Source organism: Chrysemys picta, chromosome 2 (assembly GCF_011386835.1).
Source record: "Chrysemys picta bellii isolate R12L10 chromosome 2, ASM1138683v2, whole genome shotgun sequence".
Classification (NCBI taxonomy): Eukaryota; Metazoa; Chordata; order Testudines; family Emydidae; genus Chrysemys; species Chrysemys picta.
Window position 1 is genome coordinate 60,161,409 of NC_088792.1, and position 144,179 is coordinate 60,305,587.

At 45.4% G+C, this 144,179-nt stretch overlaps 3 protein-coding genes across 4 annotated transcripts; 2 read left to right on the forward strand and 1 right to left on the reverse strand.

The window, feature by feature from the left end:
- The first annotated feature begins 1,382 nt into the window (after positions 1 to 1,382).
- On the forward strand, positions 1,383 to 67,139 carry LOC112061440 (ATP-dependent translocase ABCB1-like). 2 transcript variants are annotated; one of them, XM_065583267.1, is made up of 29 exons: positions 1,383 to 1,571; positions 9,815 to 9,921; positions 11,512 to 11,599; positions 11,690 to 11,738; positions 12,623 to 12,776; positions 13,719 to 13,797; positions 13,995 to 14,186; positions 15,262 to 15,433; positions 16,167 to 16,291; positions 19,814 to 19,991; positions 21,923 to 22,036; positions 26,777 to 26,887; positions 29,317 to 29,442; positions 29,935 to 30,138; positions 31,001 to 31,171; positions 34,443 to 34,604; positions 35,502 to 35,738; positions 43,126 to 43,272; positions 44,217 to 44,321; positions 45,532 to 45,609; positions 47,775 to 47,858; positions 50,804 to 51,007; positions 57,540 to 57,640; positions 59,591 to 59,731; positions 60,234 to 60,390; positions 62,626 to 62,823; positions 63,704 to 63,910; positions 64,879 to 65,025; positions 66,558 to 67,139. In XM_065583267.1, the coding sequence occupies exons 2-29, from the start codon at positions 9,873 to 9,875 to the stop codon at positions 66,753 to 66,755; spliced, it is 3,978 nt and encodes a 1,325-aa protein (XP_065439339.1). In that variant the 5' UTR covers positions 1,383 to 1,571; positions 9,815 to 9,872; the 3' UTR covers positions 66,756 to 67,139. The 2 variants fall into 2 exon arrangements, with proteins under 2 accessions (XP_065439339.1, XP_065439340.1); XM_065583268.1 differs by lacking the exon at positions 50,804 to 51,007.
- A 34,013-nt stretch (positions 67,140 to 101,152) lies between these two features.
- Positions 101,153 to 103,199, forward strand: LOC135981319 (uncharacterized). Its single transcript, XM_065583282.1, has 2 exons — positions 101,153 to 101,729; positions 102,724 to 103,199. Exons 1-2 carry the CDS (start codon positions 101,153 to 101,155, stop codon positions 103,197 to 103,199), a joined length of 1,053 nt encoding a protein of 350 aa, XP_065439354.1.
- Positions 103,200 to 129,653: 26,454 nt separating this feature from the next.
- Positions 129,654 to 133,232, reverse strand: LOC135981320 (uncharacterized). Its single transcript, XM_065583283.1, has 2 exons — positions 132,261 to 133,232; positions 129,654 to 131,266 (listed from the first exon to the last, which is right to left on the reverse strand). Exons 1-2 carry the CDS (start codon positions 132,835 to 132,837, stop codon positions 130,791 to 130,793), a joined length of 1,053 nt encoding a protein of 350 aa, XP_065439355.1. The 5' UTR covers positions 132,838 to 133,232; the 3' UTR covers positions 129,654 to 130,790.
- Between the last annotated feature and the right edge of the window lie 10,947 nt (positions 133,233 to 144,179).

Consider the following 144,179-nt stretch of genomic DNA (forward strand, 5'->3'; position numbering starts at 1 on the left):
GCTTTCCTGCCTCCTGGCTTGCAGCATTTCTCATTTCTACTTAAAGGTACACACAGCATTCTTTAATTCATTCTATTTCTTTAATATAATTCATTTCACTTTCACACTATGGTATCTGAGTTCATCCATGAGCAAAACTAAACCTATGGCCAGGTCTACTCTTGAAAAGTCTTTGCCAGTAAAGCTATACCAGTATACTGCAGTATACTGCAAAATGCTCCTAGTGTGGATGCAGGAGTTGTTCCTGTTCCCACTGAAATGGCAAAAATCCCATTGACTCGATTGGGATTAACACAGTTTGGGACAATCATGTATTTGTGCTGCTCACCTTTTCCCCCCTGCTAATCTACAGACACAGACTTCTGAGCTATGGAAGCCAAGGTATTTATGAACTCTTAGGACGAATAAGTCCCTGTCCCAATGTGTTTTGTACAATGCCTAGCATAATGAGGACTGAAGTTGAGTCCTGTAATAAATTTTACAACAAAAAAATAATGTAATGGTAATGAGAGCGCGGGGCCCTAGAAATAAACAGACTTGCAATATAGGGCTTTGAGCAATATTGAAGTGCAGCTGTAAAGTAAAAGGTAGTGGTGGGGGGGAGTGAAGAAAGCGATGGGAAACGTTGCTTTTTCTTTCAAAGGGAATTATATCATTTTACCCTGAATCTTGGGGGGGGGGGGGGGGGGGGGGAATGAAAGGAGGAATCAGCACACATGGCCCAGTCCTGAACTCCTTAATCAGGCAAAACTACCACTAGTTTCCCCAACTTTCCAAAAACCTTGGGCACTCAGATTCCAGCATGATGAGGATGATATCAGCACCCAGATGGATAGGAAGATAATTATCGGATTTTATTTTTGCACAGTGGAAAGGGGTGGGGAGCCACAGGGTACTGTAAAGTCTGCATAACTTTTCAGATTGTGAAAGTTTTCCGGTTCAATCCTTGACGGGGCCATTTAGGGAACAGGGTAAAAAAAAAAACACTATCTGGGGATTGATGGGTCCTGGTTTAAGCAGGTGGTTGGACTAGATGACCTCCTGAGGTCCCTTCCAACCCTGATATTCTATGATTCTACTTACTTAACTGATGGACGTCCCTACAAGTGTGGTGAAGAATCTGACCTTTGAGCTGTTTTTCTGAATCAACTCTCTGAACTTTTTAGGAGACATTTAAAATCATTTAAGCGGGAAAGAACCACAATTGGAGGCTTTAGTCCTTTTACCCATTTCTGGTCCACACAGCGGCATGTCTTCACCAGAAATGGTTTTCTTCTTTTGGGCGGGGGGTAACTGTGGGGAAGGAATCACTGATAGGAGATGTGGCAAGGGGGCCCCAGAGCATGACCTTGAAACTTGATCCTTCGGTACGTGGAGGAAGGGAAACAAGGTAGCTGAAAACTGGGCGGCGGGAAGCAGCCTGTTGTTTATAAGGGGCAGGGTAAGGCGGGCACTGAGGTTTCGGAAGAGCAGCGTCTGGGACACACCACACCGGGGACTCTGCCTTGGTTAGGGAGCGAAGGCAGGTGTGGGCACTCCGCAGTCACAGCCGCTCTGGGAGCAGCGGGCAGGTGAGGCTCAGAACCGCTGGGACGGGGCCAGTCTCCTGCTGCGGAATCTCTCCCATCCCCCGAGACAGGCTTTACCGAGCTGCCTCCACAATCACACCCCCCGCTCCGGGCAGGAGCCGCCTGGGGTCGGCCCAGGGCTGAGCGATGGGGAAGCTCCAGCCGCTCTGGCGCCAGCGGCGTGTCCGAGCAAAGCCCTCGCCCAGCCCCTCCGCGCTCCGCGCTCCTCGCTCTCCTCCCACGGGGGCTCAGCGGCGCTCCCCGGCCGCCGCACGCGGGCAGCGGGGCACCTTCCCCGGCAGGAGCGGGGCCGCGTCTCTGGGGGCTGCGCGCTCCATGGCCAGTGGCAGCTCGGAGGGACACGCACCAAGGGAGCCCTGGCCGCTGGGACTGAAAGCAAAGGGATCGTGGCCACTGCGGGGGAATGGGGGTGGGTGAAAGTAAGAGGGTCCGATCCTGTCGGGACCAGACAGGTGTAGTGTATTAAGCTGCTCAGGGTAGGAATGTGCTACTGTCGTAAACTGCTGCCTGGTGTAGCAAATGCCAACAGGTAGCAGTTTCTTGCACTATAGTATATGTGAAACTGCTACCTGTAGAAATGTGCTATCTGTAGCAGTTATTTATAGTACAAATTGTAAGAAACAGCTTTTGTAAAAAGATGCTACTTCCCTCATAGGTCATGTTTTCTAGACCTTACATTTTTTTCCTCTTTTCTGGACTCAGTACACAATAAGTAGCACATTATTAGGGAGAGCACTTTAATACACTACATCTGCTGCCGCTACCGCAGCCGAGCCCCGGGCCCCAGGGCAGCAGCAGCAGCCAGGCGACGCCGGGGCTCTGTCGGTGATGTAAAGGGCCCAGGGCTCCGCTGTGGGACATCACCTGGGCCGCCGCCGTTACCCCCGGGGCTCCAACAGCGGGGCTCAGGCGGAGATTTAAAGGCTCTGGGGTGGTAGCGGGGGGCGACTGGGAACTCCTGGCCCTTTAAATCACCCCTGGAGTCCTGGGAGCCCTGGGAAAGGAGGAGGAAGGCTATGAATAGCTCGGCTTTCCCGCCATGTGGGAGAGACCAATTGGGAAGCAGAGGGGAGAGCAGGTCTGCCTGCAGTCTGCCAGCACAGCACTTCCAGGCCCAGCACCTGGCCTAACTTGTAACCCCAGCCTGCAGAAAAGGCCTAGGAGTGGACAATACTCCTGTCACCGCCTGCCAGCAACCAGAGGAGATAGCCTGTCTCTCCTGCCATTCACTGCTTCCAGCCTGCCTGCCCTGCAGCCAGCTCACACCAAATCTGGGATTTTAGAACCCATGGGTTCCAAGCTTTAAAGACTGTCAGCACTGTCAGAAGGGAGTGGGCAGTTAATCCATATCCAGTGATCCCTAGGCAGGACCTGCTTGTCTGAATCAGTCTCCTGATCATTCAGCCAGAAATGGAACCGGAGGAGGTATCCTGTATTAGGTCATGGCTACACGTGCAAATGTAGAGCACTTTGAGTTAAACCAGCCTTCGGAGAGCGCAGTAGGGAAAGCACTGCAGTCTGTCCACACTGACCACTTCAAGCGCACTGGCGTGCACTGGCGTGGCCACATTTGTGGCAGTTGCAGCAGCACTGGGAGTGATGCATTATGGACAGCTATCCCAGCATGCAAGTGACTGCAATATGCTTTTCAAATGGGGGTGGGGGTGGAGTTTGACAGGGAGTGTGTTGTATGTATGTGGGGGGAGAGAGAGAGTGGGTTTTGGGGGCATGCTGTCTTGTAAGTTCAGACAGCACCAGACCTCCTTTCCCTCTTGTTAGGAGGCTTATTCCTTCACCCTGTCACTTCCCTGGTCCTTCTCGCATGAACAGGGAGCAACAATACCTGAAGTCCAAAGGCGCAAACAATTCAATGTTTATTGGTGTGAACTTCCAGCAAGCATGATTCCAGTTTCCTTCCTCAGTGTCCCCCTTCCCAGGTCTGACACCACAGAGCCTTGCCTGTCTCCCTGTTCCCATTCCCACCCCCCCTTAGCAAAACATGATTCCAGTTCCCCCACCCCCAGTCCCTGTTCCCATTTCCCCCCCCGTCCCACTTCCTGATTGACTACACACTATATAGTAAAACTTGAGTTCTGCTTAGCTATACCTTAACCAATCAAACCGGGGCACACTGCCTGATTCCATACCAAGTGGTTAAGTTGGTTTGGACAGTAACCCATTTCTCTGTGGACGTTCAATGGACTTATGATGTAGACAAAAGCATGCAAAACCTGCAGGGGCAGCTTGTTACAGCTTGTTGCAACTGCCAGCAACTGGACACATTAAGATCTTAATCCTGTCAAAGGAGGAGAGGCAGTGTTTTGGTGGTGGCTCGGATATTGGAACATACTGCAGTGGTCAGGACTCTGTGTTGCTGTGGATTGTGTATGGTTAACTGTACTTTTGTTACATTGCATATGGAGATAATCTATAAGTAATGCAATGAGCCCTCCCCACCCCGCAGTGTGCAAGACAACCCAGACCCGACCTTCTCGGGCCCACTCTAATGGGAAGTCTGGAACACTAATTGGAATAGGTGTGGTATGCCCGTACGAGAGAAGGTGCAGGGCACTGTTCTACACAAGGGGCAATGGGACAAACGGAATATGGACCACCTTCCACCTTGATCCCTGGCCCTATCAGGAAATGTGTCGCCATATGTCCTAAGCTTTTCCAGGGATACCTGGGCAGGAGGATCCCAAAAGGGGGAAAAAAAAAAAAGGGGAGGGGGGTTAGGATATAGATATTCAAGCCTGTCTGTAAAAGCCTATACTTTAAGAATTTACGTGTATTCTTATCACTTAACTAGTTATAGAGGTATAAAAGAAAGAATCAAAATCACTGTCTGTCTGTGTAAGGGCCTTCTCATACTGTGACAGTCTGAGGCTCTGTTCTTAGGCTAAGTAGGCCTTTGGCTAAGCAGCAGAGGCAGCCGTAAGCTGAGAAGTGAACGGTCACATCTTCACATTCCAAAATAGTCACATGGAAAGAAGGTGCTATTGGGCTGTTAGGAATACAATCCTGTCCTGCTATTCCTATCACCTCCAGAGAAAGGGAAGAGCCTAGAAGATGTAAAAGGAAACTTAGTTTGATAGCATCCTGTCTGGCAAGAACTCACTTATCAATAGCTGAGATGTGAAATCCTCATTTCTGTATTGTTCTATCACTGTAGTCTCCACTTTCCCTATTGTTTGTCTGTATAATCTCTGTCTGGTTCTGTGATTGTTTCTGTCTGTTGTATAATTAATTTTGTTGGGTGTAAACCAATTAAGGTGGTGGGATATAATTGGTTAAATAACTATGTTACAATGTGTTAGGATTGGTTAGTTAAATTTCAGTAAAATTATTCACAACAATAAGATTTACAGATCCATTTGTGCTCCAAAGTCCAGATAGCAGCATGTAGATGTGTGTAGTTTGGTTAGGGCTGGTGTAATTGTGCCCCCTAGTAATATGTACATTTTCAGCAAAACACCTTATACACAATACACCCAATTGTCCACCCCTTGCCATAGGCCATTGATTCTGCTCCTCCATAGTCATAGGAGAGGGGCACATCCAAACATCTTCTTTGGATTTACACCATTTTACACACCCCTCCATTGATTCCCAGTGAGCTCCTCCCCTTGTCATTATTCCCATAGGGCTTGTGGGGGCCCACCTTAGTTGCTGTTCTATTTCCAGGCACCATGGTAGTTATTACACAGGTGCTGGCCTCCTAGTTGAGCATTTTGCATTCCCATACACATCTCCCCGTCAGGTCAGCCTTTTGAAGCCATCCCCCATCCACGTCATGCTAGCAACAAGATAAACACCACAGACAAACAACACAAAACATAGATCCATGGTATTTTGGGTTATTCTTCCGCTGGCGCCAGCATGCTTGTAGAATGTCTGAAAAACAAAAGAAATAATTTCCACCCCCTCTGGTGGGGACAGATTATAGCTTAAAAATAATACCAATTCCTTTTACAAATTTCCTTGCTAATTGCAGGAAAAACAGAAGAATTACCTCCAGGCTGTCCTTATTTTGTTCTATAGTCAGGCTAGTGAATTATCCCACTCACTGGTCATTTATGAAATTTATGCATATAAACTGTGCCTCAGTTTCCCCTCTTGTACAACAGAGCAGGTTTGCAATAGTTTCTATGCTGTACCAAACTTTACGTTTATTCTCAGGTAATAGCTGAGAGACAGCTTCAGATTTCTGCTCTGTGTACACACACACACACACACACACACCCTTAGGGTTAACCTGTCCCCTTTATTTTCAGGCTTGACTTGTTTTTTCACCTCCTTATTCTGGAGGGCCATAATCTGAGCCTTCTAGTAGCTTGTTTGCTGACCAGGTGTATTCATTATTTGCAGGTTCTTTGTGCTGCTACTTATGGGCAGTTTCCTCCTTCCCCCATCAGCTAGGTAATTTGCATCCACACAGAGGCTTTCTTGGCTTGCTTTTGGATTCAAAGCTATCAGCAGCTCAGAGAGTGTCTTAAAAGAAACACATTTCACTTCCACCAGAGTTCTGATTACTTTTCACTTTCATCTCCTGTTCCAAAACATACAGAGATCTGAAAAAGAAAGCACAATCGATTGTGGCTCCTTTTGGAGCCCTAATAGGATTTTAATCAAGTACCATGTTTTACCCCTTTTCCAATATACACTGCACATGTCCTGGGAAATAGTTTAACTTCCATAACATTATATTAGCCATATTAATTTTACACAAGGTGTAACTGCCTCCCCTGTGCCCACAGAGTTTTCATGCACCCCCCAAAGTGACAGTCTGATCCCCCAGAGCCACCCCAAGGCTCAGTGTTGCTCGCCTTTTCCTTTTCCTATGCACACGCACAAAATTATCTTTTGCCTAACATCCTTGCACTGTGATTACTTTTTTACACAACTGTACCCTGATTACACTTCCATCTTGTACAACCAGATACAGCCAGTGGCAGTCAAGTTAACTTCCAATAGAAACCCCTGACATTCCTTTAGTGATTTTGATTACATTGCCCAATAGTCAAATCATTTGATCAGATTATTCTTCCACCTGCTGCCTGCAGCAGTCCCTTATAGACCATTTCTGTGGGAAAAGGGCCCATTTTCCCTCAGAATAGCTGTAAAGGATTCTGGGGACAGAAGCATCGTGGCGGTAGTAGTAGGGTTACCATATTCAAACATTTAAAAAAGAGGACACTCCACGGGTCCCCGGCCACGCCCCAACTCCGCCCCTTCCCCACCCCCAGCCCTGCCCCAACCCCACCCTTCTCCGCCCCCATTCCAACCCCTTCCCCAAAGTCCCTGCCCCAGCTCTGCCCCCTCCTCTGAGCACCCTGCATTCCCCCTCCTCCCTCCCGCTCTGATCTTGGTTGGGGTTGCTAAGTGCTTCCCTGCTCCCACTCACCCCGCAGCCCCTATGCCCTTGCCTGCCCTGCTCCTCCTCACCCTGCAGCCTCTGCACCCCCCCACCTCTGCAGCCTCTGCGCCCCCTGCTCCCCACTCACCCTGCAGCCTCTGCAGCCCCCGCCCCTGCAGCCTCTGCGCCCCCCTGCTCCCCACTCGCCCTGCAGCCTCTGCACCCCCCCGCCCCTGCCAGCCTCTGCGCCCCCTGCTCCCCACTCACCCTGCAGCCTCTGCACCCCCCCGCCCCTGCAGCCTCTGCGCCCCCTGCTCCCCACTCGCCCTGCAGCCTCTGCACCCCCCACCCCTGCAGCCTCTGCGCTCCCTGCTCCCCACTCACCCTGCAGCCTCTGCACCCCCCGCCCCTGCAGCCTCTGTGCCCCCTGCCTGCCCTGCCCCTGCAGCCTCTGCATCCCCCCGCCCCTGCAGCCTCTGTGCCCCCTGCTCCCCACTCACCCTGCAGCCTCTGCACCCCCCCGCTCCTGCAGCCTCTGTGCCCCCTGCTCCCCACTCATCCTGCAGCCTCTGCACCCCCCACCCCTGCAGCCTCTGCGCCCCCTGCTCCCCACTTGCCCTGCAGCCTCTGCACCCCCCCACACCCCTGCAGCCTCTGCGCTCCCCTGCTCTCCCCACTCGCCCTGCAGCCTCTGCACCCCCCCGCCCCTGCAGCCTCTGCGCCCCCTGCTCCCCACTCGCCCTGCAGCCTCTGCACCCCCCTGCCCCTGCAGCCTCTGCGCCCCCTGCTCCCCACTCGCCCTGCAGCCTCTGCACCCCCGCACCCCTGCAGCCTCTGGGCTCCCTGCTCCCCACTCGCCCTGTAGCCTCTGCACCCCCGCACCCCTGCAGCCTCTGCGCCCCCTGCTCCCCACTCACCCTGCAGCCTCTGCACCCCCCGCCCCTGCAGCCTCTGCGCCCCCTGCCTGCCCTGCCCCTGCAGCCTCTGTGCCCCCTGCTCCCCACTCGCCCTGCAGCCTCTGCACCCCCCGGCCCCTGCAGCCTCTGCACCCCCCCGCCCCTGCAGCCTCTGTGCCCCCTGCCTGCCCTGCCCCTGCAGCCTCTGCATCCCCCCCGCCCCTGCAGCCTCTGCGCCCCCTGCTCCCCACTCGCCCTGCAGCCTCTGCACCCCCCCCGCCCCTGCAGCCTCTGCGCCCCCTGCTCCCCACTCGCCCTGCAGCCTCTGCACCCCCCGGCCCCTGCAGCCTTGTGCCCCCTGCTCCCCACTCGCCCTGCAGCCTCTGCACCCCCCCAGCCCCTGCAGCCTCTGTGCCCCCTGCTCCCCACTCGCCCTGTAGCCTCTGCACCCCCGCGCCCCTGCAGCCTCTGCGCCCCCTGCTCCCCACTCACCCTGCAGCCTCTGCACCCCCCGCCCCTGCAGCCTCTGCGCCCCCTGCCTGCCCTGCCCCTGCAGCCTCTGCATCCCCCCCGCCCCTGCAGCCTCTGTGCCCCCTGCTCCCCACTCGCCTGGCAGCCTCTGCACCCCCCCCGCCCCTGCAGCCTCTGCGCCCCCTGCTCCCCACTCGCCCTGCAGCCTCTGCACCCCCCCACCCCTGCAGCCTCTGCGCCCCCTGCTCCCCACTCGCCCTGCAGCCTCTGCACCCCCCCGCCCCCTGCAGCCTCTGTGCCCCCTGCTCCCCACTCGCCCTGCAGCCTCTGCACCCCCCCAGCCCCTGCAGCCTCTGTGCCCCCTGCTCCCCACTCGCCCTGCAGCCTCTGCACCCCCCCCAGCCCCTGCAGCCTCTGTGCCCTCTGCTCCCCACTCGCCCTGCAGCCTCTGCACCCCCTGCATGCCCTGCCCCTGCAGCCTCTGTGCCCCCTGCTCCCCACTCGCCCAGTAGCCTCTGCACCCCCCGGCCCCTGCAGCCTCTACACACACACATCCCGCCGCCTGCCCTGCTCCCCCTGCTCACCCGGCAGAGGGAGAGCTGCAGGCTCCACATGGAATCAAACACTGCCGGCTGCTCTGTGGGGGAGGAGGGAGCGGGGGAGGGGGAGGGACTCTGGCTGCTAGAGGCCCTAGTGGCTGTGAGCGGCTTTCAATCAGGCCAGGCGTCCGATCAGCCGCGCCGCACAAGGGGAAGGGGGAAATCCCAGACATTTCTACTTGATTAGAAATCCCCCCCGGACGGCCATTTAACACTGAAAAAGCCGGACATGTCCGGGGAAACCCGGACGGATGGTAACCCTAGGTAGTAGCCACTCTACCTGACCCCCTGGTATAATTTAATTACCATCACGAGAGTTCGCTATACCCTCTCCAAGCAGCTGCGCGGATTGTTGGGGAGGGGGACTTACAGGCTGCCACTCACCTATCCGATGCGATGCAGTTGAGTCAAGGGCACCAAGATGTTAGGAGGCTTATTCCTTCACCCTCTCACTTCCCTGGTCCTTCTCGCATGAACAGAAAGCAACAATACCTGAAGCTCAGGGTTTGGAATGTGCCTATCGCTAACCTGTAAAGAGACAGCAGGGCCTGCCTAGGCCTAGAGGGGAGTGCTTGTGTTGCCTGTGGTACCTGGAATCGGGGAGCTGATACCCATCAGGCACAGACAAGGCTTTCTCGTGCTAAGGGCAGGTGGCCACAGCCCTGGGTACCCCCAGGAAGCAGGCCACATTGTTGTCCTAATTTTTAAAAATGAACATAGTTCTTTAGAAAAGTAATTTACCCTGATGTAAAAGTAGTATGTAATGATAAATATTTTTTATTCCCTAGGAAAAGTTGTTGAAAGGAAACAAACAATTAATAAAGAAACATAAACATATCTTAATGTGAACTCTTTGAATGGCTATTGTCTCTGAAAGGTTGTGCTGTTTTCTTGTGTATGCAGATTTTACCTAAAGTGATTTACTTCTGCAAGTCTAATAACCATACAACAGAATAACACAATGAAGGATGATTTCATAAATTACACAGAAAAGGAACCACCTAATCCTAGTAAGTTTTTCAGTTAGTTGTTTCGTCTTTTGAATGTTAGGCTAGTTGTTGGAAGGATGTACTCCGTTGCCACAAAACTAAGCCACATTTTGAATCTTGTCTGGTAGCCATGAGGGATTTCAATGGAAAAACAGATCAGCCCTCCCATCGTCCTCCACAAATCATGCTACTCTGGCTATTAAGCTTTCTTCTGTGGTTTCTTTACCCAGCGAGTATGGATCCTTCTTGGGGATCTCTGTGGAGGAAACAGCATTCAGAAAATATTCTTAGCTAGCACTGAATACATGTATTCTCTTTTAACTTAGTCACAGCACTGGCTGGGCATAGCTCTGTGTGGCCTTTCTATTAACTTAAGTGACCCTGGTGTGTCTAGTGAGGCACTTGAGCTTAAAAATAACTAAGGCTCCCATCCTGTGAGCATTTATGCACATGAGTAGTCCCATGGAGTTTCAATGTGGCCGCTCACATGCCTAAAGTTATTTACATGCATCAGCAATGGGGCCTAAGCGTGCAAATGCTCCACTATGCATCTGAAGAAATGAGGTTTTGTACCCACGAAAGCTTATGCCCAAATAAATCTGCTCATCTTTAAGGTGCCACCAGGCTCCTTGTTGTTTTTGTGAATACAGATGAACATGCCTACTCCCTGATACATGCTCCAGTATGTGAGTCAGAAACTAGTTAACTGAATTTGAATTGTTATATAATCAAAGCAAACATAATAGTGTCCTGTAAGTCTCTACAAAGGTGTTCTAAAAACTAGTGATGGAAAACACAGTAGTTATAGTTCAGGTTGAGATAGGACAGACAGTTGGTGTGTTTTGACCATCTTTTATCCTATAGTTCACAGTCACCTCACTATTCCGTTGTGATTCCTCTGTCTGTTTCTTTCATCCACTTGTTGATTATAAACTCTTTTAAGTGGAGATCCTCATTTTTTGCTTGTGTTTGTACAGCCATAGCACAGGGTTGAGGGCTGTAGGTACTACTGAAATACCAACAAATAATAAGTATGCCTGTTCCACTCTAAGGCCCCAATCCTGAAAAGACAAAGGCCTGGTCTACACCTAAAAGTTAGGTCCTCCTAGCTACATTTCTCAGAGGTGTGAAAAATTCATGCCCTTGTGAGACATAGATAAGCCAACCTAAGCCCCAATGTAGACACCATTAGATTGTCAGAAGAACTCTTCCATCAACCTAGCAGGTGGATTCACTAATCCCTTCCATCATTGTAGTAAATGTATATGCTACAGAGAGCATAGCTGCAGCTGTGCCCCTCTAGCACTTCTAGTGTAGACATACACTTAGGCATACCCTCAGTTTTTGCAAGACTGAGACCCAAGTTAGTCTTTAATGACTTCCCTTAAAATTAGTTTGTTTGTTCTCAGCTTGGATGTGATTTTGGGGGAGGAAAAAACTGAAAGTGATTGAGCTGTTTCAAGAGCATGTGAAAAATGTAGTTTTCCTGCTTTAAAAAATCAACTGTTTTGGTGCTCAGATCATTCAGAAAGGGATTTAATGTGCTTCATAAGAAGCTGACTTAAAAGACCTTACTATTTGTGAAAGCAAAACCTACTTTCTCCTCCACAGAATCTACAAGTAATGGCTATGACAATCCTGCTTTCCAACATGATGAAAAACCTGAGCAAAATGACCAATTACAGAAGAACAAGAAAAAGTAGGGGTTCCTTGATCTTAATACGCTGTTAAATTTCTTGCCCTGCCTTTCAAGAAAGGGCCTGCATTAATTTTGCATTAATCTCTTTAGAAAGAAAAATGAGAAGTCAAAGGAAAAGATGGTTGGCATTTTGAAACTGGTTAGTGCATAGTTTATTGGTTTAATTTTATTTCTCGTTGTTCCTTTTCTTTGTCTGTTGTACGTTATGGTAACAGATTAATGTGCAACCACAATACTGCATTTCGAAAGAGAAGAAAGAGGTCTGTGCAAAACTTAGTATTGCCGCACAGCCATTTTTGTGCGTTGATCTCAGGCTTCCCTCTTTAAAAATATGGCCTGTTGTGCAAAGTCCACCCAGAGCTAAGTGCCAGTGCTTGATGATGTTTCAGCACTAGCACCATGACGGAGTGAAATTCACCCATTTTAAGGACTAAAGTGAAGCATGTGCGATAAATAGGGCCTTGCCCTGGCTCTCTCAACTGGAGATAATTTTACCATTAGTGCATAATGTCTCATGAATTATCCAGGGAAACAAGTGCTGTGTTTTTCTTAAATGTGATAACTGCTACATATGCGTTTCTATTGGTAGGCAGCAGCCAAATATTTGTCAACTACCTGTTCTTGTTTACATTTTAAATGCACTGAGTAAATATGGGATGTAGTAGAATGCACACAGGGAGGCAGTGAGTTGCACAGGTGATGTTATCACTTTGTGAAAAATGTAAGATATATTCTTTTTTCTGCAGATTAGGGGATTCATCCTGCCATCCTGCCAACATGTCCTAAGTCCCTCAATAAAAACTGGCCTAAAACTGTGTGTAAGCTTTTTCAAAGTTTATCCCAAATGCTATGTTTGCCTTCACAGTATCTAATTCATTGCTTCATAAAGTGTTTTGGGATACCCAAATGGCGAATGGTGCTATGTAAAAACAAATCCTATTCTATGTGTCTCAGTAGGATATTGTGACAATTATGTGAATTTGTCAACCTTCAATTAATACCTTTTTCTTGATATTCATGTAGTTTGGGTATGCCGATTGGCTGGATATCATTTTGATGATAATAGGCTTGATTGCAGCTGTTGCAAATGGAACAGGGCTGCCACTTATTATCGTTGTCATTGGAGAGATGACAAACAGATTTGTGACGATTGGCCAAGCAGTACATATGTCTTCAGGTAAATAAAGTTTATTCAACTTCTGAAAATATTTGTTAGGGTCTCTTATTTACTGGATTGGCAGAGGTTCAGGATGGAGTGCTGCTGTGGTGTTAAAAGCCATGAAGAGCATAGTGAATTCTGAGGAGTCCTTCCTTTTTACCCTGCTGTATAGTGTAGCAAACTAGAGACTTGATAAATTACAGAGCAGTACATTTGGTAACTATAAAATGATTTACTACTTTCTATAGCTTATAGTTAATCCATGGAATTCACTGTCCCAGGAGGTCACCAAATCAAGTTCTGTGACTGGATTTTTAAAACAACAAAATATGACCATTAATACTATTTTGCCTCTATATGAGCTAAGCTTATGAAAAGGGCAATCGTGACTTACTGTAAAATATATGTGCTGACACCTGGAAGGGGTCTCCTATTTCTCCCAGGTCTGAACAGTTTTGCACTATTGGTTTGGTGCATTATTGGCAAAATTTTCCTTTTTGCGGACAGTCAGCAAAAGGCTGAGCCACCACTTGGACCACATTTGGGCCCAGTTTTGAGGCTTGGGTGGAACCTCAGTGGTGCATAAAAGTCAGAGTTATGGTGTCGGCCTGGATAAATTTTGCCTTATGTGAGGTAGAAGGGGGAGTTATCAACTTCTGAAAAATCAGATATTGCCCTTTGTTGGAATCCGAAGGTCAGATCAGATGAAGCTATGATCTGACCAGTGCCCATTGACGTAGTGAGCTAAATCCATGACATCACTCTACAGTAACCCTCTGAGCTGACTCAGAAGTTGGCCCTGTTTGATCCTCCACTGGAAGGATGATGGCCACCATGAAAATCTACAGAGCTGTTGCAGGGAGTGTAGTGTCCTACAAAACACCCATAAGATTATGGCCTAACCACCGTGCTTTCTTTTATGCCTGTTCTAATAAAACTGAATATTTTTCTATGTTACAGTTAATCTTTCAGCTGTGATGAATAGTAACTCTACTTGTCCAGCAATTCCAGGTTTGGATATAGAAGCTGAAATGAGCAGGTAAGAACCTCTGCAATTATTTTCATAAGAATAGCACAGTGTAGTTTCTATATATTTTTTTTGTCCATTAGACTGTAAGCCAAATTTGGCCCTCAATTACATCTCATTTTCTTCAGCAGGGTTGAATGTGACCTGATGTGTCTAACGTATCTTGCAAGATGCAATTGACCTTATGGACTTTTACTGTTTTACTACAGGTTTGCCTACTACTATGCGGGTATTGGCTTTGCTGTAGTGATACTGAGCACCGTCCAAGTCTGGACATTTTTGACCTCAGCTGCAAGACAGACCGCAAGAATCCGACAAAAGTTTTTTTTCGCAATACTTCACCAGGAGATGGCTTGGTTTGATACCAGCCAGAATGGAACGTTGAACACCCGACTGACGGCGTGAGAAGGCTCTATTTATCTATGCATCAGGAACATGAGCCAAAAAGAAGACTGATGTTTACCTTTATAGAATTAGCTACAGGGAATTTCCAGGAAACCTTTTTAACTAAGACCCAAAATATTACTGCTGTCTGAGGGAGGAATTCGTTATCATTTTTCACTTCATTTTCAGAATTTCAGTGACATTTCCATTGTGAGGGCCTGTGCTTTGAAATGCAATATCTTACTCCTCTGACATTAGCTTTGTAGTGTCTATGAGCTGTTTTGCAAACTACTGTAGATAAACAGCTCTGCTGTCTCCAGCTAGTTTACAAACACTGAAACCCCTGACATTGTATGAAATGAAACTGCACTCATAGTTATGGGCACTATGTTATCATTTTGAACCTGATCCCAAACCAATTAAAATCATTAGGAAACTTTGGATCAGGTCCCTTGTGCAGGGATTCAGAGGAAGATATGATCAGGGTATGAAGAGTTTCTCCAGATTTAATTTTTGCAGGGAGGGATATGCCCAGTTTTTGGAAGATGTGAATCCTGAAGGGAATGAGAGAGGCTTGAATTTCACCAATCCTAGCTCCCACGTATGTAAATAGCAAGAGAAAATTAGTGTGACACACAGTGGTTTTCCAAATAATAATTTACTAACACAGTGCTTGTCACTGTATCGGAGGCAAAATGGAGATATTCCTTGCCTAAAAGAACTTAAAATCTAATAGAATACATAGGGGAAGTTGGAGGAAAACGTAATGTAAAGGTTTTGGGGGTGAATTTTTGTTTTTGTATGGATTATTCCTTTTGGATATTGCATAAATGAATTGGGTCACGTGTGAATGAGCAGGGGTAGCAATGGCAGAAGTCTATCTAGAGGTTACATCACAGAAAATGAGTTGTGATCTGCTAGTTCCTAGCCCCACAAAGAGCCATTACTGCTGTTCAGTACCCATGTCCAAAATTCTTTCTACCCAATGATTTGAACAGTTAAATTTCTGACAAGCTTCTCTCCAGCAAAACAGAAAAATGTGTGAAGAGGAGGCATTCATCAAAGTTAACAAATCTCTTTTTTAATTAACAGGGACATTAACACCATCCAGGAAGGCATCGGAGACAAGTTCTGTATATTTGTACAATTCTTTGCTACGTTTCTGACAGGGATTGTTATAGGATTTGTCTATGGGTGGAAACTGACTTTGGTGATTTTGTCAGTTAGCCCTCTCCTTGCTGCAGCAGCAGCAGTTGGATCAATCGTAAGTGCTGGGGAAAAACTAATAAGAATTCTATCTCTAAAATCAGATTGAGAGGGAGTGAACCCCAAAGCAACATGACCACAAAGTTTGGAGAGCATGGAGAGCAGCCCTTCTCCTACTCCACTGGCTCCTGCTCCAAAATTTGCAGCGCTCTGTCTACACTGAGCATCAGCAGGCAGGCATTGGCATGCCATGGAGGCCTGGTCTGCTTCCAGTCACCACCACTCACAACATGGGAAGAGGATGATCAGCATTCATCAACTGTGACCACATTAATAGCTATTGCTTGTAATGCACAGAAAAATTTACCAAGTGTTTCCATTTATAGGGTGTATTTTGTTTTCTCTCCTCCTGTCCCCCACCCAAGCACTGAAAATCGTGGAGGAAGAAACAGGATTGTGACCTATAATTAAGATAACTAAGTTATTTACATGGTCTCCATTACTATAGTTTCTGAGTGCCTCACAATCTTCAGTGTATTTAGCCTCACAACACCATGCAAGATCAGGGATTCCCATTTTACACATGGAGAAATGAAACATGGAGAGAAGTTACTTTACCCGAAGTTGCCCAGGAAAACTTTGTTGGAGTGGGGACTTGAACCCAGGTCTCCTAAATTCTAGGCTCTTTCCCTATCTGTTTGATCACCCTTTGTATCAGTATGTAATTTACACCACTTAAACAGATTTCCATAAAATACTTTTCCCTTCCCCCCACCCTCTGAATTTTCCAGTTCCTGGCATCCTTCACTACAAAAGAGCTGACTGCTTATGCTAGAGCAGGAGCTGTGGCGGAAGAAATTTTGACTGCTGTCAGAACAGTTGTTACTTTCAATGGACAGATGAAGGCTTTAGCAAAGTGAGGTTTTTTTAACTAATTATTGATTGTATATAATATTTGGGAAAGTGATGTGGTTATTTAAAAAAAATCAAAGATGATCTCTCAGTTTATCCCCCCAGACAGCTGAGCAGTTCAGATGAAGATAAATATGAGCATATGGAAGGAGATGTTTTCTGTCACCCATGAACATTTGCAATCACTCAATTGACCTACATTATGGAGGGGCATTGTAAGGCCCAATTTCCCTCTGACACTAACCTGAAGTTGAATTTGGAGCTGAAGCTATAGAAAATAGAGTCTTCTCTAAGGCTCCAGTCCAACAAAGCACTTTTGCAAATACTTTAAGCACATGCACACTCGCACTGAAATCATTGATTAAAGTGTTTACAGTTAACCTCGTGCTTTACTGGATCATGAGCTTAGGTAGGATTGCCTATCACTTTCCTATGTCATCGGCTTCAAGGGGGCTACCCATATACTTAAAGTTTGTGCGTGCTTAGTGCTTTGCAAATAATCCTCTTCTTGATCTAATCTGAACAATACCATGATATCTGAGCAGTTTATGTGGAAGAAGTTAATTGTACATCATTTTTGGATCCCTTCACTACTGCGTAAACTGTGCCATTCATTTTGGGCCTTCCCACTTTTGGTCAGGGCATTTTTGTACATAATGTATGTGTCGAGAGGGTTCTACAAAGCTTCTGAGCATGCCATTGAACAATAAAATGATATGCACGTCCTCCTGAAATGTTCTGAGAACATTGCTGGGCTGAGCGTGCTTTCTGTAATGCCCCTGAGAAGCTATAGGGGATTAGATAGCTAATGAGTGAACAGAAGCTGTTATTGATTGGTGGAAAACCATAAGCTTGTAAAGGAATCGCAAGCAAAAAAAGAATGATGTTTTTCATTAACTAACTGTTAACCTTTGTCCTTGTCTCACAGGGGTTAACTAGCATAATATGGTGCTTAATTTGTATTTGATTGCTTGCTATTGGCATATATCTTGGTAACTTAGCTTATGAAAATAGTTCTTGGCTTCGAAGAGCGTTCATCAAGAGCAAACTACTGCCAGGTTGCGGAGTCAAAGGGGACTTTGGCTTTTGTTTACTTGTTTGCTTTTATCTAAAGCACTTTTTCTTGAACAATTGAGTGAGCACTAATTCTTACCTTTGCGAGCTGATATTCATAGAATCCTAGAAATGTAGGGCTGGAAGGGACCTTGAGAGATCATCAATTCCAGCCCCCTGCACTGAGGTAGGGTCAAGTATACCTAGGCCATCTCTGATAGGTGTTTGTCTAACCAGTTCTGAAAAACCTCCAATAATGGGAATTCCACAACCTTCCTTGGTAACACATACCAGTACTTAACTATCCTAATATTTAGACAGTTTTTTCTAATATCTAACCTAAACCTCCCTTGCTGCAGATTACCCTGATTATTTCTTGTCCTGTCTTCTGTGGATATTGGGAACAACTGATCACCATCCTCTTTGTAATACTCCCTAGCATATCTGAAGACTGTTAGCCAGGTCTCTGCTTAGTCTTTAATTTTCAAGACCAACATGCCCAGTTCTTTTAACATTTCCTCAGGTTTTCTAAACTTTTTATCATTTTTGTTGCTCTCTTCTAGACTTTCTCTAGTTTGTCCACACCTTTCCTAAACCGATGCACTACTCTGGCAGAGGCCCCACCAGATACAAGTAGAGTGGAACAGTTGCCTCCCATGTCTTAAATGGCACTCCCCTGAGTGCACCCCAGAATATTATCTTTTTTTCACAACTACATCACGTTGTTGGTTCATATTCAATTTGTGATATACTTGAATTGCCAGATCTGCAGTACTACTACCTAGCCAGTTATTCTCCATTTTGTATTTGTGCATTTGATTTTTCCTTCCTAAGTGTAATACTTTGCACTTGTCTTTATTGAATTTCATGTTGTTGATTTCAGGCCAATTTTTCCAATATTACATAAGAATGGCCATATTGGGTCAGACCAATGGTCCATCTAGTCCAGAATCCTGTATTCTGACAGTATCCAGTGCCAGATACTTCAGAGTAAATGAACAGAACAGGGCAATTTTTGAGTGATCCATCCCCAGATTCTGCTACTGAGACGTTTAGGGACATCCACAGCATAGGTTCCACTCCTGACCATCTTGGCTAATAGCCATTGATGGACCTAGCTGCCATAAGCTTATCTAATTCTTTTTTGAACCCAGTGATACTTTTGGCCTGGCAATGAGTTGTTGACTGCATTATGTGAAGAAGTACTTCATTTTGTAAGTTTTAAACCTAAAACTTACCTATTAATTTCATTGGGTGACCCCCAGTTCTTATGTTACATGAAGGGGTAAATAACAGTTTCCTATTCATTTTCTCTTCATTCATTTTCTAGACCTATATCATATCCTCTCTTAGTCATTTCTTTTCTAAGATGAACAGTCCAGTCTTTTTAACTTCTCCTCAGCTGGAAGTTCTTCCAAACCCCTAATAATTTTTGTTGCCCTTCTCTGTACCTTTTCTAATTCTAATATATCTTATTTGAGATGGGGCAACCAGAACTGCACACATTATTTAAGGTGTGGGCATACCATGGATTTACACAGTGGCATTGTGATATTTTCTATCTTATTAGCTATCCCTTTCTTAATGGTTCCTAACATTCAGTTTGCTTTTTTGACAGCTGCTGCACATTGAGCAAATGTTTTTGGAGAATTGTCCATGATGTCTACAAGATCTTTCTTAAGTGGTAGCAGTTAAATTGGACCCCATCATCTTTTATGTATAGTTGGGATTGTTTTCCAATGTGCTTTACTTTGCATTTATCAACATTGAATTTCATCTGCCATTTTATTGCCCAGTCACCCAGTTTTGTGAGATGCCTTTGTAGCTCTTTGCAGTCAGCTCTGGACTTAACTATGTTCAATAAATTGAGTCATCTGCAATTTTTTCCACCTCATTGTTCACCCTCTTTTTCATATAATTTATGAATATGTGAACAGCACAAGTCTCTGTACAGATCCTTGGGGGACCCTGCTATTTATCTCTCCCCGCTGTGAAAACTGACCATTTATTCCTACCCTTTGTTTCCTATCACTCTTATCCCATGTCTTTGCTTAAGAGCCTTTGGTGTGGGACCTTGTCAAAGGCTTTCTGAAAGTCCAGGTACGCTATATCAACTGGATCACCCTTGTCCACGCGCTTGCTGAAACTCTCAAAGAATTGTAATAGATCGGTGAGACACAATTTCCATTTACAAAAGCCATGTTGAGTGTTCACTAACATATCATGTTTATCTGTGTGCCTGAAAATTCACTCAGAGCAGCTACGTTCAATGAAATAACACCAGAAGGCAGACCTACTATTGGGCCAGATCCTCTGTTGATGTAAAATCAATGAAACTGTGTTGATTCACACCATCTAAGAATCTAGGTAATTGTTTTTTATGGCAGAAAACCCTGGAAGCATGAAAGGAAGCTAGGGAACTGAATGTCATCTGGGTACATACCAGATTTAACATTTTATCATCTGTTTTCAGATATGATGTTAACCTAGAGAATGCTAGGAAAGTTGGAGTAAAAAAATCCATTACCACCTACACATCTTTGGGTTTCACAGAGTTTATGTTATTTGGAGCCTTTGCTCTTGCATTTTGGTACGGAACCAAACTCACAGTGGAGGAGAAAGAGAATTATGACATCGGACGTGTGTTAATTGTAAGTACAGCATAGTATAGTCTGATTTAGCTGAGGCAAACTTTTAAAAAATGGTCTATAAATTAGAGAAAATGCTTTGCTGTTTAAGCACCGCATAAAAAGATGCATAATTTCTACTCGGGCAGAAAGTACCCATCAGACTAAATGTTAAAATATGTTTAATATAAATCAACAGAGATGTTGAATCTACGTATTTAAGACCTCAAAGTTCCATAATAAATATCTCATTTGGTCACTGTCATGCTGTCTGGAGTGGTTCACGACCATGAGTGCCTACCTCAGGGCAGGCTGTCAGAAAACAGGGCAGAAACCCAAAAATGGTGGTGTGTTCTATAATTAGATTTCACCAATCCAGTAACAAATGTGAATTCTGGGATCACTATACCAGTCTTACCATGGAGTCACAGACAGACTCTCCAGTCTGTCTTGCCACCCAGACCAACTTGACTTCGTGATAAAAGGTCATTTACACCAAAAATCACAACACATTTAGGTTGCTTCCAGTCCCAGAAAGTAATCACTTACCCCAGATCAATTGGTATCCTAGATTTTATACCAAAGACAACGCTGGTAGACAATTCTATAGTAAACTAACTAAAGGTTTATTAGCTAAGAAAAGGTAATAAAAGTTATTGAGAGATTAAAGCAGATAAAATATATGTACAGATGAGTCAGCCTATAATTCCAAATGGTAGCAGAGATGTAGTGATCTGCTAGTTTCCCAAAAGTATCTCATGGGTACCCAGAATAACTAAGGGAATCTCCATCTCCATGTTCATTTATTTTGCTCTCTTAGCATCCAAACAGCGCAGAGATGAAGGATTTTTCCCTGGATCCATACTCATAGTTTTCTTCCCACAGAAAACAAGCTGACAGGGTCAATACCCCTGTGGGCTTTTCCTTTGATGGCAGAGAGTGAGGAATACATTTGGTGTCTTTGATCTTCAATCATCACACACAATGACCACTTGCTTTGAAATTAACACTTTTCTGTTAAAGTTCTTCATTTGCATTCCACAAGACTTCTTTCTCATTTGATGGGTTATTTACCGACAGGGGCATACACTATGTGAACGTTTGCTACAGTATTATAACGGGATCCAGATAAGTGAAAACAATGCAGTAGTTAAAACAATGCATTAACATCCCATTAGTTTTCATGAAATTTAAACACCAGATATATTCCTATACATTTAACCATCACTTTGCTCTATACTAATACACAAGTGAATTGACCTGGCTTCCAGCTATGCGATCTGTAAGCATTCAGTGAGGTCTGGGGCTTTGGCATGAGCTGGCATCTGGTCTGCCAGTGTCACATCCATGTGACCATCTTTCATTTTTTTTAAATCCCTGCAAGGAATTATTGTACTTTACCAATACGTTTAGATTATTTTTCCTTTGGAAAGGAATAAGGCCCTGATCCTGCAAAGACTTAGGTACGTGCTTTATGCACTGTGAGTAGCCCCATTGACTTCTGATGAGAACTTGACTTCAATGGAACTAGTTACAGTGTATAATGCTAAGTGTGCACTTTGAAGGATTGGGGCCTCAGGAAACTGGATTAACTCTCTTTGAGGACACTGAGGTTTTTAATATTGCAAAGAGATGGAGATGTCTAATTTCACAATTTATTCTCTTAATGGGAGTTAATGAAAGCAGCAGCAACAAAAAAAGCTAATCCAACTGTTAAAGGTCATGTGGCTTCACACAATAGCTACATTCACCACTTCCTGTGTCAAATCCAGCGAAAGAATAAAAACTGGGGGAGCTGGAAAAATACAGCCTGAAATCTTAGTTTTGATTTTCGTTTTTTATATTTTTTCTGGAAAAGCTCTTACAGAACTACCAGGATTACCGTGACATTTAGCACTAAGGAAACTGCAGGTCTGGAACCACTGTACTATAGCTCCTGTTTTTGTTCCCTGTAGGTATTATTCTCTCTGCTCCGTGGCACATTCTATCTTGGCCAGGGCTACCCATACTTGGAAAGTGTTGCCAATGCTCGAGGTGCTGCCTATGAAGTGTACAAAGTTATCAATAAGGTACTTAAAGTCACTTTTCTAGCAGTCTGAAATTTCTGATTTATTTCTCCAAAAATTCACAAAGTGGATGAACTCCATAGACTCATACCACTGAAAACAAAAATAAGAAGACATTTCTATTCATATTAATGAGCCTTAACCAAAGCCCTAAATGTGTTTATTGCAAACTTGGGGGAAATTCAGATCTATAATTCAATTTTACAGATTGGGGCCCTCTTTCCTGTTTTATTTATTTTTTAGAGGTAGGGTTACCATACATCCGTTTTTTCCCGGACATGTCCGGCTTTTTGACAATCAAACCCCCGTCCGGGGGGAATTGCCGAAAAGCCGAACATGTCCGGGAAAATGCCAGCCGGGCACTTCCCCTCCCGCAGCTGCTCTGCTCCGCTCCTCCCCTCTCAGACTTCGGCTCTGTTTAAGAGCCAAGCTGCCTGAGCCAGCGCTACCGGCTTCGGGCAGCCCCCCTTGCCGCCGGACCCTGTGCCGCCGGAGCAGAGCAGCTGGAGCCGGGGAGGAGAAGTGCCCGGCCAGCGGCTGGGGTCCGGAGGCAAGGGGGGCTGCCTGAAGCCGGTAGCGCTCGGGCAGCTCGGCTCTTAAACAGAGCCGAAGAGTCAGGGAGCAGCAGCAGTCGCCGGAGCCCACTCTAAGGTAAGCCAGGGATGCCAGCAAAGCTGGGAGTACCATGCGCTGCTGATTGCACAGGTGGGGGGCAGCGCTGGGGGAGCTGCTCCGGGGAGTCGCCAAAAAGCACTGACTGTGGTGGGGGAGAAGGGGAGGGCAGTGTGAAAAAGGCAGGAGTGTGCAGAGGGATCGGAGCTCTGGCTGCGATGGGCATCGGGCTGCCTTGCCTGCAAGTGGATCAGAGCTCCTGGGGCTGGGGCGTGCTGTATGGCGCTCAGCTCCCCATTTGTGATGAGACACAGCAGTGTGGTGGACCACTGCGAAATACCTGCCCAATCAGAGCTGTGGGGGCAGGACTTGCAGGGGCTGGCTCCGACACCTCCCATTGGAACTTTTCCAAGCCAGTGGGAGCCACTGAGCTTGGCTTGTGGCGGGCCCAGCACGTGGAGACCCTGGCTGCCCCTGATCCTAGGAGCAAACACAATGCCAAAACGAAAGTGTAAATTCACTGCAGAACTAAAGACAAAGTTCCCATGTTTTTGAAGTGGTAGAGATGAATGGGAAGCTGAGTGCATGGTATGTAGACCTGGTACTTACATCTCTGTGAAAAATAAAGGTGCTAATGATTTACAAACTCATGTGGACTCAGACAAGCACAAAAAAGCAGTTCAAGGAGAGAGCGCATCAACAAAATTGACAGATTATTTTGTAAAACCAGGCAGCGAATCAGAGGATGCTGTTACTGCAGCAGAGGGTGCGTTTGCATTTCACACTGTTAAGCATCATAATAGCTTTAAGTCAATGGATTGCACATCTGTCTTGTTGAAGAAGACATTCCCTGATTCTGAAGTGGCACGGAAATTTTCAAGTGCTAGAACCAAAACAGAAGCAATTGTTATCTCTGTGCTTGCACCGCATTCTGTTGATGTTGTTCTGAAAACGTTTGAAGAAAATGATATAGCTTACTGTGGAGTTGCTACAGATGGAAGCAATCACGGTTCAGTGAAAATATTTCCAGTAATTATTCAGTATTTCAACTGGAAGAATGGCGGTTTGCAGTCAAGTTTGATTGCGGTCCAGAACACACCTAATGAGACTGCTGACACAATTGCTCATTATGTAAAAGAAACGCTTGAAAAAAATGGTTTGTTCGAGAAGAGTATTGCATTTACAGGTGACAACTGCAATACAATGTTTGGAGGACTCCGGCCTGATGAAGATGGAAAGAACGTGTTTGCAAACTTAAAGAAGTTGTTGCAGAAGAGAACATTAATTGGTGTGGGTTGCCCAGCACACATTTTGAACAACTGTGTTCACCATGCAGCAGAAAGAATGAACATTGACATTGAGAACATTATTTTTAAAATTTACCAGTACTTTCATATCTACACTGTCCGAACTGAGCGACTGAAGGAGTACTGTGAGTTTGTTGATGTTGAATACAGAAAGCTGCTTTCTCATAGCAAGACACAATGGCTGTCATTATTTCCAGGCATTACAAGGCTGATACAGATGTTTCCAGCCTTGAAGTCATTCTTTCTGTCACAGGACAAGCCACCCATAGTGCTTAAGACATTTTTTGAGTATGAATTAAGTGAGATTTACCTCTGGCACATGCATTCACTCATGAGTGTATTCCAAACTTACACCCAAGAAATCGAAAGGGAAAGCAATTCTGTTGTGGAAGTGCTGAACAGTTTGAACTCGGTTCAGACTATCCTTCTTGAACGCAAGACTCACAACTTTATGTCCCTGAAAGTTAAGGGACTACTGGCACAAAAGCGCATGGAAGGAATTGATGAAGAGTGTGACAAATTCTGTGCTGAAGTGAATAATATGTACAGCAGATGCTTAGAATATTTGGAGATGTGGCTTACACCCCTGGAAGACTTCTCTTTTTTCAGGTGGATTACCCTGAGTGAGACACCGAATTGGAGTGATGTGGAACCTTGTATCAAGTACCTGACCGATAAGGGGATGCAAATTGATGACGTGAAGTGTTTTGATCAGTTCAGCAACCTGAAGAAGTTTACAGAAAGTTGCAACAGTGATGAAGAGTTCAGTAATTTGCTAGCACACCAGAAGTGGACCAAACATTTTGAGAAATCCAAAAACATTGAGTGTCATTCAGAACTGTTAAATATTGCACAGTTCTTCTTTGCTATTCCTTCTCACAATGCAAATGTAGAGCGAATTTTTTCACTGATGCAAAGCCAGTGGACAAAGGAAAGCACCAACTTGAATGTTGAGTCGTTGAAAGGAATTCTACTTGTACAGTACAACTTCAGACAAACTTCTTGTAAAGACTTTCATGCCTTCTTAAAGAGCAATCAACCACTGCTGAGAAAAATGCAATCTGCAGAGAAGTATGCGTGGGCACATGAGGAGAAAGAAAACTGAAGAACTGGTGAAAGGAAAGGACTCACTACATATAAAGAATTACGTCCGGGAGGAATTTTTAAATAGCTCAAAATGTCCGGGATTTTACCGGGCAGGGAGGAGAACTGGGTGCTCCACGGCATCTGGGGAGCTGGGAAACAGAACAGTGTGAGCTGCGTGTCCTGACCACTCCCAAAAACTGAGCGCCGGGGCAGATCCTCCACTGGTGTAAACTGAGCAGCTTCATTACAGTCATGGGAGTCTACACTAGTGGAGTGCCTGACTCTAGAATTGGTGCAGCTGTTTCGTGTGGCTGGGAGGGAGGAGGGGGAATGCGGGGTGCTCTGGGGAGGGGGCGGAGACTTTGGGGAAGGGGTTGGAATGGGGGCAGGGAAGGGGCAGAGTTGGATGGGGAAAGGGGCGGGGTCAGGGGTGGGGGCGGGGGCGGGGCACCGTGGAGTGTCCTCTTTTTTCAGTGGTCAAATATGGTAACCCTATTAGAGGAAGTGGTGAAGAGCGAAGTGAAATGACATTGCTCTTTAAAACACAAGTATATGGAGTAGACATGATTTCAGTTCAACTGCTTTTGATTTGGAGATTAACAGTGCTGTTGAAAGCTATGGTAATACTGTTGCTGGGGAAGAGGGATGCCACACTTTCAGTAACTAACTCTTAGAATTTTGTACAGCAGTTTGTTATATAGCTGCAGTCTCAGGTTCATATTAGGTTAGAACAAAGGGCTGAGTTTTGTCCTCTGTTATGGCCATAAATGCCTATTGGTTTCAGTGAGGTTGTGTGGATATAACAAAGTGTGGAATTTTGCCTAGAGAATTAAGGGTGATCAAACTCTGTGTAACCACCTCTGGAGTTGGTTGTTCCTGACCTATTACACTAAGCAAGTCTTTAGGGGACTCGCCCCGGACTACAGCAACAATGGCTACAGAGGCTCAGGACTCCGTTTCCCATATTGCCTAGAGTCTTGGATGGAGATGGAACAAGCTGGAAGCTACTACCAGAACCAATCGGAAACCAAAACTCAGAGACAAAGGGTTTGGTTTTATTTTTGGTTTTGCTGGTCTTGGAGTGGAGCATAGAGAGCCTAGGAGGTCCCCATTAAATTTCCCATTCCTACTCAAAGAGAAGATTTGAACTCTGCCGGTGGTTACTGGGTCATTGAAAAGTGTCAGTCCAACAGATATCAGCAAGTGGAGGAGCAATTCCAGGCCAGGCTATTTAGCGCCGGGCTAATTTTCCATTGGACTTCAGAGCAGGAAACCTCAGGATGATGGTATCTTTTTAGGGGTGAAGACTTTGTAATAAATCCCCAGTTTGTTTATTTTGCTCATGCATTTTAAGCCTACCAACAATTACAGGCTGCATCATTCCTCCAAGAACTGATTCTCAACCCACATTCTGCCTAGGCAGATGCTGGGAGGGAGCTAAGGGATTTGGGCCCATTGTAAATGTTGGGAGATGGATGATTTAAGGTATAGTTAATGTTTTATTATTCTAGTTACTCCTGTTCTTTCCTTGTCCCCTATCCCAAAATGCTTTGCAAGGTATACACAAGGATTGCAGAATATGCAGAATCCTCTGGGGCAAAATACAGCAACCAGTGATCAGTTAAACTGCTATGTAGTATTGCAGTGTTTCTTTTACCATTCTAAAGAATTTATCCATCTAAAGCCACAACTGTAAAATTACAGAAATGTGTAATACCTTTTCAAAATCTCTCTTCAGCACCGTCTTCTAGATAGCAGTGCCAAGGAAGGATACAGACCAGACAAGCTCAAAGGAGAGATTGAATTCAAAAACATCCATTTCAGTTACCCATCTAGACCTGATGTTAAAGTAAGTATCTTATTAAATTCATCTTTGCAGGGAAAAGCTGCTGCCATTATCTGTGTGACTAAAAAGAAAACTGATATTTTATCAATGTAATGTGTTTATTTTAATTCAGTTTTTTTAAAGTGTCCATCCTGTACTCTGGGTATTTATGCACCACAGTGTGGTCTAGTTGAAAGAATATTGGGTGAGGATTCAGGAGACCAGGATTCTATTCCCAGCTCTGCCACTGGCTTGCAAAGTAACACTTGGCAAGTCACTTCACCTCTTCTTCCTCAGTTTACCCATCTGTAAAATGGGGATAGTAATACTGACCTCCTCTTTAAAGTCCTTTGCGATATATGGATGAAATGTACTATGTAAGAGCTAAATGTAAAAGCTAAAAGTTGTTATTATAACAGTTATAAAAATACAACAACAATGCAGGATGAATGTCCTTCCAAAACTAAATTTTTGTCTTCACCACCATCATCCACCTTTTCTTCATTTTCACCTGCTGGAAAAAGCAAGGGAGAACAAATGGGGCTTACAGCATAACCTGAAGGTGAGTAAATTTGGCCTCTGGTGAATTGAATCAGAAGCAAATTCTTCTTTCAAGCTCCTCACCAAGAATGCCTCACCTCCAGCCCTCATGTGGTTAAACCCAGAAAGCTGTTTGTGTCAGTGCTTCAGAAGACCTCAGCTGCTGTGACATCCCATGTGGGGAGAGGTAATCTTAGAGATAGCCAGGACTCAACCTATTTTAAGGTTAAAGCCATTATTCTAAATCACTCCTGACAACGAAATGGAAGCCAGTGCAGATCACAGAGCATGGAGGTAAGATTCTCCCTACAGAAAATGCCCTCTAAGAAACAGACTGCCATACTCTCCACCTGCTGAAGTTTGTGAGGCGAGTCATCTTGTTGTACAGTCCCATGTATGATACTTTGCAGTAATTCAATACTTCTCTCTGGATTGACATCTGTACCAGAATTGAAAGTTCAGAACCTTCTGGCCAAGTGTAAAAGACAAACAAAATGCTATTAGCCACTACTGCTTCCTGCGTGCAAAAGCAGCTGTGGATCCAACAGGTTACAAACTCAGTTGAGTGTGCTGCTGTTAGCGCTGCCATTTCTTCTGATGGGTTCCTCCAACCTACAAGCATAAACTCAGTCATCTCTGAGGTGAGTCACAGCTGACTTGCCTGCATCTAACCCACCCTGTAACTTGCTGGCTAAGCCAGTCGACTTCTCCCAGCTGGGTCTCATGAAACAGAGACCTAGAGCTATGTTATCTGAATACTGAAGACAATGTAGTCTGTACTGTCTCACTGTCTTCCTCTAATGATCTTGCATACAGATTGAGCAGGAGGGTGACAAGACAGAATCCCACATCACTCTACACAAGAGAAATCCTGGGCCACATGAGCCACCCTTTGGGCCTGTGGCTGGAATGAGCCATTCAAGAATGATTCCATCCATCCCTTCCAGAGTTCACCCTGTGTCAGCAGTGGGCCATTATCAATGGTATCAGAGGTAGCTGGCAAAGCTAAAAGAATCATCCTGGATATCTGGTTCTCATCAATCACCAGCCAAAGATGATCAACATACAAGATCAACGCAATCTCCATTTCATACCTAAATTTGGAATGAACCGGGTCACAGAGAGCTGAAGATTCTAGTTATTGTCAGCGTTACCTTGACATGCCCTTTCCTGCCTTACCTAAAAAGGGAGGTTAGAGATGGGATGGTCGTGATGAGAAATGATGTTAAAGGGGTGGCGAATGAAGCTCTTGCTTGGTCAAGCAAACACCAAAGCTTATCTGCTATTAGCTTACTGGAAAACTGGAGTTCTTCTGGTATAGTATAAGGAGACGAGAACAATATTACTGTTGTTTTGATCTTTTATTGCAAAAAAATGTGTAGTCATAAATCAGCCTAAATATAAATATACATAAGAGTTCCCATAGGAGACAAATATTTTGGCCACTAATAATATTAGACATTTATCAAATTGGATAAACAGACTGAGGTAAAATGTTCCTAAATGTGAACATAGCATCAAAAGTGTCATTACTCCATAACTAATCACTCCCTAGTAAATTCTAGAGATTGTCGAACCCTGACTCTTCCTTCCATTGGGGATATTAAAACACCCACTTTGTTTTCAGAGCCAAAGGTTTTTTCTTAGGGCAGTCTTTATAGAGTAAGAATAGAACAGAGCAAGATTGTTATTAGTAATAAAAACTTTTTCTTGTCATCTTCAAAGTGCTTTCCAACCAGGATTGGAACAAAGGACTAAAAGCAGGCCTGGGAGTTCAGTACACTGTTAGACCAGACATCTCATTATTGGCTTGATCATGATGCTAAGCATCTTAATGGACCTTTTTCTAAACAAACCATTTATTTAAGTAGCTCTATATTTATTAGACTAACATATAAAGATCCTATTTCCAGATTCTCAAGGGCCTGAACCTGAAAGTTCAATCGGGGAAGACCATCGCTCTGGTTGGCTCTAGTGGCTGTGGCAAAAGTACTGCTATTCAGCTGCTACAGAGATTCTATGATCCAGTCCAAGGAGAGGTTAGTTTGGGTGAACTGTCGATATTCCTGGTTACTAGGATGAAGATTAGTTTCCTGACTAGATTAAACCTACGCTTTAAAATGACATTACAAAAAATTGGATTCTTGAAAGAACAAAAGATACGTAGCATTCAACGAAATTCTGAAACTGATTTTTCATTACTTGTATGCCATGATGATGAGAATATTGTAAAAACCTAGATAGGACTTTACTGATATTAAGGGAAGTCAAAATTTGGATTTAAATATTTGGGGATATTCTTTTTGTTTATCCTACTCTCTCCATTCTTCTAGTCTGAGGTGATTGTGAATATGTATTTTTAATTTTTCCTGGTCATTTTGTTTAAATGTTATTGCTTTATTCCATGGGAGAAGCTGCTAAACAAATACTTAAGTCAATTATTATATCATTATTATTCTACCATTATAACAACTAATTATTTTAAACATAGTACATTTCCTCAAACTCTTCATTTATGCCTTTCCACTCAGGTTACCTTAGATGGACGAGATATTCGGACACTTAATATTAAGTGGCTAAGAGAACGTATTGGCCTTGTAAGCCAGGAGCCTATTTTGTTTGCTACAACAATAGCTGAGAACATTCGCTGTGGCAGAGAGGGTATTACTGATTCTGAAATTGAGAAAGCAGCTAAAGAAGCCAATGCTTTTGATTTTATATCCAGACTGCCTGATGTGAGTTGATGTACTTTTGAGCACCTTATAATTATGACGAATTCTTCGGTTTCTCTCTCTCTCTCTGCCTCTCTCGGTTCTACTGAATTTCTGTGGCCCAAATTCTCTGCTAGTGCAAATAGATGGTGCTTCACTAGCTTTTCACTGATGTTTTGTAATTTATTCCAATTGACAATTTGGCCCACAGTGTTCTTAATTTACAATACTAGCTGTATGTCATGTATCAACATTTTTTAATAGGGTGGATAAGGAATTTCTATGGACAATGAGAGATTTTTCAATTTACCAGATTGTTTTTATTCTGTTTTCTTCTGCTAGGTATTATCTATCTTTTCCCACTTCCAATATTCCCATCTTTTGTATTTGTTTTTTAAACTGGGTTGAGATTGGCAAACAAAATTGCTTTGATGTGTCCTGAGTAGTCACTGGTTAGTGTTGTTAGCCAATCAAGGCTGGATTCCTTCAGTCAGTTCTAGTTTGTCTTTTTTTTCACTTCAATTGCTTCTATTTTATAATAATTGAAAAATCTAATTTTAGAGTACATTCTTTAAGCTAACAGAAAACCATCACACCACATACTAATTCCTGGCCAACTAGAAGGTGAGACAGAGCCAAAAATGTGAACCGATCATTAGGAATTTTAAACTGTCCTCTGCCTCAAGGAGAAAAAATACTGAATGTAATTGGCCAAGACAGTTCTTTTAGAAGTAATTATTCTTAAAGTGTTTATTGGAGCATCCATCATAAAACTTTTAAAAGGGGGAATTTCTGTTTGTGATAGTAACAATAAAATGGGGGTGGGAATGTAAAAGGATTTCAACTGACCCCTTCTGCAATCTCTATGCTCCTCTGGTTTTCTCAGAAATTTAACACCATGGTGGGGGAAAGGGGAGCTCAGCTGAGCGGAGGGCAGAAACAGCGAATTGCTATTGCCCGTGCCCTAGCAAGGAATCCCAGGATTCTGCTGCTGGATGAAGCCACGTCTGCTCTGGACAATCAGAGTGAATCTATTGTGCAAGCAGCTCTTGATAAGGTAGGAATCCTATTGCTAGAGTTATCAATCAGTATTAAGAAGCACAACAACCATATGGCAAGCATGACATTAAAGGCTATAGCATGCCATCTGTTTTTAAGCACAGCTCTCCGCTGGTTTCAAGGAGGGCATTGAAATCAATAGGGATGCATGCTCAAATTCTGGTGTCATGATATGACCCTGTAATATTTAATCAAAACTCCATTAAGCAATCTTGGGTTGCCACCCCTGAGACCCCTCCCCGCTTTCACCTCTTCCCCTGAGGCCCTGCCTCCATCAGTCGCTCCTCTCCCCACGCCTCACCATTGCCCGCTGGACCATCTCAAAGAGCTTGCCTGCAGGTAGGAGGTGGCCCGGCTGAGCAGAGGCTGATGCGCGTTAATGACCCAGCACTTCTCCCCAGCCTGCAGTAACTGAGCTTTTTGTTCAGGTGCGAGAGGGTTGCCAGGTCGCCAAAAACTGGGCATCTGGAAACCATAAATGGCACCTGGACGCCGAAGCCAAAAACCAGACTGTCCGGATAAAACCCCAACAGGTGGCAACCCTAAAGCAATCACAGGCTCTATTTCTGTTAGCATCATTCCTGATTGCCAGGATATTTGCATGTAGACAGAAGTCGTCTTCTTAAATGCTGGCCTCCACTACATCCTGTCTCACATTGTGCTTATCCAGCATTGTATCTTCTCCAGTCACTAAACAGGTGTTTTAATAATCTTCATAACACTGCTGGGACTTAGGGATCATTTTCTCCATTTTGCAAATGAGGAAACTGAGGCACGGACAGGTTAAGTGGACACACGGTGAGTTGGCGACAGAATCTGGAGCTTCGCCTGAGTGAGGCCTACAGGACTGGGCTGCAGCACTGCTTTAAGTTTCTGACGTGTATTTGTATATAACCAGTGGTGTATCATAAAAAATAAGCTGTATGAAAAAGCCGGCCTCCCATTAGTACTCAGTAATAATAAACACAGAATAGCATAAGTTCTATGCGTGGCTCAAGGACACTATATGGCCCACAGCATTTTTCTGCAATAAATGTTAAGTCTGTGGGCCTAAATTCTGCCTTCACTTGTACCCATCTGACCACACTGATATCAGTTAGGGTAGCCAACCCTCCAGGATCGGCTTGGAGTCTCCCAGAATCGGCATCGATCCCCCTGTGACCATTGAAAGCAATCCAGGAGACTTTAATAGGATATTTTTAGAAAATGACATTGTCATGTTGGGGAAAAAAAAATCTCCTGGAATAGCTTCAGTCAGAGTTGGCAACTCTAATATCAGCGGTAGCGCACGGTGTAATTGAGGGTAGTATTTGGTTGCTGAGCCCTTATATTCTGCATAGATAATATGATTTATACTGAATTACACACACACACTACATGAAAAGAACATTAAGGTTCCAAAGTTAAGCACTGAAAATTTAGGGAATGACAGAATTAAAGTTGCCTGGTCAACATTAATTTGGTCCCCTTGTGTGTCTGCATTAGGGGACAGTCTTCAGTTACATGATCACATACTATTTTTTCCACAGGGCCCCTGCTTCATTCAGTGCACAGGATGGTGCTAGTCAACATTCAGTGCTAGTCAATATTTATTTTTATCCTCCGCATTCAATGTATGCCCCCATGCCATTCAAACCCTGCTCTGAAAACAAAATTATTAACTTCCTCATGGGCTTTTCTATACCTCTCATCACTCTAGTATCTGAGTGCTTCATAAACACTAATGAATTTATCTTCACAACACCCCCGACAGGTAAGGTGGTAGTATTACTCCCATATCACAGAAGGGGAACTGAGACACAGAGATGTTAATGTTGAAAGTGCATACTACTTTTGGGTGCATGATCCGTGATGCCCAGGACTCAGTATTTCAGAGAATTTTGCATTATACTGCGCTATATACGTTAAAAGCACATCTCCCCTTGACTTCAGTTCCAGCCGTGAATGCTCAGCACAGAGACAGGGATAGAATCCAATTCTCTAGGACAGTATCAGGGCTGGCTCCAGGCAACAGCTTGGCAAGCAGGTGCTTGGGGAGGCCACTCCGGAGAGGGGCGGCAGGTCCACCAATTCGGTGGGAATTTGCTGGACGGTCCCTCAGTCCCACTCAGAGCGAAGAACCTCCTGCCAAAGTGCCGCTGCAGATCGCAGTTGCAGCTTTTTTTTTTTTTTTGGCTGCTTGGGGCGGCCAAAACCCTGGAGCCAGCCCTGGGCAGTATTCAGCTGCTACAGCAATAAATGAGACCATCCTTTCTTTTCCTGCAATCCCCTGCCTCATTCACTAGATATCTTACAACTTCTGCAACAAATAAGGCGGGTTTCCTGCAGACAAGATCATCCTTTACTGCATAACTTTGATTCCTTCCATAATCACTGTTCATTCTGCTCTCCCCACTTTTGTTTCCTATGCCTGGGGCCACAACTCCCCCTGACTATAGGGAGGAGAAATTGCAGGCAAAGTCCTGTTCGGCCCCCACAATCCTGGGCTGGAACATGTTTAGTCAGTCTGTGGGGATGGTGCATGTGCACTCCTGTCATACAATGCAGCGAGCTCAGGCTGTTTCTTTGCGGAATTTAGCTGCTGAACTCTAGTAAGTCTCTACTGAGCACATGCAAATTGAAATTTTCAGAGCCTCATAACTCAGCCACATTTGGGCAGATTTTCATGGGAATGGTAAAAAGCACGTCCCTGGTACTAGTGAGACATGCCCATCTCCTCCAAATTTCAAGTCCCTGCTCTCAAACATTTAGGTGATAAAGCTTCTCAATTAAACAGTTATAAGAATTTTTTAATATAGTCAAAACAACATTATTTTTCTCTAACCTCATTCTGAGAAATCATTGAACCATTTTTGCTGAAATTTAATAAAAACAAATCAAAATAAACAAACAAACCAGTCTGAGGCAGATACCAGCATGGAAAGTTTCAGCCCAAAGAATTAAATCTTGGCAAAGTTATAAGCATCTGACAACAGGTCTTACAATTGGAATCGTCAGGCAACCTTAGCTATAGGCATTGGTACCTGCTCAGCCTATACAATTAATCCATGTTTCCCTGTCATTTTTGTAAATGTGGATTTTGTAATCAGAAGTGTCCTTTGGTTGTTAAATCAGACAGCATGCATGGAAATAATGATCAGCTATAAAGGGTCAGCAGGGCTTTTACACTTGTATTTGCCACACTATCGCTGTGCCGTTAGGTAGGGATTTTCTGGTTTTTTTTCACCACATTTTAAAGAAAATCTCTCATTTTTCCCCCCCCCTGTAAGGTTAGGGCTGGATGTACCACCATTGTGATAGCTCACCGGCTCTCCACAATCCGGACAGCTGACATTATTGCTGGATTTCACAACGGTGTTGTCGTTGAACAGGGAACACACAATGAACTCATGACACAGAAGGGTGTCTACTCTTCTCTTGTGATGCAGCAGGTAATGAGATGTGATAGAGCACTCCTGACTAAATGCTTCAGATTTACTGGCCATCTCTCTACTCCAGAAAATTATCTGTATATCTCACTCACAGGTGCTGATTTTTGTATTTGCTGGTGGGTGCTCCTCCGTCCCCCTCGACCTGTGGGCAGGGACTCGGGGGTGGCAGGGAGGCTGAGCACGGGTGGGACCTCTGGGCAGAGCACAGGCGGGCCTCAGGGGGGAAGAGGCTGAGCAAGAGCGGGGCCTCTGGGTCGAATGCGGGTGGGGCCTTGGGGAGGAAGAGGCCAATCGGGGGAGGGACATTGGGGTGGGGCCACAGTCCAGGTGCTGGGGCCCACAAAAGATTATCCAGCCCTGCGAATGCTGAACACCCCTTATTTTATTTGGTGTCTGCTTGACCCACAGAGCACCCACAGTGTCGGCGCCCATCATCTCACTGATACTGTTGCTGACACATGCAGGTTCTGCACTCAAACGGCGGGGCCATTTTCGCTTTGCAGTTTCTGCATGTTTTCTAGTTGAGTGAAAGTTGTTCAGTCAATCTTGTTTATGAGTTGGAAGTGGTTGTTTTTCATCGGTAGCAGTGCTTCACATTTACCCAATGTAATGAGTCAAAAACATAATTGAGCAAAAGAGGTGGATGACATCATCACAGAACTATATAGATAGTGGGGGGGTGGGGGGATATACAGAGCCAAATTCTCTGCTGGAGTAAGTTGCAATTGCACCAACTTATATGGGCAGAGAACTTGGCCTATACAAGTTACAATGTGAAAGTGACCATGTAACCAAAGTGTTGTTATTTTTGTTTGTTTCCATACCAAGTATACTGTTCCTTCCCCTTGCTGCAAACTGTCTTGTGATTGTGTATCACTGTTCTTTGCTTGTCACTAGGGTCATGGTGGAAACACTCAAAATGAGATGTCAGAAAGCGATGAAGAGACAGAAGATAAAGACTATGAAGAAGAGGATCTAGATGATCTCAAAATGGAGGACCTGACTGATCTTCGTTTTGAAGAATCAGGAATCATTGAGATGGGAAGCATTCCCAAGAGATCCAGAAGACATAAAAGCAGAAAGACCTCTTCTAAGAAAAAGTCATCTGTAAAGAAGAAAACAAAGGAGAAAGAGGTTAGTGTTAAAATTCAGTTTAATCCTAAAGTTTAGTGATAGCTAAAGAATAGGAACAAAGGTCATTTTCTTTTCTTTTTTAAAAAGGTCTTAAGCCATGTCACCTTTGCTATGATCCTGCCATATGCAGCATTGACCTGGGTGAATACGTGAATTGGGAATCTTCAGGGAAAACAAAGATGTAAACAAATCAGTCTCACCTCTTGACACAGACCCTAGCTCCTGTCCCGCAGGGCTAGCTGGGCTTGGCTGCCTTCTCCGGGTGTTGCAACCTCAGAGGCTGCAGCGCTGCTCAGGTTTGGCCTGGCCCCCTTGATGACGGGGTCAACCAGGCCAAATTTGTAAGAATGGTGTTGCGACCATGTGCACCAGGTCACAAAGCCCGGGGCGGGGGGGGGGGAGCTGAGCCCAGCCAACCCAGTGATCCTTAAACACATTCAGATGACCCAATTTTGGGTCACAACCCACCAGTGAAGAAACCGTTTTAGGAGCTCTTTTTTATCATAGTACAGTCTACTGGTAGAACACAATGCAAACAATAATCAGCAACTGGATGCATTCTTACAATGTATCACCCAGAAGTCCAGAACACACTTTTTATCTATTCATAACCGTTGCATTTGGGCCTGGTCAAAGGAAATAGATGGCAAGATACATGACTTCAGAATTCAAACTGTTTGTAGTAAAGTGAAGAAATCAGATGGGAAGACATGAAATTATTTATGTCACAAAGTTCAGCATGCTTGTATGGTTGAAGTGTGGGCAGGCTTTTCCAGTCTCTGAAACACAGGCAAAGATAACCAGGCAAGGTCATCGCAACTGGCTCAAAACCTCATCTAATAATTTGTACCAGTTCCTATGTTTTCATTTCATTTTCCACAACGTCCTCAACAAATGTATGGACATTTTGAACAGTTCAGTAAAGCTGAATTGAGCTGCCATGTATTTTTCAAGGGAGATGAAGCCTAAATCACTGTTTGATGTGCCTTTTCCATGCATTTGGTAATGATTCATAGTCTGTATTCTGTAAAAGACAAAACAGACTAACATACTAATTGCCAATTGTATTACTGCTAAATGCTAGACTGATTTTTTTGTGCTCCGAACAGAGAGACTTCTAGGTCATGTGACAAAGTTCCTCCTCTATACTGGCGGGTCATGCGCTTATTGGCGGATTTTCTTGCCTCAGAGATTCACCATGTGGGTTGGGGAACAGCCCAGAGATCTTCCCCTCTGGAAGAGCCCACAGTCCAGGTCAATTGGGAGGTTTGGGGGGAACCCAGGCCCGCCCTCTACTCCGGGTTCCAGCCCAGGGCCCTGTGGACTGCAGCTGTCTATAGTGCCTCCTGTAACAGCTGCATGACAGCTACAACTCCCTGGGCTACTTCCCCATGGCCTCCTCCAAACACCTTCCTTATTCTCACCACAGGACCTTCCTCCTGGTGTCTCATAACGCTTGTGCTCCTTAGTCCTCCAGCAGCACACCCTCTCACTCTCAGCTCCTTGCGCCTCTTGCTCCCAGCTCCTCACACTCACACCACAAATTGAAGTGAGCTCCTTTTTAAAGCCCAGGTGCCCTGATTAGCCTGCCTTAATTGATTCTAGCAGCTTCTTCTTAATTGGCTCCATGTGTCCTAATTATCCTGCCTGCCTTAACTGGTTCTAGCAGGTTCCTGATTACTCTAGTGCAGCCCCCTGCTCTGGTCACTCAGGGAATAGAAAACTACTCACCCAATGACCAGTATATTTGCCCTCTACCAGACTCCTTTACCCCACTGGTCTGGGTCTGTCACATATCCCTCCCCCCTGCTCAACGCCAAGGGGTTGGACAGCTTGGGACGCCAGACAGTGCACACGTGACAAGCCTTCGGCATTGCCATGACGGCTCCCTGCTCTGTGTTGCACACAGAACTGGAAAGGTTGGAGGGATAAGAACTATCTGGTCACCCTTGTGTTCTTCTCCTTGTTCCGCTGCATCCATTGAAGAGGGCCATGGTCAGTCACGAGGACAAATCTGCGCCCGACCAGGTAGTAGCGCAATGGTTCCATGGCCCATTTTACAGCGAGGCATTTTCTCTCCACCACTGCATATTTTTGTTCCCTTGGAAGGAGTTTCCGACTGAGGTATAGAATTGGGTGTTCCTCCTCCCCGACCATCTGTGATAGAACGGCCCCCAACCCTACTTCCGATGCATCCGTCTGCAGGATAAACTCCTTGGTGAAATCAGGGGCTATCAGTACGGGGTTACTGCAGAGGGCAGTCCGTAGGTCTGTGAATGCTTCCTCTGCTGCGTCAGACCATCTCACCAGATCAGGTCCACGGTCTTTCACTAGGTCTGTCAGGGGGCTTTCCCTTGTGGCAAAGTGGGGGATAAATCGTCGGTAATACCCCACCACACCTAGGAACGCCCGGACTTGTTTCTTGCGACTTGGTCGGGGCCAATTTTGGATGGCCTCTAACTTGTTCACTTGGGGTTTTACCAGACCTTTTCCCACAATGTAGCCAAGATATTTGGCCTCTGTAAACCCTACAGTGCACTTGGCAGGGTTTGCTGTAAGGCCAGCTCGCCTGAAGGTATCGAGGACTGCCTCCACCTTCTCCAGGTGGGTTTCCCACTCTGGGGTATGAATGACCACATCGTCCAAGTAGGCAGCAGCATAACTGTTATGCGGGCGTAATAGCTTGTCCATGAGGCACTGGAAGGTAGCTGGGGCCCCATGTAGTCCAAAAGGGAGGACAGTATATTGAAAAAGACCCTCTGGTGTAGAGAACGCAGTCTTTTCCTTTGCATCTTCTGCAAGGGGAATCTGCCAGTACCCCTTTGTCAAGTCTAGGGTTGTCAAGTACCGGGCATTACCTAGACGGTCCACTAGCTCATCTATGCGAGGTATGGGGTACGCGTCGAACTGGGATACTTCGTTTAGTCGCTGGAAGTCATTGCAAAATCTTGTGGTGCCATCAGGTTTGGGCATCAGCACGATTGGGGGATTCTTTGATGATCCCCAACTTCAGCAATTTTTTTACTTCTGCTTTTATTTCCTCCCTTTTTGCTGCTGGCATTTGATAGGGCCTCATTGTTACTCTGGCCCCAGGGTTCGTGACGATGTGGTGATATGTCCCGGTTTTGTCGAGAACACATCTTGGTTCTGGAAGATCATCTCAGACACCTCATTCTTCTGGTCTGGTGTTAAATCGGGAGACACTCTCACCTGTTTGGAAGGCTTGTTTTCCTGGGTTAGGTCTTTTTGGACCGTTGTGCATGCCTCTTGTGCATGCCAGGGTTTCAGAAGGTTAAGGTGATAAATCTGTTCTTGTTTTCTGCGTACTGGCTGCCGCACCTTGTAGGTTACTTCCCCCACGGGTTCAGCCACCTCATAGGGCCCCTGCCATTGGGCCAGAGGGCTTGCTTTCTGCCATGGGTACCAACACCATAACCCGATCCCCTGGTTGGAACTGTCGCACTTTTGCCTGGTGATTGTAATAGGTTTGCTGGGCCTCCTGTGCCTTCTCCAAATGCTCCCGTACAATAGGGGTAACCCGGGCTATCCGGTCTCGCATCTGCATTACATGCTCTGTTATATTTCTCCCCTTATTGGGTTCCTTTTCCCAGATCTCTTTGGCGATATCTAGTATGCCACGGGGGTGACATCCATATAATAACTCGAAGGGGGAAAACCCAGTTGAGGCCAGAGGTACCTCCCAGATAGCGAACATAAGGTAGGGTAGTAGGGTGTCCGAATCCTTCCCGTCCCGACTTACCACCTTCCTTATCATAGCCTTGAGGGTTCGGTTAAACATTTCTACCAACCCATCGGTCTGCGGATGGTAGACCGAAGTTCTCAGGGTATGTATATGGAGCAGCGTACAGAGGTCCTTCATTAGCTTCGACATAAATGGGGTTCCTTGGTCGGTTAATATCTCCTTCGGTAGCCCCATTCGGGCAAAGATCCCCACCAGCTCTTTGACTATAGTTTTAGAGGTTGTGTTCTGCAGTGGGACGGCTTCTGGGTAGTGAGTAGCATAGTCCAAAACAACAAGTGACCATGAACGTGTGACATTTTGGGGACTACTTAGACCAGTAAGGGGTTCTGTGCCCATCTCCCCTGCCAGTATATATTGGTGGCCCCGAGCCGTCTTCTCCAGGGGTCCCACTAAGTCCATGGCTATTCGCTCGAAGGGGACCTCTATGATGGGAAGGGGTACTAAAGGTGCCCTCAAGTGGGGACTGGGACTGTGCAGCTGACACTCCGGGCAGGAGGCACATTACCTCCGCACTTCTTCATGTACTCCGGGCCAGAAGAACCGTCGTAAAACTCGTGCCAGGGTCTTCTCTACCCCCAAATGCCCCCCAAAAAGATGACTATGAGCAAGACTTAATACAGCGTTCTGGTGTTTTTGAGGTACTAGGATCTGCTGTACCTTCTGCCCCTGTACTGGTGCAACCCGGTATAAGAGATCCTTCTTCATTATGAAGTAGGGTCCTGGTCCCTGGGTTTTCCCTTCCACGGGGACCCCATCTATTTCAGTCACCTCCTTCCTAATGTTGTCATACCTTGGGTTTTCTGCCTGGTCCCGTCCAAAATTTCCTCTCCTGGGGCTCATCTGCCCAAGATCTAGGGCCCCAGTCTCTGTTGCCTCTAATGGTTCAGAAGCATTAGGGTGGGGGTCAGACTCAGGTGCTTCTCCCTCCTGCGTGGCCTCCTTTTCAGCTGCGCGGGTCCGCCTATCTACAAGAGCGATTCTCTGGCTTTGGGTCAGTATTCAGGTTCCCAAGGCCTTAGCTGCCCTTCTTTCCCTTTTTGTCTTTCTACCCTGTCTGGGAGTGGAGAACAAATCTGGGGATATTTCAGAGAAGATTGGGGATTGACAGTCTGCTGTGGATGCCTCACCAATTTTAGGGTTCCCATCTTTCTCCAATCCCCCTACCGGGAGTAAGTTTCCAAACCCTGGGAAGTCCCTCCCTATGAGCCCCGGGTATGGGAGGTTAGGGACTACACCTGCTGCTACCTCAGTAGTGTTCCCTTGGATCTCGATTTTTACTGGGATGGTGGGGTAGTAACTAACTGTCCCATGTACACATGTTATCCCTGTACGTTTAGCCTGCAGCAGCTGACTACGCTTCACGAGCTTCCCTGAGATAAGCGTGATAGCACTCCCCGAATCAACCAGTGCTGTGGTCCCTACCCCATTTAGTTTCACTGGTCTGGTATACATATGTGGGGTTAGTGAGACCCCCACAAGGTGGATTAGGGAGCATGGATCTGCCCAGTTCCCCAGGTTACACTGCATAGGCTCCTCAGCATTGGGACACTGTGCAGCTATGTGTCCCCACTCCCCGCAGGCATAACATCTGTATGGAGCCCTAGGCGTTCCCCGGTCTCTTGGTTTGGGCAGTCTAACATCACGATCCTCTTCTCCCTCAGTACTCCGACTCCTTGTGGCCTCTGATGGGCCTTCAGCCTCTCTCTTTTTCCACGGCCCTCCTGGTGGCCCAGTCACCCGAACTTTAGGGCTCGGTGCTGCTAGTTTAACCCAGGGTGCCTCTTCCTTAACTGGTCAGGTCAGCTCCCTTGCTGTCCTTTGCCTCTCTACCAGGGCGACAACCTCGTCATAGGTGGAGGGTTCGTTCTGGCTTACCCAGGCACGAAGGTCTGGTGATAGTCCCCTTATGTATCGGTCAATGACCAGAACCGCTAGTATCTCTTCCGGACTCCGGGACTCTGTTTGCAACCACTTTCGTGCAAGATGGATGAGGTCATACAATTGGGACCGCGGGGTTTTGTCTTCCTGGTACCTCCAACCATGATACTGCTGGGCCTGCACTGCTGTCGTTACCCCAGATCTGGCCAGGATCTCTACTTTCAGCTGGGGGTAATCTGCCGCAGCCTCTTCAGGCAGATGATGGTAGGCCTTCTGGGCCTCCCCACACAGGAATGGGGCAAGGATGCCAGACCACTGATCTCGAGGCCAGGCCTCCCGTAGGGCTGTCCTCTCAAAGGCCAGAAGGTATGCCTCTACATCATCCTCCCATGTCATTTTCTGCAGCCAATGGCTGGCCCGTATGAGCCGCATCCCATCATGGCCACGATTCAGCTCTGTAAGGGACTTTACCTGGTTTACCAGTTCCCGCAACATAGCTCGGTCTTGAGCAGCCTGGTCCATCAGCAGGCGATTAGTCTCTTGCTGCAGTCGCACTGTCTCCTGTTGGGTGGCTGCCTGGACACGGGTAGCCTCCTGCTAGGCCGCTGTAGCTTGTATCAGTGCCCGCACGACATCATTCATTGTGGTGAAAAAAATAAACCCTCTCCCCTTTTTTTTTTTTTTTTTTTAAATCACCATCCTTCTTCCGCTGCGCTGTGCACCCCAAGATCCCACCTCTCACACCAGTGTGACAAAGTTCCTCCTCTATCTTGGTGGGTCCTGTGCTTATTGGCGGATTTTCTTGCCTCAGAGATTCACCATGTGGGTTGGGGAACAGCCCAGAGACCGTCCCCTCTGGAAGAACCCACAGTCCAGGTCAATTGGGAGATTTGGGGAGAACCCAGGCCAGCCCTCTACTCTGGGTTCCAGCCCAGGGCCCTGTGGACTGCAGCTGTCTATAATGCCTCCTGTAACAGCTGCATGAAAGCTACAACTCCCTGGCCTACTTCCCCATGGCCTCCTCCAAACACCTTCCTTATTCTCACCACAGGACCTTCCTCCTGGTGTCTGATAACGCTTGTGCTCCTCAGTCCTCCATCAGCACTCACTCTCAGCTCCTTGCGCCTCTTGCTCCCAGCTCCTCACTCTCGCACCACAAACTGAATTGAGCTCTTTTTAAAACCCAGGTGCCCTGATTAGCCTGCCTTAATTGATTCTAGCAGCTTCTTCTTAATTGGCTCCACGTGTCCTAATTATCCTGCCTGCCTTAACTGGTTCTAGCAGGTTCCTGATTACTCTAGTGCAGCCCCTGCTCTGGTCACTCAGGGAACAGAAAACTACTCATCCAGTGACCAGTATATTTGCCCTCTACCAGACTCCTGTACCCCACTGGTCTGGGTCTGTCACAGTCGTTATAATGATTCATGTGTTAAAGTTGCAATCCACGGTCACTGACCCTATTTGACATTTTACTGAACTGTATAGACCCCATCCCATCCACCCCCCAGTTAGCCTTTTGTTAAATTTAAGCCTGCAGATTTTTTTGTCTTGCAATTGCAGTTTTAAGACCTTAAATTACAGAGCGGCAAATCTTCAATATGTTTGCTCATTCAATGTGCACATTGGAGGCTGGGGCGAATTATCTGTGAACAGTTGCTAGGACAGTTTAGTGATTTACCCCCTAGCTGAGGAAATTGTCATGTTCCATAACTTTCAGGGAACAGTTGAATTTTCTCTCTTATGTAGGAGGAAAATCTCCCGGCTGTGCCTTATTCCAGAATTCTGGCTCTGAACAAACCTGAGTGGCTGCATATATTCTTTGGCGTGATTGCTGCTGCCTTCTCTGGTGGCGTCCACCCTGCATTTTCTGTTATATATGGAAAAATCATTGGGGTAAGTTCAGAACTGTATGGTAAACTAACAAACCAGGCACAAATGCAGAACTTTAAATCCTGCCTGACCCTCCAGTTATTCCTCTCTAGTGATGCCTTAGAGCCTTCTTCTACTCCCACTGTCACTGAACTCTACAAGTCTTTCCATTGACTTTAGTAGGAACTTGATCAAGCCCTTGATCTCCTCTCCCCACTTGAGACTTCTTGCCTATTTTCCAGCCCCGTACTTGGAATGACTTCACCTTTCCAGTGAAGCAAATCACCTTTCCTTATCAAACTCACAGTTTTCATTTACCACTCTCCACTATTGTGCAGACTCCCTGCCTTGCACCTGACCCTGCTCTTTGCATTGTACCCATTCTCTTCAGACAGTAAGCTCCTTCAAGGTATCTTGCATTCCAACATGGTTGTAAGTACCAGGGACATCCATGGGACAGTCTGAATAATTAACCCCTTAATTCCTGAATCATTGCAGGAAAGAAATGGAGTCTTCCTTTGGATTCCAATATATGATTGTTGGAAGCTCCTAGGAGTTGGAGCAGCAGCCAGGGAGAATGGTTGGAGCAAGATGTTTAGGGAATCTTTTATCTTCAGGCAAGGGAAGAGGGATAGTCAGCTGGAGGGGAGGTCGATGGTCTGCCATAGTGACAGCATTCAGTGAAAGGCAGATAAGAGCTGGTGAAGTGGCAGCCTGGAGGCAGGGTTTAATGGGACTGCAGCTCACAGGCAAATGAGGAGAGGGTCTGGTGAAGGGCTGGAGAAGGAGCAGCTGATGAGAGACAGGTCAGCTGGGAGAGGTGGAGTGACCTCCAGCCAGCAGCAGAAAGCTGAGAGGTGGCAGAGTTCAGTGCTGGGGAAGAGCTGAGAGAAGGTGAAGTTCAATAGTTTGTACAGTGTTTCCGGAGCTATTGTAAGTGGTGATCACTTTGTGCTTTTCTTACATAGGCTTTTCAAGAAACAGATGCTGAAAAAAGGAGCAAAACCACCACATTGCTTTCTCTAATGTTTCTTGTACTGGCAGTGATCAGCTTAGTAACACACATAATCCAGGTAAACTTCACTACATTGAAAAGTCAAAGCTGAATATCTGGTCACATACATTATGGTCAAGATTTTCAGATCTCGTTGAGAGGTATGTTGGGGACATAATGCAACTTTGTATTCACTGTGTTTCTTAGAAACTGTTCCAGAGCCAAGCCACTGAATGACTCAAGTGGCTGGTATGGAATACAGAGCCTTACCCTTCCCGATTGCCAGTTACAAAGCAGCCCAGGGCCTCAATGCCTGAAAGGTGCTGCTGACCGTTCTGTGTCCTAGGGGGAATGCGTTTGGGCACAGCCCAGTTCCACTACATTGGTGTGTATGTTACAAAAAACACCGGCACAGTCGGCACTGTTAGATAGCAGAGTGAGTAGTGTTGTGGAAAAACAACCACACGTTGTGTTTGGATCAGAACACAGCCTGAGGCTTCCTTTATTAATTACAAGCGTGCAGGGGGTGACTGGTATTGGAACTGTCCCCCCGATTTGAGAAACACATAAGCTTTTAAAGCTTAAAACCACAAACAAATTACACATACTTTTCATGTTAATTACCTTATTTGGGCTACATTGCAAAATTTATACAGGTCAAAAATCAAAAAGAACAATCATCTCCCTTATTTGGCCTTTTGTGTTATTGTTATTCCCAATCTAGTTCTTCTGCGGTGTGACTTTTCTAATGCTTTCATTGCGGTTATATATTTCATAAACTTGGCTATTGCAAATTGATTGTGTTTGGGGACTTTCCATTTCGCCTTCTCATGCCCCCTATACACAAAAAGCCATTGTTCTGTTTTGGGGACTTTCCATTCCTCTTTGCCTCCTTATGACCCTTACACACAGAAACAAGCTCGGCTAATACTTAAGGCCAACTAGCTTGACCAAAGTTTTAAAGGCCCTCTTTCAATTTTCCTCTACATAGTGAGGCTAAGGAATGAGTAAGCAGGGAAGGTGACTCCATTGCTGACTCTGCAACTGGCTGCAGAAGCATGTGGGTGGGGCAGTACGAGGAAACTTCAGTTTCCAGGAATGTGTTGTGGTACCTTTCACCAGCTTGAAATTAACATGTCAAACCATATCCCAAAACACTGTGTAGGTTCTGTAAACTGTGTGGCTGAGTGGTTAAAATATCATCACATTTACAGCAGGTTGTTCTAAATATGACTGTACAGCCCAGCACATTCAATTCAATTGTTTTATTTCCCATTCTCCCTTTTCAGGGATTCACGTTTGCAAAGTCTGGGGAAGTTCTGACCAAGAGATTGCGATCTTTGTCATTCAAAGCATTGCTTCAGCAGGTATGGGTCACGTTTCTGGGTCAGAGCAATAGACAGCAAATATTCAGCACTCCTGCCATGTGAGCCAGATGGCTTTTGTGGGCTGATGTTTGTATAACACCATGAAATTTTCTGGTTCCATGCAGCCTGCGTAGAGCCTCCCTCCAATACAGCTTTGAGAGAACCCATCCTTTTAGTGAAACTTTAACAATGCACAAACGGCAAGTCTCTGAGCATAAGCGCAGGGCCGGCTCCAGGCACCAGCTGACCAAGCACGTGCTTGGGGCGGCACCTTGTAAGGGGCGGCCAATCTTCTGGTGGCGGGGAGGTGTTCAGGGTTTTTTTTGGTTCGACAGGGCGGCGCTCGGGTATTTTGTTTGTTTGTTTCAGCGGGGCACGGTGGCCCTTGGGAGGCTTGTTTCAGTGGTGCGGCACTGGGGGGGGGTTGTTTTGGCGGGGCAGGGCGGCGCTCGGGCGGGGGGGGTGTTTCGGCGGGGCAGGGTAGCGCTGGGGGGGGCGGGTTGTTTCGGCGGAGCGGCACTGCTTTTTTTTTTTTTTTTTTTTTGCTTGGGGCAGCAAAAAAGGTGGAGCCGGCCCTGCACATGCACGAAACAAAATAAAGCAAAAGCATGTACAAATTAACTCCGTGCGGCTAGGAGAGCTGTCTAATTTTGATGCCATCTCTTTCAGTATCAAAGATACTGAAGAGTGTATAAAGCATACACGTATCTGAGTGCATTGGTATATTTGCAAAGATTAACAAAACAGAAGTTAAATCTCTATCTCACCCGATGGTCATGATATAAATGTTTAGATAAATAGGTTTAGGTCTGTTTGCATCAAACTCCATAGCAAACGGACCATATCATAACAGATATAGGGTCTCAAAGCATTATCTTTGCTCACTAGAGTGGTTTCTCTAGTCAAGATGACCAGCTGGATCAGGAATGATTTACAATAATACTGTTGCAACATGACTGTCCTTGGATACTCCCTGCTGATGGATCCCTGGGAAAGGACACACATCTATTTGTTCCTTGCAGAGGATTCTCTGTGGGTGAACGATTAGGCACCCTGCACACCCATTGGTAGCATTTGGTATCACAGGGTTGTGCATATGCACAGGAGCATTCTAAGGGGACAGGGGAGGAGAGGGAAATTACACAAAAACCCAAACCTCTCCTTCTTTTCCACTACCTTTAAGGATAATAAAGCTGATTCTCCTCCCACATGCACCCATATAGATCAGGAATAGCTCTACAGAAGTCAGGCTAGGTCTACACTACCCTCCTGAATCGGCGGGTAGAAATCGACCTCTCGGGGATCGATTTATCGCGTCCCGTCGGGACGCAACAATCTATCCCCGAATCGACGCTCTTACTCCACCAGCAAAAGTCGATTTTGCCGCCGTCCTCACAGCGGGGTAAGTCGGCTGCGATACGTCGAATTCAGCTACGCTATTCACGTAGCTGAATTTGCGTATCTTAAATCGACTCCCCCCTGTAGTGTAGATGTACCCTCAGTGTAATATAAAAGGTGTAGGAGAGGAGCACTGTGCCTATCAGATGTTGGTATGGGCGTGGAAGACACTCTCATTATGGTGCAAAAAGAACGAGGACTACATGTGCCACAAGTACTCCTCGTACTTTTTCCTGATACAGACTCACACGGCTACCACTTTGAAACCTGTCATTATGGTGCATGACACGTACTTGACTCTAAATTCTAAAATCTTTGCAGTTGTTAGCACCTGGATTGTTAACAGTTTAATGTTCTGAGGGTAAGAAAAGTTTATTTAAGATCGTTTTCAGTATAGCTCAGTGGTTTGAGCATTGGTCTGCTAACCCAGGGTTGTGAGTTCAATCCTTGAGGGGGCCACTTAGGGAACTGGGGAAAAATCTGTCTGGGGATTGGCCCTGCTTTGAGCAGGGGGTTGGACTAGATGACCTCCTGAGGTCCCTTCCAACCCTGAGATTCTATGATTCAATATCTGACAAATGTTATTCATCACAAAAGAAGAGTGAGTAGCTTAGTGCTTATGTTGGCTCTCTCTCTTCCCCACACACATATGCTAGTCAAGCTTTAAATGTTCATACATTGTACTGATGACCCTGACAAGTCTGAGTTACGATAAGAACATTTCATTTGCAAAAGCAAAAATAACTGAACCATCTATTCCCTTGCAGGAGATTGGGTGGTACGACGATCCTAAAAATGCCATAGGGGTTTTGTTAACCAGACTAGCTACAGATGCTTCACAAGTCAAAGGGGTATGTTTGTTTTTGTTTGTATGTTTTGCTTACAAATATGAATTGCAGTGTTGGCCAGGGATGATGAAGTTATTTTGGAAAACGGGTTGGTAAATCTACTCTAGCGACTGGCTGACACATTTAAATAGCACACTATCAACGTCTCGGAAACAGTTTCACTAGTCCCAATTTATGACGATTATAAAGCTTCGGCAGATGTTCGTACACGTTCCATTTCCTTGATGTAAGCGGCTAAGTAAACAACTTAGTAACTTTAAAAATAAGTCATGTCCAAGGGACAGTGTAAGCATTTCTGCACCACTTAAACTGCATGATGGAGCAAAGTCTTCAGTGTATCAAGTTGCCCTAAAGCCCCACTTCGGTTGCTTGGGGGGGCTGTAGTGTGGGAGAATTGCATTGCAGCCAATGCCCTGGCCTCATGTTGACATGGGTAGATTTCTTCTTCCCAGCTCTGTCCACTGCATTTCACACAGGAAGCCTGTTTATGTGGGCTTTATGGGGTGATGTGAGTTGTCATTAATACAGAGTATCAGTGATGGCAGAAGCACGAGGGATTGTGTGACTTGGGGGAGCAGTGTAGGATAGGAGCCACTGAAAATCCTGCAGGTAAGTGGCAAATTCTGCAGAATTTGCCAATCTCCCCTTTTCTCCCATGACATGGACCCCATCAAAAAAAATCGGAAGAAAAAAATCAGCCATACTTTTTAAATTAAATTCACTCATGAGCAAAGAGTAATAAGTTTTCTGATTTATTCAATAGTTTAAAATAAAATTAAATTTCTACTTCACTTGTCTGGAAAAAAAAAAACCCTTCCTCGACTCCTGGACTCACTACATCCTCAGACTCACTAGATTTCATACTCCCTCCCATCTCCTCTTTACTGGCCAGCACAGAGTGGGAATCAATCAAATATTTGATGGAACGTACAATTACTTGAATAATTAAAAACTGCAACTTAATTCTTGAGGGTAAGGTCCATCATCCCAGCTGTCAAGGTAAAACAGGAAGAAGGTGGTGCATGGGATCCAAACTATAAAAAAGCTTAATCGATCAAAATGAACATTGCATTCTCCAGAGCAGTGGTTCTCAACCGGCTGCGAGCAGGTTTCAGGGGGTCCGCAAAGCAGGGCCAGCATTAGACTCACTGGGGCCAAGAGCAGAAAGCCAAGGCCCCACCTCATGGGGCTGATGCCCAGGGCCCTGAGCCCCACCACATGGGGATGAAGCCAAAGCCTGAACAATGTAGCTTCGTGGGGGGCCCTGTGACACGGGGCCCCAGGTAATTGCCCTGCTTGCTACCCCATAATGCTGGCCCTGACTTTTATATGCAGAAAACCAGTTACTGTGGCACAGATGGGCCATGACGTTTTTATAGCATGTTGGGGAGGCCTCAGAAAGAAAAAGGGTGAGAACCCCTGCTCTGGAGAACAAAGAAATATCAGTGAGTGAGAGACAAGGTGGGTGAGGTAATATCTTGTATTGGACCAATTTCTGTTGGTGAGAGAGGCAAGCTTTCGAGGTTACACAGAGCTCTTCTTTAGGTTTTCTTCACCAACAGAAGTTGGTCCAATAAAAGATATTACTTCACCTACCTGGTCTCTCTAATAGCCTGGAACCAACACGGCTACTGCTAAGTAAGTGGGTAGTCATATGTTGTGCTAGCTGAAGTCTCAAAGTGATCTTTATGTATAAGCCCCTAGAGTATATGGCAATAATTCATCTTGCCATTGGTTGGTTTTATAATTTTATTGATCACAAAAGTCTCTTGAGGGCAGGAAAGCCTCTGGCTAGCAAAGAAAGACTCATACTTCCCACCCAAGGTTTTCTTGGTTTGTCCACAGTGCGATATTTGAAAGATGGATTGTTTCCACAAAACTTGCCATTTCATCTGCAGGCATGAGTAGAACTGGCCAACATGTTTTCAGTGAATGGTATTTTTGCTGAAATATGTATTTTTAGGGGCCCCAAATCTATTCATGAATTCAGGTAAAATTTGACTAATAGTCAAAAGAGATAGGAAGGGAGATTTGATTTAAGTCTAAATGTTTCATTTTGACCATTTAAACATATGCCATTTCTACTTTTGTTTTGAAATGGCTTTTCATTTTCAAATTTGACCAAATCAAAAAGAGGAGAAAAACACCACAAAATGGCCAAATCAATAGAAAAAAATTGTGTGTGTGCGGGAGGAGACAGGGGCGGGGCGGAGTTTTTAGTCAACCAAAATGTTTTGGTAAACTTGAAATTATTATTTGTTATTCAACAAAAAAAATTTTTTGTAATTGTTTCAGATCTAATCAAATCAATTTTTTCCCCGATTTTCCAGTTAGGCCCCCAGCTGGAAAATCCACTATTTTCTCAGCTGAGCCATGAGTATTGTCACAGTTTACACAGATCCGGTGTGCCAATTATCACTTTTACATTTCTTGATGACATGGATGTGCAGATCCTCAGGGAGAGAAGAGCTCTTTGGTGTGAATGCTCATTTCCTGCTGCTAACACTGCTGAAAACAAAGTGTCTAATTAAAGGAACCTGCAGCTTCCATTATCTCCAGCTGATGTACAGCACCTATGAAAATCAGGCCCTAGATACCTTAAGCTGGGCACCCAATAGCTGAAATGCCCCAAATTAGAGGCTGTTGGCTTTTCTTGATTTCTGTGCCTTGTTGCAGCACAGGAGGGCCCTGATATTTTTTATTGAATTGAGCCCATGTGGCCACATCTTCATCAGGCTTCCTGAACCTCACCCACAGCTAGGGGTATTTGCATATGTAATTGTCCATATGGGTTTTTGCATATACAATTGTCCATTTTAAAAGCACAACATTTATGATTATTCTCCCTCTGAATATTGGATCCTGAGTGAACAATGATTTCATACATTTGATCTCTATTTTGTGTGTCAGGAATTAACTCTAACTTTGAACTCTTTTGCTTTTCATAGGCTACTGGAAGCCGACTTGGCTTGTTCACTAAGACTGCCTCTACCCTTCTGACTGCCATCATTATTGCTTTTGTATATGACTGGCGATTAACTTTGCTTATCCTGGCCTGCATTCCTTTCGTTATTGCTGCAAATGCTATTCGACTGAGCTCTGTGGCTGGTCAGGCATCAAAAAATCAAAAAGCTTTGGAAGAGGCCGGCAGAGTAAGATCTCCAATATAAACCAAATGGGTATAATGTTATATCGTTCTAAGGACAACATTGTCAGTGATGGTTTTCTACAGAAATTACTCTGAAATATATTAAATAAAACAGTGATAAAGAGAGACACTCTATTATAGTGGGATGCTAGCTCCACTCTACTTTAGGTTGAGGATGACTTTTCTTATTGCTTTAAAATCCACACCGTTACTCATTTTGCCTTGAAATTCAGTGGCAAAAAAATTATGTTAACACAAAGTTAAGGTTGCTTGGTGGCATGTTTTCCCTTTGAAGAACCTTGAGTTGAGCAAAACTCAAACTTCTGAACATCAGGAATTGCAGTAATTCCCCAATGCTCCCTGTTAACACAAGTAGTATGTGCCCAGGGGATCTGGGTGAGTTTGTACTCATGCGGCTAGTTCAAGCCAATTCTTTGTGCCACCCTAGCTATGCACAGTGGGTACATCTATGCGAGCTGGGACTCGCACCTCCCAGTTAAAGTGTAGGACTACTGTTACATACAGGATACCATCTCAACCTACACTTTCACTTAGCCATCCTGAAAGCATTAGAATCCTTTCAAATTCCACCTCAGAGCTCGCAATATCCTTTGTAATTAAAGCCCCATGCCCTGTTACTGACATAACCTACACAGTTCCACATAGAACTGAGACATACTTCATCCTGAAGGTACACATGCACCTCCTGCCTTTCCACACACACACAGAGATCTCCTCATATCTCAGTCACTGCTCTGTCACACATCTCCAAGTCATCCACAGATCTCGCTAACACACCTACCAAGCAGAGCTAACTACTTCCTCCGCTCTTCAGCTCCATCTGTCACTGAGCACACTCACTTTGCCTGGAGTGTGCATAGATAATAAATCCTTAGATTGCTCATATGCCAGCTCGCTACTGAAAATACCCTTTCTAATACAGCCCCTGTGCCCTGCTAATGATATAAGGTACACAATTCTGCACTGTACTGATGCTCACAGGATCCTGAAGGTACATACCTAGCTCCTCCCTTTGTTCAGACATCAGAGGGTGGCAAACACAAGAGTTCCTCCTATCCTAAGTTCTGATGTCTCACACACCTCAGAGTGATCCACTCATCCTCACATCACCAACACACTTACCAAGCAGGCCCAACTACTGTCTCCACCGTCTAGTGTAGGTACACGTAGCATCCTGATTGCATCTGCAGTATATGCAAACAATTCCCATTGGCTACTGCCACCTGTAGGGAACAGATGGAACATGGGGTGGGCAGCCTTTTTTTTTTTTTTGTCTTGTCCTGTAATATTGTTAGATGGAATCCTATGGGTGAGAGTGAATGGGCTGTAAAAGGAGGTGTAGAGCTTGTACATGTCAGCAGCTGCAGGGTTGGCAGAGCAAAAGTATGTGTGTTAACTGGGCACTGCGGAAAGAGGGCAGAGGTAAGCCTGCATGGACAACCTACTTGTGCATCTCCTGGTTTTCAGTAGTTTGAGTTTTGTTCCACACAGCATTCTGCAGGGGTACGACATACCCCCAAGCAACCTTAACTCTGCATTTAACGGCGTTCTTTGCCATGGAATTTCCAAGGATTTTTTTTAAACAGGAAAAGCTCTGGTGGTGTTAGGAGGTAGTGGCTATATAGGCAGTTGTACATCTAGTGTTCCACAATTAGCATTCTGAGCCAGCTGCACCCCCTGACACACACATTCATCAGCTGTGCCTCACCAGCCCAAGTTTTCACTCCCTGTGTACTAACTTTTCTATTACTGTCACTTCCTCCCTCCTCTAATCTGACTCACATGCAGTGCCTGGGGTGAAGAACAGCTGTGTTGCAGTGGCATAGTGTTCCTGGTCGTGTTTCAGAATGGCTAGAGGGTGGAGTTTGTAGCAGGCTGGTGGGAAAAATCACAGATAGGGTTTGTGTTCCAAAACACCGACAATTTTAGGTTTGAGAGAAAAATCCTCTGACCCCTTTCCAAGGTGTACCCCCTCTCCAAGGACAGTGCGATGTCAGAGTTTGTAATGGTTTCTGGTCAGCCATGAACCCTCCAATTTCCCCATTAACATGCATCCAGTAGCTTTCCTGTAATGTTGGGGTGCACTGACAGAGCTGAGAGGTGCAGCGGGTCAGGTGCACTGGTAGAGGTGGGGTATAGGAAGGTTGGGGTACACTGGAAGGGCTGGGGCTGCAGGAAAGTTGGAGTGCATGGAGGGTTGGGGTGCAAAGACAGCTGTGGGATGCAGGGGGTTAGGATGTCAAGACCAAGCTGGGGGTTGGAGTGCAGGAAGGTTGAGGTGCAGGATGGCTTGAATTTGTTGGCAGAGGAGGCACAGGGGGTTGCGATGCATGGCTGGGGTGCACTGGCAGAGCTGGGGTGTCATGTGCCTCCATCACCTGAACCTCTTACCTCCCCTACCACCTATTTCTAGTTACCCCAATCCCCCCTCCCAGCAGGGTTGTCATTTTGGTTGAACCTATTCTTGGAGGCTTCATCACATGACACAATCTTTAAAGACTAATCTTTAATTCCTGAAAAACAACGAGGAGTCTGGTGGCTTTGTGGATACAGACTAACACGGCTACTCCTCTGATAATTTAATTCCTGGAAACTCCAGGAAAATCCTGGAGGTTTGGCAACCCTCATTCCAAGAAAGTTTACACATCCAATTTTCCACCCAAATGCTTTGATTGCATTTCTCCCAAAATGAAATTACCACCTATGACTCTCACATTGTAGCAATCTCCAGCCTAGGGTGACCAGATGTCCCGATTTTATAGGGACAGTCCCGATTTTTGGGTCTTTTTCTTATATAGGCTCCTATTACCCCCCACCCCCGTCCCGATTTTTCACATTTGCTGTCTGGTCACCCTACTCCAGCCACTCAGTTCAAAATTCCTTTTGTCTTAGGTGGGGGGTTCTAATTAACTTATCTTTAGTAGTGTTAATGGAAGGGTGAGTTCACAGCCATCCAGTGATCTGTGATTCATCTTCCAGTTCTTAGTATCTACCTATGAACTCTAGATCTAGAGTTCTAGCTCTACGTTTTTGTTTTTTTTAAAACACCGACCACCTAGAACCATTTTTTTAAAATGGCTGTTTTAGGGCTCCAGAACGTCTGGCTCAACAGATGTCAACTTTGGGTCACTAACCCTACCCTGCCGTCTCCTGAGGTGCACCACTATAAACTGGTGAATCTTTTGGGGGTGCAAGATAGTGTAGTGATCCAAATTAGGGGTCATTTGACAAAGAGGTTCACGAGATGCCGTTTCCCACCCAATAATCAGCTTTTCTAAAGGTTCGTTCTAGGAATGTTTTTTTGCCCACATCTAAAGATCAGACCACGGGTCTGATCCTGGCACAAGGGTCTCACTCACTTGAGGGTGACTCCAGAGAATGCATGGCATCCACTAGCCCTTTGGGGGAAGCAAGATTCGGAACATTATCAGCAAAAGAGTTTGGCCATCCACGTAGGCTCTTGAGTAAAGGTCAAGCACTCCACAAGTTACACTGAGCACGTATGTAAAGCGAACGCCAAAGGATTTGCAGGTAGAGTATGGTCAAAGCAGCTGGATAGACTGAAGAGATGCACAGTAAGTGTTTGTTCCTGAACTCCCCCAGCTAGTGATAGTTCACAGCCCCCCTTTGCTGAAAACCTGGGAAAGCTTGGCTGGCATGTTGCTAAAATCTGTTACTCTCAGGCTTTTATTTTGGAGGGGGGTGTAATGTCATCAAAGTATTTTTGTTTTTAAAAATAGGCGTGCAAATGCTTGCTGGCAAGAGAGGAGCATTTTAGGGGATGGAGGAGTTAGGGGAATAGGGTGAGAGGGGTTTGGGGCTGCATGGAGAAGACGGGGGATTATGGGGAGGGAGATAAATGGGGACGGGTGGTAGAGGAGGTTGGGTTTGGGGAATGGATACTGGGAAGCAGACATGAGGGTTTGTTGCAGAGGGTCTGCAGGGAATAGGGGCAGCTCCACATTCTCCCCGTCTGTCCCTTTTGTGTGTGTGCTTGAATCTCAGGGACCCGCTAGCTCTCTAGGGGAGTCTTAGCCTCTCTGTCCACCCCCTGTATGTGAGGTGGAATTTGGGGGGGCCTTGCCTCTTTGGGGGGTGTCTGAGCCCTGCTCCTGACCCACCTCTGTTTGCCAGGCTCTGAAGCTGCCTTGCCAGCCGTAGAGATCTATCTGCCTTCCATGCCCCTTCTCATGTGAGCCAGGGTCTGCAGTAGGCATTGCTTTCTAGAGACATCTAAGCCCCTCTCCCTACCTCCTCACGTGAGTTGGAATCTGGGGTGCTTTGTCCCTCTAAGGGAGTCTGGCCCTTTCTCTCTACCTCTCCCCAGGTGAGCTTGGATCAAGGAAATCCGGGTGCTTTGAGTGGGAAGCTTAGAACAGGCATGCTCAAAGCTTGCCCCAAGAACACACTGCTGAGAGAGGGGTGAGGAGCTGAGAATGGCATGTCAGAAACAATCTTGGGGAGGGGGAATGGGAAAATCCACTGGCGTGAATGGAGCTGTTCAGATGTCTCAGAGCTAAGTGATCAGGTGTCTCAATTTTATAGGGACTGTCCTGATATTGGGGGCTTTGTCTTATATAGGAGCCTATTACTCCCCATCCCCATCCTGATTTTTCACACTTGCTGTCTGATCACCCTACTCAGAGCTAGATTCTGGCTGAATTCAGGCTGGGTGTTCACTTTCAGCTGAGAACATCTCATTGAGATGAATGGGCAACTCCACAGCTCTTTGAGACTATTATGATGCTGATGGATGTGTGGAGCACCTCTGCTCCATTGGCCTTCTAATTTTATACAGCATTATAACTGAGCACCAGCTCTGGTCTAGCTAAGGTGGGGAAGTCCTTCCTGCTTAAAGGATGACAACTAAGTATGCTAAAATCTGTGTGTTTACACAGATTGTCTTGAAATTTGCTGTGTCATGAAAGCGTCGGGTAGGGTGAGTGATCCAAAGATGGGGTCATTTGAGCATGGGGTTCCCCACAGCCTCCAGGGGAAAAAAATTGAGTTCACAGATTTTAGCAGCTTTGAAGTTCTAACCCCACCCTGAGCAGAAATCTGAAAATAAAGTGTAAACTTTTGTTTTAATTTGGAGAAATGGACTCTGAGCACAGCCGATAATTAAGAAGGCTCTCAAACTGTGTTTGAAAAGAACATTAATTACAAGGAGTGATTGCCGAGTAAGAGTAAGTGGGAAGAGGGGCTGTTTGGAGTCTAGAGCACGGGATGGGGGCACAGGTGCTGACTCTGGGGGTGGAAAAAAATTGGTGGATGCTGAGCACCCACTGGCAGCTCCCTTCCCCCACAGCGCCTCCTGCCCACCTGTGGCCCTGCTGATCAACTCCTTCCCCCTCCCTCCCAGCACTTCCTGCCCACCACAATGTGCTGTTTCACGGTGTGCAGGAGGTGCTGGCTGGGGTGGGGGGGGGGAAGCAGTGGGGATGAGGTGTGCTTGTGGAAGGGGGAGGAACTGAGTGGGAAAAAGCAGGGTGGGAAGAGGCGGGACAGGGATCGGGCTTTGGGGGAAGGGGTGGAGTTGGGGTGGGGCCTGGAGCTGAGTGGGGTTTTGAGCACCCCTGGGGAAAGGAGGAAGCCGGCACATGAGGAGGGGGATAAATGAGGATGGGTGGTAGGGGTGGAAAGAAGGGTTGGGCTCAGATAAGGGGGAGGGTGGGGATTGGGGAAATGTGAGGGGAGAGGATGGGGAATGTGAGGGGTGGCAGAGGAATTTGAGGATCTGGGGTGGACTGTCAGGCCAGAATTCTCCTCTTCTGTGAATGTGCTTGGATCTGGGGGAGCCCTGCTCCTCCATGTGAGCTGGGATCTAGGGACCCTGCTCTTCTTGGAGTGTCTGAGCCTCTCACCTTGCCCCCCAATGAACCCAGGATCAGGGGGACTAAAGAATATGCAAATTTAAACATCTGAAATCCAGAAAATGAAAAGTGAAGATACACGTCACCCCTGTGGGAGTGCTGGCCAAAGTGTGTGGGGGAAGGGCCTGGTTTGGAGGAAGGGTGGACTGGGTTGGCTGGCACATGGCTGGGGAAGCCTGGCAGAAGCAGGAGTCCCCACTGGGGGTGGGTAGTAGGAGTGTGGGGCTCACCCAGCTCAGTGTGCCACTCAGGCTGCATAACCAAGGTAGCATGCAGCCCTCCAGTGAGCTGCTGCCTCGGATGTGTGTACTCAGAGCAAGGAGCAACTTCTTACCTTTTAATGGCTTCTATAGTGCCAGCTAATGCTGCTGTGCAACAACATGTACAGGTTGGGGGAGGAGTACTTAGGAATCACATAGCAGCCATGTTGGCTTAGTAGAAAGACCACTGTGTGACCTTAGGCAAATAATTTAATCGTTGTGCCTCAGTTTTCCTGAGAATCATATTTTATCTCCTTTTTTAAACAGAAAAGCTCTTGGAGAGCGAAAGATGAAAAGTGCTACAGATGTGCTAACTACGTAGTGGTAGGAGGAGACTCAAACATAAGAGAATACTTCATATCTGTCTTGTCTCCCGATTTAGATTTCAACGGAAGCGGTTGAAAATATAAGAACTGTGGCTTCATTAACTAGTGAAGATGCATTCTATGAGAGATATAATGCAAGTTTGAATGGTCCATACAGGTAGGATTTGCTCTCAAACAATTCTGTTTTTTAAAAGCAATGAATACATGTTTTCTTAATTTAAAACTACTCAAGATTTATTCATATTACATTCATTTGCAGACTGAAAAATATTAAACACATAAATGATTTGAAAAGATTTTGGCAGGGTAAAATGTATTTACTCCGTTTCTTTAAAATACGTTCTTAGATGCTATTGTGTGTGATGTAATATTTGTGTGTGAGAGAGAATGTAATGACCTGGTATAAAGTTTTTATTAACATGAATATGGGATGTTTATTTGCTTCACAAGTACTGCAGCAGAATGAGTTTCATAGGTCAAGTGGCAAAGACTTTATACTACATAACATCACCATCTATTATGACTTCTACTACAAGTAAGGACTTGTCGGTCTTGAAATAAGGTGCATTTCTTTTTCCCCTTTGGCCTTTTCAGTCACACTCCACAAGTTAATCACTCCAGGGGCTAATTTCTAATATCCAAATATGTCAGACATTTTCCTAGTCTCCATTTGATTTAAATGAAATGATCTACCATCCATTTTGTTTCTTTCCCCTTAAATATGTTTTGAGTAAAAGCAGGGATTGAAAACTATAGTCCTCTGCCAATGACAGTTTTATGATTCCATATTCTATAAACCGTCATCGGTATGAGAAAAAAAATCTGTATTTCATTGGAGAAATGGGATTCTCAGCTTTAGCACTTGTCTCTAGTCCTCTCAGATCATTGTATCACAATATTATGATTTATAGAGAAACTATTTTGGGAAACATTTAAAAAATATATGAGCACTAGAGATAAGGGAAAATCTGAATTTCCGTCCTGTGGTAAATTCTAATATTTCAACCTCTCTTTTGCTCTGAAGTGGGACAAAATGTGAAAATATATCAATTTTTTTCACGGAAAGAAAAGTTTTTTTAGAAAAATTTCAATTTAGAAATGGCAAATCATTCCATTTTTGCATTTTTTTCTCCAAACAAAATATTTCTATATTCCTAAATAATTGAAATATTAAATTTTTCTTTTGTTTAACTGATCTGAAAGTTTTTGTTTCTATCTAATTCAACATCAAACTGCATTTTCCTGTTTTGGAACATTGCCTCTCTTATGGGCTGGGCTCCCTGGTTGGACTATATCTCCCATGATGCAGTGTGGTCTCCCCTCTGAAATGAGTGGCATAATGCATTATTGGAATCACATGGCTATCGGTGCAAAGCAGAAATATTTCAATTCAGGTCAAACCAACCCAGAATAAAATATTTTGTTACTTTTTTCCCAATGGAAATTTTCAAATAGGCAGAAATTGCGTTTTCTGTTGAAAAATCATTTTGTCAGAACTAGAACCAGTTTCTTTGTCACAGCAAGGTCTGCACATAATTAAGGTGATCCAGTTTTACCATCCCACAGAACAACATTGGCCACCATTTAAAAGTCATCACTGTACAGTGGGGTCTGAGTTGCTAGTTTTTCCCCTCCTGTACTCAGAACAGTCAATATCTGCAGTGCTTCAGTTATGCTGTGTTGTAGACATTGACTTTTCTATGGTCACCACTACATTTATCCAAATTGTCCAAAAATTCAAGCATTCAAAGATCATAAGGGACTTATGGAAATTATCAATTTGCTTTGTGTCAGATTGCTTTGGCCATCCATAAACAGCATTCAAGTGTTAAAATATTTTGACTATTAAAGGTAATTTTATCGTAAGGTCTAATACAGCAAACAGCTAGTTGGGATGAAGGGATCTCATTTGCCATAAGTTCTCTCCAGAGGCACCTTCATGGAACCCCTAGTGTGCAGCTTTATTAATTATTATTATTTATTATTTGAGTGAGTGAGGTATAGGGTTTGCCACCCCAATCCAAAGGTCTGATCATCTTCCAGCCAGTCTCTCCTCTTGCCATTTCATGACAAATTTTCCTTTAACATAAATCTTTTCTTTTATCAGGGACTCTCTAACAAAAGCCCCACTATATGGACTTATCTATGGAATAGCCCAATGTGCAAGCTACTTTCTCAATGCAGCAATCTTCAGATTCGGGGCATGGCTCATTGCTAATTGTTATACAAACTTTGAAAATGTATTTATGTGAGTATACATCAGTTCAAAGGCAGTGATTTCAACCCATGGTAATTGTCTGTAAGTCTCGTTACTGAGGCAATAGTGCAAGAGGTCCAACAGTTTAGAAACTGGTCAGGAGTTCAATTCAGAAGGATTATTTCTGGGAGAGGAAGCTTGAAACAGTTGTGTTGGCATGTATAGTGCCTGGCTCAGTTTATTTACTATGGGAGAAACGTTTACTGCTGACACTTAATTGCAGACAACAGGCTTTGTGAAATCCTTCTGCGTGGAGAAATTACATACCATTAGTCGCCCATAAAAATATTTGTAGCTGTAAACCTCTGTTTCTAATCCTTTGTGTGTAATTTTTCTAAGCCATAAAATTCTAAAAATGTCACAATTCTCAGATTTATAGATAGAGTTAAGTCTGTTTATTTTAAAAAAGGAAAACAATATTTGTAATTTATGAACAATAATAAAAAATTCTCTCTTTAGATGAACTGAAAGATGTTTTGTGTTTGATTTTCAGAGCCTTTTTATCAGTTCTATATGGTGTTATAGAGGTTGAGCAGTCCACTTCTTTGGCACCAGATTTTGGCAAAGCTAAAGTTTCTGCCCAACGAATCTTTCAGCTTTTGGATCGGAAACCCTTAATTGACAGCTATAGTGAAGAGGGTACAAAACTGGTAAGGCCATTCAGAAAGTTCTTGAAACTAACAAACCTGGTGGTACTGTATTGTCCTTAATTGTATTAATCTTGTTAAATTGCCTTTTGCAATGTCACAGAAGACAGGACCAGAGAGGTAGGGTAAAATTTAACAGCAATAACTAAAATTATTTATATTTGCCCAGTGCCATTTAATACTTTTTTGCTTCAAAAATTAATAGAATACTTTTAAGTGCGGTTCTGTTCTGAAAAATGACTGGAAGAATGACATTTCATTCACCTGTTCTATCCATAGGATGTATTCTGAGGCCTTGTCTACACTACCGGGGTTAGTCGACCTAAGTTACGCTACTCTAGCTATGTGAATAATGTAACTGGGTTCGATGTAGCTTAGGTCGACTTACCGCGGTGTCTTCACTGTGCTGCGTGGATGGAAAATGCTCTCCCTTTGACTTACCTTACTCTTCTCGTTCCGGTGGAGTACCAGAGTCAATCAGAGAGCACTCTTCTATCAACACCTGCAAATTAATTGCAGTAGTATCGATCTCCCTGGAAGTGAAGAGAAGCCCAGAGTTATAACTGCTTTCTTTAGCAATACAAGTATGTTTTCACTGCTTTTTACTACTGTAAACTATGCAGCTGTGGGGGAGAGTGAGTTAGATTCTATTCCTTCTTGTGCATCAGCAACAGACTTGTTTGCTAAGTTCCAGTCAGTTACATCTGTGTAACAGAGAGTCAAGGTGGGTGAGGTAATATCTTTTATTGGACCAAATTCTGTTGGTGAGAGAGACAAGCTGTCGAGCTTACACAGAGCTCTTCTTCAGTTCTGTATAAGCTTGAAAGCTTGTCTCTCTCACCAACAGAAGTTGGTCCAATAAAAGATATTACTTCACCCACCTTGACTCTCTAATATCTTGGGACCGACACGGCTATAACAACACTGCATACAACATTTGAGTAACCTCACTCAAGTCAAAGGGGTTGCACAAGTATTAATGAGGACGTAACTTGGCCTGCAGAACCTTTTGTTCCTTGTGATTATACGTGAGATGGAAAGAACCCAGATTGTCTCTCAAAGTCCAGTGTTGACTATCAGAAACTCATCTTTGTATTTGTAAACTGAACACATTTCATATTGTCTCTCAGTGCTTTCCATAAATGCTTTTACAAGCAGAACCAGCCTTTCAGAAACTTGAAATTGCTTTAGAATTCTAGCTTTTGGATAGTGGCCTCAATTCAGAAAAGGACTCAGGCACATACTGTAAGCATGCCCGTAACTCATGTGCACAACTTTAAATCACACATGTGCTTGACTACTTTTCTGAATCAGCTCCACATGCCCAGACTACTAATGCTCCAAGGGAAATATCTTCTTGCGGATAAAGACGTTAATTGAAAGTGAAACCTCTCTGGGCCAAATCCTGATGCCAGTGAAGCAGCTGCCTTCGACTTCAGTGAAACTAAGATTTGGCCCAAAGAGTTTGAACCTTGAAAGTCCAGTTCTCTAGATGCTGTAAGAGCCCATTGTACTCGCAGTGCTGGTATTGTGGTCCTGGAGCTGTCCCATTCCCCAGGCATCAGAGGAGGCTCCCACAGTCTCTAACATCTCCTTCACTCACCTTGTCTTCAAGTCTTCTTCCTTGCTACCTCTTATACTCAGAGCTCCGTTCCTACATAAAAGAGCCAATCAGCTACCCTTTCCTTATTCAAACCTACATTTAAAGCATAGTTGTCCTTGAAAACTATGACTAATCCACCAAAGTAAAAATGTTTAACCTAATCTGAGATCTGATGTTCACCTTGTACTATGTTCATCCTCTGTACTATGTGTTTAAATTACACTATTTAGAGAGTGAACTCCCAGGGGCAGGAACTATGTTTTCCTCACTCAATGATAGTGTCTGGATTATATGTATTGATGACATAAAAGAGAGGCATTAGGGTTGTTTACTTACCTAAAGTAATGATAGTCCTTGCAAACCAGGCTGAAAAGGAATGATATAAATGAGAGAGAGAGATGAAGAAAAGAACCACTCAAGAAGGAGGTCCTGCACATAGAAAATATCAATCCAATCACACTGCATATTTAAGCAATGATAAACTGACAGAAATGCTCTGGGTTTGACAGTGCCATACCATTTCTAATTGACTTGTCAATGCCTTCATTTAAATGACCATACTGAGTTGTGTTTGATGCTTCTGTACAAGATAGTCAGGTCTTCTGTCATACATTTATATTTTCTAATGTTTCTAGAGTCAATTTGATGGCAACATTGAATTCAGGGACATCCATTTTGTATACCCTACAAGACCAGAAGCTCAAGTTTTGCAAGGACTCAGCGTGAAGATTAATAAAGGACAGACACTAGCCTTGGTGGGGAGCAGTGGTTGTGGCAAAAGCACATCCATTCAGCTGCTGGAGAGATTTTATGACCCTATGGTCGGACAAGTGGTAAGAAGACATTTGTGAAGCTGTTAATGCTTAGAGCTTATAGAACTGTTCTTCAAAGTATTTTACAAACATTAAATCATCCGCACAACACCTCTTTGAAGTGGATAAGTGTTTTTATGGGTCCGGGTAGGTAGAGAAGACTTGGGACTTGCTTAAGGTAGAGCCAGGAGTAGAACTTTGGATCTTCTGACTCCCCGTCCTGGCTTTAGATCACTGGATTGCATCTCTTTGTTGATTTATTTAATATATTGGAGGGGGCATTAGAATACTTCCCATAATGTAACCCTTGTCCCTATTCCTGTAGTCATGTTAACATGACGCAATTTGAGGTCTAATTCATCACTTGATGAGACTTTTGATGCAAGTCCTATTAATGATGATGAGAGCTCCAAGACGAATAGCCTAGAGATGGTGAGTCAAAGGACGTTTGAATAAATGCCCAAAGATGTGGATTCTTATTGGAGCTCTTCAACCGTCTAGGACTAAGAAGCTCATGAACAGACTTTCTCATGAGATCTCTGGTCCCTGCCATCATCAGTAAAGATGGAAATTCTGTGAGTACATCTCGTTATAGATTGGCAATTCCACATCTATTACAGAAGCTAGCAGAGCAGACATCCACAAAAAAGTACTTCTGAGAGGAAAAGGTTATCTGAGCTTCTTTTGAATTTTCAAAGAGTTTTGGTTCAGTTCAATTTTGAATGAAAGATTTGGTCATCTATTCTTTGACCAGAAGTGGTTCACTGACCACTTTACTTTTACTGTAACTCTAACACAGGTCAGAGGATTTGTACAGATTGGTGTTTCACATTTACATTGTACGCCTGAGGAGGAGTATTGCATTCTGCAGGGAATGATTTTTCCCTTTTTCTGTTTCTAGTTTGCAGACGGGTTCGATACCAAGTCTTTGCATTTGCAATGGTTAAGGTCCAAATTGGGTATTGTGTCACAGGAGCCTATTTTGTTTGACTGCAGCATTGCTGAAAATATCCAGTACGGAGACAACAGTAGGGTTGTCAGTCAGGAAGAAGTTGAAGAGGCAGCTAAAGCAGCAAATATTCACACCTTCATAGAAAATCTCCCAGAGGTAAATGTCTTTCCAATCTCAGTGTGGGGCAAATATTCACTGTGACCTATCTAAGCAACTCCCATTAATGCAAAACAATATGCTTTTTGGTTTGTTTTTTTTAAAAAAGGTTATTTTCTTGTGGATACAATTCTCAAAGAGGAAAATAGAAAGCTGATGTTTTAAATTGTAACTTGCAATATGTATTAACACATAGGCAGTCATAATTAGCTAATTCAAATGCAAAATCTGCGCTCCAGTTTTCTTGTTTTCCTCCAGCACAGAGATGTTATATAACAGCTATAAAAGAGATATTTGATTCTAAACCTTTATTTTCATTTCCTCATAAACTTTGCCAATTCCTTTTCCTTTTTTGGCTGAACCTTTCTCTAATTTTAGTCTTATCTGAAAGGTAAAATGTTTCAAGTACATCTTAACCTTCATGTTTGCCATGGACTTAGTTTTCAAAGTGGAGAAAGACCTTGGAAAAGCCCAGAGAAATGGGGCTTCCTGTAGAGTTGCATGGAATTGGAAATGACAATTGAAAAAAACAATATTACTTTTTCATTACCACCTAGTTTTTGAAAATGTACTTAGAAGAAAGTTTTGGATGTGTAAGAAATAAACAGTCACCTCCTGAGTGTGGGTCTCTAGGGCCTTGAAATTATAAAAGACTCCTGAGATCTATATGTTTAAGTACAGGTGTCTTTGACTAGACACATCAGTATTTGCACCACTTGGGAGTTAGTCTTTTTCTAATGCTGAAATGAATTTTCATTACAGAGCAGTTATCAATACGTGTAGCTGTAGATATGCATTTTGATTCAAACAGTTAATAAAATCTTATAAAATTTTATTTTTTATTACAAACCATTACATTATTCTTTTTATTTTCACGGTGGAAATGCTTAAGACAGTACATTATCTGCTATTAAAAATATAACTTTCTGTTTCTAACTTTCCTTCACAATGAATATTTACTTATACAGAAGTATAACACCCGAGTGGGTGACAAAGGAGCACAACTTTCTGGAGGTCAGAAACAAAGAATAGCAATTGCTCGTGCTCTAGTTCGTAAGCCAGCAGTTCTGCTTCTGGATGAAGCCACATCTGCTCTTGACACGGAAAGTGAAAAGGTTAGTAATATGCATTCTACCATTTGTAATACACACAAAATTACAGGGTTCGAATGCTTCACTTCAAGCACACAGGCGCTCCATCTACAGTACAATTTTGAAAGTTCCACAGAACAATCCTTAGCTCACTCTGTCTACGGCCTGCTTTGCAAGGTGTAGAACGCCTTCAACTCCTGGTGTCTAAATTTGGAGCTGATGGTAGTCAGCAACACTTGGGGCTGGAGACAAAGTGGGATTTTCAGAACTCCTCAGTTTTGTCCTGCCTCAGTTCCTTCAAAGTCAGTTATGAAGTCAATGGGACTTTTAATGGGTTCACAGTTAGGCCAGTGCTGAGCACTTTGGAAAATCCCATTGATAATTAGCAGCTTTGAGTTTGAGACAGGTGTCTTCAAACAGTAGACTGTGATCTACTAAAGGAGGCCTTGTAAGGCAAGTCAGCAGCTCCGTCCTCTTCCCTTCAGCCAGCAGCACTAGCAGCAAAGTGGGTCTTTTTCTGCACTATTTCCTGCTCTGTCTGGGTGAGCAGGTGTTGCTTCAGAGACTCAGAGGGATCCACTCTGCCAGTAGAACTGCTGGCTGTCAGGACAGAATGGAGCAATGAAGAAGTTTAATGTTGTCCTGCCTCTGTCCGCTTCCCAGTCCTTTGATCCACCTGCGTTCAGAGGGTTAGAGGGGACAGGCAGGAGCAGCTGGCTTGGAAATAAGGCTTCAGCAACACCTGCCACCTCTCGGGAGATGTTGTGCAGTGAAGAGAGAGTAATTAAGCTGTCCCCTGCTGCTCAGCTGGCTGAGCTTCCTCACCGCATCCCCCATCTCCAGGAGAGGGGGAGACTCCATAGGGACGAATAAACTGTTCATTTGGGTGGGGACGCAGTAGAAGTGAAAAATGCCGCCGTGCAAACCGCCATCCAGTTGTGAGCCAGATGTCAGGATCCTGAATTTTGGATTTTTATGGACAACAAGAAGTGTCTGGCATTGCTGGTACTATCAATGGATGTGCAAGTTTTAGTCATGTCTATGTATTTGGCTGGTCTCCTTTCTCCAAACTGATCTAAGTGTTGTGCATGTCTGACTGACAAACACCTGGACAGGTGCATATGGAGGGAGGACAGAGGTTGTTAGTTTCTCTAAATTTGGCAGGTAGTTGGAAACAGACAGGATGCAATGTCAAATATAACACACACATTTGGTAATCAGCCAATGTCACAGACAGTTCATTACACCTCTGCAGATTAGTTGTGTTGCATGTTAATCTAAGTTTTTTGTTGGTCCAAACTAGATCCTTATGGACCTCGTTCTGCTAGCCTGTGTTCCTGAGAGTAGTCTCAATGACTTCAGTGGAATTACTCACACAAATAAAGGTTGTAATATCAGGCTCCTGTGTTTGAGGCCTCCTTCATGCATGGGAAGTATTGACTCCTAAACCGCAGTGAGGAATACCCAAGTGATAATGTGAACTATAAAGGTGAAGGTGTTACCTATGAAAGGGAAGATTCTCCAACTAATAAGTTTTTCACTGCATCTGTCTGCAGATTGTCCAGAAAGCCTTGGACGATGCCAGGAAGGGTCGAACCTGCATTATTATTGCTCATCGCTTGACGACCGTCCAGAACGCTGATGTCATAGCAGTGATTCATAATGGAAAAGTAGTGGAACAAGGGACTCACAGCCAGCTGCTGGCAAAGGAAGGACATTACTATGCACTTGTAAATGCACAAGTTTCTCATTAACATTAATGTTACAAACTAATCTATTTATATAAATACACATGCAACCCACAGCTAAGTAATATTAAAGATGCACCTCATTCCTGAGATGTCTGCAGGTTCAAAACACAGGCATGTAGTGAAAAACAGAGAAGAGACATTTATTTTTTCCTTGTGTCACAGCTTTAGTGTTACTTCATCTTATTGGTAAAATCCTTTGCGGCGTGTTGGTTAATTTTAAACTCCTTTTGTATTAATGATTACAAGCCTTTCATGGAAATATATATTGACAAAATAGATCACAAACTGTTTGTTTATAAATTATTGTTCAAACCTATATTATTGACCTAACAGAACTTACTGGTTCTATTGAAACCATTAAGGCTATTTCAAAAAGACTTAAAAATAATTATTATTGGCCCAATGACCATGATGGCTCCTTTTGGAGCTAATTAATGTCAACCATGTAAATAGCTATTTAACAAAAAAAATTTGTGTGGGGGTTTTACCATACCGATGAAGGTAACATGGGTCGGTTTACTTCGTCTTCCACAATTTTACACTCCCACTACTTAAAAGAACCAATATTTATTTGTTTTCAGTGTAAACATAATAAAACCCACCAATATCAGTCTCCCATTATAATTACAATCCAGAGCAATAGAACACAACACAATAAAAGCAAATCCCAGACAACATAAAACAACCAGTGACCAAGAAAACAGAACAAACTCTTTATTTTATTCTCTTTTATTCTCTGGTAGCTTCTCCCAATCCACCATAATCACTCCCCACCAGCCTGCTCTCATTTTTACCCCAGTCTTACCCCACCACTGATGGACCCACTTACATTTTCCAGTCCAGATCAGCTGGAGAGACAGGCCCAGACAGCCTGCAAACTGGTCGAGATACTGGCCAGCAGTGAAGAGGCAAATGTGGTATTAAGCCACCTTTGCAGCTGCCAAATTCTGGAACCAACAGGCAACAACCAGGTACAAGACACAGGAGCCACGCCGGAGGACCTGTAGGCTAAAATGGTATTTTAGCCCCATCCGCTTCTGCCTGTCCACAGCTGCTACACTGGGCAGCATCTTTGCCGCTCTGCAGCACTAGATTGTATCTTGGCCAGTTTGCAGGCTGTCTGGGCTGCACGGCCAGAGGGTTTCCCTAGTGAAGAGGATTCCTCCCCTGCCCAATGTGGCCAGTTTGCACCATTGTGGCAATGAGCATGGCCCACAATGCTGGTTGTCATCAGCATTCTGGAAAAAACCTCAGCCCACATCTACCCACTGACTCTAATGGTGTCTCAAACCTATTGAAGAAGGGGGCGGGGGCATAAAACATGTGTGTCACAACGTATGTTATGTTAGTGCTAGGATGACCAGACAGCAAATGTGAAAAATCAGGATTGGGTGGGGGGGGGGGGGGGGTAATAGGAGCCTATATAAGAAAAAGACCCTAAAATTGGGACTGTGCCTATAAAATTGGGATATCTGGTCACCCTGGTTAGTGCTTATCTAAGCATGCTAGGTCATTACTAAAATATCAAGTCCTGAGAGAGCAAACGTGCGCCAAGATTTTGGAGAGCAGCCAAAACATAATTAACCATTCAGCTCACCTGTAAATTCAGCATAAATTGCTATCAAATTTGATGAACTCTTTGGGGTCAGGCATCAAATTTACACTGATACATGTGAATTCAAACTGCAGCCATGGTGAGGAGCCTAGTATAAATACTTAGACAAACTGACAGTCGGAGATGATAATTCTGCTGGTGTTAGGGAGTTAAATGTCCTTGTATTCTTATTTGCATTAGTGTAGCACAGTCCCAATGGGTGCTGAAGTTCCCCATTCACACCAAACTCCTATTCACACCAATCTCAAAACTGCAGAGGATTGTATAACTCCATAAAGAAGCTACTTCATGACAGCCTTATGGGGATAAGGTAGAATTTCATTGGAATCACCATTTTCAACCCTCAGATCCTTAGAAACTTTCTCCCTGTTAAAAACAGATTTGCTATAATTTAGGGAAATGAAAAAATAATATGAGTTTATTTAATTCAGCTGAAATGCTAAATCAGTGTTTCTTTATTTTCCAGGGATTAGCTTTATGAGTCTAATTTAAATTCTGAGCAAGTTTATGAAATTCTGTGAGGGATCTCAGTCCTTTCCCCTCCCCCAAAATTTACTTTGAGAAAGATCTTGTAGACATCTGCCCAGAACTGAAGCTAGGGGGCAGGATTCCCCATTTCCTAGAGGAATGGTTTTCATCGACCATAGACAAATGGGTCAGAGAGATAGTGAGCCAGGGATACTCCCTCAAAAGATAATGGAGCAAATAATAAAGCAATCAAACATCTAGACGACAATATGGTGATAAGTAACAGTCAGCATGGATTTGTCAAGAACAAATTGTGTCAAATCAACCAACAAATCATGTCAAACCTAGCTTTCTTTGACAGGGTAACAAGCTTTGTGGATGGGGGGAAGTTGTAGACTTGGTATATCTTGACTTTAGTAAAGCTTTTGATACTGTCTCACATGAACTTCTCATGAACAAACTAGGGAAATACAACCTAGATGGAGCTACCAGAAGGTGGGTGCATAACTGGTTGGAAAACCTTTCCTAGAGAGTAGTCATCAGTGGTTCATAGTCATGCTGGATGGGCATAAGAAGTGGGATCCTGCAGGGAACAGTTCTGGGTCCGGTTCTATTCAATATTTTCATCAATGATTTAGATAATGGCATAGAGAGTAGACTTATCAAGTTTGCGGATGATACCAAGCTGGGAGGGGTTGCAAGTGCTTTGGAGGATAGGATTCAAAATGATCTGGACAAAGTGGAGAAATGGTCTGAAATAAATAGGATGGAATTCAATAAGGATAAATATAAAGTACTCCATTTAGGAAGGAACAATCAGTTGCAAACATGCAAAATGGGAAATGACTTCCTAGGAAGGAGTACTGCGGAAATGGATCTGGGGGTCATAGTGAACCACAAGCTAAATATGAGTCAACAGTGTAACACTGTTGCCAAAAAAGTGAATATCATTCTGGGATGTATAAGCAGGAGTGTTGTAAGCAAGACACGAGAAGTAATTCTTCTCCTCTACTCCATGCTGATTAGGCCACATCTGGAGTATCCAGTTCTGGGCGCCACATTTCAGGAATGATGTGGACAAATTGGAGAAAGTCCAGAGAAGAGCAACAAAAATGATTGAAGGTCTAGAAAACATGACCTATGAGGGAAGATTGAAAAAATTGGGTTTGTTTAGTCTGGAAAAGAGAAGACTGAGAGGGGACATAACAGTTTTCAAGTACATAAAAGGTTGTTACAAGGAGGAGGGAGAAAAATTGTTCTTCTTAACCTCTGAGGATAGGTCAAGAAGCAATGGACTTAAATTGCAGCAAGGGTGGTTTAGGTTGGACATTAGGAAAAACTTCCTAACTGTCATGGTGATTAAGCACTGGAATAAATTGCCTACGGATGTGGTGTAATCTCCATCATTGGGGATTTTTAAGAACAGGTTAGACAAACACCTGTCAGGGCTGGCCTAGATAATACTTAGTCCTGCCTTGAGCACAGGGGACTGGACTAGATGACCTCTCGAGGTCCCTTTCAGTTCTATGATTGTATGATAGTAAAAATCTTAAATGAATCAAACTACCATAGAATCTCTATGGATAGAAATTTCATGCTTGAATAATAAGAGTATAGCAGTCGGAATATACTATTGAGCACCTGACCATGATGGTGATTGTGAAATGCTTAGGGAGATTAGAGAGGCTACAGAACCAGAAAACTCAATTACTATAATGGGGGATTTCAACTATCCCCATATTGACTGGGTACATGTCACCTCAGGATGGGATGCAGAAATAAAATGTCTAGACACCATTAATGACAGCTTCTTGGAGCAGCTAGTCCTGGAACCCACAAGAGGAGAGGCAATTCTTAGTTTAATCCTAAATAGAGTACAGAATCTGGTCCAAAAGGTGAATATAGCTGAACTGATCAATTAATAGCGACCATAATATAATTAAATTGAACATCCTCGTAGAGGGAGAAATACCAAAGAAACCGACCACAGTAGCATTTAAGTTAAAAAAGGGGACTATACAAATATGAGGAGGCTAGTTAAATGGAAATTAAAACGAACAATCACAAGAATGAAATGCCTGCAAGCTTCATAAAAACTTTAAAACATCATAATAGAGACTCAAATTACATGTATACTCTGTGACAGGGTCAGGCTAGATGGCTACAAAAGAGTGGTCGAAGGTAGATACATTGGTTCCAGGTTAAGCAGGTACCTTTTCCCTCGGTAAGATGACAGGGACTATTCCAGAACACTCAGGAACTTTCTAGAACTAATTAAGGCAGGCAGGCTAATTAGGACTCCTGTAGCCAATTGGGAACCTGCTATAATTAATTAAGGCTAATCAGGACACCTCATTTAAAAAGGCTCTCACTCCAATTAGTGAAGTGTGTGTGAGGAGCTGGGAGCAAGAGGCATGCAAGAAGCTGAGAGTGAGTAAGCGTACTGGCTGGAGGACTGAGAAGTACAAGCATTATCAGACATCAGAAGGAAGGTCTGGTGGTGAGGACAAAGAAGGTGTTGGGAGGAGGCCCTGGGGAAGTAGCTCAGTGAGTTGTAGCTGTCACGCAGCTGTTACAGGAGACACTAAAGACCGCTGCAATCCACAGGGCTGGACTGGAACCCGGAGTAGAGGGCGGGCCTGGGTTCCCCCCATCCCCCCCCAACTCCCTATTTGATATAAGAGGAGTTGATCTGGACTGTGGGTCCCACCAGAGGGGAAGGTCTCTGGCCTGTTCCCCGACCCATTAGGTGGGCCAGCAGAGACTATGTGGGAGATTGTTCTCCTCCTTTTCCCCATGCTGGCCAGTGATGAGGTTAGCCGAGTGAACAGCAGGTTTGTGCCACTAACAAAAGGAGCCAAACCAAGGACTGCCGAAAACCTCTGAGGCAAACAAATCCGCTAGAAAGCGCAGAACCCACCAAGGTCGAGGAGGAACTTTATCACAACTCCCAAATAATAATAAAAAAAAACAGTAAGAGGACCAAAAACATGCCACCATGGCTAACCAACAGAGTAAAAGAGGCCATTAGAGACAAAAAGACATCTTTTAAAAAATGGAAGTCAACTCCTACTGAGGAAAATAGAACAGAGCATAAAATCTGGCAAGTTAAGTATAAAAGTGTAACTAGGAGGCCAAAAAAGAATTTGAAGCACCATTAGCAAAAGACACGAAAACTAACAGCAATTTTTTTTAAGTACTCCAGAAGGCGGAAGCCTGCCAGACAATCAGTGGGACCACTGGATGATTGGGGTGCTAAAGGAGCACTCACGGAAGACCAAGTCATTGCAAAGAAACTAAATTAATTTTTTGCATCGATCTTCTGTGCAGAGGATGTGCAGGAGATTCCCACACCTGAGCCGTTCTTTTTTAGGTGACAGATCTGAGGAACTGTCCCACCTTGAGGTATCAGTAGAGGAGGTTTTGGAAGAAATTGATAAATTAATAAATCACCTAAAAGTCCTGAAGGAACTCAAATATGATGTTGCAGACCTACTAACTGTGGTATGTAACCTAGCATTTAAATCAGTCTCTGTACTCGGTGACTGTCAGACAGCTAATGTAACACTGATTTTTTTTTTAAAAGGTTCCAGAGATGATCCTGGCAATTACAGGCCAGTAAGCTTAACTTCAGTACCATGCAAATTAGTTGAAATTATAGTAAAGAACAGAAGTATCAGACACCTAGATTAACATGATTTGTTGGGGAAGAGTCAACACAGCATTTTAAAATGTAATCATGGCTCACCGATCTATTAGAATTCTTTGAGGGTGTCAACAAACATGTGACTAAGGTTGATCCAGTGGATATAGTGAACTTGGACTTTCAGAAAGCCTTTGATGAGGTCCCTCAGCAAAGGGTTTTAAGCAAAATAGGCAGTCGTGGGATAAGAAAGATGGTCCTCTCATGGATCAGTTCAAAGACAGGAAGCAAAGTTTAGGAAAAAATGGTCAATTTTCACAATGGAGAGAGGTAAATAGCAGGGTCCCCCAAAAATCTATACTGGTACTAGTGCAGTTCAACATATTCATAAATGATCTGGAAAAGAGGGTAGATAGTGAGGTGACCAAGTTTTGTACCTGTCTATACTTATGGGAGGAAGCAGTACATTACAAGGGGAGCAGGTGTTGAATGTCTGGTATGCCAGGAAGGGATTGCTGGGTCAGAATACCAGCCCCTAGAAATAGTCTTTAGGGTCCACTTTGGAACAAAAAAAAATGGGACTCAGACCCCAAGCGCAATAGGGAATAAATGGTTTCACACATTTTACAGGCATGCTGTTGGTGAGTATTTCTGGGATGAGGAGAAATCAGTTCCCTGGTTTTTGGAGGAGTAGATGCAGGAGCTCTGAAAAGCAGGGTTATTGTTATTGAGTACACCACTACCTCGATATAACACAACCCAATATAACACAAATTTGGATATAACGCGGTAAAGCAGTGCTCCGGGCGGGCGGGGCTGCGCACTCCGGTGGATCAAAGCAACTTCAATATAACACGGTTTCACCTATAACATGGTAAGATTTTTTGGCTCCCGAGGACAGCATTATATCGAGGGAGAGGTGTATATAAAATGGGAAAGTTATTTGTAGCTTACAGCAGCAGTAGCGCCCAGAACATTTTAGAAGAATGACTGAGTGAATAACCAGAGTAAGATTGCTTGAGTGCCTTACCTGAGCATTTCCACACTTTTAACAGGTTTTGATTTTTTTTTAAAAGGGAACTTTAACTAAGACTTTCTTGAGTTTCTATTGCTTGTTTTGAGGATAATTACAACATCCCTGTAAAGTATTTTACCCTAAATTACTGCTATGAACTCTTAACCTTAACCCCATCTTAATGTAGTTTTTGTCTCAGCGTAATCTCCTATTGTCATAGGTTTTGATACGCTGTTTAATCAGATCAGATTTAAATAAAGTCCTTACTACTCAATATAGTATGAGTAAAGACAAATATGAACTGGTTTCAGGGTGGTAGCCATGTTAGTCTGTATCAGCAAAAACAACGAGGAGTCCTTGTGGAACCTTAGAGACTAACAGATTTATTTGGGTGTAAACTTTCGTGGGCTAGAACCCACTTCATCAGATGAATGGAGTGAAAAATACAGGAGCAGGTATAAATACATGGAAGGATGGGGGTTGCTTTACCAACTGTGAGGTCAATCTAACGAGATAATTCAATTAACAGCAGGATACCAAGGGAGGAAAAATAACTTTTGAAGTGGTAAGAGAGTGGCCCATTACAGACAGTTGACAAGAAGCTGTGAGTAACAGTAGAGAGAAATTAGTATTGGGGAAATTAAGTTTAGGTTTTGTGATGACCCAGCCACTCCCAGTCTTTATTTAGGCCTAATCTGATGGTATCCAGTTTGCAAATCAATTCCAGTTCTGCAGCTTCATTTCAAAAACAGACTCCAACGTGAAGCTGCAGAACTGGAATTAATCACAATTAATCACGCAATTAAAAAAATTAATCGCGCTGTTAAACAACAATAGAATACCATTTATTTTAAATATTTTCGGATGTTCACTACATTTTCAAATATATTAATTTAAATTACAACACAGAATGTGAAGTGTACAATGCTCACTTTATATTTATTTTGACTACAAATATTTGCACTGTAAAAAACAAAACAAAAATGTATTTTTCAATTCACCTCATACAAGTACTGTAGTGCAATATCTTTATCATGAAAGTTGAATTTACAAATGTATAATTATGTACAAAAATCCTGCATTCGAAAAAAAATCAATGTAAAACTTTAGAGCCTCCAAGTCCACTCAGTCCTACTTCTTGGTCAGCCAATCACTCAGACAAACAAGGTTGGTTACAATTGTCAGAGATGATAATGCTGCCTGCTTCTTGTTTACATCACCTGAAAGTGAGAACAGGCATTCGCATGGCACTGTTGTAGCTGGCGTTGCAAGATATTTACGTGTCAGATGCGCTAAAGATTCACGTCCCTTTATGCTTCAACCACCATTCCAGAGGACATGTGTCCATGCTGATGACGGGTTCTGCTCAATAACAATCCAAAGCTGCCTGCTTCTTGTTTACAATGTCATCTGAAAGTGAGAACAGGTGTTCGCATGGCACTGTTGTAGCTGGTGTCACAAGATATTTACATGCCAGATTTGCTAAAGACTAATATGTCCCTTCATGCTTCAACCACCATTCCAGAGGACATGTGTCCATGCTGATGACGGGTTCTGCTCAATAACAATCCAAAGCAGTGTGGACTGATGCATGTTCATTTTCATCATCTGAGTCATATGCCATCAGCAGAAGGTTCATTTTCTTTTTTGGTGGTTTGGGTTCTATGGTTTCCGCATCAGAGTGTTGCTCTTTTTAAGACTTCTAAAACCACGCTCCACACCTTGTCCCTCTCAAATTTTGGACAGCACTTCAGATTCTTAAACCTTGGGTCGAGAGCTGTAGCTATTTTTAGAAATCTCACATTGGTAGCTTCTTTGCATTTTGTCGAATCTGCTGTGAAAGTGTTCTTAAAACGAACATGTGCTGGGTCATCATCCAAAACTGCTATAGTATGAAATATATGCAGAATGCTGATAAAACAGAGCAGGAGACATACAAGTCTCCCCCCAAGGAGTACAATCACAAATTTAATTGACGCATTATTATTTTAATGAGCATCATCAGCATGGAAGCATGTCCTCTGGAATGGTGGCCAAAGCATGGAAGGGGCATACGAATGTTTAGCATATCTGGCATGTAAATATTTTGCAACACCAGCTACAAAAGTGCCATGCGAATGCCTGTTCTCACTTTCAGGTGACATTGTAAATAAGAAGCAGACAGCAGTATTTCCTGTCAATGTAAATAAACGTGTTTGTCTTAGCTATTGGCAGAATAAGAAGTAGGACTGAGTGGACTTGTAGACTCTAAAGTTTTACACTGTTTTGTTTTTGAGTGCAGTTGCATAACCAAAAAAAAAAAATCTGCATTTCTAAGTTACACTTTCATGATAAAGAGATTGCACTACAGTACTTGTATGAGGTGAATTGAAGAATACTATTTCTTTTGTTTATCATTTTTACAGTGCATATATTTGTAATAAAAAATAATAGTATAAAATGAGCACTGTGCACTTTGTAGTCTGTAATTGAAACCAATATTGAAAATGCAGAAAAACGTTCACAAATATTTAATAAATTTCAATTGGTATTCTATTGTTATAAGTGTGATTAATCGCGATTAATTTTTTTGAGTTAATCGCATGAGTTAACAGACATGAATTGACAGCCTTAATTATTATTATTAATATTTAGACTATGGTTGCATCCAAAATATGCTAGTCTCTTTCCAAAAACAGAGTTTTGGCCGAAAGAATAATCAATCTAGAAAGACAGACACATGAGAAACATAATAAAATGAACATACACAAGTGGAAGAGTTTCCAAATATTTTCTCAAAATTCACTTCTGATATAAACCTTTAAAAAAAAATTATTCAACCATTGATGACTTAGTTGAATGACAGTCAAGTACAGGTGATTTTCACATGTTCAACAGGGGAACAAAACTACTTGAGAGGATGTGGAAGTTGAGTAGGGCACTAATGGTCTAACCATGTATCCTCTATGCCCGCTTCCCTCCTCTTGTCTGTCAATCCACTTTCCACATCTTGGCTGTTTGGGATAGGAACGGTCTTCCTATGTGTTTGTACAGTACCTAGCACAATGCAGTTTCAATCCTGACTGCAGCCTTTAGACACTTGCACAACACAAACTATTTTAAATTATTATTATTATTATTATTATTGATAAAGCATCTAGGTTAACCAAGTCCTGCAATTAAAAGAGATTGACAAAGTTCTACCCAGCATTTCCAAATGCAGTGAATAATGACCTTGGGAAAAGCTTTATGGGGGAAAGATTGAAAAAAAGAGAGAAAATCACTGAAGGGAATTGTTGGTCACCCAATGACTGGGAAGAGAGATGTCAGAAGGCTGCATATTAGTAAGAGGCCTTGTTCTCTTTGGATCGCGTGGCTGGGAGTTTCTTCATTCAGTGACAGCAGAGGTGAGCAATGGTTTAGTTTGGTTCCAGCTTTTAGAAGCATGAGAGTGCGTCAGCCTTTTTCATAAAGCTCCCCTGACCTTCATATGGTCTCTACAGGAAATTGTACAAATGCCATTAACAAGTGAGTCATAGGGGAACAACAGGGAGATTAACATAGGTTAAAGAACTGGTTATTTTGTTAGATCTTGCAGGATCAGTACTAGACTATGTCAGAAGCTGCAGACCCACTGGTGCACCTGGGGTGGGAGCAGGACCAGCTCCAGCTTTTTTGCTGCCCCAAGCGGCGAAGTAGGAAAAAAAAATAGATAAAGCCACCATCGGGTGCACTTCGGCGGTAGCTCCACCGCGCCGCTTTCATTTTTCGGCAACAATTCAGTGGCGGGTCCTTCACTCTGAGAGGGACTGAAGGACCCGCCGCCGAATTTCTGCCAAAGACCCGGACGTGCCACCCCTTTCCATTGGCCGCCCCAAGCACCAGCTTCCTTCGCTCGTGCCTGGAGCTGGCCCTGGGTGGGAAGGACCCCTCACTGGGAGGCAGTGAGAAAGTGTTCTGCTCCTGCTCCTCATTTCCCTCCTCTGTACTGCATGCAAAGGGACAGTGTGAGCAAGCTGAACTGAACCTCTCCCTGTATCTCGAAGACTCAAAACCCTTCTGGCTAGATTTTGCCACTCCCCAGCACTGGGGCTCCAGCCCAGCCACACGCACACAACTGGTGGGATATAAATGAAAAGGAAGATTTAAGAGGGAAAAAAGGGGGTCAAGGAGAAAGGCATTAAAATACTACCTAGGAAGAGGCTGTGGCTCCTGCCTCCCAGGTGCCTTACCTGATGCTCCTATTGTAGCCCGTGGCTGAGGAGTTTTTCCACCCCCTCCTGGTGGCTGTTCCTGCCTAATCAGAGCCTTTTACCAGACCCTTTCTGACAGGGGTCTGCAGCCTCTGGCTGGGCTCGATGTAGGGCCCCTCCTCCCTTGAGGATACTGCTCTGCTCCTTCACAGCAGGTTATTCCCCTGAGCTGGTCTCATATTTTTCATGGAGCTGCTTTCCTGTCCCCAAATGGGGCTTCCTCTGGCCCCTTTGCAAGTCTGATCCACTACCGCTGACCAGGGCTTCCTTTGCACTTCCCCCCACCTGCTGCCCACCTCCTGCCTCCACTGGGGTTTTCTGTGACCCACATCTCCTCCTCCTCAACCTTCCTGTCACCTGCTGACCTCAAGAACTTCGTGATTTGAGCCAACCTCTGCCCATGTGGCTCCTGCTGCTCAGGTGAGAAGATTCCATCTGGGTCCCCTGTCACTTTTGCCATCTCCGCCTGATGGCAACTGTTGCCTTATTGTGGTAGTTCCCCTCCCTCAATTCTGGCACTGCCCTGCCACTTAGAGCTGCCTGCTGCTTTGTGCTCCTGCTGCTTCCTCCCTTCTCTCCACAACGTTTCTCTGCACCTTCAACCCCACAGCTTGCTCAATTTGTACGTTTCCCTCGGCTGTCCTTCTCTCAGCCTCCCCGCCAGCCCATTTCCGCACCCAAAATAGTAGCTTTTTATTTCAGCCAACATACAGCTTTAATTATAACCCCAGAGGTAGGAGGATAAAACTATTACATCGGACGGAGGGGATAAACCTGAGGTGATTCTCAGGGGGCCATGGATGTGCTTGAATCAGCCCTGCACTAACGGATATAAATCAGGAAGCAAAGCTGGTGTTCTAGCAAGAACCAGAGTTAGTGATGCTGGATTGCATCCCCTCCCAGAGGTTGTCTAAATCCCATTTTCATCATTTAAAAACAAGGCAGCAAGAGATTAGCAGCTAGTATTAAATAAAACTCCATTCTTACCCACCTCCTAAAGAAAACCCACAAACCTCTCACTGCCTTTTAATAACACTCATGGAATTACAGTGACTCAGTGTCAATTACTTCCAAGCTCTATGAATACATTTATTATAGTGTCACAAATGAGTATGGGGAAATGGTTTGTTCATTCAGAAAATGTGCACGTGATGTATGTGGAATTTTCATTGTTCCAGATTGAAATTCTCCCATATATTCACAAGCAGTATTTAAAGGGGACCTTAAAAAGAAACCGCATTTGTCTTCTAGACATACTTTACGTGTAATCAGTTATTTGAATTGTATTAATTTTTTTTCAGTGTGATGGCTCGAAAATCTCCTATGTAAAGTATGGTTTTGTATTAGAAGAAATAATTTGCTGTAGGTGGTAAAATATTATGATACCCTTGTTTTCTCAAGTCACACTGGGGAATTAGTTCTTTTTTCCCATACATGTGTGTGATTGTGACTGTGTTGTTAACTACGGCAGTGAATCTGTGAAATTTACTTTCAGGCAACACCTACTCTTCGAACTAGCCACGTTGGGTTTTATGATGCCCTTTAAGGCACAGCTCGGGGTTGAGGGATGTGCAGAAATGTACTGCCTTAGGAGGGGCTTAACGAGGCACAATGTCTAAAGCAGGCAGAATGCATCCAAGAGCTCTGGGGAGCGAGGTTTGAGTGCACTCCTTGAAGAGAGTACAGTATCCATCCTCTGTGCCCAACCTGTTCTGCTAGCCAGTGCAGGAAACCATGGCCCTTCCCAGAATCTTTGAAGAGGTTAGACTGGCAGAGGCACTCACAAGGTATTCCTTGTGCATAAGGCCTTGGCTACACTTACCCGCAAGTCCGACGGCTGGAAATCGAACTTCTGGGTTCGACTTATCGCGTCTAGTCTGGACGCGATAAGTCGAACCCGGAAGTGCTCGCCGTCGACTGCGGTACTCCAGCTCGCCGAGAGGAGTACCGCGGAGTCGACGGGGGAGCCTGCCTGCCGAGTGTGGACCAAGGTAAGTTTGAACTAATTCGAACTAAGGTACTTCGAACTTCAGCTACGTTATTCACGTAGCTGAAGTTGCGTACCTTAGTTCGAATTAGGGGGGGTAGTGTAGACCAAGCCTAAGAGAGTGTAAGGGCCATTTTGTGTCCAGCCCCTGCATAGATGAGGAGGCTGTTTGCACCCTCTGTACCTAACCCTGTTCCCTGATGTAAACACAAAGGGCAATGTTGGCAACTGACTAAGGCTAGGTCTATACTACCCGCCTGAATCGGCGGGTAGAAATCGACCTCTCGGGGATCGATTTATCGCGTCCCGACGGGATGCGACAATCGATCCCCGAATCGGCGCTCTTACTCCACCAGCGGAGGTGGTAGTAAGCGCCGCCGACAGAAAGCCGCAGAAGTCGATTTTGCCGCCGTCCTCACAACGGGGTAAGTCGGCTGCGATACGTCAAATTCAGCTACGCTATTCACGTAGCTGAATTTGCGTATCTTAAATCGACTCCCCCCTGTAGTGTAGATGTACCCTAAGAGGGACTACTTGATGTAGGGTTGTAAAACTGGACCCTATGAGCCTCAATTGAAGCCCATTGAAGTCAGTGGGAATTTTTTCATTTACGTCAGTGCAGGACCGGTGGAAGAATGTTTCGCGCCCAAAGCGAAACTTCCACCTTGCGCCCCCCCCCGTTCCCGAGCCCCCGCCCTGAGGTGCCCCCCCATGGCAGCTCCCCCCCTCTACCCTGAGGCGCCCCCCCTGCAGCCGCTCCCCACTCCCCACCCTGAGGCACCCCCCCACCCCAGCTCATCCCTGCCCCCCTCCTCCCCGAGCACGCCATCGCTGATTCACTTCTCCCGCCTCCCAGGCTTGCGGCGCCAATCAGCTTAGGCGCCGCAAGCCTGAGAGGTGGGAGAAGTGAAGCAGCCACGGCGTGCATGGGGAGGAGGTGGGGCAGGGAGTTCCCCTGCGTGCCGCCCTCCCCCTTGCTGCAGGCGGCCCTCCCCGCGCTCCACTGCCCCAGCTCCCTCCGCCTAAATGCCGGTGGCGAGCAGGGCGGCCGAAGATCCGGCCACCGCGGTCACTGCCGAAGAAAATGGTGCCCCCCAAATCCTAGTGCCCTAGGCGACCACCTAGGTCGCCTAAATGGTTACACTGGCCCTGCGTCAGTGGGCTTTGGAGCAGGCCCTAAGTAAGCAGTACAATTCAGTTAGAAAAATGCACTTCTGAACGATACATCCGCTTTGATTTTTAGTTGGAAATGCCAAGGTGTGGAGCAAGAAATTTTATTGATTCACTGCACTATATTTATCAATCAATGATGAATGCAACAAACTGTCCAATCAAATTAGAAATGAAATTTATCCGTAGCATTTATGCCATGCATTTGAAATATAAAAATAAGACTTACATGGTAAACAATAATGAAGCAGTAGTTAGGAAGAATGTTACTATTTTTAGCTATTGCTCTATACCCAGAACTCTGATAGAAGTCCAGGGAAATTTGAGTGTACTATACATTGATGTCAGCAATAGGTTAAAATTACCTAGCAGGAATAATTTGTATATAATGGGACAAATCAGTGCAGTTGCACAGAATACAAGCTAGTTTAGAATTAAAGGCCAGTATATTTTAATGTTCTTCAAGATGATTCTTTTTGAAAATAAATGTCCAGGAAGTTCTTTTGCTTTAGAAATTCCTCTTCAGCTACCATTTCCTCTTTGTTTTATTTTTCTGTTGCACACTCTTGAAACAAGGTATGTAGTTAGGAAAAAATGAGTACAATGTCTGGCATGTGTTGATGTGAGTTGAAATCCTGTCCTCTTTCAAGCCAATGGGAGTTTTCATTGGTGCTACAGCTTCACCCCAGCTACCTAACTTTTTTTCCTGTTTGCAAACACATTCGTTTTAGACACATTCACTGCTGAGATCTATTTCACACCTACTACTGTTTTCAAAAAATAAAACTACTTTAAAGTGTCTCATTTAGCAAAATAGTGAGAAAATGACTAATATAATGTGGGGATTATCTTCATGTTTAATGTGCTGCCTTTTGATTAAAAAAAGAAGTATGTGGATATATAATAATTCTTTAGATTTAAAAAGTTTGATACATAGAACATTTCAGAAAGGGAAGCAGGTTTTTAATATATTTGTAACTCTTATTGTTCATTTCCAGCTTGAAATGACATTTTTTTAAAATGAATCACTACTTAAATTTGTCTGAAAATGTTCTGACTATTTTGTTTAAATTAGTATACTTTTGTAGCTGGTTATTCATTTCAGTTGACTACTAACTTCTATTTTGATTATATTTATTAATGAATTGACACTGTAGTGTACTGTGAGATGTTTATTTTTCTATCAGAGCTGTAACAGCTATGACATAGCATTAAGTTAATGCAACGTTATTGTACTTGCTCTCTAAAAAAATTAAAAAGCAGTATTTCATCCCTGTGGAGTGTCATGTTTTATAATACACTCGTATTTTATCATTGACGCTTTAAAAAAATGTTTGTTATCCTCACTGTAACACTTCCTCTAGGAATATAAAGGTAGTTCATTAGTCTGTAGGACTATGTTAAGGAAAGAGGAGTTTGCTTAAAACTGATCTATGATGGAATAGGACTGTATAAGGAGTGCTGGACCAAAATCTCAAGAAGCATGATTATTAGGTTTAGGTAAACATATGAAAGCATATGATGGTCCAGAACTCTGTCTGATAAGTGTAGCTAGGAATTTATCAGCAAACATATGGGCAGCATTGAGTATGTCGGAATAGTATCTGACTCCCCTTTGGGCATGTCTACGCTGCATCTGGAAGTGAGCCTTCCTGACTTGTGCTAGTAGCGCTCCTGCTAGTGCTCTAAAAATAGCTTTGTAGACAGTGCTTTGAGGTTGCAGAGCCTCAGCTCCAGCCTGAGCTGCGAGGTCTACACGTGTATTTTTAGAGCACTAGCATGAGACCCACTGGCACAAGTTTGTGGACCTGGGCTGGGAAGTTCACTAGCAGATGCAGTGTAGACATGCCCTTCGAAACATTGCCGAGACACTACTCAGTAAACTGTCTCTGAACTTCAGAGGAGTGTAACGTAGCATAGCTAAGGGCATGAAGGCATGATTTGAATATTAATACGTGGCTAAAAATATCCCTCCTCCCTCTCTCTAAAGATTGTTCCTACTCTGGGTAAGAACTGGCTTGTTGGGGTTGCCTTGGAATAGGGTTGTACTTTTGAGCATACATCTGTTACCCGAGGTTCTTTCAACCCAAAGCTCTTGGTAACTTTTACTCTGTGCGAGGAGGTGTCAGGAAATAAATCAGGGGAGACACGGCCATCCAACCGATAGATGGCTGGCACAAACAGGACAACACAAGAGTGCTTTCACTTAAAGCTAAACTTTACTTAGACTCTCACTTACACACGTCCGCAACAAGATTAGTAAAACACCCCCAACCCTTGATAATTACCAAAGCTGAGTGTGGCTCTCGAGTGACCTAGTGGCAGCCCGTCTGCCAGTGGGGAACGCCAGATGAATCCAGAGGGAGAGACCAGTCCCGAAGAGTCCCCAAAGGAGTCCCCTTATTTATACATTAGTAACAGAATGACATGTCCCTTAAAGAAACCTTGTGAAGTAAGCAGTTTCAAGCAAGAGGTTCCTTCTGATTATTGATTAACCAGGTGTGGGTTTTTCCAGAATTTGCAGCCTTGAGACCTCAATAGACATTCCTGGGGCATATCCTACTCTTTTAAAATGCATGTATCAGCAACTTCAACACAATTCTTATCAGGAAGGACGCGGGGTCAAGCTGCCCTTTCTGTGGCACCCAAAACCCCCTCCCCTCCTGCCTCGGTCAAGCTGCATGGCCATTTTACAGCCTGCTGACTAGGTTGCTTTTTAACAATAAGCCATAGTGGTTTCAAGAACTTTACTGGTTTGCCAAAGTCTCCCCGTACACATCTGTATCCTCATAAGACACAGTTATGCTGCTTTTCTAACACTGGCCAAAATGTAAATTGTGAAAGGGACATGCACTTTGTTCTTATGTTGATTGTGGTCGTAATAATTTCCCTACAAAATTCTAGGCCAAACTGACATGAAAAGGACTTCTATGCTTTAAGAACATAGCTGATCAACTACAGAGACCGACAGGGGACCAAGAAAGTCTAAATGAGTGGAGCTGTTTTCAAAACTTGCCCATGATGTGACACCACCAAAATTAACCTTTTTAGCTCAGTTTTGTTTCACATAATCACTTCCTAGCCCTTATTCATTCTTTCATCGTGACCATAAATTGCTAATTCTAGCAAGAACTGTTTTTGTTTAATTGAAAATAGCACAACAGCGCCGGAACAAGAATTAGCATTCAAGTAAGGGCTGCTGTGTTCATGACAATCTGTATGTCACTTACATGAGCCCTTGGACTCAGCAACGCAAGAGAGAAACCTTGGAAATGACATAGGGCAACATAAGAAGAGAATGTTCTAAATGTTAAGAAAAGGAAAAATGTATCATTTTACCTCTTTTTTTCTTTCAAATGTTAGAACGATGACCACAATTTTCATAATTTCAGTGGAAGAGGACGAAGTTGAGGAACTGTTAGAGGTAAAGTATGAGCTATAGCAAATAAACTTATGCACCTACAAAGCCCTCTCCCCATTAACGACAGTGGTCCTGGTACCAAGCTATGTGGAGCATCTCCCAATGCTCACCCCTGTTGTGGAATGATGGTAAATGAGCTTTATGAAGCTCATCTCTTTCTCCACATAGGATGTGAAATGCAGCTATTAAACTGGACTATTTGTCCACATAGTGATAGTTTTTGGCACCATTATAGCATAATGTCTTATAATTATTCACATCATTCACCTCATTGCATAGTCAGTGACCCTAATAGGGATTAAGGTGGTTTGGCTCCAATCTAATGCTACTCATACTGTTTTGCAGATCCCCTTGACAAGAAAAAAGCTTGTAGTTCAAGCTCTCAGAAGAGAAGGGAAACCTACCTTACAGCCTCTAGAGCCTAGGGATGAAAGAGGCCCTGACTTCAACTACTTCTTTGACAACAGTGATGTAGGCGTACTCCCCTATTGTGTAATTTCAGTCTCTGCAGGATTCCCGTTGGGCTAAGGGCGTGAGTGAGAGAGAGAGCTGACCAAAAAGATCTGTGTTTAAAAAGCACAATGATGGTTTGAGTAAAGATCTGGAGTACATGGTGGCACTATAGCAACCGGAAAGGGATCAGTGAGAGGGGGGAGCGAGGAGAAGAAGCTGTTATCGAGCTGAGCATTACTAGCAGAAGAGCAGATTTTGAAGGGTGTTGGAGGGTTTTATTTTGTTGATCTACAATAAAGAAAAGACCCTTGGAAATATGTGCTTGCAACCCTGGGTTTATAACAAAACATTTAAAATGTACGAAATAAATAAAACTTTAATTGTACAGAAAACTTGCCTGGCCTGAAACTGTCTGAGAGGGCGATATCTCTTGTGTTCTAAGCATGAGCAAATAGCTTGTGGTACTGAAGCTGCTAGCTCCCGTTGATGCTGTTGGGAGAGTGCGTGTGTGCGCATGTCCAAAGAACTGACCCCTAAATGTTTAGCTAACCCAGTAAATAAGATCTGTTCCCCATGATGGGGAGTAATGGGTGCACAGCACTCACCAACCTCTAATACCTGGACCCAGGGCCTACCAAGGCTTCATGGCAAGAGTGTGTCAAGCTCCGCGTCAGCTCCTGTGCTTTCCACTCAGCCCAGATCATCATCTGGCCTTTAATCATTTTCTTGCCTTCAAACCAAACAATGCCCCAAAATATGAATGTTGTTGTTCTGTAATGACATTTGTGAATGTAAATAGAGATGCAATAAAACTGTTACCAGCAAAACAAATCATTCAGGTATCAGTTACTGAAGGGAAGCTCTACAATATATTTTTAAATTCAGTTACATTTTAATTAGCAAACAAAAACCAACACATTTGGCCAGATTCATTACTGCTGTAAAAGAGTTTGCAGCTCCATTGAAATCAACGGAACTGCGCTCGAAACAGGTCTGAATTTGACTGATGGAGAACGTGATTTCCACCACTGAGGACTCCTCACTGCAGATATCTCACCCATTGACCCAAAGGGCCTTCTCAGCAATGTTGGTAATTATATTTTTATTTTTTTGGTGAGAAGGAAGTCTATTGTGCAGGGCACAGTGACTCTCAAATAGGTCAACTTGACCTGCTCTGCAGCCACAGCCTTCTGGGTCTCTTGCAGCATGGAAAAAACACAGTTGTTTCTTTCGGGACTATCCAGCCTAAAATAAATGGGGATTCTCAAGCTAAGTGGTAGTCTGGGGGGCCTATTGTTTCATGGCCTCTGCAATGGATATGCCACACAATGTGCACAGTACCCATCAAATACCTTAGTTGTGAGTGAGCATAAACATACGTTTGTGTAACTATGACATTTCTCTGTGTATCTGAGCACACGGGAATACATGGAGTTTACTTACTTACATGTATATTTTCCATGGCTCAGTTATTGGACAGGACTTTGAAAGTGTGACCTTGTATATGACAAACAATTAGGAGGTCAATGTTTTCTCATTCTTCTTCTTCTTCTTCAAGAATAGATATGAAGAAGAATGCTTATGCAGTCTGTTTTGCAAACCAGCAGAAAGTTGAATTTCCTATTAAGAAAATACATTGTTGTATGAAAGAGGGAAAACGGACCATCTACTGTGTTACATATTATCAAAAATAAAAATTAGTTGGATCAAGTTCCAGCCAAAGAACCAGGCCCTTTTGGTTTCAATTATTTTATATTAGCTTTGATTTAAGATTATAGTCCTGCCTCGCCATCAGCCTCAGAAGTTGCCTTCATGCCTCCACATGCCCACGAGGGATGTCAATTTCTCATTTTCCCACCCACAACCCAATTCTATTCTGGTGGATGCAGCAACACAAAGAACAAAGCAGCCACACTACCGGCCCACTCCGCAGGACAAGGACCTCAAAGCCTTGACCTCCTAGACCACAAGGTTTTTCATCCTGTTCTACTCTACAATTTAGAATTGCAAATTATTCCGCCCTCCTTGCAAGCTATGACCATGACAACTACAACAAGCTCTTTGATTTGCCTCCCACATACCAGAGGACAGGAGAGCAGACTTCAAGTTAGTCCTCGTCGAAGGTCAGTTGGTGTCTAGGACGGCACTACAAGCGTCCATGGACATGGCTGATCCAGCAGCCCACACCACTGCAGTGGTGATGCGCCATTCTTCCTGGCTCTCGGCATCCGGTATCCCCAAAGATTTGAAGTCCAAAGTGGAGGTTCTCCCCTTTAACAAAGATAAACTCTTTTCCAACAACAACAACAACAACAACAAAAAAAGATGAAGTCCTTCACACTATGAAAGACTCTAGAGCCACTTTGCGCACATTGGGCATATACCCATTCATCCCCAGGAAACCACGGTATCAACCTTATCAGAGGCCCAGCGCACAACAATATCACCGACCACAGTCCAGACCCTATGACACTGGGAAAAACCACAACAGACCTCATAGGTGCAGGCAAAATGAGGCACAACAAACTACTTCCCACCATCAGGTAACAAAGAATTTTGAAGTGCTGGTTGGGGTCTGCGCGACCACCCCTTGACTCCGCTGCCTATTTGCCCATTTGGCTACTGCCTCCAGGCTTTCCACCATATCTGGCAACAGATCACGCAGGACTGCTGGGTCCTGGAAATAGCTCAGTCAGGTTACTCCATCCCTTTCCTATCTCCCCCGCCCACCCTTTCCCCTTCCCCGTCCCTCTTAGGGACCCCTCTCACGAGCACCTTCTCTGCATGGAGGTGGCTCATCTTCTCCATTTAGTCAAACAGTCAAACATGTACCAACACAACATTGGGGAAAAGGATTCTACTCCCACTACTTTCTAACCCAAAAGAAAGGTGGGGGCTGGAGACCTATATTGGACCTACACCGAATGAACAACTTTGTATGTGTACAAAAAGTTTTGGTGCTTTAACCATGCTGATATGGTACAACCTCCCCCAGGGCTGCCCAGAGGATTCAGGGGGGCCTGGGGCAAAGCGGGGGAGCTGCGGCACTTGTACTCACCCGGCAGCAGTCTGGATCTTTGGTGGCATTTCGGCGGCGGGGGGCCCTTCAGTCGTGTGGAGGAGTCCTCAGTTTTCTGTTTATTTCATAATGTATAATACTAACACTGGGTACGGTGAGATGGGAAAAGATTTTTAATTGTATTTGATTTCTCGGTGACTGTGTTTTACTTAGGGATTTATTTGTTCATTTAAACTCCGTTTGACAAATAGGGAGAGGAAATTTTATGACAAAGGAAGAAGCTAGGAGTCCAAAATTAGTGCACAAGCTGAACGTATCCTGGAAATGTGTATTATTAGCCCAAATTGTATATTAAGTTGAACCTTCCTCTTCATATTTTAAAATGAATTGGACCAAATTTCCAAACATGGATGCAATGGCCACACCTGCCAAAAATTGCTCTTGCATGTACTCCTGGGTAGCTAGAGTAGGTGTGTGATCCCATGGACTGCATGTACAAATGTGGGATTTGGGCAGGTGCCAAGTGTATTTCCTTTTCATGGCCACATTTTAAAGGGTGAGGCCCACACTCCATCTTTGGACATTTGATTCACTACAATAAGCCATCAGACCATGGCATTTGCTTTGTTGAATTACTTGATATGGGGACATGATAGAATTCAAGATCGCAGGTGAAATTTCTGGTCTTGTGATGAAACTTCTCAGAAATAGAATCCTTTTCACAAACTGATTGCTGAAAAAAGTGTATCTCCTTTTAAAGCCCCAATCCTGTAATTGGGTGCAGAGGTGTGCCCAGTCCGTGCCATCAGTTTGTTGCCTGCCCAGAACTGGGCCCGAGATGGCAAACAGGGGGTTCGTCGCCCGGTGTGCTTGGCACCAATAAAGACACCGAGGGGAGAAAGCAAGCCAAGTTTATTTCAGAGCTCTGAAATGGCACTAGGAGACCAGCATGTCTCAAATCCAGTGCAACAAATACAAACAACTTTTACCTTTTATACTCCAAACTGTTTGCATACATCTCTTTGTCTGGCTGTTCCCTCTTACCCCTCCCTTCCAGACAACTGTTACAATAAACTCTACATAAGCTTGTGAGAAAACTTTCTCAGTCGTTGCGACCTTGGATTAGACGCCTGCAAACTAACTACCCCGCTTCTTATCTCTATTATTTCTGCTAGTGTGAGTGAAACTGCAGCCATCTGCTAGAAACGCTGACCAATACATTTCTGCTTCAGCCTACTTCAGAGCATGTAAACAGTTAGCATAGAAGTAGGTGAGAGTTCCCAAGATGGAGTCACTGTGGTTCAGGTAGGCCCAGAGCAAAAGAGTTTCATTGACATTTTTGGCCTTCCGCTCTCCCGAGTTACCTGGTAGCTATGCCTAGTGGACCCCAACAAGTTGTTGGATCCAGGCCTAATTTTTGTTTTTGGGAATGCAACATTCTTTGTATTGATGAGGTGCATGTCCTAAAGTCATTTAACACTTTGTATTATCAATAAAGATGGAGAGTGTTATCCCAACTCCCATTAAAGTCAATGGCATATCTCTCATTGACTTCCAACGAATTTAGGATTTCTCCCAAGATTTATAATGGGCTTAATTCAGCACAGGAGCCTGAATGGTGTAGCCATATTAGGGGGAAGCTCATATAAGGGGTAACTGTGGACACTAAGTTCATTTGCTGGATAATGAGAATGTTCACTTGCTGTACTGGCACATTGAGAGAGATGATAAGCCCCAAATATATTGCTCAGTATTAGTGTTTTGTAAAATATGCCAGTAAGTTTATTTCTTAGACAACAGTAGGAAAGACAAAATCCGCAATTCATTTTCCCTGGCAACGTAGAGAGTGGAGTCAGTGAAAATCCTTAACTCTTTGAATAGTTAATAATTGTAAATGTTTTAAAAGATAAACACTTAAAGATTAAAGTTAAAGAGCAGAATCATAACAGCATTGCTCCAGGAATGAATTCCATTGATAAATAGGGGTCTACTTAAATTTCAGAGAAATCCCACATTTTTCATGGGTTGGGGTCACAGCATAAATAGCAAATTTTGTGGCTGTGTAACACGTCCATGAAATTTGTTATTTATGCCGTGACCAAGCCACAAAAACGTGTGCTTTCTCAGCTGCATTTCTCAAACTGGGGGCCCCAACCCAAAAGGGGGTCACAGGTCTACTAGAGGGTAGTGGTACTGCCACCCTTACTTCTATCCTGCTGCTGGCAGCAGTGCTCCCTTCAGAACTAGGTGCCTGCCCATCAGCCACTGATCTCCACTTTGCTTTCAGAGCTGGCATCCAGTCCAGATTTCATGGGGGAGACCAAATTACACAATCTGTGACATGATTTTCACAGCTGCAAATTTGGTTGACCCCTATTTATAAAGCTAGAATAATGCCATGGTTGAATCAGGCCCAAAATTATATGCATTGTAAAGAGCTGGCTGTAAGTAACCATGCGCTTTAATTCACGCTAAGGAATTGGTTGCAGATTGTGGCATCAGCAAAGCCCTGAGTATATTAGTATATTGATTCTGTATCAACTATTATCTTCTCAATTGTTGTACAAGTACTGTAAATCAACACAGTGATTTATACAGTGACCCAGTGACAATGCAAAGTTGCAACATCGTCCTCTACAATACATTGGATCTATGCCACCCGAGGAGCCTCCTACTTTAGAGTAATCATCCACTAGCCAGCACTGCCAGCTTCAGGTTCAATTTGTGCCAGTGGAGCAGAGAAATTGCAAGAAATTGATTTTTTTTTGAGAGAGAGAGAAATTAATTTAAAAAAAATATTGATTCTATTCCTTTAAAGATGAGCATTGTTTTATGAACTGAATATAGAATCTGATTCTAAATTGTAAACTCACAGCAAAATCTAGAATGAAGTATGGCCAATACGCCTTTTATAACAGCATCAACTAGTGCAGCAATTGTTGTATTCTAATAATATCAGTATTTCTATTAAAAAGGACTGTTTTCATGGTGACAAGCTATTACTTAACAGTGATGTCTTGGATCTGTGAAGGAGTATTTGGTAGTATTTAACACGGGCTTTTTCAGTTCTATCCAGTGGTTTCAAATCTCAAGGGAACACTCCTTTCCTCGTCAAAGAATCCCTCCTCTACACTTGAATTGGTCAGATTTTCATATAACTACTGTTTATTCATCTGTTTCTGAATTATGCCTATTCAAAATCTGCTTTGTTACAGCTTGGGAGACTCTGGGATTCTAAACTGGCCATGTGCCATTGTTTCCACAGGTAAACTCCAAGTTATTCTCAATCTCCATAGTTGCTTTGTGTTTTTACAACTTCATGGTTATATTTATTTCTGTTCGTTTTTACAGGGCCTGTCTGGGATTCTAGGTGCCTTACAAATTTTAAAACCAATCAATTTAAAGTCATAAACACTTAGACTTCACTTCTGTGCCCTGTTTTCTGTGAGCAGATACCTGTTCTCATGCACCTTACTGAAGTCAGCAATACACCCATTAGATACAACTTCCAACAGCAGGGCCTAACGGCAAAATTCACCCTTGTGCAGAGGTTCAACGTAAGGACTGTGCCCCTCTTTAATTACACTTAAACCTGAGATCTTAAATTTGTGGTGCATAGGCGTTGTTCTACACAAGGATTAATTGTCACCCCTATAGAATTTTCCATTCCCAATAACACAATAGCCCACCAGATTGTTGTAGCCTATAATCTAAACCCTCCATACCACTGCATATGTAAAATTGATTTCACATCTTTCGTACTTTTTTAAAAAAAGGAATCACAGCAAGGTGGGGCGCTGGAACAATTTGTACAGTGGGGATGCTGAAAGCCACTGAACCAAACTGTAATCCCTGTGTCTGATAGAAACTACTTCAAGCGAGGAGGCTGTGGTAGCACCCCCAGCACTTCTTGTTCCAGCACCTATGCAGCTAGATCAAATAGTTTGTGTTGTGTATTGCATAATAAATAATGTCCTGGAAACATGAGGAGCCAAATCGTAGTCCCAGTAAACTCAACTGTGAAATTCCCATTGACTTCAATGAGAGCAGAATTAGGTCCTATGAATTTAATTTTTTTTTAATAATAAACAGGCCAAATTTCATTCTGTTAAACTTCTATATTGCCACTGAAGACTTACCTGCCTTTGTTTCTGCCTTTGTTCACTCCCTTGAAGTTAATGAAGTTGCACGGGTGTAAATGAAAGCAGAGTTCTGCCATTTGTCTATTGCTCAAATAATTGATTTTTTTATTTGTTAAAATTAGTAGTTTTTGCAGAATGTTATATACTTATGGATTCAAACATTGTGCTTCTTCCTTGCAGTACCTTGTTGGATTTGCACTTACATTTATTGCATTGTTTTTAAGAGAAGTAGTTCAAATTGAGACTGTTCATGTTATTTGTTCAAGTTATTTATTCAGTAAAAGAAAAACTGGTTTAGCATTATTTAAGTAAAGCAATTGTGCCATCCAGTGGCTGGCTAGATGAACTCATAAGAACTGTTTTAGTGCGATCATTCAGGTAGTTTCTTATTTAAGGATAGATTTAATTAACATGGATTTTTTAAGGTGACTGACTACAATGTGACGAGAGTAACAGACTGGATGTTGTGGATGTGCAAGAATCCACTCAATGCATTTTCTAAAAATAGATATTTGAGAAAGAAAAGTGTGAATAAGATGAATATTCCTATGGACTGTGCTGGTGCTATCACATGCTTGAGAAATTCCAGGCTTGAGAAATTCAATGTAATAGCCACCTTCTTCTGTACATAGACATTAATGACACGGTACACAATAAGAGGCACCGCTCCATGAGTCAATATTTGGACAAAGAGTGCACCATTACAAGGATGTTAGATTGCTAAGTTGTGGATCATGTATTACTCAACACCAAAATGCCCAAACCAGCCCCGTTTCATAGTGCAATACACTGTGTATGGTAAGATCGGAAATATGCAAAGTTACAATACACGTAAAGGGCTATATTGTTGCTGCTCCTGCAAGGGAGTTTGCAGGTTAAAGAAGGATGCAAGGAGCCTTTTCCCATCCCTCTGTATTTCTGCTTGGGCTTGTCACAGGCCTTGTGCTCTCCAGGTTCAAGTACAAAGACTACCTAAAGGGACTGGAAAGGAGTGGAAGCAAGGGAGAGCAGAGCTCCCATCGTAAGGCATATGTTGCACCCTGTTTTGCAGCTCCCACTCTGATGTGTGCCCCCCCCCCCGAGGAATTCTGAATGAATCAGCCATATCAACTCTTAGAACCACCACCACTATCAGGGAGTCATGGTTCTCTTTCTCCACACAGCCCTAACATGGACCATGGCTTAATGAATCATGATATTGTCCGTATTAAAAGAATTAAATTTTTCCCTGGGAACTGGGTATGTGTTTTCTGTATGACAAAAGATAATAACTGCACAGTCAGCAGCTGAGAGTTTCTATGAAATCTCCTGGTAACATTGTAGTGTGATAATGCCCCTGAAAGACTTGACTTGCTGTGGGTTCTCACTGTATTTTGTAATTTGCAGTTTGATAGGAAAGAATAGTTGACCCAGTTGTAACTTTCTTCTTATGGAAACAGTATGTGTCACTTGAGGGGAAGTGCTTTGAGCTACTCAAAATTATATCTTGGCCTAATTTTTTTTTAAATGGATAGTTAGTTGGGGTGTTTGGGATTTATGTGTCCAATTTAAGACACCTTAAAATGGCTTTGTTTTCAGATGGTGGGAGCTCAGCCCCTTTTTCAAAATCAGGCCCTTCCAAGACATGTCACTTTGGACAAACAGAAAGTAAGGCCTCCAAAATCACTAGCCATTTATTAGAATGTAGTCTGAGATGCCCGGGTCCCCCTAAAAACATCTGCATCTGTAAAACAGCTTTGGTATGTGTCATTATAGTGTAGCACTGAGGCTGAAAAAGGCACTTTTATTATTAACCTTTATTTTCAGACACTGCCAACTTTCATGAAAAAAATCCATTGCCCTGAAATCTCATATTTGGTCTCAAACTGAGGGTGGAATTTTTGGTAAATTTAGGCTTGTTAAAAACACGTAAGCTTGGCCTGGACCTAGTTCCCACTGATAAAATGTAATGAGGAGAAGTTAAGGTTGACTGAAGCCACCAGTTCTTGGTCCCCAAGGGAAATCAAGACCTGGTTAGCTGACAAGAGCTTCTCAAACAAGCTTCCACTTAACTTTTCATTAATGCAATTCCATTTGGGAGAAGGGACGCTGACAACTTTAAGGTCAATGATAAAACTTTTTTTTTACTTCACTAGGAGTAGGACCCAAGGCCTCTGCGATATCGGGCAAGTTGTTTAGAACTGGATCTTGGATTAACCTTTGTGAGGTCCTTTGAAGCAGGAAAGTGCTAATAGGTATTCTTACACTGCACGCCAACCACATTATTATCTGCAGTGCAAGTCTCTGCTGGGTATCCTATAAGTGTACAACAGACAGAACCCACAAGTGAAATCAATGGGACTTCTGCAAGCAGATACAGATTCATACCAAAGATCTCATCTCTGCTATGTAAGGGCTATCTTTTCAAAGGCAGGCATCTAAGCTGTTCTAACACGTGTGTAAATGTGAAATATTGGGCCTGCATCAATGCTTGCATAAATTTTGCATGGTGCAACTTAAGTAATAATAAGCATACCTCACTCTTTCTTTATGTTGTGTACCCATACCTCCACCCACATATTTAATTTGTCATCCCATCATGAGTTTTTTGCCTTATTTAGACTGCATACTCCTCACAGAGCTTTGTACTTGGCAGCAAAACTCCAAGCATAGCTATGGTATCTGTAACAGTGTGGACTCACCCCTGCGGGGCTTCCTGCTGGTGACTTCTGGGAATTAGCTAGTTCCAGCTCTGGAGCGCCCTCTGCAGGCCGGTGATCCACCTGTCCTCTGGCCCCTGTGTCCCTCCCTGGACTCCAGTGCCCTTGTACCTGGGGTGCTGTCCCCTAGCAGTAACTCCTCAGTCTTAGAGTCTCCCCCCAGGGGAACCCCCACCCACTACCCCCACTTCACCTCAGTCTTGGCTACTGCCCAGGCTCCATCTAACCCCATTCACTAAGGCAGACTGCAGTATCAGCCACTCAGCACAGGCAAAGGGGTTCGGACCTGCTGCCTCTGCCTACCCATGGGCTGCTCCCTGCAACCGTACACCTACTAGGCCTTGCCAGGCCTACAGCCTAGGGCTTTCCTAGGCCGGAGGTCCCAGCTCCTCTAGCCCTTCCACAGCCCTGCTCCCAATCTAGGTATCTGGTAAAACTCCCTGTAGCCAGGCCCTTCTCTCTCTGAACACAGAGCTCCTGGCTCAAGCCTTTATAGGGCCAGCTGGGCCCTGATTGGGGCGTGGCCCCAGCAGAGCCTGCTTCCTCCCAATCAGCTCAGGCATCTTGCCCTTCCACAGCCCTCTTTCAGGGCTGTTTTAAATCCCTCAGGGCAGGAGTGGGTAACCACCCCGCTACACACACACCACGTCAAGATCCCTTCCAGCGGGTGGGGCGGGGGGAGGTGTGTTCTTATCTTCCCAGCTTCTCTCTCAGCTGCGCCCACAGGAAGTCCCTCTCCTGCCCGAGGGTTTCTATCAAGAGGAGCCACCTGCTTCCTACTTCTGCAGACTGAGTCCCCACAGTAGCTGGTCCTGTTCCTACGTGGGTTCCCCTGTCCGTCTGGGCCCCCACTATAGGTCATCCCATTCCCACGTGGGTTCCCCTTTTCATCTGGGGCCTTCCTGCCCCAGACAATCCCCTTTCTCGGGCCCTGGTCTTTACCACCCCCTCCTCTGCGGCAGTCTCCTGGCCTGGTCCTCCAGCCTCCCCCTCCTTCTCTGGGGGCTAGGCTGCTTTCCCCAGCGCCCCTTGTGGCAGAGGAGGCACAGCCAGTGCCCACTCCTGACCACCTCAGGGCTAGTCTGGGCCCTGCAAGTTCCATGAGGGTACTCCCTCTTCCAGTGCCCCAGTTCCCCACAGGCCCAACAAGTTTCAAGCCCCCCTGTTAACTTCACAGGGGGCACTCTTGCAGTTCCATGGTGTCCCGGGTGGAGCCACCCCACTCCAGTCTGGTAGGGGCACTCTCTTTTCAAGTGTCCCTGTCGCCCATGGGTGAAACAGTCTTTAGGCCCCAGCACTGGCCTCCAGCCCAAGGTGCCTGGCCCCCGTTGAGGTCCATGTGCCCTCCCCTGCAGCAGCTGAAGCAGCCCCGCTTGCTGCTCGACGAGCCGGGCCACACAGGCTCTCCAATAACACTGCTCTACAGCCAAAATGCTTCTGAAATAAATGTAGTCAAACTTTACTAATTCTGGGTCACTCAAAATGAAAATGATGCTTACATCACTCTGCTGAACAAATTTCCCTATATCAGCTCTAGAAATCATACAGTGTCATGCTCTCTTATTTGTCAGTGTTTGATTTTGCAAAGGGACACATTTCTGTTTAGCCAAAGTGAGCAGAGATGCCTCGTACTTGTGTGAACAGAAGCAGAAACTTCTGCTATGTTTGTGGTGAAGTGACTTTTGCATCACAAAAGCGCAGTATAACCACTATGGTTCAGAAAGCCTATCACCTTTATTTTGGCTGCAAAATTGGAGATCAGGAAAAGAGGTGGGCCCCACACATATGCTGCAACACTTGTGCAACAAATCTTCGCCAGTGTTTCAACAGGAAAAGGAAATCTATGCCTTTTGCAGTGCCAATGATTTGGAGCGAGCCAACAGATCATACCAGCAATTGTTACTTTTGCATGGTGCCTCCAGTTGGGAAAGGTGTGTCAAAGAAGAAAAAGTGGACTGTGCATTATCCAAACATTCCATCAGCTATACGCCCAGTACTCCATGGAGAAGGACTGCCGGTTCCTGATGCACCAGAATCATTCTCATTTGAGTCAGACGAGGAAGAGGAAGAGGATGAAACTTCTGGTCCTGAACCATCAATGTCACAGGACCCACATTTTCTCCCATCCTCCTCCTCTGAACCACACCTCTTAACACAAGGTGAACTGAATGACCTTGTCAGGGATTTGGAACTACCCAAGAGTAAGGCAGAGCTGTTGGACTCCAGACTACAGCAGTGGAATCTCCTGGCAGGTGATGTTAGGGTTTCCATGTTCCGTGACCGTCAAAAGGATCTTGTCACCTTCTTCTTCATGGAAGGTGATCTTGTAGCCTGTAACAAGATCGATGGAGTAATGGCAGCCCTCAACATCGTTCATGATCCAGATGAGTGGAGACTGTTCATTGATTCATCGAAGACGAGTCTTAAAGCTGTTTTACTGCATAATGGCAATGTTTTGCCATCATTTCCAGTTGGTCATGCAAGTCCATATGAAGGAAACCTATGACAACATGAAACAACTTTTGAGGTGCATAAACTATGACCAACATCAGTGGCAGCTTTGTGGCGATTTGAAGGTTGTTGCTCTCTTGCTTGGTCTGCAGACTGTATACACAAAGTACTGCTGTTTTCTCTGCGAATGGGATAGTCGTGCAAGAGATTCCCACTACATCAAGAAAGATTGGCCACTCCGACAGTCATTGGAGCCTGGGAGGAAAAGTGCTCAGCATCCACCACTTGTTGAATCAAGGAAGATTTTGTTACCACCCTTACACATCAAGCTGGGTCTGATGAAGAACTTTGTCAAGGCCATTGACAAAACACAAGCAGCTTTCAAGTACCTCCGTGGAAAATTTCCAAGATTAAGTGAAGCTAAGATAAAGGAAGGTGTCTTTGTTGGTCCTCAGATTCATGAACTTCTTCGAGATGTTGCATTTGACCATGCACTGCGTGGCAAGGAAAAGACGGCATGGAAAGCCTTCCAGTTAATGGCAATCAATTTTCTCGGAAACAACAAGGCAGACAACTACAGGTTGTTGGTGGAAAACCTCCTCAAGGCATACAAAAGCCTTGGTTGCAACATGTCACTAAAGATACATTTTTTGCACTGTCATCTAGATTTTTTTTCCCACTGAACTGCGGAGCAGTGAGCGACGAGCACGGCGAGCGATTTCACCAGGACATTGCAACAATGGAGAAACGCTATCAGGGCAAATGGAGCCCATCAATGCTTGCAGACTATTGCTGGACAGTGACAAGAGATGCTCCATTTAATGAATATAAGAGACAAGCCAAGAAGTGCCGAGTAGACACTGAATAGGACTAAACTATGTACAGAATAGTTTTTTGCCTTTTGTTTCATAATAAATTTTATTTATATAACCCTTTTGCTGATTTTTAAAGTGTTACATAAACAGGACAGGTGAAATATTATCATGTAAAGCAATCATAAACACATGAAAAGACCTAGGTTTACAATTTATGATTAAAACTCTACTATCTACACAATATACAGAGACATAAAATGTAAAAACTTAAATATCTTAAACAGTAGGCAATCAGTTGTTTTAACTGTCATATTTGAATTCAGCACATCAAAATACATAATAAATAGCACATTTTATCTCTGAAGCAGACGACTTTTCAAAAATTGTAGACCAGTGTAATAGTCCTTAATCAGGCTCTCAAGTCTCTGCTCCAGGCAATAGTCCACAGTCCTTGCCCTGGCCCTTGTATCAGGGGCAGACCATATACCTGCATTCTCCACCATGTGTAGAGGAGCAGACTCACCCCTGCAGCGCCTCCTGCTGGTGACTTCCAGGAATTAGCTCCAGAGCGCCCTCTGCAGGCCAGTTATTTGCCTGTCCTCTGGCCCACTGTGTCCCTGGACCTCAGTGCCCTTGTACCTGGGGTGCTGCCCCTTAGCAGTAACCCCTCAGTCTAAGGTGCACCCTGTGGCCCTGTGTCCCTCCCAGGACCCCAGTGCCCTTGTACCTGGGGTGCTGCCCCCTGGCAGTAACCCCTCAGTCTTAGGGTCTCCCCTCCCAGGGGAACCCCCACCCCCTACCTCCACTTCGCCTCAGGCTTGGCTACTGCCCAGGCTCCATCTAGCCCCATTCACTAAGGCAGACTGCAGTATCAGCCACTCATCACAGGCAAAGGGGTTCGGACCTGCTGCCTCTGCCTACCCAGGGACTGCCCCCTGCAACCGTACACCTACTAGGCCTTGATAGGCCTGCAGCCTGGGGCTTTCCTAGACCAGAGCTCCCAGCTCCTCTGGCCCTTCCACAGCCCTGCTCCCAATCTAGGTATCTGATAAAACTCCCTGCAGGCAGGCCCTTCTCTCTCTGAACACAGAGAGAGACTGTCTGTTTGAGTTCCTGGCTCAAGCCTTTATAGGGCCATCTGGGCCCTGATTGGGGCATGGCCCCAGCAGGGCCTGCTTCCTCCCAATCAGCCCAGGCATCTTGCTCTTCCACAGCCCTCTTCCAGGGCTGTTTTAAATCCCTCAGAGCAGGAGCGGGTAACTACCCCGTTACAGTGCCATATACATAATTTTAAAAATTAAGTTTGATATTTTACACAAAATGGTGAAAATAAGGGACATTTAATCAAATAATTGAGCACCTTGTCATTCATGGTATTTCCAGTTGAAACCTGGTTTTAGGCATAGGAAAACACCCAGGAAAAAAAGCTTGGTTGGCACCAGACACAGTTAGGATTCTCGGCAATGAGGGTGGCATCTGTTCTGTTTAGAGGGCTTTGAAATTATTAGCACACTTTCTCCATTTGGTGCTGTATCTGACATAGGATATGGGGCTGATTGGAACAGAAGTAGGAGATGTATGTTGCATTCCAGGCTTCCTTCCAGAAGACATCCACATGAGGGATTGGAAAGTCTCTGCTCTAGTTCTGTAAATACATTTTTTACTTTTGCCTTATTTTAACATAGTGAAGATACATGGGTTGGAGTGTAAAATCCAGGACTGCTGGCAGCTGTGCTCTTCTAATAATTCATTAGATTCTGACTAGAACTGGAAGGGGTGGGGGGAAGAGAGCATCACTTGGTCCTGTCATCTGCTCTTAAAAGGCTCTATGCGATCTCTAGAGCAAATACACATCAATCCCCCACATTCCAAATTTCCTTCGGAGGATAAATTCATTAGTGTTTGGAAGGCAGTCAGGCCCAGATACTCAAAGTTATTTAGGTGCCTAATTCCCATTGAAATCAGCAGCAAAATATCTTTGAGAATCTGGGCTTCAGTAACAACACTAATGAGACCGTATAAGTACTAAACTAGCTAGCTGTCCCAGTAGCACCTTGTGAGAGAGTAATAAAAATAAGATCCTTAAATAGTAAAGACTGAAAACCATGAACCAGGGTACATAGAAGTATACATGGCAGAGATGTGGTGTCACTCATTTTCAGGTAAGTAGAATATAATCGCCTTAGTATTTAGCTAAGAAAAGACATCACTCTTAGCAAAACCTCTATGCTTGAAAGAAATATCGTGAATTTTAAAGGAAAGCAAGTTCTCCTTTATTTGCGTGAGTATAAAAAGTCCTAGTTTGTCTTAATTTTGTGCCCTGCCCAAGTACATTTTAATAAATATTTTGAGTATACTATAAAATATTAAACTTCACACTCTCACACCTGGGAACTATTTGAAATAACTAATTGAATGTGAGGAACGTGTTGCTATTTAGACTAGTAAGCCTGGCTAATCCATATCCTACTTAAATGTCTCTAATTTATAATGTCCATTCTTACTTCTCCATAATTAATTTTCTTTGAACGTGTTTGCATGTAATTTACACCCACATTCTCCCCATTTTTGTTTAATATTTAGTTAACTATTTCTTTGTGCCACTGAAATTTGAAGACATGTTGTTAAACCTCGCAACAGAATTCTGTCACACCTACTGACAATACACCAGTTTTTCCTGAGATGTCATTTATTATGTTACTGCCAATATACTATGTGCTGTACAACCCAGAGAAAAAGACATTGTCCCTTCTCTGAGGAGCATAAAATATAATATAAGAACAGACACCATGTATAGGATAACAAACAGTAGAAGGTGAAGGGGCAAGGAAAGATGAGGATTACAAAAGTAAGATCACACAGGTACTCCATTTAGGCCTGGTCTACACTAGGCGTTTATGTCGAAGTTAGCGCCGTTACATCGAATTAACCCTGCACCCGTCCACACTGCGATGCTATTTAGTTCGACATAGAGGTCTCTTTAATTCAACTTCTGTACTCCTCCCCGACGAGGGGAGTAGCGCTAAATTCGACATGGCCATGTCGAATTAGGCTAGGTGTGGATGGAAATCGACGCTAATAGCTCCGGGAGCTATCCCACAGTGCACCACTCTGTTGACGCTCTGGACAGCAGTGCGAGCTCGGATGCTCTGACCAGCCACACAGGAAAAGCCCCGGGAAAATTTGAATTTGAATTCCTTTTCCTGTCTGGCCAGTTTGAATCTCATTTCCTGTCTGGACATCGTGGCGAGCACAGCAGCACTGGCAACGATGCAGAGCTCTCCAGCAGTGATGGCCGTGCAGTCTGGGAATAGAAAGAGAGCCCCAGCATGGACTGATCGGGAAGTCTTGGATCTCATCGCTGTGTGGGGCGATGAGTCCGTGCTTTCCGAGCTGCGATCCAAAAGAAGGAATGCAAAGATCTACGAGAAGATCTCTAAAGACATGGCAGAGAGAGGATACAGCCGGGATGCAACGCAGTGCCGCGTGAAAATCAAGGAGCTGAGACAAGGCTACCAGAAGACCAAAGAGGCAAACGGACGCTCCGGATCCCATCCCCAGACATCCCGTTTCTACGAGGCACTGCATTCCATCCTCGGTGCTGCCGCCACCACTACCCCACCAGTGACCGTGGACTCTGAGGATGGGATACTGTCCACGGCCGGTTCCTCAGACATGTTAGGGGACGGGGAAGATGAGGAAGGAGATGAGGAGGGCGAGGCAGTCGGCAGCTCTCACAACGCTGATTTCCCCGACAGCCAGGATCTCTTCATCACCCTTACAGAGATCCCCTACGAAGCGTCCCCAGCCATTACCCCGGACACAGAATCTGGTGAAGGATCAGCCAGTAAGTGTTGTAAACATCTAAACATTTATTTTTAACAAAACAGGAATATTAACAATTAAAAGAATGGGTTGTTCATGATTAGTGTGCCCTAGGCGCTTAACGGTTTAGTAAGGGGCAGTGCAAGTTTTGAAAAGAAATCTAGCAATGTCCGGTTTTCAGTGATTGTCCTGCACAAGCCGCTCTACTGTTTATTCCCTGCTACTGCAGCTACAGTAAAATGCGGTCTATGTGTCCGGGGATAGAGCAGTAATCCTCCTGGGACATCTCGATGAAGCTCTCCTGGAGGTAACTTGAAAGCCGTTGCATGAGGTTCTTGGGGAGAGCGGCCTTATTGGGTCCTCCGAAGTACGACACGTTGCCGCGCCACGAGATTATCAAGTACTCGGGGATCATTGCTCTGCACAGCAGGGCGGCATACGGCCCTGGTCTTTGGAGGCTTTCCCGGAGCATTCTCTCTTTGTCGCTCTCGGAGATCCTCATCAGGGTGATGTCGGCCATGGTGACCTGCTTTTAATTAGGTAGGGGAATGTTAGTGTTGGGACTGCTTTCCCGTTCCTTTACAGAACTGTAACCGCTGGTTTGCAGCCACGCGGTGGAGGCGGGAGAGGGGCAGCCGAAAGGGATCATTCCCGGGGACAGCCGCGAGGGGGTGGGACAGGGGCAGAGTTCCCGCTTGCCGGATTGCTGGCAGCAGGGACTGACATTGATTTAAATGTGAAATGAGGCCAGTGGTAATATAAAAGTTTTAAACTGCCACAAGTGTACGGCTTACCATGTCTGCCTGCAACAGAAATTCCGTTGTGCTGCCTCGCTTCTCAAATGTCCTGTTCAAGACCCCAGGCACTGAATGCGAAGGCCGAGAATTCGACCTTGTGCTGAGTGCGCATGTGAAAGGTGCTGTGCATGGTCTTGTTCACAGAGAAAGACTATGTTCTTTGTTCACAACTACATTTATCTTTCTGAGGAATTCACTCCCTTTTTCCCATTTCCACAGCCCCGTCTGCGACTGTCTCACAACCTAGCCTGGAATCACACTCCCAGAGGCTAGCGCGGATTAGGCGTAGGAAGAAGAGGACACGGGAGGACATGTTCTCTGAGCTTATGGCCTCTTCCCAAGCCCAGGCAGCACAGCAGACCCAGTGGCGGGAGAACTTGACCCGAATGCACCAAGCCAACATGGATCGGGAGGAGAGGTGGCGGCAGGAAGACCAGCAGGCGACTCAAACGCTGCTTGGACTACTGAGGGAGCAAACGGACACGCTCCGGCGCCTTGTGGATGTTCTGCAGGAACGGAGGCAGGAGGACAGAGCCCCGCTGCAGTCCATCTCTAACCGCCCTCCCCCGCCACCAAGTCCCATACCCACCTCACCCAAAGTGCAAAGAAGGAGAGGCGGCAGAGTCCCTGCTAAGTCTCACTCCACCCCTGCAGAGAGCTCTAGTAGCAGAAGGCTCTCATTTCCCAAAATTTGAAAAGTTCTTTCCTTCCCGCCTGACACAAGCCCCCGTCCAAGTTTCACCTCCCAATGCCATGTGTAGTTGATAATAAAAAATTCGTTTCTGTTAACTACTGTTTCAATCATGTTCTTTTGGAGGAGGAGGGGAAAGGGGGTTGGTAATTGGACAGGACAGTCTCCTTTGGCAGGGTACATAGTCGGGGGCAGGCACAGCAGCAGGGCACATACACAGTGCAGTGATGCAGTGACTAGTTGCCCCGGTTAGTCTGGGAGGTTGTTTTGATGTAATGTTCGGGGGGGGTGGGTTGCTCTGTGACTTTGTGGCGGGGGAGGGCAGTTACAGATCTTAAGCGCCGGTCCTTAGGCAGGATCACAGAGCCACACAGCATGGGATCTGTAACCGTCCTCCCCCTGCCACAAAGTCAAATAGACCTCCCATACACACAGTCCCGATCAGGAGGGTTGACAGGCTCCGTTGAAACAAGCATCCCACCGCAGCGGAGCCTGTCAATCCTTGAGTTTAGAAGCTGCATTCGCGTCACAACACTACACCCGCCCCGCACCACAGTCTGCGTCCCAGTTTTAAAAAATTCCCGCGAAAACAGTATTAAAGAAAACGGTCTGCTTTAACAAAGTATAACTATTTTTATTTCGACACGTGTGTTGGAGGGGGGGTGAAGGGGGTATGTAACTGGATAGGATAGTCAACATTACCTGGGTAAAGAAACGGGGGCAGGTTTAGCTTCTCAGTACACAAACTATAAAGTCACAGGTTACCCTGCTCACTCAGGAACTTTGCTTTCAAAGCCTCCCGGATGCACAGCGCTTCCCGCTGGTCTCTTCTAATCGCCCGGCTGTCTGGCTGTGAGTAATCACCAGCCAGGCTATTTTCCTCAACCTCCCACCCCGCCATAAAGGTCTCCCCCTTGCTCTCACAGAGATTGTGGAGCACACAGCAAGCTGCTATAACAATGGGGATATTGGTTTCGCTGAGATCACAGCGAGTCAGTAAGCTTCTCCATCTCCCCTTGAGACGGCCAAAAGCACACTCCACCACCATTCTGCACTTGCTCAGCCGGTAGTTGAAGAGTTCTTTTTCAGTGTCCAGGGCGCCAGTATAGGGCTTCATGAGCCAGGGCATTAGCGGGTAGGCTGGGTCCCCGAGGATGACTATAGGCATCTCCACATCCCCAACAGTTATTTTGTGGTCCGGGAAGTAAATACCTTGTTGCAGCCGTCTAAACAGACCAGAGTTCCTGAAAACACGAGCGTCATGAACCTTGCCCGGCCATCCCACGTAGATGTTGGTAAAACGTCCCCTGTGGTCCACCAGTGCTTGCAGCACCATGGAAAAGTAGCCCTTTCGGTTAATGTACTGGGTGGCCTGGTGGTCCGGTGCCAGGATAGGGATGTGAGTTCCATCTATGGCCCCACCGCAGTTTGGGAATCCCATCGCTGCGAAGCCATCTATGATCGCCTCCACGTTTCCCAGGGTCACTACCTTTGGCAGCAGTACATCAACGATTGCCTTCGCTACTTGCATCACAACAACCCCCACGGTAGATTTGCCCACCCCAAACTGGTTCGCGACTGACCGGTAGCTGTCTGGCGTTGCAAGCTTCCAGAGGGCTATGGCCACTCGCTTCTGTACACTCAGTGCAGCTCGCAACCGGGTGTCACTGCGCTTCAGGGCAGGGGACAGCAACTCACAAAGTTCCAGGAAAGTTCCCTTCCGCATGCGAAAGTTTCGCAGCCACTGGGATTCATCCCAGACCTGCAGCACTATGCGGTCCCACCACTCAGTGCTTGTCTCCCGTGCCCAGAATCGCCGTTCCACGGCATCAACATGACCCATTGCCACTGTGATGTCCTCGGCGCTGGGTCGCCTGCTTTCTGACAGGTCTGTGCTACTCTCAGACTTCAGGACATCACCGCGGTGCCGTAGCCTCCTTGCCTGACTTTTCTGCATCTGCCTCAGGGAAACCTTTATGATAAGCTGCGAGACGTTGAGAGCGGCCACAACTGCAGCGATGGTCGCAGCGGGCTCCATGCTCGGAGTACAGTGGCGTCCGCGCTGTCAATGACTGGAAAAGCGTGCAAACTGTTTTCCCGCCGGCGCTTTCAGGGAGGGAGGGCGGGAGTGATGGACGGATGACGACAGTTTCCCAAAAGCACCCTCGACTCATTTTGTTACCCAGAAGGCATTGCCGGCTACACCCAGAATTCCAATGGGCAGAGGGGACTGCGGGAACTGTGGGATAGCTGACCACAGTGCACCGCTTCGAATGTCGACGCTATCACCGTTAGTGTGGACGCACAAAGTCGAATTACTGTCCTTAGTGTGGACACACACGTTCGACTTTGCAATATCGATTACAAAAATTCGATGCAAGTAAAATCGAACTACTCTCGTAGTGTAGACAAGGCCTAAGTTACATGCATATCTTGGTGTTTGAATTCAAAGGTGGCTTTTAAAGACAATACTCAGTATTTGTTATAATTGACTCACGTATTGGGGGATCATTCTTTCATTGTTCACTTACAAAACCTTTTCAGTTCATGCTCAAAAGGCCCCAGGTGCTCCAACTGTGCTGACTGGGAAGGAAAGAGACATTGCCTAAAATTAAAATAAAATGCCTATGTTTGAAAAAGGGATGGTAGTGAAGTCATCACAATCTCATTCATCTCAAGTTGTCTAGAATCAACCTGAATCAAATGGGCAAAGTATGAGAAACTGTATTTAGTATTATGTGAAGCATGCTTTATCTTAGAGAAATAATAGTTTAGATTTTAAAATAATATATATTGTTCTATTAACACACATTGAATCCTATGGATTTAGTTAACAGTTAATTAAGGCCCCTGATTTAATTCCCCTTTAAGTCTGGACATCTTCCATTGGTTTTGGTGGGAGTTGGATTGGGTCCCAAAAGAAGGTATGTTTTTAGATTGAGCTTCAAATGAAGGAAACTGGATTGCTGATGCTATGACTTATGACTTTGTGCCTAATATGATCTGGAACAGTTTTAATTAGTTTTAAGGCCTAAGAGATTATTGGTTTATTATTCATTATTTTCCACTGTACATTTTTGTCCTTATATTTGGTATTAAATAATGAGGCAATATTAATATTTTTAATGTACAATATTTGGACATGTTAATACCATGTGCACATGACTAATAATGGCCCAAGGAAAGAGAGAGGACTTTGGAGGGAGGTGTTTTCCCCTCTTTCCCTGTCCAGTTGTTCAAGATGCTACTCCCCCAATTCCACCAGAGACAAGCCCACAGCTTCTCTGACTCATTGAGCTTCCCACAGCTTCATTGACTCAGTTCTGAGTAAAAAGGAGATAAGACAAAAATGTGTAAGTAGAAACAGCAAGCTCTTCTTTCTCCACTTACCATAATATTTCTCCAGTTAACACTCCTACTCAGTAAATACCATGAGATAGATTTTCACAAACAGTTAAAGGATTTAGAAGCCCAGGTGCTTTTTAATATCTCCTTCACAGTTTTTATTAACCAGGAGTAACTGTGTGGAACTTTGAATGGGACTTAGGCTCCTGCATTGTTTAGATGTGTTTGAAAATTTTACCAAGTCCCAGTGGAACTTGAGCTCCCAAATTTCCTAGTTTTTGAAAATCTCCCCATGTAGTTTAGTGAGCACCTGGGTGAGCAGGAACCCAGCTATCCTCTGGTTGCAGAGATGGGGCAAGGCTGGGACAACCAGAGAATACTCAGCATCAGGACATCTTCACTGCTACCTTGGACAGAGTCTGGGTGGCCTTCTAACATCATCCCCATGAGTAACAATGGCTCTGTTTCAGAGTAGCAGCCGTGTTAGTCTGTATCCGCAAAAAGAACAGGAGTACTTGTGGCACCTTAGAGACTAACAAATTTATTAGAGCATAAGCTTTCATGGGCTACTGCCCACTTCTTCGGATGCATATAGAGTGGAACATATATTGAGGAGATATATATACACACACAGAGAGAGCATGAACAGGTGGGAGTTGTCTTACCAACTCTGAGAGGCCAATTAAGTAAGAGAAAAAAAATTTTTTTTTTGAAGTGATAATCAAGCTAGCCCAGTACAGACAGTTTGATAAGAAGTGTGAGAATACTTACAAGGGGAGATAGATTCAATGTTTGTAATGGCTCAGCCATTCCCAGTCCTTATTCAATCCTGAGTTGATTGTATCTAGTTTGCATATCAATTCCAGCTCAGCAGTCTCTCGAGGCTACCCAGGGAAGGGAATTAGCATCGACAGTGGTGAAGCGGACCAGATCTAAGATGGTAGTTAAGCTTAGAAGTTTTCATGCAGGCCCCCACATCTGTACTCTAAAGTTCAGAGTGGGGAAGCAGCCTTGACATGGTGGCAAGGCTTACTAAACTTAGTTTCTAACCATTGCAGCCTGGCTGCCCCAGGAATAGAATGGGGCTTGGGGAAAAGATTAGGTAGGTTGATGGAGTGATTTAGCTGAAAATCAGAGGCAAGTTTTATAGGGACTGAGGGTATGAAAGAAGGATGGAACACCACATCGTGTGAGTCAGCAATGACATCACAGATCTCACAGTTTCTCTAAACTGATACGTTTATTAAGAATTATGTATTCAGTGACACATGGTGCAGGAAGTATGCTCTGTTCCCTGATAGGAAATATGGTCAAGCAGTTAGGGCATTAGCCTGGACCTCTACAGAGAGGGATTCAATTCTCTGCTCCACCAGAAACTTCCTGTCTCACCTTGGGCAAGTCACTTGGTCTCCCTGTGCTGCAGTTCCCCCTCTGTAAAATATAGATGACAGCACTTCCCTACCTCACAGGTGCATTGTGAGGATAAATGAATTAGACTCATAGACTTTAAGGCAAGAAGGACACATCATGATCATCTAGTATGACCTCCTCCACACTACAGGCCATAGAACCTCACCCACCCATTCCTGTAATAGACCCCGAACCTCTGCTTTGTTACTGAAATCATAATTTAAAGACTTTGAGTTACAAAGAATTCACCATTTACACTAGTTTAAACCTGCAAGTGACCCGTGCCCCAGGCTGCAGAGGAATGCAAAAAAACATAGGGTCTCTGCCAATCTGATTCAGGGGGAAATTCCTTCCTGACCCCAAATATGGCCATCAGTTAGACCAGAGGTTCCCAAACTGGGCGATACCGCCCCCTGGGGTGCGCTGGAACGATCCAGGGGGGCAGTAGTAGCCTTGGGTGCAATTGGGGGTCGTTGAATAAAAATAAGGGGGCGGTGGAAGCATAAAGAAAGAATATAAGAAATTTTTGAAAAACCGTTCGTACATGTTTCATCTATTGTGTAACACAGAGTTAAAGTTGTAGTGATTACTTTATTTTCCAAATAAATTCACAAATTATAACCGATCAGGTGTCAAGTCCGCCAACAGCTCTTAACAAGCAAGTGTTGGCAGGCGAGCGTGTCGCGCATTGTCGGGAAGTCCAGCATGCATCGGCAGGAATATGTGCATGTAATGACTTGTTTACAATACGATACTATAAATAGGCGACATGTATGAAATCTAATTTAGATTGTTTCTTAATTGTGTAAAAAGCAGTTAACAATAGTGCAATAAGTATTTTAAATTTTTTATTCATATTCAATACCTTCGATCTTTATGGATTACGGATCACATACAAAGCAAATTGTATTATTGTTGTTTCAATAAAACAGCAATTTACACGTGAGTATTTTTATACATTTTCTTACATATCTACCGTACGTTTCTGTGTCTCTAGTGCTTACTAATAATAAAATCGTAGGAGGCTTGTGTCGGTACAGTACTATTTGAAGTGTACAGTCAATATATTTGTCATATTTTTTATTACAATATTAACGAAAACGGGAATGAAATCGTAAAAAAACTGTTAACTGTTAACATTTATTTATATCTATCGAATCATCTGTGTTAATTGGTAAATAAGGCGTGTGTTAATAAGGAACAATTATTTAAATAAGGGCAAACTAAATTAAAACTACTAACTGATTTTTAATTGCATATTGATTATTTTTTAATTAATTATTTCTTGATAAATTTAGTTTGATATTTGACAATTTAATATCAAATACATATATCTAATGCTGAGCAAAGAACAAAACCCAGTTTATTAGTTTCATTAGTATTTTAGTTTGGTTGTCTTTTGCCATCTTACGCAAAAACCACTGTATACCTGATGTCGTGGGCGATATTCTAATAACACATCTTTCTTTACTATATTGTAGGACGTAGGTAGAAATATAGATACATAAAAGAACACAAATTTGTCACTGCATCTTTCTGTTTGTTCGCTTAAAGAAGGTAGATTTCCAGGGGGGCGCTGAGTAATTTTTTTTCTGAAAAGGGGGGCGCTGAGTAATTTTTTTTCTGAAAAGGGGGCGGTAGGCCAAATAAGTTTGGGAACCTCTGAGTTAGACCCTGAGCATCAGTTAGACCCTGGCAAGACCCAGCAGCCAGACACCTGGGAAAGAATTCTCTGTAGTAACTCAGAGCTCTCCCCATCCAGTGTCTCATTATTAGCCCTTGGAGATATTTGCTGCTAGCAGTCGCAAATCGGCTACATGCCATTGTAGGCAGTCTCATACTATCCCCATTAAAGACTATGAGTGATCAAATGTAATGGTACATTGTATGTACCTTAGATTGTGACAATGGCTCAGTAGTTCTGCGTATGAGTGAAAGGAAAGCAATGTTGCTGTCCCGCATTTCTAACTGGCTGTAGCCAAAAGCCTTTCAAAGCAACTACAGGCTGGAGATGAAGAACAATAGCATTGATTGGAGGCAGATTTTCAGTGCGGTCTATACACACCTCTCGAGCATATCTCATTGGCTGTAGATAATGTACTGAGTCTACAGGTCTCACCCAATGAACTTCTTTTTTTGCCTTTCTAGAGCCAGCTGTCCTTGCAGGCAAAACTCTCAGAGATGTAAATGCAAGAGAATTCCTATCAGTTAGAGAGCTTGATTCACTCTTGTATTAGTCCAGTTTACACGGGTCTAACTCAGTAAAGCATATTGAGACCTCTGTTCCATGGTATTTTATGTGTATTTGCTATAAAACTGCACCGTGTGGAGGTAACCCCTACCCCCACACTCCCGACCCCTCACACACAGCGGAAGGCAGAACAGTTGAGTCTGACCCTTCAGGAGAATTATCTTTACTTGGCTGAAATGATTTATCTTTTGGCCTGCCACACCAGAGTGTCTAGATAAGGTGCCATGTAAAACGTTGTCTATAGTGTTCTGTCTGTAGCATCATGTTGTCTCCATTGTTTCCTGGCTCTGACTGCGATGCAGCATAGTGTTTGCAAAACACTATGAAACCAATTGCTCCTGGAAATGAATTGCTCTAACAGACTGTGTGGTGAATGCCAATGATACGATGTCTACCGTAGCTGTGTCTCCTTACGCACAAGTAATGACTGTGCACGTGAATAGAGACCCTTATTCACAGAACTTTAAAAGCTGATGGTAAGGGCATGACTATTTGAAGATGACAGCACACTTACTCTTTGCTGGAGCTGGGCCTATCTGATGTTACTTCATTTTTGCTCACAATTCGAGGGCACAGTAAAATCATTTTTCCTCCTTTGTTGTTCCATTCCTCATTATGTTTTCCAAGTTAGTCGCTTAGGTCTAACAGTCCTTTAGCTAATAGTCAGGATTTATAAGTCAGCTTTTTGAAACAAGGGGATAGTTTAGCAAGTCTTCAGTATTATGTTTAATACAAAATAATACGGTGGATGCAGCTAAAAGTCCCTTTCCAGTTCCAGTTAAGTTAAAGTGATTAGAAAAAAAAATTGGGAACTGGATTTTTCCCCAAGTTCTTTTTAGTTTTTGTCTATCTAGAAATATTTCAGTCTCAATTACTGTACCTAATGCACTCCTCGTTTCTCATTACGATAACCAGGGAGGGAGGCAACGCTACTAGACAAACAAATTTACATTAAGGGTAGTCATGGAAAGTGTTTACATTATTCACAACTGACCTGACATAACTCAGCCATAATCATAGAATCATAGAATATCAGAGTTGGAAGGGACCTCAAGAGGTCATCTAGTCCAACCCCCTGCTCAAAGCAGGACCAATTCCCAGCTAAATCATCCCAGCCAGGGCTTTGTCAAGCCGGGCCTTAAAAACCTCCAAGGAAGGAGACTCCACCACCTCCCTAGGTAACCCATTCCAGTGTTTCACCACCCTCCTAGTGAAATAGTTTTTCCTGATATCCAACCTGGACCTCCCCCACTGCAACTTGAGACCATTGCTCCTTGTTCTGTCGTCTGCCACCACTGAGAACAGCCGAGCTCCATCCTCTTTGGAACCCCCCTTCAGGTAGTTGAAGGCTGCTATCAAATCCCCCCTCATTCTTCTCTTCTGGAGACTAAACAATCCCAGTTCCCTCAGCCTCTCCTCGTAAGTCATGTGCTCCAGACCCCTAATCATTTTTGTTGCCCTCCGCTGGACTCTTTCCAATTTTTCCACATCCTTCTTGTAGTGTGGGGCCCAAAACTGGACACAGTATTCCAGATGAGGCCTCACCAATGTCGAATAAAGGGGAACGATCACGTCCCTCGATCTGCTGGCAATGCCCCTACTTATACAGCCCAAAATGCTGTTAGCCTTCTTGGCAACAAGAGCACACTGTTGACTCATATCCAGCTTCTCGTCCACTGTGACCCCTAGGTCCTTTTCTGCAGAACTGCTACCTAGCCATTCGGTCCCTAGTCTGTAGCAGTGCATGGGATTCTTCCATCCTAAGTGCAGGACTCTGCACTTGTCCTTGTTGAACCTCATCAGGTTTTTTTCGGCCCAATCTTCTAATTTGTCTAGGCCCCTCTGTATCCGATCCCTACCCTCTAGTGTATCTACCATGCCTCCTAGTTTAGTGTCATCTGCAAACTTGCTGAGAGTGCAGTCCACACCATCCTCCAGATCATTAATAAAGATATTAAACAAAACCGGCCCCAGGACCGACCCTTGGGGCACTCCGCTTGAAACCGGCTGCCAACTAGACATGGAGCCATTGATCACTACCCGTTGAGCCCGACGATCTAGCCAGCTTTCTATCCACCTTACAGTCCATTCATCCAGCCCATACTTCTTTAACTTGGCGGCAAGAATACTGTGGGAGACCGTATCAAAAGCTTTGCTAAAGTCAAGGAATAACACATCCACTGCTTTCCCCTCATCCACAGAGCCAGTTATCTCATCATAGAAGGCAATTAGGTTAGTCAGGCACGACTTCCCCTTTATGAATCCATGCTGACTGTTCCTGATCACTTTCCTCTCCTCTAAATGTTTCATAATTGATTCCTTGAGGACCTGCTCCATGATTTTTCCAGGGACTGAGGTGAGGCTGACTGGCCTGTAGTTCCCCGGATCCTCCTTCTTCCCTTTTTTAAAGATGGGCACCACATTAGCCTTTTTCCAGTCATCTGGGACCTCCCCCGATCGCCATGAGTTTTCAAAAATAATGGCTAATGGCTCTGCAATCTCACCCGCCAACTCCTTTAGCACCCTCGGATGCAGCGCATCCGGCCCCATGGACTTGTGCACGTCCAGTTTTTCTAAATAGTCCCGAACCACTTCTTTCTCCACAGAGGGTTGGTCACCTTCTCCCCATGCTGTACTGCCCAGTGCAGCAGTCTGGGAGCTGACCTTGTTCGTGAAGACAGAGGCAAAAAAATCATTGAGTACATTAGCTTTTTCCACATCCTCGGTCACTAGGTTGCCTCCCTCATTCAGTAAGGGGCCCACACTTTCCTTGATTTTCTTCTTGTTGCTAACATACCTGAAGAAACCCTTCTTTTTACTCTTAACATCTCTTGCTAACTGCAACTCCAAGTGTGATTTGGCCTTCCTGATTTCACTCCTGCACGCCTGAGCAATATTTTTATACTCCTCCCTGGTCATTTGTCCAATCTTCCACTTCTTGTAAGCTTCTTTTTTGCGTTTAAGATCAGCAAGGATTTCACTGTTTAGCCAAGCTGGTCGCCTGCCATATTTACTATTCTTTCTACACATCGGGATGGTTTGTTCCTGCAACCTCAATAAGGATTCTTTAAAATACAGCCAGCTCTCCTGGACCCTTTTGCCCTTCATGTTATTCTCCCAGGGGATCCTGCCCATCTGTTCCCTGAGGGAGTCAAAGTCTGCTTTTCTGAAGTCCAGGGTCCGTATTCTGCTGCTCTCCTTTCTTCCTTGTGTCAGGATCCTGAACTCGACCATCTCATGGTCACTGCCTCCCAGGTTCCCATCCACTTTTGCTTCCCCTACTAGTTCTTCTCTGTTTGTGAGTAGCAGGTCAAGAAAAGCTTTGCCCCTAGTTGGTTCCTCCAGCACTTGCACCAGGAAATTGTCCCCTACACTATCCAAAAATTTCCTGGATTGCCTGTGCACCGCTGTATTGCTCTCCCAGCAGATATCAGGGTGATTAAAGTCTCCCATGAGAACCAGGGCCTGCGATCTAGCAACTTCTGCTAGTTGCCAGAAGAAAGCCTCGTCCACCTCATCCCCCTGGTCTGGTGGTCTATAGCAGACTCCAACCACGACATCACCCTTGTTGCTCACACTTCTCAACTTTATCCAGAGACTCTCAGGTTTTTCTGCAGTTTCATACCGGAGCTCTGAGCAGTCATACTCCTCTCTTACATACAACGCAACTCCCCCACATTTTCTGCCCTGCCTGTCCTTCCTGAACAGTTTATATCCATCCATGACAGTACTCCAGTCATGTGAGTTATCCCACCAAGTCTCTGTTATTCCAATCACATCATAGTTCCCTGACTGTGCCAGGACTTCCAGTTCTCCCTGCTTGTTTCCCAGGCTTCTTGCATTTGTGTATAGGCACTTAAGATAACTCATCGATCGTCCCTCTTTCTCAGCATGAGACAGGAGTCCTCCCCTCTTGTGCTCTCCTGCTTGTGCTTCCTCCCAGGATCCCATTTCCCCACTTACCTCAGGGCTTTGGTCTCCTTCCCCCGGTGAACCTAGTTTAAAGCCCTCCTCACTAGGTTAGCCAGCCTGCTGGCGAAAATGCTCTTCCCTCTCTTTGTTAGGTGGAGTCCGTCTCTGCCTAGCACTCCTTCTTCTTGGAACACCATCCCATGGTCGAAGAATCCAAAGCCTTCTCTCCGACACCACCTGCGTAGCCATTCGTTGACTTCCACGATTCGACGGTCTCTACCCCGGCCTTTTCCTTGCACAGGGAGGATGGACGAGAACACCACTTGCGCCTCAAACTCCTTTATCCTTCTTCCCAGAGCCACGTCTCTATGACCTACTTCAGGAACTTTTATATAAGTATTTCTAAAACTGATTGATGATTCTCCTCCTCCTGTGTTGATAGCATATAGTTTGACAGAAAAGAGGAAAGGCTAGGCAAACAAACTACAGAAAGTAAATAACCTTTCATACGCTATACTTTTGTTGGTTTGCTGGTATGATACAGAGACAATAAAAGTTCTTCTTCAAGGGATTGCTCATGTGTATTCCACAGTAGTTGTGCATGCTCGCCACATGCACTGGTTCCGGACGTTTTTCCCCTAGCAGTACCTGTAGTGGGGGAGTGCCCCCCGCGACCCCTGGAGTGGCACCTGCCTGGCGCGGTTTAAGGGGAGCTGCACGCTCCCCCCACCCTCAGTTCCTTCTTGCAGCCAGTGAAGGTGCGTCGGAACTGCTCATCTCCAGCCTTGCTAGAGCTTGTCCCCAGAACTGTTAGTTCAGTAGTACCTGTAGTCAGTTTAGCTTTCAGTGAAGTTTAGTAAGTTAGTGAGCCCGGGCCGGGGCATGCCCCGTGCCCCGGGATTTAAGTCGTGCGGCTCCTCTAGACGTTATATGTCAAGGAGTGACCCGCACACAGACTGTCTGAGCTGTTTGGGAGAAATGCATATCAGCGAAAGGTGTAAGATTTGCAAGTCGTTCAAGCCCCGGATTAAAAAAGAAAGGGACATTAGACTTCGGGCCATCCTGCTGAAGTCGGCGCTGGACCCGACCCTGCACGCCACTCCGATCCGGTACCCGGCACCGCGGTGTCGGTGCACGGAGGCCCTCCAGTACCTTCGACTAGTCAGCACCGCTCCCCTTCCACGGGGCATGCCAAGAAGACCAGAAAGACTCCCTCCTTGCAACGGCTCTGAAGGAAGTCTGGAACAGAGACTAGACCCATGTCGGGTAGTCCTCGGTCCCCATCGGGCCCTAGGCCTCCAACTCGCGCGGAGCGCATAGCCCGGCCCCTTCAGAGCAGGCCTCTCCGGATGTCTGGATGCCATCTACGCCCGAAGCCCTCCAGGCAGCTAAGGACGTCATGTCCATGCCAGTGCCGGGAGTGCCACCGATGTTGGCCCCACGCTCCAGAGGCAAGCCGCCACTGGGATCGCCGCAGTCACCGCCGACCCAATGCCGGTCTCGGTTGAGGGAACGTTCCTGACACCGCTTCCTGCCCAGGGACCGTTCAGGGCTCAGTCCTTGTGGATCGCCCTCGAAGCCGGTCAGACTGTCTGGATGGGTGCCATCCGATCGGGACTCCCGGCACCACTCGTCTTCATGGAGCGGGCACAGACAGGACCACGGCGGACATCACCAACGGTCCTCGTCTCAAAGGCGGTACCACAGTCAGTTGCGGCATGACCATTGATGCCATTCCCACTTGGAATCCTGCTCAAAGTCTCCACCAAGGCACCGTAGTGCCGGACATCGATCGCTGGCTCCTTGCTGTCGTAGGTCCACCCATTGAGATCACTCACAGAGCACTCACTACCATCAGTCCCGTTCTCCTACCTCGAGGTCACCCCCGCCACTCCTGGTCTGGAGGCAGCAGCGTGTCGTACGCCAGCCCGTCCTCCACTCACAGTCGCCCATCTACAGGCCAGGCTAGCCAGCCTGATTGGCAGGCCCCGCCGGTGCCTCAGCAAGTGCAATGGCACCGTGCGTCGTGGCCGGCCCAGTGGTACCAGTGGGTACCGTGGACTCCAGTGCAGCCCCCGGTGGGGGCTTGCTCGGTGGCCGGGGCATCGAAAGTACCATCGGCCTCCATCCCTAGGCCGCCAAGAAAAGGGTCGATGGGCCCCGCTTCCTTGGTGCCATGCCCAGAGTCCGACGAGGTGGTGGACCCTCCGGTGCCGGCTGACACCCAAAGCACTGCACCAGACCTTCTCGCCTTGTCCTGAGGAGCTGATTGCGGCCTGCCCCCCTCTGTCCCGCAGGAGGACTATCGGGCCCATCGGAGTTACTAAAAAGGGTGGCAGCGAGCCTCCATCTGCAAGCTGAGAAAATGGAAGAGCCCTCAGGCTCCCTGTTCAATGTGCTGTTCCCCTCAGCACCGGGCAAGGTGACCTTGATGCTCCATGAAGGGGTGGCGAAAATTTCAAATGCCCTGTGGTAAGCACCAGCCTCGTTGGTTCCCATCTCTAAAAAGGCAGCGCACAAGTACTTCGTACCCACTAAGGTGCATGAGTATCTGTATACCCACCCGAAATACGAGGCTGCCCACAAGAAGCAACGGGACTATAAGAAATGCCCGCAAAGACAATACCGGCCTGCCCCCCAGCCTGGGTCCTCTAAGGGCAAGCAGGCGGGTAAAAGGCGGTTTTGACGGAATGCTCGGGGGTACCCCACCAGTTTTCAGCAGGAATCCACCCCCAATAAAGTTCCCCTTTTCCAATCGATGGTGTGCGTTCCTCCCGGAGTGGTCATAGCTCACCTCGGACCATTCGGTCCTCAACACCATCTCCTGAGGTTACACCCTCCAGTTTACCTCCTACCCGCCCAATCACCCCCCCCCCATCCCTCTTGGGGGACACATTGCATGAGGCTCTGCTCGAGCAGGAGGTCGGGAGGCTCCTGGAACTAGGAGCGATAGAGGCGGTGCCAAGGTGTTCCTGGGCAAGGGGTATTACTCCCGGTATTTCCTTATCCCGAAGGCCAAAGAGGGGCTCAGACCCATACTGGACCTGTGAGGTCTGAACCGGTACTTGGTAAAACTCAAGTTTTGCATGGTTTTCCTGGCCTCCATCATCCCCTCCCTGGATCCCAGGGATTCGTACACACCCTTCGATCTACAGGACATGTACTTCCACATCCACATATTCGAGGGGCACAGGCACTTCCTCCGTTTTGTGGTGGGATAGAATCACTACCAATTCACTGTCCTCCCATTTGGTCTGTCCACTACCCCCAGGGTCTTTCCAAAGTGCATGTCGGTAGTAGCGGCCTACCTCAGGCGCCAGGGGGTCCAGATATTCTCCTATCTGGTCGACTGGCTGGTCAAGGGCACCTCCCAGTGGCAGGTGAGGGATCATGTGGCACTCCTCCTGTCCACATGCACTGCCCTGGGCCTGGTGGTAAACAACACCAAGTCCACGTTAGTCCCGGTCCAAGGCATAGAGTTTATTGGGATGCTCCTGTACGCAATGTCGGTCAGGGCCTCTCTCCCCCCAGACAAGTTCGAGACCCTGAAAGGCTCATTGACTTGATCGTAAGGTTCCCGGTGATGACAGCCAGGTCCTGCCTGCAGCTGCTAGGTCACATGTTGGCGTGCACGTATGTGGTCTGCCATGCCAGGCTCAGAATGAGGCCCCTACAACTCTGGCTGGCCTCACAGTTCTCCCAAGCCACAGACAGGTTGGACAAGGTCCTCACCGTGCCAAACTCGGTGGCTACCTCCCTACGGTGGTGGTCCACACCAAGCAACATGCTCCGAGGGGTCCCATTCAGGGACAGAGCCCCGTCCGTGGAGCTGGTGTCCGATGCATTGGACCTGGGCTGGGGAGCCCATGTGGGGAATTTTCAGACCCAAGGCCTGTGGTCTCCGCAAGATCTGACCCTTCACATAAACATCAAGGGACTCAGGGCGGTGCGGCTGGCGTGTACGGCCTTCCGCTCACACCTGAAGGGCAAGGTAGTCAAGGTTCTTATGGACAACACGCCCTCAATGTTCTATATCAACACGCAAGGTGGGGCCTGATCCTCCACCCTCTTCCACGAAGCCCTCATCCTGTGGGACTTCTGTATAGCTCATGACATCCACCTAAAAGCCTTTCACCTACCGGGTGCCCGGAATGTGAGGGCGGAACACTTGAGCAGGGACTTTTCCTCTCAGCACGATTGGTCCCTACACCCGGAAGTGGCCCTCCAGCTTTTCCAGAGGTGGGGAACTCCCCAGGTGTACCTATTCACGACCCCGACAGAACCGACGATGCCTCTGGTTCTGCTCCGGGGGGGCTTGGAGAAGGGCGCTATCTCCGATGCCTTTATCCTGCCCATGTCAGGCCACCTCCTATACGCCTTCCCTCCGTTCCCGCTGATCAGCAGGGTTCTAGAGAAAATAAAGACGGACAAGGTCAAGGTCCTCCTCATTGCCCCGGCGTGGCCCAGGCAGCACCGGTATGGGACCCTCTTGGGCCTGACGGTGGCTCCGCTGTGGCCGTTGCCGCTCTGCCCGGATCTGCTCTCGCGGGACCAGGGCCGTCTCCTCCACCCCAACCTGGCAGCTCCTCACCTCACGGCATGGCTGCTCAGTGGCTAGGTGGTGAGGAGAGGACATGTTCAGCTCCAGTTCAGCACGTCCTCCTTGAGAGTAGATGGCTCTCCACTCGCTGCTCCTACATGGCGAAGTGGTCTCGTTTTGCTAGGTGGACAACTGACCAAGGTGTATCCCCAACGGTCGCCCCGATCCAACTTATCCTTGATTACCTCCTCCGCCTGAGGGCCCAGAGCCTGGCACCCTCGTCAGTCAGGGTGCATCTGGCAGCCATATCGGCTTTCCATCCCCCAGTGCAAGAACACACGGTGTTCTCCCATACTATGACCGGCCGGTTCCTTAAGGGCTTGGACTGCCTTTACCCATATTCTAAGCCCCTGGTCCCACAGTGGGACCTGAATCTGGTGCTGGCTCGGCTTACGGGGCCCCTGTTTGAGCCGCTGTCCATGTTCTCCTGGTCTCACCTCTTATGGAAGGTGGCCTTCTTGGTTGCTATCAAGTCGGCCAGACGGGTCATGGAGCTCAGGGCCCTGACCTCCGAGACACTGTATACTGTGTTTCATAAGGACAAGGTCCAGCTCCGCCACACCCTGCATTCCTCCCGAAGGTGGTCTCTGCCTACCACATGGGTCAGGACGTTTTTCTACCAGTCCTTTGCCCCAAACCTCACGTGACTAATGAGGAAAACCGCCTCCACACGCTCGATGTGAGGCGGGCTCTGGCTGTCTACCTAGAGTGAACCAAGCCATTCAGAAAGTCCTCACAACTGTTTGATGCCTTGGCTGAGTGTGCGAGAGGCCAGCCAATTTCCACTCAGTGACTGTCCAACTGGATCACTTCACTCCTGTTATGAGCTGGCGGGTATTTCCTCGCCACCTATTGTTAAGGCACACTCGATGCAGGTGCAGGCCTCGTTGGCTGCCTTTGTGGCCCACCTCTCCATTCAGGACATCTGTAGGGCCGCCACGTGGTCTGCGATTCACACATTCACCTCACACTATGCGATAGTTTCCCAAACCAGGGATGACGCTGGGTTCAGCAGGGCGGTACTCCATCCCAAGAACTTGTGAACTCCTACCCACCTCCAGCAGATACAGCTTGGAATCACCTACTGTGGAATACACATGAGCAATCACTCGAAGAAGAAAAGACAGTTACCATTTCCGTAACTGGTGTTCTTCGAGATGTGTTGCTCATGTCTATTCCACATCCCGCCCTCCTTCCCCTCTGCCAGAGTTGTCTGGCAAGAAGGAACTGAGGGTGGTGGGGAGCACACAGCTCCCCTTATACTGCGCCAGGCAAGTGCCACTCCAGAGGTTGGAGGGGGCACGCCACCACTCTGGGTACTGCTAGGAGAAAAACTTCTGCCACAGGTGCACATGGCGAGCATGCACACCTGCTGTGGAATAGACATGAGCAACACATCTCAAAGAACACTAGTTAAGGAAAAGGTAACTGTCTTTTTCCAACAGGCATCCCTTCTCTGAGGAGCATAAAATATAATATAAGAAAAGACACTATGTATAGGATAACAAACAGTAGAAGGTGAAGGGGCAAGGAAAGATGAGGATTACAAAAGTAAGATCACACGGGTACTCCATTTAGTTACATGCACATCTTGGTGTTTGAATTCAAAGGTGGCTTTTAAAGACAATACTCAGTATTTGTTATAATTGACTCACATATTGGGGATCATTCATTCATTGTTCATTTACAAATCCTTTTCAGTTCACCCTTAAAAGGCCCTGGATGCTCCAACTGTGCTGACTGGGAAGGAAAGAGACATTGCCTAAAATTAAAATAAAATGCCTGTGTTTGAAAAAGGGATGGTAGTGAAGTCATCACAATCTCATTCATCTCAAGTTGTCTAGCATCAACCCAAATCAAATGAGCAAAGTATGAGAAACTGTATTTAGTATTATGTGAAGCATGCTTTATCTTAGAAAAATAATGGTTTAGATTTTAAAATGATATATATTGTTCTATTAACACATATTGAATCCTATGGATTTAGTTAACAGTTAATTAAGGCCCCCGATTTAATTCCCCATTAAGTTTGGGCATCTCTTCATTGGTTTTGATGGGAGTTGAATTGGGTCCCAAAAGAAGATATGTTTTCAGAGTGAACTTTAAATGAAGGAAACTGGATTGCTGATGCTATGACTTATGACTTTCTGCCTAACATAATATTTTTCCAATTAACACTCCTGCTCAGTAAATTCCATGAGATAGATTTTCAAAAGCAGCTAAAGGATTTGGAAACAAAGGTGCTTTTGAATATCTCCTTCCCAGTCCTTATTAACCAGGAGTAACTGTGTGGGACTTTGGCTCCTGCATTGCTTAGATGTTTTTGAAAATGTTACCAAGTCCCAGTGGAACTTGAGCTCCTACATTTCCTATTTTTTTGAAAATCTCCCCATGTATTTTAGTGAGCACCTGGGTGAGCAGGAACCCAGCTATCCTTTGGTTGCAGAGATGGGGCAAGGCTGAGACAACCAGAGAATACTCAGCATCAGGACATCTTCACTGCTACCTTGGACAGTGTCTGGGTGGCCTTCTAACATCATCCCCATGAGCAACAATGTCTCTGTGTGATTTATGAGATGGCAAGGCCTACTAAACTTAGTTTCTAACCATTGCAGCCTGGCTGCCCCAGGTATTGAATGGGGCTTGGGGAAAAGATTAGGTAGGTTGATGGAGTGATTTAGGTGAAAATCAGAGGCAAGTTTTATAGGGACCAAGGATATGAAAGAAGGATGGAACACCACATCGTATGAGTCAGCAATGACATCACAGAACTCACAGATTCTCTAAACTGATATGTTTATTAAGAATTATGTATTCAGTGAGACATGGTACAGGAAGTATGCTCTGTTCCCTGGTAGGAAGTATGGTCAAGCAGTTAGGGCATTAGCCTGGACCTCTACAGACAGGGATTCAATTCTCTGCTACACCAGAAACTTCCTGTCTCACCTTGGGCAAATCACTTGGTCTCCCTGTGCTGCTGTTCCCCCTCTGTAAAATATGGATGACAGCACTTCCCCACCTCACAGGTGCATTGTGAGGATAAATGAATTAGACTCATAGACTTTAAGGCTAGAAGGACACATCATGACCATCTAGTATGACCTCCTGCACACTACAGGCCACAGAACCTCACCCACCCATTCCTGTAATAGACCCCGAACCTCTGCTCAGTTACTGAAATCATAATTTAAAGACTTTGAGTTACAAAAGAATTCACCATTTACACTAGTTTAAACCTGCAAGTGACCCGTGCCCCAGGCTGCAGAGGAAGGCAAAAAAACGTAGGGTCTCTGCCAATCTGATTCAGGGGGAAATTCCTTCCTGACCCCAAATATCGCCATCAGTTAGACCCTGAGCATATGGGCAAGACCCAGCAGCCAGACACCTGGGAAAGAATTCTCTGTAGTAATTCAGAACTCTCTCCATCTAGTGTCCCATCACTAGCCGTTGGAGATATTTGCTTCTAGCAGTCGCAAATCGGCTACATGCCATTGTAGGCAGTCTCATACTATCCCCATTAAAGACTATGAGTGATCAGATGTAATGGTACATTGTATGTACCTTAGATTGTGACAATGGCTCAGTAGTTCTGCATATGAGTGAAAGCAAAGCAATGTTGCTGTCCCACATTTCTAACTGGCTGTAGCCAAAAGCCTTTCAAAGCAACTATAGGCTGGAATTGAAGAACAATGGCAATCATTGGAGGCAGATTATCAGTGAGGTCTGTACACACCTCTCGAGCATATCTCATTGGCTTTATGTAATGTATTGAGTCTACAAGTCTCACCCAATGAAGTTTCTCCTTCTTTTTTTGCCTTTCTAGAGTCAGATGTCCTTGCAGGCAAAACTCTCAGAGATGTAAATGCAAGAAAATTCCTATCAGTTAGAGAGCTTGATTCACTCTTGTATCAGTCACGTTTACACGGGTCTAACCCAGTAAAGCATATTGAGACCTCTGCTCCATGGTATTTTATGTGTATTTGCTACAAAACTGCACCATGTGGAGGTATCCCGTGCCCCCCACCCCCCACCCCACACACACAGACAGCGGAAGGTAGAACAGTTGAGTCTGACCCTTCAGGAGAATTATCTTTACCTGGCTGAAATGATTTATCTTTTCACCTGCCACACCAGAATGTCTAGATAAAGTGCCGTGTAAAACGTTGTCTATAGTGTTCTGTCTGTAGTGTCATGTTGTCAGTAGTGTTGTATCTATTGTTTCCTGGCTCTGACTGCGATGCAGCATAGTGTTTGCAAAACACTATGAAACCAAGGACAAAGAGTCCTGTGGCACCTTTGTCACTTTTTACAGATCCAGACTAACATGGCTACCCATCTGATACTTGACACTATGAAACCAATTGCTCTTGGAAATGAATTGCTCAAACAGTCTGTGTGGTGAATGCCAATGGTACGATGCCTATCGTAGCTGTGTCTCCTTAGGCACAAGTAATGACTGTGCATATGACTAGAGACCCTTATTTACAGAACTTTAAAAGCTGATGGTAAGGACTTGTAGCAGGGTGGCTATCCCACTTCTGCCAGGAAGGGTTTAACACAACCCTGGCAGAGGGCTGCAGCTCTAAAAACCCTGGCTGATTGGGGGAAGTGGGTGCAGCTGGGCCACGCGTCAATCCGGCTTCAGCTGGTCTGTATAAAGAGGCTGGGAGCCAGGAGCTCAGCAGAATCTCTTTCTGCCTTCAGAGGGAGAAGGGCCTGGCTGCAGCAAGCTTGAGATGGTGTACCTGAGTGGAGCAGAGCTGAGGTGCTGTGGGGGCTTCAGCCTGGAAAGCCCCAGGCTGTGGCCTAGTAGAAGACCAAGGGGTACTAGGAGTTGCAGAGGACAGCCCAGTGCTAGGTCAAGGCAGCAGGTCCAAACCCTCCTTGCCTGTGATGAGTGGCCTATACTGCAGTCAGCTACAGGGAGCGGGGGCTAGTTGGTGACTGGCAGTGGCCTTATTATGAGGCAAGGCAGGGATAGTGGGTGGGGGGGTTCCCCAGGGAGGGGAGATCCTAGTACTGAGGGGTGTACTGCCAGGGGGCAGCACCCTAGATATAAGGGCACAGGGGTCTGGGAGGGACATGGGGGGGGGGGGAGGGGCAGAGGATAGGTGGACTGCTGGCCTGCAGAGTGCATTCCAGAGGCTGGATTGAGCTAATTCCCAGAAATCACCAGCAGGAGGTGCTGCAGGGGTGAGTCTGCCCCTCTACACATCATGGAGAATGCGGGCATAGCAGTCTGCCCTGACACAGGGGGCAAGGGCAAGGACTGTGGACTATTGCCCAGAGCAGAGCCTTGAGCAAACAGACGGTGGAGAAGAAAACATGAAGGACTATTATTGGAGAGCCTGTGTAGCCCGGCTTGCCGAGCAGCAAGCAGGGCTGCTTCAGCTGCTGCAGGGGAGGGCACATGGACCTTGACGGGGGCCAGGCACCTTGGGCTGGAGGCCAGTGCTAGTGCCTAAAGACTGTTTTGCCTGTGGGCGATGGGGACACTTGAGAAGGGAGTGCCCCTACTGGACTGGAGCAAAGGGGCTCCACCTGGGACACGATGGACCTAGGAGAGAGCCCCCTGTGAAGCTAACAGGGGGGCTCCAAACTTGTTGGGCCTGTGAGGAGCCTGGGCACAGGAAGAGGGAGTACCCTCATGGAACTCCCAGGGCCCAGGCTAGCCCTGAGGTGGACAGGGGTGAGCACTGGATGTGCCTCCTGTGTCACAAGGGGTGCTGGGGAAAGCGGCCTGGCCCCCAGAGAAGGAGGGGGAGGCCGCAGGACCAGGCCATGTCTGAGACTGCCCCAAAGGAGGGGGTGATGATGACCAGGGCCCAAAAGAGGGGATTGTCAGGGGCAGGGAGACCCCAGACAAACCTGGGATCCCATGGGGGAGCTGAAAAGGCTACCATAGGAACCCAAACTCTGGAGGAAGGGAGCCAGCTGCTCCTTGCACTGGAGAGCGTGTGCAAGGAGAGGGACTCCCTGCATGCCCAGCTGAGAGGAATGCTGGGGCGTTAGGGATAGGACTCCTGCCGGTGGAGGGGATCTTGAGGTGGTAAGTGTGTAGCGGGGTGGCTACCCTGCTCCTGCGGGGAAGGCTTAACACAGCCCTGGCAGAGGCCTGCAGCTCTAAAAACCCTAGCTGATTGGGGGAAGTGGCTGCAGGTGGGCCACGCCCAAATCAGGCTTCAGCTGGCCTGTATAAAGAGGCTGGGAGCCAGGAGCTCAGCAGTCTCTCTCTGCCTTCAGAGGGAGAAGGGCCTGGCTGTAGCAAGCTAGGGATAGAATACCTGAGTGGAGCAGGACTGGGGAAAGGCTGAGGAGCTGGGGGGCTCCAGCCTGGAAAGTCCCAGGCTGTGGCCTAGTAGAAGGCCAAGGGATACTGGGGGTTGCAGAGGGCAGCCCAGGGCTAGGTCAAGGCAGCAGGTCCAAACCCTCCTTGCCTGTGATGAGTGGCCTATACTGCAGTCAGCCCCAGGGAGCGGGGGCTAGTTGGTGACTGACAGTGGCTGTATTCTGAGCCGTGGTAGGGATAGTGGGTGGGGGTTCCCCAGGGAGGGGAGATCCTAGTACTGAGGGGTGTACTGTCAGGGGGCAGCACCCTAGATACAAGGGCACTAGGGTCTGGGAAGGACCCGGGGGCCAGAGGACAGGCGGACCACTGGCCTGCAGAGGGTGCTCCAGAGGATGGCTTGAGCTAATTCCCAGAAGTCACTAGCAGGAGGCGCCGCAGGAGTGAGTCCACTCCTCTACAGCATGAATATTTGAAGATGACCCTTACTCTGCGCTGGAATATTTCATTTTCATTTCCTCGCTAGAGCTGTGCCTATCTGATGTTACTTCATTTTTGCTCACCATTTGATGTCACAGAAAATAGGAAGGGCTAAGCAAACAAACTACAGAGCATTAAAAACATGTGTAATCTTATAGTAAATAACCTTTCATATGCTATACAAGGCATAACCTTTTGTTGGTTTGCTGGTATGATAAAGAAACAGTAAAAGTTTTCAACAGGCATCCATTCTCTGACAACAATATTAGACTCTTATGCTTTAGAAAGTGGATTGGAGGTCTGTTTTCATACAATGAAATATTGAGCGCACCAACTGTTCTGCCCTTGGTATTTCAGGTTTGCTCTGCCCGGCACTGTTGGTATTTCATGTTAAGGATTTTATAATTAAAGGTATGCCCACCCTCAGTCGTTGCAGGGCTAAAAAACAAAAAGTGGTTTAGCATTCCTCTCTTCACCCTGGTCCACTCTGGGTGGTGGGGGACAGAGTTGCAGGTGGGTATACCCCCAGTTGTAAGAGGGTGGGGCAATTTAAAAAAAAAAAACCATAAAAATCCCCGCTCCAAGCACAAAAAATCCTTGGTGCATACGCTCTCAGCCGTAGCATAACTAAGCGTAAAAGAAGAACTTAAGGTTTCTCGCTCTTCCTGGGAAGGGTTTTATATTTGGTGTACGAACCCTCGGTGGTAGTAGGCTGAGTAATACAGGGGAAGGCTTAGCGTTTCTCCCTTTGGTGCAGGCTGGGTTAACATTGTAAGCCCCGGTGCTGGCATGGGCAGCATAAAATCTCAAGTAACTAAAAAAACCTTAAAAGTTGTACTAACAAATTGTGACAACATGTTCACGAAACAGAAGGGTACAACTGCGGACTCGAAAGTCCTGCACTCGTGGGTGATGGCATCAACAATGGGTTGAATGGGTTCAAGGCTGGACGGATGGGCATTAGGGAGCTCAGACACGGGAGTCCTGCTGCTAGTCCCACTGCCTGGCCTGCTGGTGTCACAGGAGGCTGGTGGACTTGATGCCCGTGCCATGGAAGGGGCGACAAGAAGGGATGTGACTCTGTTGCCTCTTTCAGAGGCGGGGGGGGGGGGGGGTAAGAACCTCACCAAGGTGGGATACAATCCCTGGGGTTCCATGGCAAAGCTTCAAAAAAAGCGTGCATACTTGGCAAAATTAGTTAAACCTGTATGCCAAGTATGAGAGACAGAAGGGTAAAAACTTAGGGGCAGCTATGGGATTGATGTAAATTGCAGTGACTATGTGGTACCAAATATTGTCAAAATAAAAAAAAAAGTTGGGGAAAAGGGCAGAAGTGTGTACCCGGCAGCTAGTAAAAATTAAGCAACTAAAAGAGCAAATTACTAACCAGGCGGCAACCCAAGCCTGTGCTCATGAAAAGGGATGGTTCAACAACTACAACAACACAAAATTGGCCCCAAACAAGCAGGCAGGCAACAACAACAACAAAAAATTAAAAACAGGTTGGAAGCCCAGAGGGCATAGTGGCAGGAGTAAGGAAAGGAGTAAGTGCAGACATGGAAAATTCAAATCCCTAAAATAGTACTTAAAATGGTAAAATCTAAGTTAAGTAAGGTATCATTTTAAAAAATAAGCAAGTAATTATAAAAAAAGGAATAAGTGAACTCTGCAAAGGCTAAAAAAACAAAAGCAGGGAAACTTTGTAAAAATATTTTTAAAAAAGTGTTATACAAAAATTCTTGGTTTCTTTGCAGCCATTCTGAAGAAAAATGAGCCCTTTTTCCAAAAAAAAAAAAAGTCTAAATAATCCAGGCAAAAAAACTATCCAACTAAAATAATTTAACTATAAATAATTTAGTCAGATTTGCTAAAAAAATATAAGGGGGGTTCTATTAAAACTTAATTTCCCCAAATATATAAAAAATGTAATTTATATACAGATATATAAAAACAAAACAGTGTTAAAAAAATGTGCATTTTCCCCAGAACCTGTGCCGTGTATATTGTAGAAGGGGTTAAAAAAAATTGCAAACATACCATGCTACATAATTAAAATCCTATTCGGGCTCCAAAGAAGCCACAATAGGTTGTGTTTTCTTTTTCAAATTTTTGTAGGTTTTAAAAGCAAAAGTTAAAAGTAATCAAAACTCTGGTAAAAGTTAATGGTATCCCTTTTAAAACAAAGTCTCTAAGCTGCTAATGGCTTTGAATCCAAAAGCAAGCCAAAAAGCATCTGGGTTAATGCAAATTACCTAACTAATAAAGGTAAAAACCATTAAAACCTGGCCTGCCTATAAAACAAACACAAAAAAATATGGGGGTAATTCCTCTGTTTTGCCTGCAATTAGCAAGGGTATTTAGAAAAATATATATATTTTAAGCAATAATCTGCCACCCTCCAAGGGGTAAAAACATGTTCTTTTTGTCTTCAAAAAAGCTAATACCAGCAAAAAAGCAACCCAAAATACCATAAATCTACGGTCACAATAAAAATTGTGTTTTGTGTTCTATGTTTTGTCTTGTGGTGTTTGTCTTGTTGCTAGCACTATTGTGTATTTAAAAAAAATACTGCAAAAAAACATCCTCAGGTAGTAAACACCATATTAGGGGAAATTGGTTTTAAAGCAAACATTATAAATACTGTATACATAAAGGTAATTAAAAATAAATTAAGCTCTCTGTCCCAGCTACAAAACAGCCTAATACAAAACCAAATAAAAATAAAAAAAACATACTGCTATAGCTATAAAATGTACTAAAATGCAAATACTTGCTTTGTCCACCTTAAAACACAACATGTTTTGGGTAATATCAAAAAATACTAAGGTTTTAATATACTTGCTAAAGCAAATAAATAAATAAATAAATCACTGTCTAATACTTATCAATACAAATAAATGCAGTGTGTTTCTAGGGCCTTGTCTACACTACGAGAGTAGTTCGATTTTACTTGCATCGAATTTTTGTAATCGATATTGCAAAGTCGAACGTGTGTGTCCACACTAAGGACAGTAATTCGACTTTGTGCGTCCACACTAACGGTGATAGCGTCGACATTCGAAGCGGTGCACTGTGGTCAGCTATCCCACAGTTCCCGCAGTCCCCTCTGCCCATTGGAATTCTGGGTGTAGCCGGCAATGCCTTCTGGGTAACAAAATGAGTCGAGGGTGCTTTTGGGAAACTGTCGTCATCCGTCCATCACTCCCGCCCTCCCTCCCTCCCTGAAAGCGCCGGCGGGAAAACAGTTCGCGCGCTTTTCCAGTCATTGACAGCGCGGACGCCACTGTACTCCGAGCATGGAGCCCGCTGCGACCATCGCTGCAGTTGTGGCCGCTCTCAACGTCTCGCAGCTTATCATAAAGGTTTCCCTGAGGCAGATGCAGAAAAGTCAGGCAAGGAGGCTACGGCACCGCGGTGATGTCCTGAAGTCTGAGAGTAGCACAGACCTGTCAGAAAGCAGGCGACCCAGCGCCGAGGACATCACAGTGGCAATGGGTCATGTTGATGCCGTGGAACGGCGATTCTGGGCACGGGAGACAAGCACTGAGTGGTGGGACCGCATAGTGCTGCAGGTCTGGGATGAATCCCAGTGGCTGCGAAACTTTCGCATGCGGAAGGGAACTTTCCTGGAACTTTGTGAGTTGCTGTCCCCTGCCCTGAAGCGCAGTGACACCCGGTTGCGAGCTGCACTGAGTGTACAGAAGCGAGTGGCCATAGCCCTGTGGAAGCTTGCAACGCCAGACAGCTACCGGTCAGTCGCGAACCAGTTTGGGGTGGGCAAATCTACCGTGGGGGTTGTTGTGATGCAAGTAGCGAAGGCAATCGTTGATTGTGACCCTGGGAAACGTGGAGGCGATCATAGATGGCTTCGCAGCGATGGGATTCCCAAACTGCGGTGGGGCCATAGATGGAACTCACATCCCTATCCTGGCACCGGACCACCAGGCCACCCAGTACATTAACCGAAAGGGATACTTTTCCATGGTGCTGCAAGCACTGGTGGACCACAGGGGACGTTTTACCAACATCTACGTGGGATGGCCGGGCAAGGTTCATGACGCTCGTGTTTTCAGGAACTCTGGTCTGTTTAGACGGCTGCAACAAGGTATTTACTTCCCGGACCACAAAATAACTGTTGGGGATGTGGAGATGCCTATAGTCATCCTCGGGGACCCAGCCTACCCGCTAATGCCCTGGCTCATGAAGCCCTATACTGGCGCCCTGGACACTGAAAAAGAACTCTTCAACTACCGGCTGAGCAAGTGCAGAATGGTGGTGGAGTGTGCTTTTGGCCGTCTCAAGGGGAGATGGAGAAGCTTACTGACTCGCTGTGATCTCAGCGAAACCAATATCCCCATTGTTATAGCAGCTTGCTGTGTGCTCCACAATCTCTGTGAGAGCAAGGGGGAGACCTTTATGGCGGGGTGGGAGGTTGAGGAAAATAGCCTGGCTGGTGATTACTCACAGCCAGACAGCCGGGCGATTAGAAGAGACCAGCGGGAAGCGCTGTGCATCCGGGAGGCTTTGAAAGCAAAGTTCCTGAGTGAGCAGGGTAACCTGTGATTTTATAGTTTGTGTACTGAGAAGCTAAACCTGCCCCCGTTTCTTTACCCAGGTAATGTTGACTATCCTATCCAGTTACATACCCCCTTCACCCCCCCTCCAACACACGTGTCGAAATAAAAATAGTTCTACTTTGTTAAAGCACACCGTTTTCTTTAATACTGTTTTCGCGGGAATTTTTTAAAACTGGGACGCAGACTGTGGTGCGGGGCGGGTCTAGTGTTGTGACGCGAATGCAGCTTCTAAACTCAAGGATTGACAGGCTCCGCTGCGGTGGGATGCTTGTTTCAACGGAGCCTGTCAACCCTCCTGATCGGGACTGTGTGTATGGGAGGTCTATTTGACTTTGTGGCAGGGGGAGGACGGTTACAGATCCCATGCTGTGTGGCTCTGTGATCCTGTCTAAGGACCGGCGCTTAAGATCTGTAACTGCCCTCCCCCGCCACAAAGTCACAGAGCAACCCCCCCCCCCAACATTACATCAAAACAACCTCCCAGACTAACCGGGGCAACTAGTCACTGCATCACTGCACTGTGTATGTGCCCTGCTGCTGTGCCTGCCCCCGACTATGTACCCTGCCAAAGGAGACTGTCCTGTCCAATTTCCAACCCCCTTTCCCCTCCTCCTCCAAAAGAACATGATTGAAACAGTAGTTAACAGAAACGAATTTTTTATTATCAACTACACATGGCATTGGGAGGTGAAACTTGGACGTGGGCTTGTGTCAGGCGGGAAGGAAAGAACTTGTCAAATTTTGGGGAATGAGAGCCTTCTGCTACTAGAGCTCTCTGCAGGGGTGGAGTGAGAGTTAGCAGGGACTCTGCCGCCTCTCCTTCTTTGCACTTTGGGTGAGGTGGGTATGGGACTTGGTGGCGGGGGAGGGCGGTTAGAGATGGACTGCAGCGGGGCTCTGTCCTCCTGCCTCCGTTCCTGCAGAACATCCACAAGGCGCCGGAGCGTGTCCGTTTGCTCCCTCAGTAGTCCAAGCAGCGTTTGAGTCGCCTGCTGGTCTTCCTGCCGCCACCTCTCCTCCCGATCCATGTTGGCTTGGTGCATTCGGGTCAAGTTCTCCCGCCACTGGGTCTGCTGTGCTGCCTGGGCTTGGGAAGAGGCCATAAGCTCAGAGAACATGTCCTCCCGTGTCCTCTTCTTCCTACGCCTAATCCGCGCTAGCCTCTGGGAGTGTGATTCCAGGCTAGGTTGTGAGACAGTCGCAGACGGGGCTGTGGAAATGGGAAAAAGGGAGTGAATTCCTCAGAAAGATAAATGTAGTTGTGAACAAAGAACATAGTCTTTCTCTGTGAACAAGACCATGCACAGCACCTTTCACATGCGCACTCAGCACAAGGTCGAATTCTCGGCCTTCGCATTCAGTGCCTGGGGTCTTGAACAGCACATTTGAGAAGCGGGGCAGCACAACGGAATTTCTGTTGCAGGCAGACATGGTAAGCCGTACACTTGTGGCAGTTTAAAACTTTTATATTACCACTGGCCTCATTTCACATTTAAATCAATGTCAGTCCCTGCTGCCAGCAATCCGGCAAGCGGGAACTCTGCCCCTGTCCCACCCCCTCGCGGCTGTCCCCGGGAATGATCCCTTTCGGCTGCCCCTCTCCCGCCTCCACCGCGTGGCTGCAAACCAGCGGTGACAGTTCTGTAAAGGAACGGGAAAGCAGTCCCAACACTAACATTCCCCTACCTAATTAAAAGCAGGTCACCATGGCCGACATCACCCTGATGAGGATCTCCGAGAGCGACAAAGAGAGAATGCTCCGGGAAAGCCTCCAAAGACCAGGGCCGTATGCCGCCCTGCTGTGCAGAGCAATGATCCCCGAGTACCTGATAATCTCGTGGCGCGGCAACGTGTCGTACTTCGGAGGACCCAATAAGGCCGCTCTCCCCAAGAACCTCATGCAACGGCTTTCAAGTTACCTCCAGGAGAGCTTCATCGAGATGTCCCAGGAGGATTACTGCTCTATCCCCGGACACATAGACCGCATTTTACTGTAGCTGCAGTAGCAGGGAATAAACAGTAGAGCGGCTTGTGCAGGACAATCACTGAAAACTGGACATTGCTAGATTTCTTTTCAAAACTTGCACTGCCCCTTACTAAACCGTTAAGCGCCTAGGGCACACTAATCATGAACAACCCATTCTTTTAATTGTTAATATTCCTGTTTTGTTAAAAATAAATGTTTAGATGTTTACAACACTTACTGGCTGATCCTTCACCAGATTCTGTGTCCGGGGTAATGGCTGGGGACGCTTCGTAGGGGATCTCTGTAAGGGTGATGAAGAGATCCTGGCTGTCGGGGAAATCAGCGTTGTGAGAGCTGCCAACTGCCTCGCCCTCCTCATCTCCTTCCTCATCTTCCCCGTCCCCTAACATGTCTGAGGAACCGGCCGTGGACAGTATCCCATCCTCAGAGTCCACGGTCACTGGTGGGGTAGTGGTGGCGGCAGCACCGAGGATGGAATGCAGTGCCTCGTAGAAACGGGATGTCTGGGGATGGGATCCGGAGCGTCCGTTTGCCTCTTTGGTCTTCTGGTAGCCTTGTCTCAGCTCCTTGATTTTCACGCGGCACTGCGTTGCATCCCGGCTGTATCCTCTCTCTGCCATGTCTTTAGAGATCTTCTCGTAGATCTTTGCATTCCTTCTTTTGGATCGCAGCTCGGAAAGCACGGACTCATCGCCCCACACAGCGATGAGATCCAAGACTTCACGATCAGTCCATGCTGGGGCTCTCTTTCTATTCCCAGACTGCACGGCCATCACTGCTGGAGAGCTCTGCATCGTTGCCAGTGCTGCTGTGCTCGCCACAATGTCCAGACAGGAAATGAGATTCAAACTGGCCAGACAGGAAAAGGAATTCAAATTCAAATTTTCCCGGGGCTTTTCCTGTGTGGCTGGTCAGAGCATCCGAGTTCGCACTGCTGTCCAGAGCGTCAACAGAGTGGTGCACTGTGGGATAGCTCCCGGAGCTATTAGCGTCGATTTCCATCCACACCTAGCCTAATTCGACATGGCCATGTCGAATTTAGCGCTACTCCCCTCGTCGGGGAGGAGTACAGAAGTCGAATTAAAGAGACCTCTATGTCGAACTAAATAGCATCGCAGTGTGGACGGGTGCAGGGTTAATTCGATTTAACGGCGCTAACTTCGACATAAACGCCTAGTGTAGACCAGGCCTAGCATAGTAAGGCCAAACCTTTTAATTTAAAAAAGTTATTAAAAATGCATAACCAACAAGCTCTAAAAGCAAAAATATTAAAAGTTAGCCCACTCCTTATATGGCACATAAAATCCTTCTAGCTACCCCAGACCTCGAGCTAGTGGGCTGGGGAGGGAGGGAAGCTATTGAACACCAGAGGTTGTACCAAGTAAACTCCTCAAAAATGGGTGTGCTTGTCCTTGCCTGTTGCTCTAAAGCCCTGTAGTAAAAACATTTTACTAAAATCCTGTATATAAAATAAATTAAATAATAAAACCAAATTACTGTATAATGGACAATGTGTATGTGTTAATTCCTAAAAAAAAGTGTTAGTGTTAGCAACCCGCTAGTAAACAAATGTAAATACTGTGTTTACCAATAATCACATTTACTGTTTGCCACAACCAAAAAAGTCTCAGCTTTGCCCAGTTAAAAAAAAAAAAAAGCTATGTAAAACCTGCAAAGCCGTAAAGGCCGCTTTAAATTAAAAAAAGGCCAAGTGTAAAAAAATCGTTGTTAAAAACATCTAAAAATGGCATATTAAAAACAAAGTAATGTTGCAAAAGCTAGAAAAGGCAGCCCACACTCTGAACACTAAGAGAGTGGGTCCGTACTCCATTGTAAATCACATCTCCCCAGTAGTGTACGAACTTCAGCTACCAGGTAAACTAAAATGGGCGCATGCCAATCAGCTCAAAACATATGCTTCTCCCTAGGTTTCGGGTCATGCCGTCGTGGGCCTCGGTTGTGGACCTGCCATCTGCCTGGACTGTCCGGGTCTCCATCTGCTCATGGGATTATCTGGATAATTATAATTATGAGGAGAGAAAATACCTCCAAAGCCTCTCCCTGGTTCAAGCAAGTGATGGGGCCCAAGCCACAGTGTGGCATAAGGCTGGAGGGGAGGAGCCATAAAAGCAATGCATAGTCCAAATAAACACAGCAGGGCCACAGCAAAATACCTGGTGGGTGGCCCTGGACCCCAAAGGGGCAGACCCTGTTCCTCATGTGGTGGTCTGAAGCGAAATAAAAGGCCCTTTGGCGGGCAATAGCAAATATTAATCCCTAAATGCAATATCATTGTTGTAACCTCCCAAACCAGGCAAACAACATCCATAACGGAAGCCAGGGTGGGCTGTAACGGGACAACTAATGGCTTAAAAAGTTTTTGTATTTGTCTCAGTTTCCCCAATAGGTGCATTTACATTGTCCCTTTTCTTTCATTTGCTTTGTTAACAGAACAGGCAGTAATAGCGAAAGCCCAGGAACACCACAAACAAAAGTGTTAAAACTGCTCCTGCTGCTTCAAGCCTTCAAAATCCTTCATTGTAATATAATGTATATATGGTGGCATATTTTTATAAAATTCCTTGGGTTTCCGATGTTTTTGTCCTCCTTTGTTAATTTTACCATTATCCAAAATTGGCCATGGTATAAAAGAAGGTCTATTGTCCATTGGCAAGGGGGCAATTGCAGCGCGTCATCCTGGAAGTGTGGCACCACGTATTACCTGGGTGACACCTGGCAGCTATGGCCTATAAAGCCCCCTCAAATAATGTGTTAAAAAAAAAAAAAGCAATGCCAGGCCGCTTTTATGAGGTGGGTCAACACATCTGCTGAAAAGGGGAGGCATCGGGATACGCCCCCACTAAGGCACATATGTTTACCAATACCTCTGCGTGTGTCTGAAGGATCACCTACCCCAGGGTGCCCCTTGATTTGCTGTTACACTCTCAGGTGCAACATTTTTCCGTGCATTGGCCCACAATTATGCCAAGTAAGGTTAATATTTCTAACTATATTGTGTTTAATTTTTCATGGATTACGCCCAATGTTTTTCTCGCATTGACGCACGTCTGGGAGCAACTCACCATATTCCAGATAAATGCCGCCTCCTTTACAGAGTTGCAGCACATCTTCAATGTGGAGAAAGTCGCCTTTGCCACCGCCATTCGGATGGGGCATCTATGTCAACAAGGGAATGTGTTATGCTATGTTACTAATAAAGCCAGAAGCCATTACTGGCTTGTGTATGCAATTGTTGCTGCCCTAATAATTTTGTTTGGGTTATATTGCTGCTTGTGTATAAGGCCAACGGTAACACTGGCCATGGTTTCAAAGGGAGGGTGGAAACCTAAGTGGTGACCCCTCAAAACAGAATGTTGATTCGGGGTCCAGGGGGGGAATGTCACAATAAAACTGCCCCCCCAGGGGGTCCCCTGGGTAAGCACCAGTATTGTATATTGCTAATGCTTTTACATGCATTGGAACGGATTTTGGGAAGATTTGAAGGTGTGAGTGTGGAATGAAAGATTCCTTTGCAGGTTGTGAGAGGCCGCAGGGGGAGGAAGGGAGTAAGGAACGGGTTAACTTGATGATTCAGCTAGGCTCGAAGATAAGGAGTGAAATTGCCGCTCAAGGCCAATGCACACAAACAAGCTTCCTGCTGCCAAACAGCCAAAAACCTGTGGGAAAGAACTGAACCAAACAGACCTGTAAAACAAGAAAGATTGCAAAGGCCAGTGAGTTAAAAAACAATGGTCTTGCGTCCCTGAAGCCAGTGTGTTTTGGGGAACCTAAGGGAGCAACAGAAGTCCGGTTTGGACTAGTACAGAAAGCACGGGAGACGAGGATCCCTGGATGAAAATGCCCCCGGAAAAACCCAGGGCTTAATCTGAGAACTGAAGCAAGTCGGAGATCAACAGTGGACCCTGGATGGCCTGTGCATAGGTCAGAACTCTCGTCCACCCTTCCCCCTCTTCTTCTTATGTTACACCCGGGCGTGGCCAGCCTTTGGTTGTGTGTGTGCGCGAGTATGAAAGTGGGTGAGGGGTTGGGCACTAATGCTTTCTTCCTTCCTTTGAGTGACTTGGGAAAAACCCAGCACTCACTGCTGTTATTTAATTAATAAAGCTTTAAAATTAGTCACTTGGTGTGCTCCTTCATCTCCTCCCCTAACAATCCTGCAGCCTCAGCCTAATCACTTGACGCCTCAGACAGATTGGTAACATAAATCTGTCACAATAATGGGAACACTTTAGAGTTCTCTACAATTTACATTCCCATAGACCGGACTGTGGTGCCATGTAGACAAGCACTGAGATTTCTTCCCTCTCATTTTTATGTGTTGTGGATGCAGGGCCGTCCTTAGGATTTATGGAGCCCTATGCAGTATTATTAAACCAGTGCCCTTATGCCTGACGTCAGCCCGGGCTCATAGCCCGGTGCGGGGGTGGACGAGGCATCAAAGGATAGCGAGACGCCCAGCCCACCTCAGGGTGTCGGGGAGTCACAATTCCCTGCAGAGACCCCCGTACCCTCTCCCTCATGCAGAATGGACATGCAGAAGGTACCTAATTAAAAGCACTAAACTTGGGAATAAAAAATGTCAGTCACAGGTTTTTTGATATGCCCTGAAATTTGTCAGACATTTATTTGCAAAAACTTGGTAGTAAGGGCGAGTCAGCTGTCTTCCTGAATACAACATTAAATATTATGACAGGTTTCAGAGTAGCAGCCGTGTTAGTCTGTATCCGCAAAAAGAACAGGAGTACTTGTGGCACCTTAGAGACTAACAAATTTATTAGAGCATAAGCTTTCCGAAGAAGTGGGCTGTAGTCCACGAAAGCTTATGCTCTAATAAATTTGTTAGTCTCTAAGGCCTGGTATACACTAGGCGTTTATGTCGAAGTTAGCGCCGTTAACATCGAATTAACCCTGCACCCGTCCACACCGCAAAGCTATTTAGTTCGACATAGAGGTCTTTTTAATTCGACTTCTGTACTCCTCCCCGACGAGGGGAGTAGCGCTAATTTCGACATGGCCATGTCGAATTAGGCTAGGTGTGGATGGAAATCGACACTAATAGCTCCGGGAGCTATCCCACAGTGCACCACTCTGTTGACGTTCTGGACAGCAGTCCGAGCTCGGATGCTCTGACCAGCCACACAGGAAAAGCCCCGGGAAAATTTGAATTTGAATTCCTTTTCCTGTCTGGGCAGTTTGAATTTCATTTCCTGTCTGGACATCGTGGCGAGCTCAGCAGCACTGGCAACGATGCAGAGCTCTCCAGCAGTGATGGCCGTGCAATCTCAGAATAGAAAGAGGGCCCCAGCATGGACTGATCGGGAAGTCTTGGATCTGATCGCTGTGTGGGGCGATGAGTCCGTGCTTTCCGAGCTGCGCTCCAAGAAACGGAATGCAAAGATCTACGAGAAGATCTCTAAAGACATGTCAGAGAGAGGATACAGCCAGGATGCAACGCAGTGCCGCGTGAAAATCAAGGAGCTGAGACAAGGCTACCAGAAGACCAAAGAGGCAAACGGACGCTCCGGATCCCATCCCCAGACATCCCGTTTCTACGAGGCACTGCATTCCATCCTAGGTGCGGCCGCCACCACTGCCCCACCACTGACCGTGGACTCTGAGGATGGGATATTGTCCACGGCCGGTTCCTCGGACATGTTAGCGGACGGGGAAGATGAGGAAGGAGATGAGGAGGACGAGGCAGTCGACAGCGCTTGCAACGCTGATTTCCCCGACAGCCAGGATCTCTTCATCACCCTTACAGAGATCCCCTACCAACCGTCCCCAGCCGTTAACCCGGACACAGAATCTGGGGAAGGATCAGCCAGTAAGTGTGTTAAACATCTAAACATTTATTTTTAACAGAACAGGAATATTAACAATTAAAAGAATGGGTTGTTCATGATTACTGTGTCCTAGGCGCTTAACGTTTCAGTCCTGGGCAGTGCAACTATTGAAAAAAAATCTAACAATGTCCGGTTTAGCATGATTGTTCTGCCCAAGCCGCTCTACTGTTTAGTCACTGCCAGTGCAGCTACAGTAAAATGCGGTCTATATGTCCGGGGATAGAGCAGAAATCCTCCTGGGACATCTCAAGGAAGCTCTCCTGGAGGTAATTGGAAAGCCGTTGCATCAGGTTCCTGGGGAGAGCAGCCTTATTGGGTCCTCCGTAGTATGACACGTTGCCGCGCCACGAGACAATCAAGTACTCAGGGATAATTGCTCTGCACAGCAGGGCGGCATACGGCCCTGGTCTTTGGAGGCTTTCCCGAAGCATTCTTTCTTTCTCGCTGTCTGAGATCCTCATGAGGGTGATGTCGTTCATGGTGACCTGCTTTGAATTAGGTAGGGGAATGTTAGTGTTGGGACTGCTTGCCCGTTCCTTTACAGAAGTGTAACCGCTGGTTTGCTGCCACGCGGTGGAGGCGGGAGAGGGGTAGCCTACAGGGATCGTTCCCAGGGACAGCCGCGAGGGGGTGGGACAGGGGCAGAGTTCCTGCTTGCCGGATTGCTGGCAGCAGGGACTGACATTGCTTTCAATGTGAAATGAGGCCAGTGCTAATATTAAAGTTTTAAGCTGCCACAAGTCTACGGCTTACCATGTCTGCCTGCTACAGAAATTCTGGTGTCCTGCCCCGCTTCTCAAATCTGCTGTGCAAGACCCCAGGCACTGAATGCGAAGGCCGAGAATTCGATCTTGTGCTGAGTGCGCATGTGATAGGTGCTGTGCATGGTCTTGTTCACAGAGAAAGACTATGTTCTTTGTTCACAACTACATTTATCTTTCTGAGGAATTCACTCCCTTTTTCCCATTCCCACAGCCACATCTGCGACTGTCTCACAACCTAGCCTGGCATCACACTCCCAGAGGCTAGCGCAGATTAGGCGTAGGAAGAAGAGGACACGGGAGGACATGTTCTCGGAGCTTATGGCCTGCTCCCGAGCCCAGGCAGCACAGCAGACCCAGTGGCGGGAGAACTTGTCCCAAATGCACCAAGCAAACATGGATCGGGAGGAGAGGTGGCGGCAGGAAGACCAGCAGGCGACTCAAACGCTGCTTGGATTACTGAGGGAGCAAACGGACACGCTCCGGCGCCTTGTGGATGTTCTGCAGGAACGGAGGCAGGAGGACAGAGCCCCTCTGCAGTCTATCTCTAACCGCCCTCCCCCGCCACCAAGTCCCATACCCCCCCACCGAAAGTCCAAAGAAGGAGGGGCGGCAGAGTCCGTGCTAACTCTCACTCCACCCCTGCAGAGAGCTCTAGTAGTAGAAGGCTCTCATTCCCCAAAATTTGACAAGTTCTTTCCTTCCCGCCTCACACAAGCCCCCGTCCAAGTTTCACCTCCCAGTTCCATGTGTAGTTGCTAATAAAAAATACGTTTCTGTTAATTACTGTTTCCATCATGTTCTTTTGGAGGAGGGGGGCAAGGGGGTTGGTAATTGGACATGACAGTCACCTTTGGCAGGGTACATAGGCGGGGGCAGGTCCAGCAGCAGGGCACATACACAGTGCAGTGACTAGTTACCCTGGTCAGTCTGGGAGGTGGTTTTCATGTTCTGTGGTGGGGGGTGAGTTGCTCTGTGACTTTGTGGCGGGGGAGGGCAGTTACAGATCTTATGCGGCGGTCCTTATCCTGGATCACAGAGCCACGCAGCAGGGGATCTGTAACCGTCCTCCCCCTGCCACAAAGTCACATTGCCCCCCCATACACACAGTCCCGATCAGGAGGGGTGACAGGCTCCGTTGAAACAACCAGTCCACCACAGCGGAGCCTGTCAATCCTGGAGTTTAGAAGCTTCATTTGCGTCAGTACACTACACCCGCTCCCCACCACAGTCTGCGTCCCAGTTTTAAAACATTCCCACGAAAACAGTAATAAAGACAACGGTGTTCATTAACAAAGTAGAAGTGATTTTATTTCTAAACGTGTGTTGGAAGGGGATGAAGGGGGTATGTAACTGGAGAGGATAGTCAACATTAACTGGGTAAAGAAACGGGGCAGGTTCAGCTTCTCTGTACACTAACTTAAAAGTCACAGGTTACCCTGCTCACTCAGGAACCTAGCTTTCAAAGCCTCCCGGATGCACAGCGTGTCCCACTGGGCTCTTCTAATCACCCGGCTGTCTGTCTGGGCGTAATCAGAAGCCAGGCTATTTGCCTCAACCTCCCACCCCGCCATAAAGGTCTCCCCCTTGCTCTCACAGAGATTGTGGAGCACACAGCAAGCTGCTATAACAATGGGCATATTGGTTTCGCTGAGATCACAGCGAGTCAGTAAGCTTCTCCATCTCCCCTTGAGACGGCCAAAAGCACACTCCACCACCATTCTGCACTTGCTCAGCCGGTAGATGAAGAGTTCTTTTTCACTGTCCAGGACGCCGTATAGGGCTTCATGAGCCAGGGCATTAGAGGGTAGGCTGGGTCCCCGAGGATGACTATAGGCATCTCCACATCCGCAACAGTTATTTTGTGGTCCGGGAAGTAAATACCTTGCTGCAGCCGTCTAAACAGACCAGAGTTCCTGAAAACACGAGCGTCATGAACCTTGCCCGGCCATCCGACGTAGATGTTCGTAAAACGTCCCCTGTGGTCCACCAGTGCTTGCAGCACCATGGAAAAGTAGCCCTTTCTGTTAATGTACTGGCTGGCCTGGTGGTCCGGTGCCAGGATAGGGATGTGAGTTCCATCTATGGCCCCACCGCAGTTTGGGAATCCCATCGCTGCAAAGCCATCTATGATCGCCTCCACGTTTCCCAGGGTCACTACCTTTGACAGCAGTACATCAACGATTGCCTTGGCTACTTGCATCACAACAACCCCCACGGTAGATTTGCCCACGCCAAAGTGGTTCGCGACTGACCGGTAGCTGTCTGGCGTTGCAGGCTTCCAGAGGGCTATGGCCACTCGCTTCTGGACAGTCAGGGCTGCTCGCATCTGGGTGTCATTGCGCTTCAGGGCAGGGGACAGCAACTCAGAAAGTTCAAGGAAAGTTCCCTTCCGCATGCGAAAGTTTCGCAGCCACTGGGATTCATCCCAGACCTGCAGCACTATGCGGTCCCACCACTCAGTGCTTGTTTCCCGGGCCCAGAATCGCCGTTCCACGGCATCAACATGACCCATTGCCACCGTGATGTCCCTGGCGCTGGGTCCCGTGCATTTCACAAAATGCTGACTTCTAAATTCAGATGACAGCACTTAAGCAATGAGTATATCAGCTGTATAGCTCCCTTTGCTCCAAGAATGTCCCCTACCAATAATAATGGACCTAACATGGGCAATACCTTGTTGAGAATTGGCCTTTAATTAATCCACGCTGTGGGAATCTAAAATTCATTGCATGGGGTAGAAGACCAATAGTTAATTATTTTCACATTCCTGAGTCACCCAAAATTGAAAAGGAAATATTATTATACATTATTACATATTAGAAGCAAGAGGAAGAGCAAGGACCGGATAGGCCCATTACTCAATGAGGAGGGGAAAACAGTAACAAAAAATGTGGAAATGGCAGGAGTGCTAAATGACTCTTTTTGTTTCGGTTTTCACCAAAAAGGTTAGTAACGATGGGACATCTAACATAGTGAATGCCAGTGAAAATGAGGTAGGATCAGAGGCTAAAATAGGGAGAGAACAAGTTAAAAATTACTGAGACAAGTTAGATGTCTCCAAGTCACAAGGCCCCGATGAAATACACCCTAGAATACTCAAGGAGCTGACTGAGGAGATATCAGAGATATTCGCGATTATCTTTGAAAAGTCATGGAAGACGGGAGAGATTCTAGAGGATTGGAAAAGGGCAAATATTGTGCAATCTATAAAAAAAGAAATAAGGACAGCCCGGGGAATTACAGACCAGTCCACTTCAGTACCCAGAAAGATGATAGAGCAAATAATTAAGCAATCAATTTGCAAACACCTAGAAAATAAAGGGTGATATGTACCAATCAGCATGGAAATTGTGTCAAACCAACTAAACAGATTTCTTTGACAGGGTAACAAGTCGTGTGGCTAGGGGGTAAGAGGTAAATGTAGTATACCTTGACTTGAGTGTTTGATACTGTCTTGCATGACCTAGATGGAGCTACTATAAGGTGGGTGCATAACTGGTTGCAAAATCGTTCCCAGAGAGTAGTTATCAGTGGTTCACAGTGAAGCTGGAAGGGCATAATGAGTGGGGTCCTGCAGTGATCAGTTCTGAGTCCGGTTCTGTTCAGTAGCTTCATCAGTGATTTAGATAATGGCATAGAGAGTACACTTATAAAGTTTGCGGATGATACCAAGCTGGGAGGGGTTGCAAGTGCTTTGGAGGAGAGGATTATAATTCAAAATGATCTGGACAAACTGGAGAAATGGTCTGAAATAAATAGGATGAAATTCAATAGGGACAAGTGCAAAGTACTCCACTTAGGAAGGAACAATTAGTTGCACACATACAAAATCGGAAATGACTGGCTCGGAAGGAGTACTGTGGAAAGAGATATGAGGGTCATAGTGAATTGCAAGCTAAATAGGAGCCAACAGTGTAACACTGATGCAAAAAAAGCAAACATAATTCTGGGTTGTACTAGTAGGAGTGTTGTAAGCAAGACACGAGAAGTAACTCTTCAGCTCTACTCCATGCTGATTAGGAACTGGAGTATTGTATCCAGGAAAGTATTCTTTTCAGGAAAGATGTGGACAAATTGGAGGTAGTCCAGAGAAGAGCAACAAAAATGATTAAAGGTCTAGAAAATATGACCTATGAGGGAAGATTGAAAAAACTGGGTTTGTTTAATCTGGAGAAGAAAAGAATGGGCGGGGGGAAGGACATAACAGTTTTCAAGTACATAAAAGGTTGTTACAAGAAGGGAGGAAAATTGTTCTCCTTAACCTCAGGATAGGACAAGAAGAAATGGGCTTAAATTGCACAAGGGCAATTTAGGTTGGACATTAGGAAAAACTTCCTGTTGGGTGGTTAAGCAGTAGAATAAATTGCCTGGGGAGGTTGTGGAGTCTCCCTCAGTGGAGATTTTTAAGAGCAGGTTAGACAAACACCTGCCAGGGATGGTTTAGATAATACTTAGTCCTGTCATGAGTGCAGGGGACTGGACTAAATGAGCTCTGGAGGTCCCTTCCATTCCTATGATTCTATGATTATTATGTACCGGGGGAATTGAGGTGTGTGTGGTGGCACTATGTTAGGGATGAAATTTATTGATAAGATATTGAATTGGATTGTAACTCCAGTGGATGAAGTGGAGTTCTTGAATTCAAGTCAGAAAACTTGTCGATTTTCTTTTTAGCCACGAAATATATACTTTTTAAAAAAATATTGAATCTTGGATGCCTGTGAAGAGAAAAATGTGTTGTCTGAAAAGGAACTGATGAAGTCTCTGTGCTTATCAAAAGTAATTTTTAAAAGGAAGGAAACTAAATGTATCAATCTTTGATCTTTCTGGTCTTGTTTAACTTAGCCAGCAGCACTTACTGTCTAGAAATCTCATCACTTCTGAGGTGTTTTGATAGTCAAGTGGTTTGACGGCTCTGCTAGGGTAGACCCTGGAAACTACAAGAAACACAGACACAAGACACTTAGACATTTTGGGAAAGGAACTTAATGTCACTTGGAAAAGTCTCACTGAAATATCACATCAATGGGAAAAATTCCAAGTGCTGTACTTCCAAAGCAGATGGAAACTTTGGCAGATAGATTGGAGTGACAATAGGAAACAGCAAATTAAAAGAGTGGGAGACAAAGGTTCAGTGGAGGTATCCTGGATCCACCATTTCTGGGCATCAGAGCTTCAGGGAGAGGAGTAGAGAGAGACTTTGATAAAGCAGATTTAAAAATAATAAACCTTGTCCTTCTAGCAACTAGATACTAAAGAAAGATATGAGGGTTCTTGTGTAAAATTTCATATTATTTTGTTCTAGGTCATTTTGTGAGACAGTAACTTAATTTTTTTCCACAAAAGAGGTATTTTCACAGGGAAATCTGAGAGGTTAGAAATGTTCCAATTTCCATGCCAACTGATTTTACAGTCTGAAATAAATTTTGAATGTCCAGAAATGTTCATGTTTTGCTTAGAAAATAGATTCTGGTTTTGATTAGGTGGAAAAGCCAGAATTCCAGTTAT

What these genes read in the sequence shown, in the direction of transcription:
- LOC112061440 (XM_065583267.1), top strand. Translation starts at nt 9,873, where the DNA reads ATGAAGGATGATTTCATAAATTACACAGAAAAGGAACCACCTAATCCT. An exon ending in CAGATGAAGGCTTTAGCAAA is followed by an intron (nt 16,292 to 19,813) that starts GTGAGGTTTTTT and finishes ATCTGTTTTCAG; the next exon opens with ATATGATGTTAACCTAGAGA. An exon ending in TTATATCCAGACTGCCTGAT is followed by an intron (nt 30,139 to 31,000) that starts GTGAGTTGATGT and finishes TGGTTTTCTCAG; the next exon opens with AAATTTAACACCATGGTGGG.
- LOC135981319 (XM_065583282.1), top strand. Translation starts at nt 101,153, where the DNA reads ATGCAGAGCTCTCCAGCAGTGATGGCCGTGCAGTCTGGGAATAGAAAG. An exon ending in ATCTGGTGAAGGATCAGCCA is followed by an intron (nt 101,730 to 102,723) that starts GTAAGTGTTGTA and finishes CCATTTCCACAG; the next exon opens with CCCCGTCTGCGACTGTCTCA.
- LOC135981320 (XM_065583283.1), bottom strand. Translation starts at nt 132,837, where the DNA reads ATGCAGAGCTCTCCAGCAGTGATGGCCGTGCAGTCTGGGAATAGAAAG. An exon ending in ATCTGGTGAAGGATCAGCCA is followed by an intron (nt 131,267 to 132,260) that starts GTAAGTGTTGTA and finishes CCATTTCCACAG; the next exon opens with CCCCGTCTGCGACTGTCTCA.